The sequence below is a fragment of the Solanum dulcamara genome, chromosome 1, assembly GCF_947179165.1.
Source record: "Solanum dulcamara chromosome 1, daSolDulc1.2, whole genome shotgun sequence".
Taxonomy (NCBI): Eukaryota; Viridiplantae; Streptophyta; class Magnoliopsida; order Solanales; family Solanaceae; genus Solanum; species Solanum dulcamara.
Window position 1 is genome coordinate 84,632,663 of NC_077237.1, and position 108,114 is coordinate 84,740,776.

The 108,114-nt window shown below is 34.3% G+C and overlaps 8 protein-coding genes and 1 non-coding gene across 11 annotated transcripts; 4 read left to right on the forward strand and 5 right to left on the reverse strand.

Annotated features, from left to right (window-relative positions):
* The first annotated feature begins 973 nt into the window (after positions 1-973).
* Positions 974-30,375, forward strand: LOC129881228 (5'-3' exoribonuclease 3-like). 3 transcript variants are annotated; one of them, XM_055955583.1, is made up of 23 exons: positions 974-1,270; positions 11,557-11,659; positions 12,073-12,149; positions 12,226-12,417; positions 12,565-12,684; positions 12,797-12,859; positions 18,337-18,486; positions 18,602-18,766; positions 20,886-20,963; positions 21,090-21,176; positions 21,796-22,179; positions 22,513-22,608; positions 23,727-23,822; positions 25,125-25,195; positions 26,794-26,922; positions 27,037-27,113; positions 27,255-27,295; positions 27,372-27,446; positions 27,529-27,686; positions 28,428-28,544; positions 28,643-28,718; positions 29,157-29,236; positions 29,325-30,375. In XM_055955583.1, the coding sequence occupies exons 1-23, from the start codon at positions 1,067-1,069 to the stop codon at positions 30,043-30,045; spliced, it is 3,360 nt and encodes a 1,119-aa protein (XP_055811558.1). In that variant the 5' UTR covers positions 974-1,066; the 3' UTR covers positions 30,046-30,375. The 3 variants fall into 3 exon arrangements, with proteins under 3 accessions (XP_055811558.1, XP_055811559.1, XP_055811560.1); XM_055955584.1 differs by having other exon boundaries at positions 28,440-28,544; XM_055955585.1 differs by lacking the exon at positions 974-1,270 and having other exon boundaries at positions 11,557-11,625.
* A 1,143-nt stretch (positions 30,376-31,518) lies between these two features.
* On the forward strand, positions 31,519-31,600 carry TRNAS-UGA (transfer RNA serine (anticodon UGA)). The gene has a single exon. It is a non-coding gene; the product is annotated as a tRNA-Ser (tRNA).
* Positions 31,601-35,790: 4,190 nt separating this feature from the next.
* Positions 35,791-38,475, forward strand: LOC129881264 (putative HVA22-like protein g). The gene is made up of 7 exons (XM_055955586.1): positions 35,791-35,806; positions 36,401-36,441; positions 36,544-36,642; positions 36,729-36,785; positions 36,866-36,929; positions 37,035-37,238; positions 37,761-38,475. The coding sequence occupies exons 1-7, from the start codon at positions 35,795-35,797 to the stop codon at positions 38,214-38,216; spliced, it is 933 nt and encodes a 310-aa protein (XP_055811561.1). The 5' UTR covers positions 35,791-35,794; the 3' UTR covers positions 38,217-38,475.
* Positions 38,476-44,397: 5,922 nt separating this feature from the next.
* Positions 44,398-45,891, reverse strand: LOC129890127 (snakin-2-like). The gene is made up of 3 exons (XM_055965671.1): positions 45,767-45,891; positions 45,610-45,664; positions 44,398-44,841 (listed from the first exon to the last, which is right to left on the reverse strand). The coding sequence occupies exons 1-3, from the start codon at positions 45,860-45,862 to the stop codon at positions 44,660-44,662; spliced, it is 333 nt and encodes a 110-aa protein (XP_055821646.1). The 5' UTR covers positions 45,863-45,891; the 3' UTR covers positions 44,398-44,659.
* A 5,557-nt stretch (positions 45,892-51,448) lies between these two features.
* On the forward strand, positions 51,449-53,251 carry LOC129890136 (uncharacterized). Its single transcript, XM_055965682.1, has 4 exons — positions 51,449-51,775; positions 51,892-51,954; positions 52,452-52,526; positions 52,838-53,251. Exons 1-4 carry the CDS (start codon positions 51,503-51,505, stop codon positions 53,141-53,143), a joined length of 717 nt encoding a protein of 238 aa, XP_055821657.1. The 5' UTR covers positions 51,449-51,502; the 3' UTR covers positions 53,144-53,251.
* Positions 53,252-56,228: 2,977 nt separating this feature from the next.
* LOC129881280 (tubulin beta chain-like) lies at positions 56,229-60,064 on the reverse strand. Its single transcript, XM_055955587.1, has 3 exons — positions 59,567-60,064; positions 57,574-57,843; positions 56,229-57,103 (listed from the first exon to the last, which is right to left on the reverse strand). The coding sequence occupies exons 1-3, from the start codon at positions 59,970-59,972 to the stop codon at positions 56,427-56,429; spliced, it is 1,353 nt and encodes a 450-aa protein (XP_055811562.1). The 5' UTR covers positions 59,973-60,064; the 3' UTR covers positions 56,229-56,426.
* Positions 60,065-61,157: 1,093 nt separating this feature from the next.
* On the reverse strand, positions 61,158-68,964 carry LOC129881296 (uncharacterized). Its single transcript, XM_055955588.1, has 2 exons — positions 68,651-68,964; positions 61,158-64,472 (listed from the first exon to the last, which is right to left on the reverse strand). Exon 2 carries the CDS (start codon positions 64,355-64,357, stop codon positions 61,361-61,363), a length of 2,997 nt encoding a protein of 998 aa, XP_055811563.1. The 5' UTR covers positions 64,358-64,472; positions 68,651-68,964; the 3' UTR covers positions 61,158-61,360.
* A 5,461-nt stretch (positions 68,965-74,425) lies between these two features.
* LOC129890147 (synaptotagmin-1-like) lies at positions 74,426-79,410 on the reverse strand. Its single transcript, XM_055965694.1, has 12 exons — positions 79,300-79,410; positions 78,560-78,658; positions 78,417-78,467; positions 78,222-78,345; positions 77,626-77,744; positions 77,321-77,422; positions 76,959-77,033; positions 76,594-76,670; positions 76,271-76,517; positions 75,830-76,180; positions 75,278-75,409; positions 74,426-74,716 (listed from the first exon to the last, which is right to left on the reverse strand). Exons 1-12 carry the CDS (start codon positions 79,408-79,410, stop codon positions 74,585-74,587), a joined length of 1,620 nt encoding a protein of 539 aa, XP_055821669.1. The 3' UTR covers positions 74,426-74,584.
* A 1,837-nt stretch (positions 79,411-81,247) lies between these two features.
* On the reverse strand, positions 81,248-97,723 carry LOC129881312 (vacuolar protein sorting-associated protein 35B-like). The gene is made up of 22 exons (XM_055955589.1): positions 97,495-97,723; positions 97,290-97,386; positions 96,646-96,769; positions 92,869-93,054; positions 92,526-92,613; positions 92,275-92,331; positions 92,089-92,178; positions 91,859-91,981; positions 90,989-91,063; positions 90,843-90,902; positions 90,475-90,591; positions 89,489-89,728; positions 89,342-89,407; positions 89,067-89,156; positions 85,476-85,565; positions 84,755-84,844; positions 84,236-84,304; positions 82,591-82,671; positions 82,380-82,487; positions 82,192-82,295; positions 81,891-82,004; positions 81,248-81,796 (listed from the first exon to the last, which is right to left on the reverse strand). The coding sequence occupies exons 1-22, from the start codon at positions 97,588-97,590 to the stop codon at positions 81,586-81,588; spliced, it is 2,376 nt and encodes a 791-aa protein (XP_055811564.1). The 5' UTR covers positions 97,591-97,723; the 3' UTR covers positions 81,248-81,585.
* Between the last annotated feature and the right edge of the window lie 10,391 nt (positions 97,724-108,114).

Here is a 108,114-nt window from a genome sequence, read left to right on the forward strand (position 1 = left end):
ATGAATATGCTAATTAGGCCCAAACTATGATTGTTTAATAGGAGTGCCAAATTAGACATGATTTGGGTTATTAGCCACTTACGGAGGACAAAAATGGGTGCAATGGAATACATAGCAACTTTTGACATTTACTATCAAATATTAGCACTATTTTAAAGCTATTAGTGATTTTTTGACATGAAAGTTTTTTTGGGACAAAAATATCTTCAATTAAAACATGGATCAACTCTAACAAACCGTGCTAGAATTTGAAGGTTTGACAAATGAAATCTAACAATTCACAAGGTTTAAACATTTGATGGAGTTTAACAAAATGAGAAAATGATATATGGAATTTAAAATTTTATAAGTTCAAAATCAAAAAATGATTCATAGTATAAACATTTTTTGGAATTTCAATTTTAAAAATCGATTTATGAGATTCAAATATTTATGGAGTTCCAAAACTTTGTTAAACATTTATAAGTTCAAAACAAAGGAACGATTGATAGAATTCAAAAATTTACTGGAGTATCAAGATGACTCAAGAATTTCGTTGAGTTTCAAAACTAGTGAATAATTTTATGGGGTTCAAGAATTTGATGAAATTAAGGGTGGAATAATTATACTCTATTTCAATTTATTTATTTGATTTTGACGATGCTTAAAAATCTTGTGGTTTGAGACATACCATATAAAAGTTAGGATTAAAAGAAGTTATTAAAAAGATATTTTTTTTAAAACAAATTAAAAATTAAAAAAATTATTAAATCCTCGTAACTTGCAAACATGCATGGCCTGTATTTCGACTAACTGATTAATTAAAAAAGGAAAAACAAAAATTTAATGGAGTATCTTTCTTAGATTTTGGATTGTCGTTTTTTTTTCCACAGAGATATTTTCGTTTAGGTGACGTGTACATAAGAAAAGGGTATTATCGTCCTTTCACCTTCATTCCGTGCCCTAACCTCTTTACTCTGAAAATCGGAGCCCGCCATTGTTTGTTCTAAAGCATATTCCTTCCTTTTCTCTCTTAAACCGTTTGTCTTACAGTACCAATTTTTCGTTGATTGAGAGCTCAATTACAATGGGAGTTCCAGCATTTTATCGATGGTTAGCTGAGAAGTATTCAATGGTTATAGTTGATGTGATAGAAGAAGAAGCAGCTGTTATTGAAGGAATTAAAGTTCCAGTTGATACGAGTAAACCTAATCCTAACAATATTGAATATGATAACTTGTATTTGGATATGAATGGTATTGTTCATCCATGTTTTCACCCTGAAGATCGAGTACGCATTCAAATACTCTTTTCCTTTCAATTTTAGTTGATTATAGTGCTGTATGATTATTGCTTACTGAGTTATGTTTGTGTGTCTGTGTTGTATTTTTGAATTGGTGGTGGTTCGTATGTAAATTGAGTATGAATTTGTGTATACTGAAATGTACTAATCCAAACAATATTGAATATGACGGAGCGCGCATTCCAATCCTCTTCCTTTCAATTTTTATTTAATTATAGTCCTGTATGATTATTGCTTGCTGAGTTGTATTTGTATTTTAAGTAAATTTTCGTTCAAATTTGACTCTGTGTCTGCATTGTATTTTTGAATTGGCGGTGGTTCGTATGTGGATTGAGTATGAGTTTGTGTATGCTGAAATGTACTAATTCAAACAACATTGAATATGATAACTTGTATTTGTACAAGTATACAACAACAACAACAAACCCAGTATAGTCCCACCATGTGGGGTCTGGAGAGGGTAGAGTGTACGTAGACCTAACCCCCACCTTGAAAGGTAGGGCGGTTGTTTCCGAAAGACCCTTGGCTTAAGAGAGAAGAACAAGGGAGGAGAAACAAGAAAAACAAGAAAAATAAGACATAGGTCAGTAGAGCCAAGCATATAGAAAACAATATAAAAATATGAATAAAGAGCGCGGTAAAGTCAGGGTAGAAAGATCGGGGATAAAGGAGCATTAACTACTATAGATAAAATAGGATACCCAAAGTGAATTGGGTCAACAAATATAAGCAGTATTCACATACAAAAATCAAATGTTAATAAACAAATGAGCGCAACTACGACTATTATGGAGAAAAGATAGGCCACCTAGCCTACTATCTTAGTCTGAGTCCTCCACAGCCTCCTATCTAAGGTCATGTCCTCGGTGAGCTGCAACTGTGCCATATCATGTCTAATCACCTCTTCCCAATACTTCTTTGGCCTCCCTTTGCCCCTCCTAAAATCGTCCATAGCCAACCTCTCGCACCTCCGCACTGGAGCATCTGTGTCTCTCCTCTTCACATGCCCAAACCATCTCAGTCTCGCTTCCCGCATCTTGTCCTCCATCGATGCCACTCCCACCTTGTCTCGGATATCTTCATTCCTAATTCTATCCATTCTAGTGTGCCCACACATCCACCGCAGCATTCACATTTTCGCAACTTTCATCTTCTGAACATGAAGTTTCTTGATTGACCAACACTCCGCCCCGTACAAGTATATGAATGATATTATTCATCACTGCTTTCACCCTGAAGATGAGTATGCATTCAAATACTCTTTTCCTTTCAATTTTAGTTAATTATAGTCTTGTATGATTATTTCTTGCTGAGTTGTGTTTGTGTTTTAAGTAATTTTTCGTTCGAATTTGAATTGTGTTTGTGTTGTATTTTTGAATCGGTGGTGGTTCATATATAAATTAAATATGAATTTGTGTATGCTGAAATGTTCTGTTCAAGCGTTCCAATTATATAACACATATTCCATTTCGTTTCTATACAACTTTCACAAGTTACGACTTACAAGAATTCAAGTTAGTTAAACTATTGACTTTTATACTTTGATAGATGTTACTAGCTTTTCAACCAGTAATTTAGTGTTTTTCTTTCAAATGTCAATGATTTGGCGCACAATCAAATTAACATCTTAGATTATTTATTCAGTCTAGTGCTTTGGTATAAAAGTTTTTCTTGGGAAAATTGTTTACTAAAGGTTATTGGTCCATCTCTTTTATATCGTCCCCTGTTTTTCCAGATTATATTCAGATAAACAGCTATCGCGCTCTTTTTCTTGTCGTTTCTTTGATGTTAATATGTTGCAAGTCAAGAATTTCTCTTTGCATGATAGAAATTGTAACTAAACTCGTAAACTTAGGCTGACAGAAGTAAAAGATGCCATGAAAAATATGATGATGAAAAACTTGTGGTCAAGATAGTACCCCATATAGGCCTGGAAGCGTCTTGGAGAGGTTGGAATAGAATGGCTCATCAAGCTAGTCAATACTACACTAAGAAGTGGTAGGATTCCTGACGAATGGAGAAAGAGAAACTAATTCCAATTTATAGTAACAGAGGAGATATCCAAAGTTGTGCAAACTAGCACGTCATGGAACTCATGAGTCATAAAGTGAAACTCTGAGAAAGAGTGATAGAGTGTAGCTTTACGAATACAACAAGAGTGACAAAGAGCTAATTTGGATTTATGTTCGATAGATCTACAAAGGAGGAGCTATTCTTACTAAGAAGATTGATGGAAATTTTTCGCATAAGGAAGAAAGATCTATATATGGTAAGTAATTGAAAGCATATGTAAGAGTGCCACACAAGGTCCTTTGGTGAGTGATGGAGAATAAGGAATTTATATCAAATATATAAATGCCAAAAGGACATGTATGAAGGAGCTGTCACTAGCGGGGGAAAGGTAGTAAGAGATACACATGAGTTTCCCATAACAATGGATCTACACTAGGGATCAACATTGAGGTCTTACTTGTTTACCTTAGTTAAGGATGAGCTAACCAAACATAATACATGATAAGGTCCCATGGTGTATATTATTTGTTGACTGTATTGTGTATATGTGTTAATTGGCAAAACAAGTGTGACTAAATATGTGTATGCAAGTTTAGTAAGCATGTAAACAGTGAAGTTGAGGAGAGACAAGACGAAATTGTGGTGCCAAAATGCTAACAATTTAGAAATCTAGGCTCGTTATTTCAAAAGAATACTATGATAGATGAAAAAGTTATTTATAGAATTATATCAAATGATTGAAGACTTGAAGTGGAGAAGTGCTATTCGGTATCACATCCTAGAAGGATGCCTACTAAAATGAAATGTAAGTTCTACAAAACAGTTTTAAGTCCGACAATATTATATGGCAGTGAATGTTTGGCCGCTAAACTCCCAACATATCCACAACATGAGTATTGCAGAAATGTGGAAGTGAGAATGAATGTAGGGTCATATAGGATTTGATAAGATTAAATATGACCACATTCGCTGAAAGGAGCAAGTAGCGTGCATTATGGATAAAATGATAGAAAGTCACTTAAGATGGCTTGGGGATGTCCTGGTTTGACCTACAAATGCATTTCCTTTAGGTGTTAAAACTATTTTGAGTGAAGGTGTTAAAAAGGTTCAAGGTGGACCTAATATCATATTAAAGGAAGTGGTCTTGAAAGATCTACAATTTTTTTGGGATCAACACAAATTTACTCAAAAATAGAGCTCGATAGAAGAAAAAGATACATACGGGTGATATTTACTAGTCGGGAATTGGATTTAGTCTTGTCAGAGAACTTCTAATCTTGTTACTATTATTTATACATATTTAACTTACTTTTCACTTTTATATTATTTAGTATGATGATGACATGACTTGAGCTTAAATGGAGAAGTAAAGATTCATTTAACCAAGCCAAACATGTTTAGGACTAAGGCGTGTATGTTTTTGTTGCACGACATAAATCTCTGACAACATTGAGAGTATGTCATAGTGGTCAAAGAAGTGATAGAACCATGAGGTCTCAGGTTCAATCCCAACAGAGACAAAAAATACTAGGTAATTTCTTCCCATCTGTCCAAGCTTCGGTGGACATAGTACCTAGTGGAATTAGTCAAGGTTCATGCAAGCTGGTTCGGATTCCACAGTTATAAAAGAAGTCATGAATCTCTGGCTTCTCTGTTCTATATTATTGCTGAATCCTGCCTGGGCATTCAAAACTTCTGCGTCCTGGCAATTGATAGTTAAGTAGTTTTACTGCTGGTGCTTTTGTAATGTTTTAGGAAGAACTCACAGGTGATGCATGCCTTTTCATATGCTTGTGGCTACTTTGATGCGTGATTTCATTTAATCACTATTGACAACTCTCTAAAACATGAACAATTTTATGGTCAAGTTGTAAGAAAAAATCACACAGTGTAGAGATGTATTATTAAATGACATTAAAATATTGATTTTGAACTTAAATGACATTCAAATCTTGTTCTGCTGAATGTTGATTATATACTTTGTGATTATGAAATCTGTTAACTCTTTTGGTGATTCTCTTTGGGTTTGTTAAAAATTCTATGTAAGAGCCCCTTATTGTTGGGTCAAATACTTAGAGTTAAACACGATGTTAATCTTGGGTGATATAAAGTTTGATTATACATAAAAGAATCAATTTGGGTATGCAAGAAGCGTGCTTTATGTATTGATCAATATTTCCATAACGTGATCTTTAGGAAGAAAGTCCATAGAATTGAGATATTGAGTGCGTTCTTCCATTTCCATATCCTGTATTTTAAATGTCAATGCCGCTAAAAGTTAATATTTTTGGAGTACGACCCATAGGAAAAGAAAAAAAGTTGATCTAACTAGAAAATATCACAAACACAGCCTTGTGGACCTCTTGCCTTTAAAGGCTTTTAGAATTTTGGGTAAATAATGTTTGAAGAAGAAGATAAACGACATAGAAAATGAGTTATGAATCATTTTAGTTTTGTAATGCATTAATGTCGCATGTGATAGCTTTCTTTTGGTGGAAGTTTGTCCTTTTTTTACTTAGTTTTAGTTGTATAAAGTAATAAACTATCTGCTTATTTGGTTATTGTGAGAAATATAAGAGAAATATTATTGAATTATGTAAGAGCAATATTACAAAAAGACCCTATTTATAGACACTATAAACCAATCCTTTTCCAAGTAGGATACTATAAACTATTCCTATTTCTATTCCTATTCTAAGTAGGATTGTGTACACCTATTCCTATTCTAACACCCCCCCTCAAGCTGGTGCATACAAATCATATGTACCTAGCTTGTTACAATTATAATTAATACGAAAACCGGTGAGGGACTTGGTGAAGATATGTGCAAGTTGATCATTTGACTTCATAAACTTTGTAACGATATCTCCTGAGAGTATCTTTTCTCTGACAAAGTGACAATCAATCTCAATGTGCTTAGTCCTCTCATGAAACACTGGATTTGATACAATATGAAGGGCCGCTTGATTATCACACACAAGTTCCATATGAGCGGTTTCTCCAAATTTTAGTTCTGTCAGCAACTGTTTCATCCAAACTAGCTCACAAGTCGCCACAACCATATTCTGCTTCTACACTAGATCGAGCAACCACACTTTGTTTCTTACTCTTCCACGACACCAAATTACCTCCTACTAAAACACAATACCCGAATGTAGAATGTCTATCAAAGGGTGATCCTGCCCAATCAGCATCTATATATCCAGTGATATGCTCATGGCCGTGATCCTCAAAGAGTAGTCCTTTACCGGGAGTTGACTTTATATATCGCAGAATACGAATAACTGCATCCCAATGACTATCACAAGGAGAAGTCATAAACTGACTTACAACACTCACAGGAAAAGAGATGTCAGGTCTAGTCATTGTGAGATAATTCAACTTTCCAACCAGTCGTCTATACCTTTTAGGATTACTGAGTGGCTCCCCCTGTCCTGGAAGGAGTTTAACATTCGGATTCATAGGAGTCAATGGGTCTACATCTCGTCATTTTTGTCTCCTCAAGAATGTCTAAGGCATACTTGCGTTGAGAAATAACAATACCTCATCTAGACTGTGCAACCTCAACACCTAGAAAATACTTCAGTCTGCCGAGGTCTTTAGCCTGGAAATGCTGAAAGAGATGTTGCTTCAAATTAGTGATACCATTTTGATCATTGCCAGTGATAACGATATCATCAGTGTAAACAACTAAATAAATGCACCGATTTGGTGCAGAATGTCTATAAAAGATTGGAGTGTCAGCTCCACAATGAGTCATGCCAAACTGCTGAATTATTGTACTGAACTTTCCAAACCAGGCTCGAGGAGACTGTTTCAGACCATAGTGTGACCTACGCAATCGACATATAAGGGTACTAGACTCCCCCTAAGCAACAAAACCAGGTGGTTGCTCCATATAGACTTCTTCTTCAAGATCACCATGCAAAAAAACATTCTTAATGCCCAATTGATGAAGAGGCCAATGATGAACAACAACCATAGATAGAAAAAGATGGACAAATGCTATTTTAGCCATAAGAGCGAAAGTGTCATTATAATCTAGCCCAAAAATCTGAGTATACCCTTTGGCAACAAGGCGAGCCTTCAGTCGATCCACCTGACCGTCTGGGCCAATTTTGACTGCATAAACCCAACGGCAACCAATAGTTGATTTACCTGCCGGAAGGGAAACAAGTTCCTAAGTACCACTTGTATGTAAAACAGACATCTCATCAATCATAGCCTGCCTTCATCCAGAATGAGAAAGTGCTTCACCTTTAGTCTTAGAAATGGAAATAGAAGACAAAGATGATATAAAGGCATAATGTGGTGAGGATAGACGATGATAACTTAAGAAAGTATAATTTGGGTTAGCATTTCGAGTGGATTGTATACCTTTTTGAAGTACAATCGGTTGGCTAGGAGGAGGCAAGTCCGCAGTAGGAGCAGGGTCTGCACATGACATGAATCATCTAGGACTACAACTGGATGTGGATGATGATGATAAGTCAGGAGTGGTGGCACTACAACTGGAGATGTAGGAGAGACCGTAGATTCCTCAAAAGTGGGTACATGTAAGATCTGAGGTATGGGTAAGACCTCAGATACATCAGGGTGATCAGAAAATGTATAGTAAGGTTGAGACTCAAAAAATGTGACATCGGTGGACATAAGGTATCAATGAAGTTCAGGTGAATAACAGTGATACCCTTTTTGAACTCGGGAGTAACCAAGGAAGACATATTTGAGGGCACAAGGTGCTAAGTTATGAACAAAGCATATGCTTCCAAAGACACGAGGGGGGATAGAGTAAAGACGTAATTGAGGAAATACAATGGAATGTAGAACCTGATTCTGAATAGAGGATGAGGGCATTTTATTAATTAAATAACAAGACGCAAAGACTGCATCTCCCCAATAGCGCAATGGAACATGAGATTCAATGAGAAGAGTGCGAGCGGTCTCAATGAGATGCCTATTCTTTCTTTTTGCTACACCATTTTGTTGAGGGGTGTACGGACAAGATATTTGGTGAATAATTCCATGGTGAGTCATAAACTCCTGAAATTGGGAGTATAAGTATTCTAAGGCATTATCACTACAAAAAGTACGAATAGAAACTCCAAATTGATTTTGTATTTCAGCAAAGAAACTTTTGAATATAGAAAATAACTCAGAACGATCTTTCATTAAAAAAACCCAAGTGCATCTTGAATAATCATCAATGAAACTAACAAAATAACGAAATCCTAGGGGTGAACTAACTCTATTAGGACCTCCAATATCAGAATGAACTAATGAAAAAATAAACTCGGAATGACCCTCAGTAGTACGTGAAAATGTTGCACGTGTGTTTCCCAAGTTGACACGACTCATAGTCTAAACTAGACAAACTAGGCACCATCTTTTGCAGCTTGGATAGACTCGGATGTCCCAAACATTTTTGAATTAGGTCTGGAGGATCTGGAACGGAGCATGCTGTAAAGAAGTTTGAAGAGGTAAGACAGTAAAGGCCATGTGATTCATGCCCTGTGCCAATCGTCTGTCCCGTACTGCGGTCCTGTATGAGAAAAAAATCATCAAAAAAGAATATGCCACAATGTAAGACACGCGTCAAACGACTAACGGATGCCAGATTAAAAGGAGAGCCAGAGACATAAAGAACAGAGTTTAGAGGGGACAGAAGATAAGGGTTTGGCTTTGCCAACCCCTTTTGGTTTTGTTTGGATCCCATTAGCTAAAGTAATAGTTGGAAGAGATTGTGAATAAACAATATCAAACAAAAGTGATTTATTACCAGAGATGTGATCGGAAGCGCCTGAGTCCATGACCCATGAACCAAGAGTACTAGATTGTGAAACACACGCGAAAGAATTACCCGCAACAGAAACATTAGGTTTTGCAATCGAAGCTACTTGTGGTGACGTTTGCTTACTTGCTCAATACTGGATGAACTCATCATATTCTGTATGAGCAATATGAGCATTATTGGATGATTGATTAGGCTAAGCCACAGATGCTACTTGTGGAGATGTCTGCTTACTTGCACGATTTTGAAGGAATTCATTACATTCCTTTAGAGCAATAGGATCATACCTGGGTGATGGACCATGCAAAATATAACAACATATGTCACGAGTGTGCCCAATTTTATGACAATGACTACACTTGGATCGAGGTTTTCCAAAATGCCTCCTCCTCGCCAATTCTCCATAGATTGATATATTCGTTTTTCTATGGTTTGAGATGCAAGAATAGAGGAGTCAATGGTGGGTGATGAGGCTACTTTGTGATTGGGAGGCCCGACAAGACGAAGTAGATGAGAGAATAATTCATCAACTGTAGGAACTACAAGACTAGCTAGAATCTGATCATGCACTAAATCATGGTCGGTAGGAAGTCCAACAAGTGTAGGAACTAGAAATGTTTGTCTGTGCTCTTGTTGTTTTTCCATATTCGTAGTAATTGACATCAACATTTCAAATTCCTCCATGACTGCTTGTACCTGTCCCAAGTAGACATATCGAAATCTTGTTTCTTTAAGTTGGTCATTCCAGATATCACATCATAGAATCGAGATATGTCATTAGTGTATAAAGCACGAGCCTTTTTTCAAACTGAATAATATGTCTGGGATGGGCGAAACAAGGGCATCAACTTGGAATCGATAGATCGCCATAGGAGACTACATAATTGAGCATCAACCTTCACCCATTGTGCTTTGACTTTTGCATCTTCCTCAATAGCCTTGGCCTTTTCATCTACCACACAAACATTATTGGTTAAGTGATCTTGTACACCTTGATCCTTACACCACAGCTCAATCGAGGAAGCCCAAGCTAAATAGTTTAAGCTTCCATTAATGGTTCCGAAGTAATCATAGGGCTTGAACTTTCTATATTTTTTGGAGCGAAAAATATCAATCCCAAAAGACATAATGAAATATATATATATATATATAGGAATCTGGAAGTTCTTTTTTTGGAGAAAGTTCAGTTCTGGAAACCGGAAAGACAAATCTGTCTGGAAACCTGATTTCGCTGGAAACTTGTCGAAAACTGTCGGAACCCTAATTTCGGGGTTCAGATATGGACAAAACTGGCTGGGGTTTGGTCGGAATGACTGGACGACCCCAATCGAGAAAAAAAACTCAAAAATAACCAGATCTTGCCGGAAAATTTCACCTTCGAACGGCGCGTGACAGCGCGTGAGGTGTTGTTTTTCGTTGGTTATGGCTGGGGTTTGGTCGCCTGAGCTTTTCGAGCTTTGTAATGGTGTTGGTTTTCTCAGAACACCCGCATAACAAAAAACTGACAAAATTCAGCCCCCAAAAGTCGCTGGAAAAATAATGGACACACAGTGACTTGAAGTTTCTCTCCAATGCTCTGATACCATGTGAGAAATATAGGAGAAAAATATTATTGAATTGTGTAAGAGCAATATTACATAAAGACCCTATTTATAGACACTATAAACCAATCCTTTTCCAAGTAGGATACTATAAACTATTCCTATTTCTATTCCTATTCTAAGTAGGATTGTGTACACCTATTCCTATTCTAACAGTTATGATTACTGTATTCCACTTCATTTTGTCACCCATAGTTAGGTTCCTTTAGTGCCTGGCTATAATTTGCTTTTCGGTTTCCCCTGGATGCATTATTTGAGCTGTAGGAATCTTTCCTAGATCCCTCTCTCGTTTTTGCTTTAGTAAGAATGGGAATTTAAGATAAATAGTTAGAACATTATACTCTTTTGTTGATGACCTATGTTTCTATTGAATACATGTTTGGAGGATTCTACTTTCATGGTATATATTTATTAGATATCTTGGTTATTTATACCAGTGTAGCCAAGGGCGCGCTTTAAGCGTGCTTAAGCCCTGAAGCTAGGCTCAAAACGTGTTGAGCACTTCGCCTCGCTTTATGTGCGCTTCAGCGTTGTCATCAAGGTTCTAAGGCAAGCTTTTCCTTGCCAATGAACCTCTTCTTAAGAAGTGACACTAAACAATTGATATTTCACTTTATCATAATTTGTTTTCAATTTCTTTGGTCATATATTTGTCATTCTTGTTTATAATTATTAGTCTTGGACTAATCATATATATTTGTATTTTTTTCTCCCTTTGCGCCTTTTTTATTAAAGCCCACGCTTTATTTGTGCTTTGGTTTAAAGCCCCAACGGACCTTAAAGCTTTTTTGCGCATTTCGCCTTTGATAACACTGATTTATACTATCCTCTCTATTCTCTAACATAACTTTCGATGCTTTCTAATGCAGCCTTCTCCAACCACATTTGATGAGGTGTTCCATTGCATGTTTGACTACATAGACGGGCTTTTCTCAATGGTGCGTCCTCGAAAGCTGCTATATATGGCTATTGGTGGGTGACAAGGTCAAATTGTCTTTCAATTATTGTATAAATTCTATATTTCAAAGAAAAAGAGAGTATGGGTCAGTTGTATCTGGGAAAGGGGTAATTTGTTATTGCTTGGGAACTCAAAAGAAAACTTTGGATTCATGTCAAATGAATGGGAGAAGTTGGAGTCATATCGAGGGGACTAAAACTGCATTTTACTTCCCTCCCCAATATGTAATTACCAACTTCTAAAATCCTTAGAAATTCAAATTATATTTAATGTCTCCTTGACCCTCCTGTATTTTTTTTTAAATATGGTTCCCAGATTTTCTTTTCTGATCTCTTGATTCACCATTGAACAATCTGTACAAAACAAATTATATGTAGAATAAGTCGATAGGTTTCTGAGCTACTTACTGACTGGATGTATTTGGTAGATGGTGTTGCACCTAGGGCAAAAATGAACCAGCAAAGATCTAGACGTTTTAGAGCAGCCAAAGATGCAGCAGATGCGGTACATGCCCTTTATATTCTTTAATGGTGAGTAAGAATTTTTGCTCAAGTTCTATCTCATGGAATCCATTTTTTAGGCAGCGGAGGAGGAAAAGTTGCGCGAGGAATTTGAGAGGGAGGGTAGGAAGCTTCCTCCTAAACAGGCTTCCCAAGTTTTTGATTCAAATGTTATCACTCCTGGAACCCAATTCATGGCTACGTTGTCGATCGCTCTTCAATACTATATTCATCTTAGACTAAACCATGATCCTGGATGGAAAAAAATTAAGGTGCTGTTCCTGTTAAGTTCTTGCACTTTCAATTTAAGATTATTTGGTTTTGTTTGGTAGTTTGGTTCAGTCGCTTTCTTTTCTGCACCTCTTTACGATACTAAAGAATTTTGTGTGCTTATTTATTATTCAACTATTGTTTTGAAGGTTATACTTTCTGATGCAAATGTCCCTGGTGAAGGTGAGCATAAAATTATGTCCTATATCCGCCTACAAAGGAATCTTTCTGGGTATGATCCAAATATGCGTCACTGTCTTTATGGTTTGGTACGTCTTATCCTTTGTATTACTTGCAAATCTTTTGATGGGAATCTTCTTCCTGATTTTTATGAATGTTGTACTGGATAACTTACAATTATATTCTTTGGTGCCACCACAGGATGCAGATCTAATTATGTTGGGTTTGGCTACGCATGAAGTTCACTTCTCCATACTTAGAGAGGTTAATGCTCAACTTTATTATATGGAGGGACATTTCTCATTACTAAGCGAATATGTCGATTCAAAATTTGCAAAATAAAAAAAAAGTTGGACCTTGATGTTCACAAAAAACCTTATTTTTAAGCCAGATAAAAAAATACTCATTAGTTTCACCTTCTTTTTAAGGGAGATAACTTATGTCTCCTATTTTCCCTTTTAATAAAGTTTCAAGTCCTATTGAAAATTCTAGGGATAAATAACTCCTATTTGCTCCTAACAATTCCCCACAAAGTTGTAAATACTACTAGCATTATAAATTCTATTATTGTTTAACTATTGGCTATTATATACTATATTAGTTTATGATTTAAAATATGGAAAATGTTCAAAAATTCCCTTAACATATTAGAATTGGTTCTGAAATGCCCTTCTTCCACCTATTGGATCAAAAATGCCCTTAACGTATAGAAATGGTTCAAAATGCCATTTCTAATTCATATAAAAGAACATACAAAAGAAAGGAAGACAAATCAAATACTAGAGGAAGCGTTACATAACATTCAGGAAAAGGAACCATAACGACAACAAAATAATGCGATAATCAAAGCATAATAAACATTAGATAGTAACAGAAATTGCTAGACAAGAAACTACGTGAGTACTGCTGATACTACTGGTATTAAAGGAGAAACAGATGACGGACACCAAACTACCACCAAGCCTATATTGCAAGAAAGTGAGTCAATGCTCAACTACCTATTAGCCTTCTACTTTAATTCTTGACCTCCATATCCTCCTATTTAAGGTCATGTCCTCGATAAGTTGAAAATGCGCCATATTTTTTCTAATCACCTATCCCTAGTACTTATTTAGCCTACCTCTACCTCTCCTTACACTCATAATGCCAACCTCTCGCACCTCCTCTCTGGGCCCTCTGTGCCTCTCCTCTTCACATGTCCGAACTATTTTAGTCTTGCTTCTTTCATCTTATCCACCACAGAATCCATTCCTACCTTGTCCTAGACATCGTCATTCCTAATCTTATCGCTTCTCGTAAGCCCACATGTCACCTCAATGTACACTGATGTAGTTAAATCTTATGTTTGTTTGCTATTTTGAAGTAGTAATCATTTTTTTATTTTCTGATTTCACAGGTTAATTTGATGCAACTGTTTTATGTTTTTTAATCTATAGTCATCGTTGGACATTGTTTTTATTCTCCCAGGCACTAATCCTAATGTAACTTTTTTAAAAATCACCTTCTACCCTAAAACCCCCACCAGTGGTGCTTCAGCAGTTAAAGGCTCAAACGAACTTAAGAGCCTAGAATGTGGGAGAAATTTCAGAAGTAATGGTACTAGAAGTAGGGGGGTTTATACAATAGCTAGTAATAAATGACAGTAAAGATAGTTTCATGGAGTGTGAGGGGCCTGAATCAGACAAATAAGAGTTGTGTAATCAAGAATCTAATCCATGGGTGGAAGGCTGATGTTAATTGCTTCCAAGAGACCAAGAGTCAAGGGGATGTGAGCAACATTGTTTAAGATTTCTGGGCAAATAGAGGAGTGAAATTTTCTCAACTTGAAGCTAGTTGTACTAGAGGGGGTATCCTAATTCTTTGGGATGGGAAAGTTTGGACAGGGGATGATAGTATTGTGGGAGCATACTCTATATCCTGCAAGTTCATAGGTAAAAGTCGACTTTACCTGGGTACTTACTGGCATCTATGCCCCAAATAGTAGAGAAGAAAGAAAAAAAGTTTGGTGGGAAGATGGGTCAGCTAGAGGTTTGTTCAATGGTCCTTGGGTAGTTTGTGGGGATTTCATCACAGTTAGGTTCCCATCTGAGAAGAAAAATTGTTCAAGAATCACAAAATCTATGATTGACCTCTTTGATTTCATTGAAGATATGAGCTTGTTGGACCTCAATTAGCAGGAGGAAGTTACACATGGAGGAAATGAGACAAACATGACATTGCAGCTAGGCTAGATAGGTTTCTAGTGTCTGATGAGTGGAATGAGGGCTTCAGGAATATCAAGCAATCAATCCTGCAAAAGGTCACCTCTGATCACTCACCAATTCTATTGCATTGTGGGAACTGGGATCCTTTGAGGTCCTATTTTAAATTCAAAAATTGGTGGCTGCAGATGGAGGGTTTCTTGGATAGAGTCAAGGAATGGTGGACGTCCTTTGACTGTGAAGGAAGGCTAGATTTCATCCTAGGCTTTAAGTTTTGAAAGCACTTAAAGACAAGTTGAGGGAGTGGAAGCAAATCAGGCCAAGGAAACTTGGCATTGCAGAAACAGAACATAGTTAGTCAACTTGCTGAATTAGAGGAAGTCCAGGATCAAAGAGTTCTTGGTGAAGAGGAGATCCACTCAAAAGCTGAACTCCTGCTAGAGTTTGAAAATATAACTAAATATAAGGAGATAGCATGGAGACAGAGATCGAGGTTTAATTGGCTGAAACAGGGAGACAACAACACCAAGTTCTTCCACAGAACTGCCAACTTGCATAGAAGATACAATAATATTGATGAGCTAAATGTGGGTGGTGAAGTAGTGAGAAATGCAGAAGACGTAAAGAAGGAAATTGTAGTCTTCTATCAGAGCTTATATTCTGAAGCAAAAACTTGGAGACCCTCAGGTGGGTGTAGGATGGGTCACAAAATTAATGCTGAAGATAATTTCATGCTTCAGAAGGAGTTTGAGGACCAAGAGATATGGGACAGTGTCAAGCTTTGTGCTAGAGACAAAGCTCTTGGTCCTGATGGTTTTACTATGGCCTTCTGTACCCACTACTGGGAGGTTATTTGTAAAGATTGTGATTGCTACAGTCAAGAACTTTCATGAGAGATGTGTATTTGAGAAAAGCTTCAACTCTACCGATGTGGTTTTAATAAAAAAAAAATGGGTGCTAAGGGGCTCACTGACTTCACACCTATTACCCTAATTGGTAGTGTGTACAAGATCTTTTCCAAATTACTTACTGAGATAATCAAAATGGTTATGCATAAACTGGTGGACCCCCAACAGCTGGCTTTCATAAAAGGGAGACAAATAATGGATGCTACTCTTATGGCAATTGAGTGTGTTGACACTAGAACTAGAAGCAGTGTCCCAGGCATCCGATGTAACCTGGAATTTATAAAGCTTATGACCACCGCAATTGGAAGTTCCTGCTGGAGACTCTTTATAAAAGGGGTTTTGGAGGTAGATGGTTAAGATGGATGAAATTTTGCATCAGCACTGAAATTCTCAGTTCTAATAAATGGCTCCCCTACAGGTTTCTTCTCTTCACACAGAGGTTTAAGACAAGGAGACCCACTATCTCCTTTCCTTTCTATTATTGCTGTGAAGGGGCCAAATAATATGTTGAAAATTGCTCAAGAAAAGGTGTGGCTGAGAGGTGTTAGGGTGTCCAGTAGAGTGGGGGCTGATTTGGAAATTACTCGCTTAAAATATGTAGATGTCACTCTTGTCTTCTGTGATGCAAACAGGAACCAACTCAAGATTTTAAGGGTAATCTTTGTTCTTTTTGAAGCTATCTCAGGGCTTCACATCAATTGGAACAAGAGTTTCTAGTATCCAGTAAATGAAGTCCCTGATTTACCCTCTCTGGCTAGGATTTTGGGTGGAAGGATAGGAGACCTACCAACTACATACTTGGGGATGCCCTTGGGAGCCAAAAGGAAATCCATAGGCCTCTGGAATGGGGTGATTGAAATATGTGAAAAAAGATTGGTGAATTGGAAGAGCCAATACCTTTCTTTAGGAGGAAGATTAACACTCATCAACAGTGTTTTGCACTCTATGCCTACCTATATGATGTCTCTTTTCTCTACTCCTGATGGCGTCATTGATAGACCAGATTCTTTGAGAAGAAAATTCTTGTGGGAAGGAAATAGTGAAACCAAGAAATTCCACTTGGTTAGTGGGATACTCTGATTGAGAGTAAACAGGCAGGGGGGATGGGGGGGTAAGGAATTTAAAAATCCAGAACCAGTGCATCATGATGAAGTGGCTGTGGAGATTTGCCTCCAGTGAGCTAGCACTGTGGAAAGATGTAATACAGGCGAAATATGAAATGGAGGATCATTGGATAACTAAAATGGTCACTCGCACTTATGGATCAAGTCTTTGGAGAGCCATCAGAAATCATTGGCCAAAGCTCAGAGGAAACTGCAGTATTAAATTGGGTAATGGTAGGAAGATCTCATTTTGGAAAAGATAGATGGCTAGAACAAGGATCTTTAAAAGCTTTGTTCCTAGATATTTTCACACTAAGCCAGCAGCAAAGGGCCACTGTGGCAGAGATATGGTCAAACCAAGGGTGGAATCTGAGTTTTGGAAGATCTCTGAATGACTGGGAGATCCAGAGGTTGGTGGAGTTTTACAAGTTCTTGGGGCAGTTCAAAGGAACTACTGATGCACAAGACAGTTTGGGATGGCAGGATCACAATCAAGACAGTTTTAGTGTCAAAAGAGCCTACAAGAAGTTTAATCTATGTAACAGTCAGAGGAATGGGTAGCCATGGAAGCTGATATGGTAAACTAAAATCCCCTACAAAGTGTCTTGTTTTACTTGGCTTCTTGCTAAGCAGGCAATTTTGACCCAGGAAAACCTTATGAAGAGAAATATTCAACTGAGTCCTAGGTGCTTCCTATGTGGTGAGGAAGTAGAGACTGTCACCCATCTATTCCTTCACTGTAGGATAACCAACATTTTGTGAAATGTTTTCATCAATCTAAAGGGCATGAAGTGGGTTATGCCTAGGAGAGTTACCCAGACTTTGAGGATATGGAGCAGTTATGCAAGCATTACTGGGCATAAAGAGAGATGGAAAATCATTCCGGCTTGCATTTGGTGGTCTGTGTGGAAAGAAAGAAATATCAGATGCTTCCAAGACAAAGTAATTCCATTCAGAAGATTAAGATGAACTGCTTAGTTTTGTTTCATTTTTGGTGTAAACAGGAGTACATGGAAGATCTAGAATCAGTTATAGATGTTTTAGGTTCCTTGTAAATTTTTCCATAGGGTTGAAGATCTTCCTGCTGCTCTCCACAATTGTAATTAGGAACCTGTAATATGTTGTGGCGGGTTCTGATTTTTTTGGAATAGAATACAAGTTGTTACCTTCTCAAAAATAAATAAAATTGGATAACAACAATTGGATTTCATTATAAAATTAGATAAATCCTCATGTCAAAAAATCAGTAATTTGGATAATAATCTTTATTTGGATTCACCTAGAGCAAGGATAAAGATTAAAATAAAATTAAGTGAAAAGGGATTTCAGACTTGTAATGAACTAGTTAGGAAAAGTAGGACATACTAGTCCCAAAAGATTTCAGTAGGACTTAAAGGTGTGTCAGACAATAATAATGATTTGGTACTTTAGCCTTAAATATTTTGTAGTGATGGTGCTTAATTGCATTATTTTGAATATACTTCTTTAATTTGCCTCTTGATTTTTGTTGAATGCTGTCCTATCTTTAGGTCGTTTTTACTCCAGGCCAGCAGGACAAATGTTTCCTTTGTGGTCAAATGGGTCATTTAGCTGCAAATTGCGAAGGAAAGGCAAAGCGAAAAGCAGGGGTAGTTGATGAGAAAGGAGATGCTGAGGTTGTGACAAAGAAACCGTTCCAGGTAACATTTGAGATTTTATTTTTTACGGTCTACCAAAAAGATTTTGTCCTGATTGCTTGTGGTTTTCCCAATTTAAGTTTTCAAAAGTTTTCTTTGTCAATTTGGTGCATTGCAGTTCCTCAACATCTGGACTCTGCGGGAGTATCTGGAATATGATTTGAGAATTCCCAATCCTCCCTTTGAGATTGATTTGGAGCGTATTGTTGATGACTTCATATTTATATGCTTCTTCGTTGGCAATGATTTTCTACCACATATGCCCACACTTGAGATTCGTGAGGTGTGTTTTCAATAAGAATTCGTTTATGTATTTGCCATTACTGGTGTTTTCTCCTAACAGAACTTCTCTTCTAGTTATGTATTAAAATAAAACTGTTATATTACTTGGCATGGTTTGACGGTTTTCATGATATTTAAGGATTTATATTTCTTTGACCACGAGAAGTTTGCATCTTAACCTGTTGCCTGCTTTTTGTAGCCAATAATGAATTTGAAATGTAAAGAACTAAATTTGGGAGAAAGACAAGGACTGATCATATATCAGGGAAAAAGTGTGGGACATTTTGTGGGGGAAAATAAGAGATTCTGCAAAATGCATAGCTATCCCTGAAGAATTACTGCCCATAGTGCTCATATATCTATGCCCTTGAAAGGGAAAATATGAAAACAGAAGGAGTTTGCTTTCCAGTGAGATTAAAATTTATTTAATTATTAGAGGAAGTTGTTTTAATTTTTTCAGTTTCATGAAAAGCTAGCAGAGAGCACTGCTTGTGTTAAATGATGTTGCACTAGATTCCATCTAGGAGGTTAGAATAGCTTCAGTTTCCTAGAGGTTTTTTGCTGTAAATATGGGCTCAGTACAACCTTTGTACTGTTTGTATTTTGATCATGATATAGAAATATTCAAAGTTACCATTTCAACAATAAATAAATGGTGTTGCATGCATATATGAGTGGGAAAATAATTTCACTCCATCTAGTGAAGGTGTGTCTGATTGAGAGAGATTACAATGGAGTTGTAATATATGGAGCTTCCAGTGTTACTAATGGCAAAGCTACATTAGGCCGATGATAAGGTATTGCCGGTGCAATGTTTGGTTATGACAGGCGACCTATCACTTATACTTTCCTTCTTTCAAGTAGATAACATGAGTTTCATTGGATAATGGCTTTTGGAGATTTGCCTCTGAAGAAGAATTGCGCATGGTCATAGCAAGCAAAATACGCGGTTTGAGGAAGTAAATTGGTGTTTCCAAGGCAATCTCCATGTTGCTTGGTGTTTAGCTTACGATTTATTTTTTCAACACACTATCTTGAAGGTGGACAATGAAAGAAACAACAGATATTGGATGGATTGGTGGATGGCCACACTGGAGGGTTCATAGAGATGTTTGATAGTTGGTTTTCTAACCTGGGATAAGCAATTGAACATGATACTGTTTATACCAATTAGGATTATGTGTGGGATTTGAGACTTCAGAGAAATGCAATGGTTCGGTGATGGAAAAATTCAATTTCTGTTAAGTATGTTCAATGGGGACTGGCGATTTTACGAAACAAACCTGATGTTCTAATATGGAATTAAAGTGTCTAGGAACTTGCTTGGTCAAGTTGGTCAAGTCACTCTACAGAGCAATAATAAAATGGGTGCTCCTTGTGGAACAATTTGAAAAATCGAATCACCCACAAGCTTGATGTTTATCACAGACATAGGAAACTGTCCTCGTTCGAGACTATTTACAGATAGAAGGAATGAGAATATGTATATGATTATGTTTTTGTAAAGGCCAGAATGAGCTGGTCAATCATCTGATGTTACGCTGCATGGTGGTTACTGAAATATAGAGGTGTTCCTGCTGTTATATTGGATGAATTCAATGATCCTTTTACTTGGACTTTTTGATGCACAGAGAAGTTGTTTACTGGGAGGAACCATGGGAAACTTCTGGATTATTACACCTTGATGCAATATGTAGGTGTTTGGATGGAAATCAACATAATTTGTTTTAAGGTTTGCCGAGGTAGCTCACGATATAAAGCAACAATACATAAAACTTTTGTTTTTTCTTCTTCTTGGTGTTATGATAGATTCGTCAAGCCACATGGAGTTCTTGAGCTCCCTTTGTTTGTGATACACTGTGAAGGGATATGGAATGGACTTAGTGACCCAGTCTTTTGATGAAATACAACATGCTTCAAACAGTCATATCATAGAGTTGTTTAGTCTTTTTGAAGATTTATCTCTGGATAACGTGTTTTGGGTATATGATTGTTATGTTTATGAATTAATAAGCTTTTTTTGGCTGTAAGAAGCTCCAAAATTGTTATCCAAGTTTATTTGACAATTGTTTTGTAGGATAATCATTAATCATCAAGATTTTTGTCCTTTTTCTTATCAGGGCGCGATAAACTTGTTGATGGCTGTTTATAAGAAGGAGTTTAGGTCTTTGGGAGGGTATCTGACTGATGCAAGCCAGGTAGTTGCTTATTCCTTTTGACAGTGACTCTTTAATCTGTGTATTTGCCTGTCATAGCCTTTTTACCTACTTATTCTTGTATTTTGTAGTTAACCTTTTGATTTGCCTCTTTTACTTCTTTTTCAGCCAAACCTTGGCAGGGTAGAATCTTTTATTCAGGCGGTAGGATTATATGAAGATAAGATATTCCAAAAGAGATCTCACTTGCATCAGGTCTGCACTTGTCTGACCATTTACTGCCTTTTTACCTTCCTTTTTGGAAAAAATAAGAATAAAAAGGAAATTGTGGCTTTACTGATTGCTCTTTTTGGTTTCAAGTGACTTGTTTTTCTGATAATAAAGATGACTAGTATCTTAAATAAATATAGAAGGTTCCTATGAATGTCATGTCCATCACAAATGAAGAAGAAAACAGGGACAAAAAGAAGAAGAATGGTGCTGGTGAATTTTATTGTCTTCTTTTATGGGTAAAAATCCAAGTACCAGATTTAGTGGCAGCAGTAATTTACTTTTAGTTGTATATCACTAAAATTGAGATGATAAAATCTGTTTACTTTTACTTATATTACTTGATTTTATTGTTGTAAGTACACAGCATCAATGTTGTAACATTTATTCTGCAGTTAACCATTCTATTTTAACTCGCATTATTTTTAAACTGGCAAGTATTTCATTTATTCATTCTTCTATTTGGATAAAGATCATTATTCATTCTCACTGTGCCTTTCTTTCATTGGGGGAAAAGTGCCTTTAATATCTAGGCTCAACACCATCTAGTGCTTGATCTCCTGCATAATGAATTTTCACTCTACTATTTTTGTGGTGTATTCAGAAACAATCTGAAAGAATCAAGCGTGAAAAGGCACAGGCAAAAAGAGGAGATGACTTTGCACCTCAAGCTGAACCTGAATCTCTGGTTCCAGTTGCTCGATTCCATGGTTCTCGTCTCGCTTCAGGTCCTTCACCTTCCCCCTATCAACAGGGAGGAGCTTCAAAATCTTGTAGACCTGATCAGCTTGGGCAGACCACCTCTAGTCTTTCTATCCTTGACATTAAGACCGAACAGTCTGACACTTCTGATGATAAAAAGACTGCCCGTGCCCGAAAAAACAAAAAGAAAAGGGATGTTGTCCGTGCCAAAAAAATAGCACGTTTGAGTTCCGTGGCCACGATAGGAGCTGCAATTGTTGAAGCTGAGAATGACCTTGAAATTGAAGTATGTTATCTTGCGTTAGTAGAGGCTTTTTTATGTGTTCCGACTCCAGCCATCTTTTAGAGCTAAGTTGTATATCATGAAATTAAATTGTCTAGTTTTGCTTATAGTTGATAGTTTTCTTTCCACTTTGTTAGTGACACACAGCAATAATTGAAAAGCTATTGTTTAGCTTTGCATAACATTTAGGGCTACGTTGTATCTCATTAAATTAAATTGTCTAGGTTTGCTTATAGGAGTTGATAGTTTTCTTTTCACTTTGTTATCGACATACAGCATGTATTGCTTATTAATATTGTAAACAAACTATCTTTTACTTTTTTCTATGCCATTCAGGTTTCTGAAAACAAGGAAGAATTGAAGACAAAACTAAACAAGCTGCTTCGAGACAAGAATGATAGTTTCAATTCAGAGAATCCCGAAGAAGACAAGGTGCGAAAATATACATCTCCTGCCTCTCCTTGGAAGTTGTGGGTGTGATTGTCTCAGAAAATAATGCGGCGTTTAAAATTATCATAGATCAATCTGATTGGTGAATTTGGAAGTGTAAAACTAGTGATTCAACTTGGGGATTTGGTTCAGGTTGCTAGTATTGGTAGGGGATGAAAATAATCGAAGTGTTTGGTGGAAAGAAGTTGTCCTGATTTGCATAGTGACAGATTAGGCTTTTGGAAAAGGATAAATTTTGTCCAACTTAGCTGTTGGGAGAGTCAAAGGAATAGAAGACTTGAGCAAAAATTTTCAATCAATTTTTATTGTTAATTTAGAATTGATAACTAATGGAATATTCTGTTTTTGTGAATTTTATCATTTTCATTTTAATTTTAAAAAATAATTTATAATGTTTATTTTTAATCCCACTCCAACTTGTTTGAGACTGAGGCATAGTTGTTGTTGTAATGTTTACTTTTAATCCAATTTCATCACCGTCAGTGCTTGACTAAACTTTATTAAACCAGGGCAGAAGACTGCCAGTTGGCTGAAGTATAAAGTCTGATAAAAACAAAATATCGTATCATAGATCCTCCTAGCCAGTAGGGCCCCTTCCCCTCCCCAAATCCAAAAATAGGAAAAAGTGCCTCTGAAAATTGTTACGGAAGTTGATCTGCCTATGGAAAAAGGGTTAAAAACACTGTATTAGTAGTTTTAGATGGTGCATGCCAAATCTGCTTGAGCGATCTAGCTATTATTATTTCCTGAAAGCAAAATGAATGACACTTTTGGCTTATCGATTTTGGATGATCTACTGACCTTGAAATTCTCTGAGAAGGTGATGAATTCCTAGAGTGCATGGAACTATATGTGTCTACCTTGGTAATTCCTGAGATCGTGTTTGCAGATTGTCACCTTTTTTTTGGGGGGGGGGGGGTATTATGTAGTAGCCTCACTTCTAAACAGCCCGAGGGCGGATGTTGCTTTTTTCTTGAGATCTTTGGCAGTTTGTGCTATTTGACTTTTTAACAAAACGTCACAATCAATTTATGCATTCCTTTGGTAGTAGCTACTATTTACATCTTCATTCTGCAACACTGTTATTTCATTTTTTGTAGGTCAAACTGGGCGAGCCAGGATGGAGAGAGAGGTATTATGATGAAAAATTTTCTGCAAAAACACCAGAGGAAATGGAAGCAGTACGAAAAGAAGTTGTAAGTTATCTAATCTTCAGTAATTTCTTACTGTTTAATGTTTAATTTTGAGGTGGTTGAAGATATATTTTTTATCTATTCATGAACTATTCTTGGTGATTCTGCATCAAGAAATAGCTTCCCAAGTACATAACTTCTTTTCTTTTTGGCTATTTTTACTCTCTTCTACATTTGGGAATGTTGTTTCAAATGTTATTTAGTTGGGAATGTTTTCCGATTATGTTTTAGTAATGTTTTCTAGAAGTTCCTTTCTGGAGAACAACTTGTATTTGGATGACTGCTTTTTCAAATTTATGTTTAGAAAGTAGTTTTTTGATGTTTGCTAAAGCAAGAAACCTGAAAAACAACTTTTTTGCTAATAAAAGAGACTCCTCCTGATATAATTAAATCTGTCTCCATTGGACCATTACATAAGTGTGTTAATTAATATGCATTGGATTTGCACAACTTTTTATCCTAGCAGTATCAGGAACTTTTCTTAAAAAGAAATTAATATTAGATTTTACATTTTGAGAAAATGTGTAAGATGAGAGAAGTTACAGCAATTTTTTGAATGCAATAATAGGGAGAGAGAAATGGTGTAAAAAATAAATAAGGATAACGTAGAAGAAAGAGGAGGGTCCCTTTTCTTTAGATGAAGTAATTGATTCCATTCATGTCATACAGAAGATGCAAGGTAGTTACAAAAGAGTGAGCACAAGTGTGTTAGCTCTAGTACATAACCATAGAGCAAACAAATCTAAAAAGCTATCAGGGAATCCATTGGGGACAAAAAGACCCAACCATACAAATACAAAAGATGTCTAGCTTTGAGCATAGATTGGCTAGTTGAGAGACCATCGGAACATCTTCTATTCCTTTCATTCCAAATAGTCCAAGAGATGGCTGCTTGTATCATCTTCCAAATCTTCTTGATGGCGCTGTCAACTTTCCAGTGGTTCCAACTGTCAAAGAATTCCCTGATAGTGTGGTCAAAGTGATACATTTATAATTGTGGTCTATTGAGGAAGTAAGATTGGCTTTGTTATAGTCTGATTCAAAAAAAAAATTATGGAAAATTAGTCCAAGGACAAAATTTCAGAAGATTTTCAAAATCATTTTTATGTTACCATTTTAAAGATCTTCAAAATCATTTTATAGAAATTTCCTCCATAGAGTAGGAGATCTGAAATGACTACAAACTTCAGCCTTTTAGGCCACAAATGCAAAGATTGATCATTTGAGGGATTTTTGGGCCTTTTATGTTTTATGAATCTTATTGAAACTTCGAACCTTACAACAAATTTGGTCTTCTGTGTGTAGGTGCTAAAATATACAGAAGGGCTATGCTGGGTTATGCATTATTATTATGAAGGGGTTTGTTCCTGGCAATGGTAAATTTTTCCTTATGATACTGGAGGTTTTTGTGCTTATATTTCTTTCTCGCCCTCTTTAATATGTGGATACATTGCCCTTAGCATACACTATGTCTTGCACGTGTACAATGTACGTAGGACTAAGAAGCCTGCATGATTGATGCACCTCAATATCAGGGTTTTTTCTGCATTAACATGATCATGCACATCTATCGCTTTTATCTATGCTTGAAATTTTATCTTTCAATATATTTGCTATTTTTGTATTGCATTTTTCTATGGAACAATGAGATGAGATTCAGAGCACTTCCTAGTTGTGATGGGGTTGCACCAGGGATCAACACTTAGCCCATTCCTATTTGCCTTGGTGATGGATTGACGTGGTATATTCAAGATGAAGAGTTATGGTGCATGTTATTTGCAGATAACATAGTACTGATTGATGACACATGCAAAAGAGTTAATGCTAGGTTGGAGGTGTAAAGACTAATTTTGGAGTCTAAAAGGGTTCAAGTTGACCAGGACCAAAACGAAATATTTGGAGTGCAAATTCAGTGATGCAATGCATGAGACAAGCATGAAAGTGAGGCTTGACACACAAGCTAACCCCAAGAGAGATTATTTCAAATATCATGGGTCTTTAATCCAAGGAAGTGGGGATATCGACGATGATGTCACACATTGTATTGATGCAGGGTCGATGAAGTGGAGGCTTGCCTCTAGAGTCTTGTATGACAAAAATGTTCCACCTAAACTTGAAGGTAAGTTTAACACTGTGGTGGTTAGACCGACGTCATTTTAGGGGGCTGAGTGTTAGCTAGTCAAGAATTCTCATGTTCAAAAGATGCACGTTGTGGAAATGAAAATGCTGAGGGGAGCGATAAGATTAGGAATGAGGATATCCGAGCCAAAGTAGAAGTGACCTCCGTTTTGGACAAGATGAGGGAAGCGAGATTGAGATATTTTGTACATGTAAAGAGGAGATGTGCAGATGCCCCAGTTAGGAGGTACGAGAGGTTGGATATAGTGGGTACGAGGAAAGGTAGAGGTAGGGTGAAAAAATAAGAGGTGATTAGGTAGAACATGATGCAACTTCAACTTACTGAGGACATCATCTTAGATAGGAGAGTGTGGAGGTCGTGGATGAAGGTAGAAGGTTGGTAGGTAGTGGAGTGTTGTCTCGCTTTTCGACTGGTTAGACTTGGTGGTGTTGGTCTTAGTACTAGCCTTATTCTCGTAGTGTCTTGCTTTTGATTTCTATCATCATTTGTTGTTTATGGTGTTTTGGTTATTGCACTATTTTTTTGGTGTTATTGTTTCCTCTTTTGATTAAGTTTGTTGTTATTGTTTCCTTATTAGTTGCTATATTTTCTTCATTGTATTTTCCCTTTCATACCTACTTTGATGTGCTGTATTTAAGCCGAGGGACCTCCGGAAACAACCTCTCTACCTCCGCGAGGTAGGGGTAAGGTCTGCGCACTCTCTACCCTCCCTAGACCCCACTTGTGGGATTTTTCTGGGTACAATTTTCTAACAGTGTTCTTATTCTGCTTCTAATATTAGACACGTGTTATCTTTGCACTTTGGCTTTCATTGCATAAGTTGTTCCTCTGCAGGTATTATCCCTATCATTATGCACCATTTGCTTCTGATCTTAAGGATCTTGGGAAGATGAACATCACATTTGAACTAGGTTCTCCTTTCAAGCCATTCAATCAGCTGTTGGGGGTTTTCCCTGCTGCCAGGTTTAATTCTCTTCTTTTACTGTTTATAAACAACTTGTCTCTCCTATTGTAAATTTTTTTTAAAAAAGAAACTACTTGTCACGCTTGGGAATGTTCACTAATTTTTCTTTGCAGTGCTCATGCTCTACCTGAGCAGTATAGGAAATTGATGATAGATCCAGAGTCACTCATTCTTGATTTTTATCCTACTGGTATGATCTCTTTTTGCTTTGATAATTGATGTGTTGTCAGTAAGTTATACTCCATGGTACAAGATAACGTATTTCTTCTCTGTTGGTACGATTGTCCTCCTTCTAGTGCTTCTCAATTCAAGTTATATCATGCTTGTGCAGATTTTGAGGTGGACATGAATGGCAAGCGCTTTTCTTGGCAGGTACTTATTAAGCATTTTTAGTTTTCTTTAAGAACTGGATTCTCATATTTTGTGTTGACTTCCTTCTTTTTTGAAGGGTATTGCCAAATTGCCTTTCATTGAAGAAGAAAGGCTCCTAACAGAGGTTGCAAAAATTGAACATTCTTTGACGGTATGATGGCTTTTGTTTCTGATTCAGTAAGTTGTCTCTCTTAACAGGATTTTGATTTGCTAATTTAGCTATTTTCATACAGGAAGAAGAATCACGAAGAAACAGTGTGATGTTTGATATGCTTTTTGTTTCATTATCCAATCCTTTGTCTCCATTCATTTTTTCTCTTGATGATCGCTGTAAGCAGCTCACAGACAAAGAACGCCTTGAAATCAAGGAGCACTTGGACCCAATAGTTAGGTTTGTTTGCACCTAGATCAATCTCTGCTAATGAATAGCTTATTATTTTGGATTTCCGTTTTTTTTGTGTATTTGCTCTTTTTTGTTTTGGAACTTGTTTATATGGATGTTGAAGGACGTTTAACCAAAATGAGAAAACTGATGAAGTTGGGGAGCATGTCACATGATTAGCTTGGCTGTTAATTGGTGTTTTGGTTGTTTGTGTGGATAAAACTGTCTTTTCAGTTTTTTGTTCTGCTCCAATGACACTGATCTTGGTTCATCCTGTATCCTGGCTCCCCATTGTTGGGATACTGAAGTTCAAGTGTTCCTTGCTAGTGTGTTTTTAAAGTCGTTGAACAAGAACGTTGGGTTCTGTTGCTTAGTGTCTGAGATCTTATGTGGTTGCCGGAGGAAAATACATAAATTGCAACAGTTGTATCTTCAGTCTTCTCAGAGCTCCATTTAGCAAAACTTGTGTTGTTGAGTACTTTTTAAAAATTATTCCCAACTGTCTTTGTGATCCAATTCTTTATTCGTGAGTCATTACTCAGCCTAGGCCCCTTACTAATTCCTTTTTAGTCCTTGTGTGCTCTTTCTCTGAGTTGAGTCATGTTTCTTCAGCATGTATGAAATCAGTTGATTGGTCTAAATCTTCTTCCCCATCACATTGTTCTGTATTTTCTTCATTGTTTATGTGATTAAAACCTGCTCTAACTGCAATATTTGAAGTCCTAGCTGGATTCTTCTGATTCTCTCTAGGTTTACATGCAGTGGTGGGATGAACGGCTACCTATCCCTTTGCAGCGGAGATCCTTGTCCTCCGATTTTTAGATCACCCATTGAAGGGATGGAAAATATTACTCAAAATCAAGTCATGTAAGAACCAAACATTCAGCATCTTTATCGATTGCCCTCACTGACCAGTGTAGATTTTTATGTTTTGCTGATCAGCTTTTCATGTTCTTGCATTTCAGATGTGCAATATACAGACTTCCAGATACTCATAAACATATCGCTCGGCCAGTGGAAGGGGTTATTTTCCCGACAAAGGTAATTAATCCAACAGATCATATACCCTGAATCTATTTCTTTCTGGTGTCTTGGTTTTTTATGAAAGCAACAGATCCACCTTTCCACATCCGGGGGCTTTTGTGGGGGAGGGATGCCTCATTTTTTTGTTAGAATGCTATTCTTAACTTCCTCTGTGAGTATGTGAAAATAAGATTTCCTTGGAAGCAGTGACTTGCTCATTGATGAGGGTTGTATTGTCAAACTTTAGTCTATTTGGTTGTAGCCTTTACATGACCTGTATAGAATGAAAAACTAGCTGTGGTTAATGTGTCCATGCTTGGACAGCTTGGGCAAGAGACAAACTTAACCTATTCATGTTCTATTCATGTGTCATTACCTTTTACAAGTTTGTGCCTTTTTAAACTTTTCAGTATCTTCATTTTGTATGTATTTATCTCTCACCATGATTCAATGCAGATGGTCACATTAGGTGATATGAAACCTGATCCTGTACTATGGCATGAGGAATCTAGGAAGAAACCTTGGGAAAATGGACGGTATACACCATGCTAATTAATTAATACGACATAGTTAATATCAGTCTTAGTTATTTAGGTTATACATAACTTGTATGCACCATTGCAGGAACCACCACCGTGGTGCAATGTCTGATAGGAACCACCACCATGATGCAATGTCTGGTAGGAACCAGCACCGTGGTGCAATGTCTGGTCGTCAGCTTGGAGAAGCTGCACATAGATTGGTGGTTAATAGTTTGCAGAAGAAAAAAGATAAGGGTGGACATGGTGATTACAGGCGTACACATAATGGCCAAGGACGTGGTAATTATATGCATGCCCAACCAGCTTCCTATCGTGCTGCATATGGTCCTCCCGTTCCTTCCTTTCAAACGCAGAGAAACAATGTTCATGATAATGTACGGCCTAGTTTTGGCCATTCTGCTCGAGATGCTGGACGCCACCCCAGATCTTCAGGTTCCGATGACCATAGTTGTAAGTCTTACCCATATCATGAGACCCATAGTAGAGATTATCGCGGTCATGGACATCATCCAGATGGAATGCAGCAAAATGGTGGACACAGTCATTCCTCGTATGCCAGTCATCCTCAGCAGGTGGGTCAAATACCAGTTCCACCAACTTCTAATTTCCACCAGCAGAGTGGATATAACACTTCTACGAGCTATGTACCTTACGGGGCTGAAAGCTATAACCAATGGGGTGGTGGAAGGGCTTCTCAAAACCAAAATGTCAGAGGAAATCATCATCCACGTCCTTCAGGAAATCAGTTCTCAGCTTTTGGTAGGGGAGGAAATAGAAGGCCACCTTCAGGGCATCGTCGGTAGAGAGTTGTTTTAGCCTGGACAATTTAAGCCTAAGCTTAGTTGCTCACTAGGATACGCTGAATACTGCGAACAACTTCCGTACTTTTTGGAAACAGGTAGAAGAACAAATAGTTGTTCCTGTCAATGATAATTATTCTGCAGGCCGTTTTCTGGTGCTTGTCATAACGGTTATTGTAGCTCTTTAGCTCTGTATCTTTTCCATGTTCTTTATTCTTAACACACAATGTCAGTGAGTTTCATTTGTTTGAGCAAGCACAATAAATTATTTGAAAGGTCAAACCTGGATGTATAAAGATGAATTTTTACATCTAGTAGGCTGGTTAATCTGTATTCTGAGTGCTTTATTTGCTAAACATTTTGGTGTATTGCATTAATCGAAGAAAGGAAAAAAATCTCGTCTTTTCCCTACGTCCCTCTTACTTACACACTCTCACAGTCACCACCACAAGTGCTGCAGGTGTTTTGCCTTACTAGTGAAAGTACTACATAGGTGTAATGTACATAACTATATTCAGTAATAAAGACTAATAAGTGACATGAAATTGACTTCTTAACAATTGCCTAAACTTTTCAAGTCCTACAACTAGACTAACACACAAGTCAAGTTATACATCTTAAAACTCTTTTTATCCTATCAAATGGTTATTTGAAATGAAATAGAAGAATTATTGCTAAACATTGGAAAAACCATTTGTTCGATCTGTTTTGATATACTTTTCCTTGAGTTGAGGGTTTATCGGACACAATCTCTCTACCTCCCCAAGATAGGGATAATGGAATTACACTCATTGTTTGTATTGGAAAAGCTATTAGAAGATGATGTGATGTCTTTCTCATCCTTCAATATACAACACGAATCATAGTTGCTTTGTCTTGGAATGTCTGTCCCTTTCTTTGGGGGTAGATTTATATTTCTGCTTACTAGTTGGACATAATTCAAATTTTGGTTCAAACTCTAGATTTGTATTTTAAAAATTCACTTGATATGTTTATTCAAAACCCAATAAATTGTATATTCTAAGATTCAGTACTAATAAATTCAACCTTCTTCTTGAACCTACTTTCTTACTTTTTCAGAGAAAGGGTGGGTGGAGGTATGAATAAGATTTCTCATGTGATCTCCTAATACTTATGTTGCCTCATAAATTAGGAGAAGCCTTTCTGTATTATTCTCTTTGTTTTAATTTGTTTATCTTATTATTTTTTGGGAGCAATTTGTTACTTTTAACTTTTTATATGACAGGTTTAAAACTACAAAATTAAAGAATATTTCAGTACATTCCATATATCTTTAGTTAAAGACCACAATATTTAATTATTTTTTTTTGTAAAACTCAATATCAAATCAAACTAGACAAATAAATTAAAACGGATTGTACACTACTAAGCTGAAATGTGGTTAAAAACTATTACCAACTTTCAACAAAACATCTTTGTACTATAGATATTACTAGACACCGATGCAACAACAAAGTCGATATGTCCGAGTGGTTAAGGAGACAGACTTGAAATCTGTTGGGCTTCGCCCGCGCAGGTTCGAACCCTGCTGTCGACGTATTTGTTTTCCTTTTTGTTTTTTGATATACCAATTTAGAGTGAGGAGGTGTAAAAACATTTGTGACAAAAGAAAATGTAATAGCCAATGAGTTCCTCTTTTTTTTATTTATTTTTTTATTTTAATTAAAGAGAAGCAATGAGTTGACCGAAGTATTGGGGAGGGGTAATTGGAAATGATATGACATATCTATAACTTATCGTGGACATGATTCTAAATAGAAAGATATGGAGGGCAAAAATCAAGGTAGAAGATTAGTAGGCATTCGAGTGTTTTTTTAGTTTTCTCTACTATTATCTTATTTTTGATTTTATTACCCGGTGTTTTCTTTGCTTTAGTTACATCTTATTTGTTGTTTTGCTCCTATACTTCTCCTTAATTTTTAGCATGATTTTTTATTTATTATTATAGGTATTCAAGATAATAAATTTTAAGTAATTAACTTATTTACATAATGACCATTTAAGAATACACGCAAAAAAATCAAAATTTGAAATCGAAAATGTCGAATGTTCATGTGGCCAATTGGAACACAAACCAAGTGTCTTAATGAAATCCGCTAACAAGTTTCCGGGATTATTGATGTATTAAGACTTTTTCTCGTATATAATTTTCATCATATAATATTTTAATTAATTGTTTTCGTAAGTGTTTTTAACTGGGGGAGGAAGCACCACAACTAAAGTTTGATATGATGATAAATAATGAAAATAAATTAGACACGAGAATTTTACGTGGAAACCCTCAAACAAATAGAGGGGAAAAACCACGGGGTAGAAGGATTTTACTATTTTGATATGGAGTACACCGCTAATGCTCCTAGGACTACATTGTGAGTTCTACCAAGTTATGTTAGAATGAATGAGCTTATATTTATAGAGTCATAAACCTTTTCCTATAAGAAAAGGACTAGCCAAATATATGGAAACTTTGTGTTTTCCTTTTAGGAAAAGAAAAACCCAATTATACTAGAAAATTCTTTTTCTTTTCTGCTTACTTTTTCTGTCTACTTTTTCCTTCTTTGAATTGGACTTTACTTAACAGCCTTTATTGACTTTTCTTTCACGTATATTATGACATATTACAAGAGTTCACATAGTAATTTACATTTTCTCGCTTTTGCTTCAGAGTTTTTTTTTTTTTTTTTTTTCGAAGGGCTCTTACTTCAGATTTAAGCTTAATTAAAGGTTAGTTAATCAAATTAAAATAAAATTATAAATTAGTGGTTTGTTTCAATTTAATGAACAAATAAATCAGATCAGTGACAACGACACAAAACCAGATCATGTAACTTCAAATTCCAATGAAGTATATGGATGTGATTTTTTCGCCTTTAATCTAGGAGAAATATGAAATTCTTGATATGGAGTGAATTTTTTTTTTACTGAATTTTACGTAGTACAAATATAAACTAATCGGGATAATAAATTACAATAAGTGAATAGTTATAAAATAAAATGAAATTCTTGATGTGGAGTGCTTTTTTTTTTACTAAATTTTACGTAGCACAAATTTTAAAATAATCGGGACAATAAATTTCAACAAGTGAATAGTTATAAAATAAAAATGTGGCTGAAATAGACATTAATGAAAAGGAGTGGAGAAAAGCAAAAAATTCTAGTAAATTAGGGACATTAGGCATATGCACACAACCTTTTGGTGCTTTCGTCATCGTTAACCAAGTACAAGTAATTATTAGGGGAGCAATCTAAAGAAAGAATTTTCTCTCCCTTTTTAGCTCCTTTTACTTCTTCATTTTACTTTTGGGAGGGTTAAATAATACTTCCTTGATTCATTTTAGTGTTCATTCATTATGAACTAAAAAGTGGTTGGCAGATTAGTGCGGTCTTAAAAATATAGTTCATGATCTATTATTTTATTTTTTCTTTCAGTAAAAAAGTGACGCTAATCTATGTTTTCTATCTTTCAATCAGATACCAATTGTTTGAATGCGTTTGGAAGCTTGTGAGTGTTGTAGCTAACGTGTTCACAAGAATAAAACTCAAACGAATTGATGCAAGCAATGCCTCTTTACTGCAAGCGAATACGCAAAGTCATTGCTAGAAATTTCAGGTTTCTTAGTCCCTACTTATGGTCGGTAACAGATCATCGCCATTGCGATTTGTTGTGTAGTGGAGAATAGTTTTATTGCTTAGTTTCTGAGTCATTATTAAAGTTAGCCTTGATCGGAGTGTTCAAAGTTTACTTCAACTAGAGTTAGTTGGGTAGTGGGCAATAGGGATATTGCTTAGGCTCAAAGTCTTGTAATAGAGGTATTGCAAGCCGAGGGATGGATAGAGTTAGTGTCTAGTTACAATAAGTTGTAATAGACTACTTTGCTCTTGCATCATAGTGAGATTGGTTGAAAAATCCTGGGGAACAGGTCGTGATTGTTTCTCCCTTGAGTAAGGAGTTTTTCCGCGTAAAAGTCTTGTGTTGTTTACTACTGTATTTTACTTATTATCCTGTCTTAGCTAACCCCTGGTCCCATAGTATAGTGGACACATACATTCCAACAATAAATATGAAGAGATATTAATGTGGTGCAAAAGAGAAGTAATAAATACCAATAATTTAATCAGATTATCCTTTAATTAGTATTTTTTTTAAAAAATGTATGATAAGTAAAATGAACCTGAGGGAGTATACTACTTTGCTCTTCATATACTAGGATTTAGAGCCCAAGTTACAAATTTCAGTGAACATTGACATTTTATACACTTACTCCATAAATAATTTTATTGTCAAAAGCAACCCTAACCAATTTCAGATAAGTTGATTAGCCTAATGAGCAAAGTTGGAAATATTATAATACATGTTTGGTAAAAGATTTGATAGTATCCAAGAGTGATACTAACATTTCTCCAAATATGTTGTTCTTAGTGGATAAGGTACCAAAAGTCCTCCTTGTCTTCCATTCAAAGCTACAAACACATTGCAATTCTAGAGGTGTGTTTGGTATAAAGAAACAAAAAATATTTCTTAATAAATGAATAATTTTCTTAATTTATTTTCTAATATTTGATACATAATCAAGGAATATTATCTCAAAAATATTTATAGATAAACATTGAGGGGGGATATAGCTGGAGGGGGATGGGAAAAGAATCAACATAAAATGTCATTTATGAAACTCATTTTTTTCTACTTTCATTATATATGTCTTTTTTTTTTGTTTTTTAAGGAATTTAATTTGTTTTTTAAGAAAAAATACTCTTAAAAATATTTGATCAATTAAATATTATATTTTTTTGAATGACCAACCAAACATGAAGTATACTTCCCTACCAAACATGCTCTAAATTTTCATAGGAATTATTTGGTAGTTGATTAGAATTATACAAATATTAGTAATGCGAGTATTAATTATTCTATCTTTTATCTTTCATAAGATAATACATCAATTTCTTTATTAATTTATACAATATATTAGTTATGCGGGGTATCTAAATTGCAAACTAAATGACATATTAATTTTCAATACTAATAACTTACTTCCTAACTAACGATCAAACGTTATATAACTTGTACAGAAATCAATACATTAATAAGCTACAACTTTACTACCTGTCAAACGATCCCTTAGGAGTCGTTTGGAATGAGGCATAAGGTATAATAATTCTAGGAATAAAATACAGAATTATTTTATCCCGTGTTTGGAGTTCTGAGATTATTTATCCCATCATTTACACCTTAATGATGAGATAAATTATTCCATATAAATGGTAAAATAACTTATTCCAGAATAATTAATCCCGGGATAACTTGTTCCCGACTAAACGACCCCTTAAGTTTTGATGTTTTGGCCCACACTATTACCATGGACCTTCACACAACTAATCTCCGCTCGATCTCAAATAAAAATGCAAACCCCACTAAAGCTAATTAAAAATGATATCAAAGAATTAAATCAGATAAAATTTTAAAAAAACACAATCCAATTTGACCCCCCTCTTTCTCTTCGCCGCCGACTTCGCCACCGTTCGCCGGCGCCGGTAAATTTCTCAAACATCTCACAATCTCTCTGTTAAGCTACATTCTCTGCTTCAGTATTTATTAACTATCAATTTTGTAGTACAGATTTTTGTTTGAAGTGAATTGATTTTCATTTTTTAACTTTTAGCTCAATTTCTTAGTTCGCCAGAATTCACGAATTTCAATCTGTGCAGAAAATTTGAGTCTATGAAATGAGTGATGCAATGCAAGGTGATTTGCGGTATCTGAATAAGTAAATGTTTGTTTGACTTTGCTTGAGTGTGGTTCAGGACTAAGTTGTTGCATACTTATGTCTATGTAGTGATTTTTTAGCTCAATCAAAAGGGAAATGATTGGATGTTTGCTTTCCTGTGTTTGATGTGTAGTTTTCTTCTTTAATTTTAGGGCTCAATGTTAGTATCTTTTCTTTTGGGATGATAAGCTAATGAAGGGATATGTATGATCGTTGAATGGATTAAAATGCAAATTTATCCTTGTTAATTATGAAGTAGAAACAAAATACAATTTTATTGAATATTAGGATTGGAACAGATTGGGCCAAAATTAGAGTGGAATAGGATGCATATAGCCAACGCGAAAAGTTTTTGATTGAGGCGTTGTTATTGTTGTTGTTAGTTGTTACTTCATTGGTTCTGGCACAGAAAGTCCCAAAAGTAATGAAGTTCTTGGCACTTTCGGTATTCCTTTGTAATGTTAAGCTTAAACTGATTCTTCCTCATAAAATTCATTCCCCTATGTGTTGACCTCTATATGCTATCAATATGAGAGTTTGCTTAACAAGCACTGGCTTTTTTCCTGTTACAGGGATTCAAGATGATTGGATCTTTTCTCACCAGAGGGCTTGTGTGAGTTTGAAAATGTTCCATTATAAATGTTTAAGCACTAGTAGTCCTAGTTTTTCTATTGCTCAACACCCCTATTTGTGAGTTTTCCTTTTCCTCGTGCAGGATGATTTTTGGTTATGCTTTTCCTGCTTATGAGTGTTTTAAGACTGTAGAAATGAACAAACCTGATATTCAGGAACTTCGCTTCTGGTGTCAATATTGGTATATTGCAGCATTTGCTCTGTCGATCTCTTAAGTATCTTCTCGTTAATCTTGGCTGTAATTTCCCCATTCCTCCTATTTTTCAGGATCTTAGTTGCTCTATTGACAGTTTGTGAAAGGGTTGGCGATGCTTTTGTTTCATGGTAATCGTACGAAATTTTGGCTGTGTATATAAACTAGTGTTAAATCCATCTAGTGCTAACACTTTTGTTATGCTTTGAAGGGTTCCAATGTACAGTGAAGCTAAGTTGGCATTCATCATATATTTGTGGTGCCCCAAAACTAAGGTATTCCGCATAATATCCTCTCCTGTTTGAAAGAAAATTTAATCTTCGATTAGTTCCGGTGGCATCTTTTTCTAATTGTTTAATTTTCTCATAAAATTATTGCAGGGAACAACATATGTCTATGATTCCTTCTTTAAACCGGTAGTGTTAAAGCATGAAACCGAGATTGATCGTAATTTGTTGGAGTTGAGGACAAGAGCTGGAGATTTGGCGTTTCTGTACTGGCAGAACTCTTCTAGCTATGTGCAGACGAGGTTTTTTGATATATTGCAATTTATTGCTTCTCAGTCAACTCCTCGCCCAACTCAGGTTTTCATCAGTTTTTCAGAATTAATCTTGCTATCTCAATCATGCTCTCTCTTTGAGTCATGCTATTTCCCAAAATGGTGTTAGTTGCTTGACATCTGAACTCTTATTTTCATTAGGAGCACAAATTTGCTTGTCCAGTTATATAACAAATGGTTTTACTATTTATTAACTCATATGGCTTTACCTGAGATCTTTTTTTTTTTTCTTTCTAAATAGCACTTATGTGCTAGATATACTTACAAGTTGTTCCATTGTTTGGGGATTTGCAGAGTATATTGGGTTGTGTTCTAGTTCTTACAAGATTGCGGCTAATTAGTGCCTTTAGGGACTAATTCGTACTTAGAGATTGGAATTGAAGAATTATAATTTCAGGAGAAATTTTCTTGCCTATGCTTATTGCATGCATTTTGTCGCCTATTATCACGACTTCCCAGCTACAATCTTCTCTCCACAATTGTGTTACTGGAATTTAACTCCCATGTTATAGAGGGTCAATTTTGAGCTTTTTTCTTGAAATTGCAGCCACAAAAGCAAGGAAGTAGAGGCCGCCAACGCACTGTAACACCACCAAAACGCAGATCAGCTGCTCCAACAACAAAGGTACAGACTGAAAAACAAGCACCTCCTGCTTCTACCGTTTCTGCAAGTGAAAATGAAGCAGACACAAAGGAAAAAGTGAAGCCCTCACAACCATCTCCTGTGGCTACCCCTGCTTCTGCTGCTTCCTCCTTAAATGCACAAAAATCTACTCCAACTGAAGCCCTCGCTCAAATCACCAAAGCTTCGAGTCTAAGCAAAACTCAATTGTTGCAGATTGATCTAGTGCCTTCCTCAGACAATCAAAGTGCAAAACCTCTTGTCGATACAGTCATGGAGGACAATCAAAGTGTAAATCCTGTTGTTGATACAGTAATGGAGGAAGCAGTTCGAGTAACACGTGCCAGATCAAGGAGGACACGACTTGCACCCAATCCTTGACTTAGATGGTGGGTAAAAGGATGCATTCTAGGATGTTGAGTTCAATGTACATGTCAGATCTTCTTTCATTAATTATCTGAAGTTTTCCATGAATTTTGTTTGCATGGATTGAGAAATGAAGGGGTTGATCATGAGCCAATGAAACTTTGAGCTTCTTAGAGAGTTTCTGTAAAAGCAGATAGCCAGAACATATCGCGCTGTCCTTGGGATGGACTTAAAAAGATTTTAATGATAAACTGAAGTAAAACTCAGTTCTGAATGCCCTACTATTTTGTCACTCTTGCTTCTTTTCTCAAGTTTTTTGCTGTATGTATAACTTGGTTTTTCCTTGCTTCATTTGGGTTGAAGGCTTGTGCTGGACTAAGATATTTTACATAAAAAATATGTTGCTTTATAAGAAGTCTTCACTATGCAGCCATCCATATTCATGAACCACACCACAAATATTGAAGCACTCGTATGTAATGGAGCACATAGAAAGCTGGGATGGAGATTTGTACCTCAAATTATAGGGGTGGCATGGTAAGGTATGTTGCCATATTGAAAACTTTGGTTTGTTAATTTCGATTTTGATTTAAAAAAATACTATATTATTACCATACTAAATTAGTTAAGTATGATTCTGTCACGACCCAAAATGGGCCGTGAGTGGCACCCACACTTAACCTCCTAGGTGGGAGAACCAACAATACAAACCCCAACTAATAAATATAACAATAACGCGGAAGCTCAAATAAATACGTTTTCCCAAAACCTAAAAGTCATCACATGAAGGACATCTAAATTATAAAACTAAGTCTGGAAATATCAAACACCAGAATAAACAAATAACAAGATGTGTCCGAAAACTAAGACACCATGCCATAACCGAGAGAATTCATCATGAGCTAGAAGGATAGCTCACCCTGAAATCCGATGATCTTGACACTGACTAGAGCTGAGGTCGAGTCGAAGTCTGTGGAACACTCGCTGCACTCCACAAAATAAAACAAGAAAAGATACAAGTAGGGGTCAGTACAAGACAACATGTACTGAGTAGGTATCATTGACTGACTCAAAATAGAAATTAATATTCATAAAATAATAGTGAAAAATCAACAACACTTAACAGGTGGCAACCAATGAACAATTACATAACCAGTCAATAATATCAAGATCACACATAAGGACTCAAACCTCCACATCACACTCTTTTGAAATATGAGTTTTTGGAGATTGGGTAGTATTAAGTAATTTTAATTTATTTCTCTTTAATATTACCGTGCCGGAACGTGACACCCGATCCAAATATACCGTGTCGGAACGTGACACCCGATCCAAATATATCGTGTCGGAACGTGACACCCGATCCAAATATAATTAATTTATCATTGCTTATGATTACATTCCACTTCATTAACTATATTTCATCAAGCCTTCTTTATTCAAGACACCATTTTTGATAGGGCAAGTTCAAGATTATGGATTTCATGGCCTCGGGATTTTAGACCAATCACAACAACATATCAACCATCCAAACCACAACAATTAAATGTGTAGTAAACTTCACACATATTACTCAATGAATATCAATCACTATTAAGAGTCTATCTATGATATAGAATAAAAACCATAACCTACCTCAACCGAAGAACCGAAGTAAAGCAAGTTAATCCACCAATGTCCCTCCTTTCTTCAATGCCTCAGACCGTTTTTAATCTATCAAGTATATAATATTTATAAGTAAACTAGTCCGTAGACAGCAATATTATTTATATGTTTAACCTAGACCCCACAACTCATCCAAATCTATAATCAAATTCCTAAGTTTAGATACAACTAATATCTCAAGTCTCATATTCCTAAATCTTAAGAAAGGGTTAAGCCTTAATTTCTTCCAATATCATAAATTTGATGATATTCATATAACATCTTACACCTAATATTTAATTACCCATCTCAATATATCAAAACATAAATTAAAATATGATAATTGTAAGAATAATTTACTACAAAAATAAGAAGTGCGAAGGTGGACAAACTGCAGAACTGAGCCACAACCTATGTACACTATTTTCATTATAGCTAACTTTTTTTTTTTCATATTACCCCAATGTAGGAACGACAGGTAACATGATTTGGAAGTTCAGCTTTTCCATATTCATTACTCTTTTTCCCAATACTAAATGGACATTAAGTAATATACTATATATATATATATATATATATATATATATATATCCTATCCTAGCAGGTAATTCACAAAACAATTCATCACCTGAAACAAATTTTCTTAAGGAGGCCTTCGATTGCCTCTTCGTCCGCCTCCGCAGGTACACCCTTCTCTTCTCCTTTCTTTTCTAATTAAAATAATTATGTATTACAATTCATAAACCCTATTCTTTTATTTTAATAATTTGTATAGCGTATTAAATAAATTATTAACTTAATCCACTAAATAAATTAGTTATTTAAATTTACCCCTCAACTAAATAACCTCAGTTATCAATTAGTCCAAAGTACCTATTAAAAATTTATGGGGTGAGTCTTTTATGAAATAAAAAGCCCTAGTATTCAAAACGACCATTAAGGGTCGTTACAGATTCAATATTAATATTTTGTGGTATGATAAATCGATAGCTTTAATTTGTTTGACTTTGACTAATTACATATACTCATATATAGCAGAGAATTATAACTTCGGCTTTTCAAAAAAGGCCTAAATTATACATATAGAGATATTCAAATGAAAGTACAAATAATTTTCTTCGTTAATCAATTACACACATCTTTTTAATTCAAGATAAATCATCAAAGTTCCACGCCTAAATAATTAATTTGTAGTAATAATAATTTATATATTTGTTAGTATGATAATAACATATATGAATTGTATTGGTAACTATATACATTAGAGAAACAGAAATTTAGTAAAATCTCAAATTTTCATGTATATTAGTTAATAAATATTTTAAATTATGACAAATCGACTTTGTTTGGCCTCAAATTTTGTGGGTCCATCGCGACAACATATTGAACGATAATGGTGGCCTATACATGATTCATACCACCTTTTTTTTGGAGTTTATGAATTACAAAACAGGAATTTAGAAAAATTTTAATTTTTCGTGTATATTAGTCAATAGATTTTTTGGAATATAGCCGACTGACTCCATTTGGCCTCAAATTTATGGGTCCATCCGCGACAACCTAGTGAACGATAATGGTAGCCTATACAAGATCCATTCCACCTTTTTTTTTGGAGTTTATGGGTCACAAATAGGAATTTAGCAAATAGTCGTCCTACCTTGATATGAGTAAGGTCTGCGTACACTTTGCCCTCCCCAGATCCCACGTTGTGGGATTTCACTGGTTGTTGTTGTTGTAAATAGGAATTTAGCAAAATTTTGGTTTTCATTTGCATTAGTCCATGCATATTTTAGAATATGGTTGATTGACTCTGTTTGAGCTCAAATTTTGTAGATTCATCCACCACGACCTGGTGAATGATTGGAGTAGCCTATAGAGGATAAACACCACATTTTTAAAAGTTTATGGGTCACAAAATAGGGATTTAGCAAAATACTGATTTTTCACATATATTAATCAATGGATTTTTTGGAATACAAACGACCGACTCTTTTTGACTTCAAATTTATGGGTCCATCCACGACCACCCAATGAACTATAATTTCAAAAAATGAAAAAAATCGCTTAATTTCGCTTGTGCATCCCCTAAATGTGATGAATACATCGTGCATCATGCCGAGACTACACATACTGCTTCCCCTGTACTTACTAAGGGTCCTATAAAAGTTTCAAAAAAAAATTGACTGAAAGTCATATCACCAGAATATTCATATGCTAAAACACACAAAAATAAGAAAATTATCTAATTCCGCTTCTGTGACCCTAAATGCTATGAATACGTTGTAGATCGTGCGGAGGCTATATACACTTCTCCCTCGGGTACTTACGGAGGGTCCCATAAAGCTTTCAAAAAAAATTAATTAAAATTCATATCATCAAAATATTCATGGGCTAATACAGACGAAAAAAGACTTGTGCGGCGGCCCCTATATGCTATGAATACACCGTGGATCGTGTCGAAGCTACACGTACTGATCCTCCGAGTACTTACAAAGGGTTCCATAAAGGTTTCGAAAAAAATATTTATCAACAGTCATATCACCAAAATATTAATGGGCTAACACACATAAAAAATGATGAAATCGACTAATTCCGCTTGTGCAACCCTAATATGCTATGAATATGTCGTGAATCGTGTTGATTCTATACGTACTTCTCTCCCGAGTACTTATGGAGGGTCCCATAAAGGTTTCAGAAAAACATTGATCGAAAGTTATATTATTAAAATATTCATGGGCTAACATTCACTGGGTTGTTGTTGTTGTTATTCATGGGCTAATAGAAACGAAAAATGAAAAAATTGTCTAATTCCGCATGTGCGGCCCCTAAATGCTATGAATACACCTTAGATCATGTCGAGACTACACTTACTGATCCCCTGGATACTCTCGGGGAGCCTCATAAAGGTTTTGAAAAAAAAATTGTGGGTCCATCCACGATGACCTAGTAAACGATATTGGTAGCCTAAACACAATTCACACCACTTTTTCGGAGTTTATGGGTCACAAAATAGAAATTTAGAAAAATCTCAATTTTTCATGTGAATTAATTCAGACATCTTTTAGAATATGGCTGATTGACTGCGTTTGACCTCAAATTTTGTGGGTTCATTCGGGACGACCTAATGAACGATAATGGTATGCTAGCTAAACGGATCCACACCGCTCTTTTTGGAGTCTATGGGTCACAAATCACGAATTTAGCAAAGTCTTAATTTTTCGATGTATTAGTGTATGAATTTCTTGGAATATGGCCGATTGACTCCGTTTGACCTCAAATGTTGTGGGTCCATCTGCGACGATGACCTGGTAAACGATAATAATTCATTGGTATAATATTTGGTATTTATATATATATATATATATATATATATATATATATATATATTGAATACATACTGAATACAAAAAATACATACTAAATACTATATCAAATACTAAAATGTATCAAATATTTCGATTTCGATTTGGTAATTCGTTATCTACCATAGACGCACACCCCTACCTAAAAACTGAGGCTTTAGAGCTTTTTATTGGCATCGATCCATCTTATAATATTTAGTGATCTCTTCCTCTTCCTATGTTTGAGAAAAATCCTACTTTGCCTTTCAATAATCAGCTTGAGAAATCCTATTGAAGCTTATTCATATTTTCTTGAGACTTGAAGGACAAAAAAATGCTCAATTTTGTATATAGAGAGTTGATATATTAGGCATCACAAAACACCTCTAATATTTTTCGAGGAAAAAAAAATCATTCAATAATCATGCTAGTAAACTTCATGAATGTTTCAGTACGAGCATTATGTTTGCAATTTTTCACAAACTGCATGCTACATCAAATTCACTATTCAATCATCATAAATGTGACAACAACGACAACATTATACCTAATATATCCCACAAGTGAAGTGAAGTTTGAAAAAAATATGATGTATACAAATTTTATCTCTATTTTTGTGGAGTAGAGATGTGTTTTCAATAAATACCCTCGCTCGACAGAAAGAAAAAGAAAGAGAAGAAAAATTTGAAACAATATGACAACAACAACGAACCCAGTGTGATCCCACCATGTGGGGTCTGGGGAGGGTAGAGTGTACGCAGACCTAACCCCCACCTTAAAAGGTAGGGCGGCTGTTTCCGAAAGACCCTCGGCTTAAGAGAGAAGAAACAAGGGAAGAGAAACAAGGAAAAATTTGAAACAATATGATAGCCAAAAAAAATATGACAACAAAATAACAAGATGCAAAATAAATGAAACAATAGATAGTAAATACACATAAAAGAAAAAGATTATTTTACAATGCGATTACTAAATAATACTACTAATTATAAGAAGCATAGAGGAGACCACTCGTTGCATCTCTTACACAAAGCGCGACAACATTCGGCTAACTATTAACCTTCTTAACCTAATCCGCATTCCTTCTTATATAAGATCATGAACTCAGTAATTAAACTGAAGTTATGCCAAATCATGAGAAATGTGATAAAGGCAACGAATTCCCTTTTACAGGTAATTTATTCATATCACAAAAAGTAAGTAATAAGACGGTAGCAACTTGCCAAAGAAACATAATATGATACGTGCACAAAATAGGGACAAGATTACACGAATGACATTGATCATCATCTAGCGCATGCAATCATATATAGGTGAACATGGGGAAAAAAATCATAATTTTTTAAGTCGATAAAAATTAAGTATAATACATAAAGACCACCTTAAATTTAACGCGTTTTATTTAGATCCCCCCCCTAAACTACGTATACTTCTTAAAGTTTTTTTTTTATATACATATATTACTATATATATTTAGGGGCACTTGCGCTTGCCATGATGGGTGAGCATGTCATGGTAACAAGGGCAAAGCTCTTGGTTTCCAGAGGTGCCAGGAGGCACACAGTTACAACGAGCGCAGCAAGTCCCACAAGCTCTCAAGCACATTTTCTGCCTTGATGCTAGACGACATCTTCCCTCACATGCTGCTCCACAATCTGCAAAAATTTAAAGAGGACGAATTCAAAATTTTAAGCGTTCGTCTGCTCTTAGATTTTGACGTTAAATTTAAGTTTTTGAAGTTGCGATTTTTAAATTTAAAATTGTGTTTAAATAGGAGTTTGTGAGTAGAAGTGAAATTTTTCTCCAAAACTGGTCTAAAAATTTGAAAATATTTGAAGATTAGATTTTCAAATTAATTCTGATCAAATTTAAGGTCAAACAAATTAAAAAAAACAATCTGGTGCACGATGCACTAAAGGTCCCACTATGCGCAGGATCTGAAAAAGGACCCGACCACAAGAGTTATGGTGAAACGCTAAATAGCTAAGTTTGTGGAAATAGAATATTTGTGACCATGAGTTGGAAATTCGTAGAAAATACTATTATTATTTATTTATTTTTGAAAAATTCAAGGTTTATGCATTGAAAAAAACAATTCGATATGACATGATTTGTACATCTCAAAGATATTACGTAGACAGTCTATTGTAATAGAAACATTAGTAATTAATTTCACAGTTCGAGTTTGTAATCTATAAATCATACGAAAATAATTTTACAGTTACTTCAATAACTCCGTGACTAAAATTAGTCCTGGCCAAGAAGGGGATGCATGTTAAAATTAGCAGTTAATTTCACGCTCATTTGATACAACATGAAAATTGAATAATAGAGCTATAAGCTATATCAAACTTTTATTTAAATCATAAATAAAAGTTGATGGTTAAAAATATATACACTTCAGGAGGGAATAATTAAATTACCTAATGTAGGGATGTAAGTAGGGGTGTAAGCACCCTCTGGTGCAGCCGTATTCACCTGAATTAATCATCAAATCTCATTAGCTATACGTTTTATATTAAACGATGAATTTCGTAGCTAATTTTTTTCCAATAGCAAATACTAAAAATTTAAAAATACCACTTGGTTGTTATCATCATCATCAGCTTCCACAAGACGAACAACAAATAGAGAAATTAAAACCATAGTAATAAGAAGAAATTTGGAGATTGACATGGCTATCGTACACCTCTTAAAAATAAACCTTTGCACTATAGTTTTTTAAAAGTTTTAAACTAAAGTACACTTCATATAAATAGACTTGAAAAAAGAAAAAATTAAAGTGAGTAACAGCTGTAAACAGCTAGAACTAATTGAAATTATATTTCTTATTCCATTCTTTGACGTGTAAGTAAGTAAGTAATCTAAATAACTTTTATTCTTCACTATTTGGACCCAAATTCCAAAATATTTTCACAAGTTATTTTTAGCTCAAGTTTTGGAGAAGTTTCATCATGCGTTTGATCATAATTTTTTAAAAAAATATTTGATTATTTCAAAAAATATTATTTTATACTCATAAGTTCTAAAAATTATTTAAAATATCCATAAGTTTGTGTTATCATTTTATAATAAACATGTTCCGTTAAAAAAAATCTTATAACATAATTGATAATAACAATAACAAAATAACAATGTAGGCAAGAGCAATACATTAATCAAATTAAAAACAATATGATCATTCTTTATAGATATAGTAGAAAAGAATAGTCCGACTATTTATTAATAGATAGAGATATTATTTAATGGTGTTGGTTGACCACATTAATAGAATAAGTTGGTAGATAAATATTAGTTGGAATTAATAAATTATGAATTGTTTTATAAAATATAAAAGTTTGAGCTAATTTTTAAATTTTTAAAACTTTCTAAGTTTCCGAGTTTTAGTTTTTTCCTAAAACTTGAGAACTTGAGATATTTATTAAGTAATGACAAATTATATAGTCAAATACTTATTTCCAAATTTTTAATTTTTTTTTAAAAAAAAAAACAATTTGGAGCCAACCGACACCTAAAATATGAGTGTTTTAATACGACTTTATCCTTTTAAGAAATTAATAATCTATTTAAGTAAATTCATAGAATTTAAATTTTAAAGAATTCGGCAACATCAACAGCAAATAGGGGCAAAAAGACAAAAGTCGCAGTAATATATATCTACAATATGAAGTTTATCCAATGTGTGTATTTTAAGGATATGCCAAAACAAATTAGAATTTTTATTTTTTCATAATCTAGTAATATTAAGTTGCTGCTTGGTCATAAATTTTGAAGTTAAAATATAAAAAATTGAGTTTGTGAAATTGTATTTGGATATACTTTTTATTTGAAAATATTTTAAAGTTTTGTGAGCGGAAATTCTAAAATTCAAAAATTGATTTTTTGGGGAACTTTAAAATATATTTGAAGATTAGATTTTTAAAAAATTTATTCAAATTTTATGATCAAACAAATATTTAAAGATAATTTTTTTAAATTTCATTCAAAATTTATGATCAAACACTAATTTAATTAGCTTTTCTAGTCGTCTCCTCTTTATCTATTGTCGTACTCCCTTCGTTCTATATTTGTTATCACCGTTACTAAAAATATTTATATCAATTTACTTGTTATTTTATAAAATTAAGATAAAATTAATTATTTTTAATTTTACTTAGTACTAACTATTTTTAAATCATAATTATTTCCGATTTAGCTTAATTTAGTTTTTAAAAATAAATTATAATTTATTGAAGAGATACAACTTACAAGAATAAAGTAATAAAATTATATTAATGTATAACTTTTTATGGGACGTGCAAAAATAAATATAACGACTAATATAAGACGGAAAGAGTAGAATTAGAAATAAATACAAATTTTCCGTGAAACTCGTGTCTTGATTTTATTATTTTATTTTTCTGCAAAGTCGTGTCTGATTTGAACTTAATTAAAATTTAAAACTTCTTTCGTTCCAACTCCTAACTCCCAACAAATAGAAAGATGAATCACGATATGGGAACTTGAACTTTGTTAGATGTAAAAATATTATTATCTCATTTGTCTTGTACTCCTTTCGTTTATTAAAAATAGTTATTCAAATTTACTTCTTTAGCTTAAAAGTTAAAAAAATATTTATTGTTTTTTATTATTAATTACTATTTATTCTTCAATATTTAGATAATTTACAATAAATAAAAGTGATATAGTAAAATTATTTTTTTATCTTATTAGTTTTAAATGTGTACATCAAATTAAACATAAACAAATAAAGATAGATAGAAAAGTAATTTCGATCAACTTCCATTTTTTATTGGACTAAATCAATTCAAAAATATTGTTATTATAACATAATATGTTCTTTTTTTAAAATCAAATTCACACAAATTTATTAATAGTTATTGAGGTAGCCCTGAGGCGAATTTATGTGTTAATTTTGGGTCACGAAAATTCGTGGTCTTCAAACTAAATTCGATATATTACTTGTATAATTCTAAAAGAATATATTAAATATTAAATATTAACGAAAGAAACTCATTCTTAAAGTGACTAGATGGTTCATTGGTCTGAGGGCTTGTTTTCAACATCATGGTCTTTGATTTAAACCTAGTCAATAGCATAGTTTGCCCATTAATTTTTATTTTTTTAAAGAAAAATCGGTGGGCTCCGGTATAACATTCTTTTTTGCTCGCCAAGTTGTTGTCGCTATAAATTTTTTGGGAAAAGGCCCAAATATACATACCTCTTAACTTTTCATTTAGTGTTGATGTACCACTTGTAACAAAGTGGCTCACATATACCTCTGTCATTATAAAAATAGCTCATATATATTATACATCTACCGTTACAAAAGTCGCTCATATATACTTCTATCATCACAAAAATAGCTCACATAAACATTATAAATTATGTAGGGGTATATAATATATTTGATTTTTTTCACACGTAAATTATCATTTGACTTATTTAATTATCATTATTTGAGTTTCTTCTTCTTATTTCATTATTTAGTGTAAAAATAAGAGAAATAAAAAGAAAGAAGAGTGAATCAAAAAAGAGAAAAACGTAACAAAAAATGATAAAACAATTTTTTGCGGCTATATGGTAATTTAAACAATTTTTGGGGCTATATTGAAATTTAGTTTTTGTATCTATAAAAAAAGTTGGAGCATTTATAATAAATTTTACAATAAAATTAGTGAGAAAAATAAATTTGAAAATCAAAACAATAAATCCAAACTACTCGTTGAATAAAAAAATTCTAAGAAAAAACATGTGAGAAAGATCAAATATATCCCTGTATGAATTATTTTTTTAATATTAATTTTTGCAATTTTATTAAAGAAAAAAGGTATATGTGAGTCATTTGTGTAATAATATAGATATATATGAGCCACTTTCATAACGAGGGGTATATCAGCTCTAAGTGACAAAAATTGAGAGGTATATCATATCCTTTTTCTTGAAATTTTAGATCTTATCGTTAAAATAATAATGCACCCATATTTTTGAAATCCTAAATTTGCCTCTGAGACAGCCCACACTCTCCTTCTCTTCACAATTTGTCTCCACCTTAGAAATGTGTTTTTTTTGGTTAATCACGATTATATATATAAATTTGGAGGATTAAAAAAATGGGTAAGGTACTTTTTAAAGTAGCGTGATACTTTTAAAATTAAAAGTTGCGTTTTAGAATATTTTTTATTTCAGTTTATTAACGAAAACAGTAAACATGCATCATTTGTTAAACCAAAAGGATATATATATATATATACACCACATATTTAACTAGGGATATATTTGCCCATTTTTCCTATCCTTATATATGTATTTGTGTGTTTACAAATCCTAGCTTTCACTATCCACCGTCCAACTTCACTCGTTCATTGTCATTGGAGTTTATCAACATTTTAGTTGCCCACTGGAAAATCAATGTTGCTTCATCGGAGATCATCATACATATAACATACACTTTATATATCCTTTACATACCATTGGCCAATATTATATTGTGCACGTAAAATTTAAAACACATACATTAGATCTAGTTGAACACATATGCTTCCCGTTTCTATTTTGACAATACGAATAATATATACATATACACATAAAGTTAGCTATACACACATTCAATTTTTGCCTTAAAAACACATGCATACTATAATTGGTCAAACATACATACAGTTATAATCACATAATACATCCACCTGATTTCAATTAGAATTAAATTTTGTATGCGTGCCAATACAGTACACCTATCTACATTATTATTTTTTTAAAAAAAGGCACTATGTTTTGCAAAAGCCAGACTAATGGCCAGGGGCGGAAGGGCTATCCAACGACACCCCTTCGTCAGAAAATTACGTTGTATATATATATATCAAAATTTAGTTTAATGAATATATATATATATATATATATATATAAGTGTTGACACCTTTTGACACAAGTTGAAACTTTAGTATAGTGGTTGAAATGGAGGCTAGCCTCTAGAGTCCTGGGTGATAAGAAGGTACCGCCTAAACTTAAAGGTAAGTTCTACAAAATGGTTGTTAGACCAGCGTTGTTATATGGAGTGGAGTGTTGGCGAGTAAAGAACTCTCATGTTCAGAAGATGCATGTTGCGGAGATGAGAATGCTAAGATAGATGTGTGGACACACTAGGAGTGATAAGATCAGGAATGAGGTTATTTGGGAGAAGGTGAGAGTGGCATCCGTGGTCGACAACACGAGAGAAGCGAGACTGAGATGGTTTGGACATGTGCAGTGGAAGGGTGTCGACGCCCTAGTTAGGAGGTGCGAGTGGTTGGATTTGGGGGTAATGCGGAGGGGTAAAGGTAGACCGAAAAAGTATTGGAGAGAGGTGATTAGAGAAGATATGGTGGTACTCCATATCACCGAGGACATGACCTTAGATAGAAACGAGTGGAGGTCGCGGATTAGGGTAGAAGGCTAGTAGGGATAGAATGGTGTCTTACCGTGTGTCGGTTTAGGGTGGTCGTATGTCTAGGCGTGCCTTTATAGTTGTGTTGCTATTGCCTTTGATTATTGCAGTATTTTGCTATAGTTATTATTCATGTCTTGTAAATTTTGCATTGCATTTTATTTTTATTTCTATTTTTACTATTTATTTATTTATTATTATTTTTTCTTTTTTCTTTTTTCTTTATGCTATATATCTTATTTTTTTCTTTCGTACTTGAAATTGTGTCTTTCGAGCCGAGGGTCTTTTGAAAACAGTCTCTCTATGTCTATAAGGTAGTGATAAGGTCTGCGTACATCCTACCATCCTCAGACCCCACTTGTGAAATTCCACTGGGTTGCTATTGTTGTTGTTAATGAGTTGCAAAAATTACTTGAGGTTGTGTGTTCTATCCTTGATAACAACATATATATTTTTACTTTATATTTTGACACCCCTTAATAAAAATTCTGATTTCTCCACTGATAATGACACTTATGAAATTTTCCCTAATCCTAATTCGTATATAGGACTAATAATAATAATAATAATAATAGTAGTAGTTGTACTAGTAGTAGTAGTAATACTAATACTAATAGTAATAGTAGTAGTAGTAATAGTAAGTAGTAGTAGTAATAGTAATAGTAATAGTAGTATTAGTAGTAATAATAATTGTAATAATAATAATAATAATAAACAACCTCTAACTCTTACAGGAGAAGGAGAAATAAGAAATAAATCGGAAAAAAAAAGTTACCTAAAAATCTTTATATTAAGCAGCTTGATTTCGTTCTTTTTTTTTAAGTAAAAAAATTGTTTCATATATTTTCAATCAAAATCATAAAGCAAAATTTCAAAAAAAAAAAAAGGGAAGAATGATACAGAATTCTGCTTCATTCGATGAAGATGAAATCGAAGTGTCCAATATTCTGCTGAATCTAAAAGACCTAATTGAAGAATCGGAGTCTCGTTCTAAAAGGAGAAGATGTGATAGAAATTTAGGTTTTAATTCACCGTCGCCTAATTTCGTCCAGAGGAATTCTCAAGTTGAAGAAGATGAAAGTGGTGATGTTGAAATTGAGCCTAAATTTGCTAAATTAAAATTAGAGAAAACAAACCCAAATCAAATAAGTAGAAGTAAAGCAAAGGTACTGAAAAATAGTAAATTTTACACTTTTTCAATTCTTTCTTCTTGCAAAATTTCGTTTATATGTAGTAAGAAAATTCTTCCGATTTTGACAAGTATTAATCTTGCCTATTGCAGACAAGAGAGGAGTTGACGTGTAATATAGAGAAGTTGACTCAATGCAGAGAATTGCTAAGAGGGGTGAGTGACTTTATGAATTATTTAACAAATATTCCGTTTTTATTTTCCAAAAATCATCTTCTCTTTTGGGAGCTTTAAAGTGTGTTATTTATAGATTACGAGTTTGAGTGGTTAGTCAACAATATTTACATTAAAAGTAGATTATGTCTATATCATACTCTTTGGGGTGTAGTCTTTCTCCGAACCTTGCTAATACGAAATGCTTAGTTCATCGGATTACTCTTTTTTATCCTGTTTTTTTACTGAAGAGGAGGTCTGGGACAATAATAAAATTATCTCTGTGTGACGTACAGATCACATGCTTAAGCAATAAAAACAATCATTAATACTTACATTAGAGTAGGTTGTGTCTCATCACACCCCTTAAACTGTGTCCCTTCCCCAAACCCTAGTAATATGTATTGCTTAGTTCATAGATTTACTCTTTTTTTTGTCCTGTGTTTACTCCCTCTTTTTTCCTTTTGTCTAAAACTTTTTTTTTTGCTGGAATTTTGTAGGAGTTGAAGAAGGTACAAAGTTATTACAACAACCAAAAAGCTTATAATCTTGAGTTAAAAGCAATTAGAGAAAAGGTAACTAATGAAATCCCCCATATCACTATCAATTGTTTTAATTTTGTATAGTACTTCCTCTTTTTATGGTGGGACAAAAAAAATGTTCACTTAAAAGGACTCGTCTTGTCATGAAAATTATTCATTTTTCTTTAGCATAATTTTTTATTTTTTATTTTGAAAATCAATATTTGATCATGTAAATTCTAAATTCCGTTTGAAGTTGTATTTCAAATTCGGTAAATAGCTTATAGCATGTTTTTCATCTCACTTTTTACTTTTAAAATTATTTTTAAGTACATTTAAATACGAACATTATTTCAAAATTACAGGTAATGACGCACTTGAACGGACAAGAAGCAGAGACCAGCCATATGTTACAGTACCCAATGGGCTCCTCATCTGCTTATGGATTAGGCTCTGTGAACCATACAGGCTCAATAGGAATTCAGTACCCAATGGGCCAACTTCCACAAGCAAAGCCCATGTTCTCATCTGCTAATGGACTGGGCTTTGTGAACTATACAGGCCCAGTAGTAGGTATTCCTAATCACACAGTGTCTCCGTTTGAGCATAACAGAGACATTGCTGAAAGAAAGCCCCAATATACAGAAGCTAGGAGGAAGAGGAGGATATGATTAGAAAAGAAATTAAAATATCATCTGGTTTTATAAGACCACCAAAGAGATAGATAATTAGATTTTGTGTAATTCATTTTAATTCTTTTATTATTATTATTATTATTATTATTACTATTTCTTTGAAAATTTTCAGTTATCTCATGACAAGACTTGAGATTGACATTACATCTCACTAGTGAAACGACAAGATTTGGTAGAATTATTTGATGAGGAATTAGAATATATTGGCCCAAGTGGTTGGGAAAATTGTAAATGAGGTTATTTTTTTGTAATGAAGTTTGGTTCACACATCACTACAAGAAATCCGCCTTTTTGTGGCGACGAAAGTCATCACAATGTCCCCAAAGTCGCCACTAAGCTTTATAGCAGTGACAACTGCAGCGTAGCTAGTACTTCCATAACTAAAGGTTATTTGTGACGATAACAGGGAGTCGTCACAATAAATACGCATTTGTGGTGACATTTATCCCCACCAAAGGTAAATAAATATACCAAAAAAAAAAAATTTACAACCCACATAGCCAAGTCGCCACTGAAATAAACTTCTACTGCCACAAAAGCTCGATCTAAACAGTGACAACATTTATCTTGCCGCTATAAGTATATATTAGTGGCAATTCTTGTCACTACAATACTGATAACTATTAGTGGCAACACTATCTTGTTGCCGAAAAATAATTTTAGTTGGCAAAAATAGTCGCCACAAACCTCCTATACCATTTGTGGTAACTTTCATCTAGCTACTGAAGAACAACTTTGACAATACTCTACGGAGAAATTAAAGTCACAGAAAAATTGTCAAAGAATAATTGCCAAGAAATAAGAAAGGAGAAGAACTATTTAGAAGGAGCAAGAGAAAGCACCTGTTGCATTTTAGTCCTGATAGCGGTCATTTGTTCTTGGAACATCCTTGTCTACTTCTCCCTTCATGTGTTCAGGCTCCTCTTCCAAAAAAAAATTCAAATCCTGTTCCACAGTTTTTTTAAAATTGGCAGCCATTTGTTTGCGTTCTTCTTGCAACGTCTGGTCCATATCGTCTTGCATCTCTTGATGCATATTTTCCATTGTCAAACACACTGACCTCTATGTCTACCTGTTGTATTTGAATCTTTCTAGGAGTTTCTTTCCATATCCTTTTCCCAAGCATTGCCCCATCTGTCGCCAAGAACCGAGGAAAAAATCTCATCTCTAGTCGTGGGATGCTCGATCCCCTTCAGATTGTTGTTCAACAACAAGTTGCTGTGAGAGCCACTTGTTGATAAGAAAATAATAATGGTGATAACAGAATAATAATTATGCTACAGGAGCTACCAAAGAAAAATCCAACAAACTTCAATTCTTAGACACTTGAGAGTATAGATTCTTGACCAAGTTGGATCTGTTTTACTACTGTAAATGCTAACAAAAAATGATGCTAGTCTTTTGCTACTTATTCAAAATCTTTCCATGTTGATCAAAAAAGAAAAATGATGATAACATATTAATAGCTATGATATGGGAGCTACCAAAGAAAAATCCAACAGAAATCCTCTAACAAATTCAAAATGTTTCAGCAAACAAAGGGTGCAAAAGCTTTCTAGTATACTTCAAAAACCCAAAATGCACCAGTTTGGGGAGTGAACTAACCTGCACCAGTTTCAGCCTCTAGGGAGGGGAGTATACTTTCTTCTAGATTTCTTGATGATTGTGTCTCTAGGGATGTTCTTTGGCAAGGGTTGCTTGATATTTGTTTTGTTTGTAGAGGTCCATGACTTTGGATAGATGATTGTCCTGTCTCTAAATAAACCTCGGTAACTTCTATTAGTTGTATTTGTGGCCATGACGTTGTTTCAGAACTTCCATGACCTCGAAAATTAAACTAATGAGGGGTTGCAGATTAAACTATGCTATGCAGTAGAATAAATGAAACCAAGAGTAAACCGATTAACATATAGAACAGTTAATTATGACTTCCACATTTGATTATTGTTTAAATAGTTCTTTCCTCGAGATGTGACAATCAATCAAAGACAAAGTAAAAAGTGGCTCGATCAATCTGAGTAGCGTCTTAATAAAAACCTAAATATAACCTCACAGACAAACAACAACAACATACCCAGTGAAATCTCACAAGTGGAGTACAGGGATGGTAGAGAGTCTGTTTCCGAAAGACCCTCTGCTCAAGTGAAGAAGTAGGAGACAGTGAAAAAAGATAGTAATTAACAAGGAAACGGTGCGAAGTCTACCAGAAGGGAGCAAAGACAACAACAGAATAGTGGCAACATTAGCAGAATAGGTTCAAGAATGCCTCAGGTGAAATGAGTTGTTTCCCAGATGACAACTATTGAATCACTGACCCTTTCACTAATTTGAACCTAAAATTAAGTTCTTTTCTATGCATAAATCATTGAATTCAAGATATCCTATTCCTACAGATTTTCAAGTGGAATAAAGAAATTACATGTGAAATCTGAAAAATACATATATCAAGAAAGGGATTTGACCACACACATAATGGAGCACATACTTTAGAGTACATTACTAGTGAGAAATTGAAGATTTTTCAGCAAACAGGAACCCCATCCTATACATTTTCAAGTGGGTTAAAGAAATTGCATGTGAAATCTGAAATATATATATATATATATATATATATATATATATATATATATATATACCCCGGAATGGAATTTGAACAATACCTGATGGAGAACATAAGGCGATTCTGTACCCAAGAAAATTTGAATTCGTACTTATCACTCCAACAAAAACCTTGTTGGTAATGCTCCTTTAGCTTTGAGCATAGAGAAATGTATACAACAAAGAGCAAAGGGGAACATGTGCAGCAAAGAGAAAAGACTAAAGACCAAGTACAACTTTTGTTTTCTCTATTTTTAATTTAACTAGAACATTCTAATTATTTTATTTTCTTTTTTAAATTTGAAATTAAAATAACTAGATTAATATTACGGGCGACAAAAAGATTTCTATACATAAATTACTCTTATGTGGTCAATTAAATAATGTATTATCTTATGCATAATTTTATGTTTGGAAGTTCACATAGCCACATGATTGGACAGAATACAAGTTTAGTTTTTCATAATTTTCAGGTGTTGCTATGATGCAATCATATTCAAATCATTATATAACTTTCAATTTTCATTCACAAAAGAACAAATAAACAAAGAGTTCATCTAATATACAATAATAAAGCTAAAAAAAAAAACATAAGCAATAACAAATCCACAAGCAGAAAATAAACAAAGCAGTAGTAATACTAAAATTTCACAAGTCATTATTAGACTTCATAATGCTCCTCAACATGCTCATCAAAATCTTCCTCATCCTCAGCAGTAGCATCCTGGTACTGCTGGTATTCTGCAACCAAATCATTCATATTGCTCTCAGCTTCAGTAAACTCCATTTCATCCATTCCCTCTCCAGTGTACCAATGAAGAAACGCCTTTCGCCTAAACATGGCCGTGAACTGCTCGCTCACTCTCCTAAACATTTCTTGAATGGAAGTCGAATTGCCAATAAATGTTGATGCCATCTTTAGCCCAGTTGGTGGAATATCACACACACTAGACTTCACATTGTTAGGGATCCACTCGACAAAGTAGGATGAGTTCTTGTTCTGGACATTGATCATTTGCTCATCTACTTCTTTAGTGCTCATTTTCCCCCTGAACATAGCAGATGCTGTTAAGTAACGCCCATGACGAGGGTCAGCTGCACACATCATATTCTTGGCATCCCACATTTGTTGTGTAAGTTCTGGAACTGTGAGGGAACTGTATTGCTGTGATCCACGAGATGTCAGTGGTGCAAATCCCACCATGAAGAAATGAAGACGTGGGAAAGGGATTAAATTCACTGCCAATTTTCTTAAGTCTGAGTTCAGCTGGCCGGGAAATCTCAGACAGCATGTAACACCACTCATTGTTGCAGATATCAAATGGTTCAGGTCACCAACTGCAAACAAAAAGGATATGATTTAACATATGCATACTTCGCATGAAAATCGCACTACTCTATCCATATCAAACTATCACTTTATATAAGGTTGTTTAACTGAACTCGAAGTTTTAACATCAATGAATTCAGGATTTAGAATTAGTAGGTTCCATCTTTCCTTGCCCTTTATATAATATAGTTCAAGCTAAATGCAGTGGACTCTATTAAACTTAAGCATGTCGTGTAGATCCGGTACTTTATTTTAAATGTTAGTTAATTTGTGCACTGTATTAGTGGTAATGCAAGAAAAGTTTAGAATAACAGCAATAAACTTAGTTTGATAGAAAGGATATCATATAAAAACTTAAAGACTTTGCTTTGAAGGTTAAATATAATAATATTATTCTAGGAATGATGAGACACATTTAGAACGTTCTAAAATGAAAAGAGTATGATCATATAAGTTAATATCAAAGAGAGAAACTTACAGCTTGGATTAGTGAGCTTCAGAGTCCTGAGACAGATATCATAGAGGGCTTCATTGTCAAGGACCATACATTCATCAGCATTCTCAACTAATTGGTGCACTGAGAGTGTAGCATTGTATGGTTCAACAACAGTGTCAGAAACCTTTGGAGATGGAAAAACAGAGAAGGTGAGCATCATTCTGTCTGGATACTCTTCCCTTATCTTTGAAATTAAGAGGGTTCCCATGCCGGATCCAGTACCTCCTCCGAGTGAGTGACAAACCTGAAATCCTGGATCATAAAACAAAATACAAAGATTGTAAATAAATAAATAAACAGAGGCCTAATTCAGAATATGGATAAAAACAAACCTTCTAAAATTCATTTATGTCCAAAGACTCAGAAAAGATTTAAGTATTTGTGGGAATCCCCCCCAAAATGGATAAAAGTGTAAAGTGTGGTCCATGTGAGAGTTTGTGGGAAGTGACCCTATTCTTTTGGCCCATTATAGAATTGGTTTAGTTAGGTAGTGGTACATATTACCCCAGAAAGCTAAATATTATTGGTCTGATTGTGTTATTGCGCGGGTTTTTTTCAAAAATAACCAATCTATCCATTATAAGCATGTTTGTTTCACCACAAAACATCATGTTAAAAAAATAGGTGTTACGTGAGATCTAGAAACATTGTTTCAGAATTTTTGAAGCATTGGAGAATTCTCGTTCTACAAATCATAGTCGTCCATATCTTAAGAAAATCATGGATCAGTGTATGGTTTTTCTGATATAACATTCTAATCCTTTACTATAAATTTTGAGAAAAAGCACTAGACAGTAAGATCTTTTGATAAATATCGAAAGTAGAAAAGACAAGGTGATAGAATTCGACTTCCCAGCATTAATCCAGATTGTTTACTGAAAGAAAAAAAGCAGGAGAGTGGGTAACTTATGCATCATGTGACTGTACGAGTCCAATTAATTATAGATGCAAGATAGAAACAATGAAAGCTTTCATATTCTTTACAATGTACAGAGGTCCTTTAAATACAAGCAAAGACCAACAATAACTTCTATATTATTGGAGGAGTATTCCTAGTGGACTCTTAATAGTAGACGTGCAATACTAATCCTATGAGCAGTAGATAACTAACTAACAATACCGAATCTGCACAAGTAAAGGAAGTGCAGTAACACTACAACTGAATATGCACAATTACAGGAAGTTATGCGCCAATATTAATAAGCACAAATTCCTGAAGGTGATTTATCTGCTATTACAATAGAATAAGAGGCCAGTAATGTTCATGATTTGATAATAAGTACTCCAAATGATTGCATAACCATTACATATCTGAACAGGCACATTTGATCCTATGTGATACTAAAATATATGTTTTTTTAAACATGGAGCTGCATCCCCCTTAGAAAAGTGATTTTTTCTTCTCTTTTTCTTTTAACAAAAAGAAATTATATTTTGGGAGGTGGATCGGTGTGAGTTACAAAAGCTAACAATAGTTTTCTTTCTACGAATATTAATTCAGTTCATAAGAGGGTAAATGCATCCTCCCTTCCCCTCCTCCCCCATCCCAAAACCTCTTTTCATATATCATAATTCCAGCTCTTTTTTTGGATGTATCTCATCATAGATCATAATTATGAAATTGTGTCCCCACAACTTGTTGATATGTATTGTATAAAATGTTTTGTATATTTTTTAAACTACATATCTAATTATATATCGTATATCTACAAACGTAGATTAACGGAGATAGTACTACTTTATACGATTGCATGCGTTCATTCATGCGTCACACGACAAAAGATCAATAGATCAATTCAAGGAACTGTAGCCATTACAACATGAAAGCATATTTATATGCATTACATCTATCATTTTCGGCAGGTGATTTTTCTCCATGACATAACGTCATTATTCGAATAATTGCAACTTATAGCATTTTTCGAATATCTAAACTGAACAGAGGAAGTAAATTTTTTCAAAAAAAATTGCAAACCTTGCATGCAGTCACAATTCTCAGCCTCTTTACGAACAACATCGAGAACAGAATCAATCAACTCAGCACCTTCAGTATAATGTCCTTTGGCCCAATTATTTCCGGCACCAGATTGTCCAAAAACAAAGTTATCAGGGCGAAATATTTGTCCATAAGGACCAGATCTAATACTATCCATAGTACCGGGTTCGAGATCCATAAGAACAGCCCTAGGTACATAACGACCAGCAGTAGCCTCATTGAAATACACATTAATCCGTTCGAGTTGTAGATCAGATGCATCTGCGTTACCAGCATTGTAACGTCCCGTTGGATCAATGCCGTGTTCATCACATATAACTTCCCAGAATTTTGAACCGATTTGGTTCCCGCATTGGCCTCCTTGAATGTGTAAGATTTCTCTCATTTTTTATTTGGAGAATGAAAATGGAAACAAAATTGAAACAGAAATAAGGAGAATATTATGACAGGAGAAAGGGAGAAATGGGGCAACGTGAAGAGGAGTTGCGGGGCAAGAATACGGACAAATTAAAATCGCTGGCCCGATAGATGGGGACAAAGTTCCACGTGGCCACCGTCAAATAAGGACTTTTTTATTATTATTTATATTTTTCTTATTGAATATACAATTTCTGATTATATTTTTAAAAAAAAAAAGAGTTTTTCCAGAAATAGTATCTATCCAGGTGCGGATCTACGTAGATCATTTGAGGGGTCTCGATTGAAAATCTATATATACATGTATATTTATATATATATATATTTATAAGAAAAATATAAATATTAAATGTGACATCCATGAGCCTTGTGGTACCAATGGTTAAAACTTAGATTTACCACCATTCGGATGCAAGTTTGAGCCCTGCTGTACATCGTGAATAAGTAGATTAGAACTCTAGACTTCTTGTAATTAAAAGCTTAACTAAATCAATAGAACAAGTCTAAATTTTATATGAAAATTTGCTAATAAATATTTATCCGCCTCTGTATCTTCCCTATTACATTTTTCAAGACATTGTATTTAATATATCAAAGGGTGATATGGTAAAATTAGTCTTCTATTTATAGTTTCTTAGGAATTGTGCGAAGTCGATAGTGGACAAATATTGTTGGAGGAGAGAGTATCAAATGAAATTGCAACTACATATGAACTTGAGTTAATTCATTTCCTTCTATTTATTGCCCTCTTAAAGATGTAAAAAATAAATAAAATGGATTCAACATTCGAGTCAAATTGAAGAATTTCAACGCTCATGCTGTTTGAAAGAGATTTTATTTGTAATTTTATTCCTTTCACTTCTTAACAGACATCTAACGTATTACTTAAAGGAACATCAAATACACCTTAATTTCTACTAATATACATAAGTAATAACCAATAAAGAAACCACCGTGGTGCAGCAAATGGGGTTGTTTCTCTTGACCTCAGGGATCAGTATCTTTGAAAATGAATACAGATAATAAAGAGACATTCTTCTAAATTTCTTTGGTGTAAATGAGAATTACAGTTACATGTAAGCTTGCTGTGTAGCAAATACCTAAGAAATGTCACCAGAAGGTCCAGAATAAACAAGTTAAAAACATGTTGAAGTTGTAAACTTTTGCACCTATTCTTCTTTGGCCAAATAATCTCAAGAATCATATTACATTCAGAAATCAAGTCTTTATTCAACTATATTATGCCCCCCCTCCAAGTTTAAATCAATATAGACCCTTCCTCCTACCTTTAATTTACCTACTGCTACAAGACACTGGCCCGTAAATGATTTAACGAGAGGGAAAACAAATTGAAGCCTACTTCCATTGTGGTGGATGATGTTTAAACGGGGAAGGCTCCCAACCGCCATCTGGTTCTTTGCGTTTCCCACCAATACTCAAACTGGTTGAGGGTTGCATGCTGATCCTGAAGTGTTCATCCATTGGTCTAGCCTGTCCTTGATCAAAAAGCTGCCTCAGACCTCCGACGTCTTTATTCCCACGATCAAGTGCTAAGCCAGTGTCGAGATCCAGACCACTTCGTGATGGCCAAACTCCGTTGGGGACAGGTGCACTTCCCATGTTTAAAATGAATGATTGTTGGGAGAAAGATGGTGGTATTGCTGAAGCAGATCCACCAATTTGAGGTACAACAGGAGAACCCCTGGAATCCACCATGTAAGGAATATGACCACTGGGTCCATACATCGATGAGGAGAAAGCCATGGGAGGAACTTGAGCAATGCCACTGTAACCAAAAGCAGGAAGAGGGGTATATTGAAATGGAGATCCCATTCCTAAAACTCCTCCACCTCTTGCAACATTATGCTCAACTGTGTTTTCTGCTACCCTACCATTTGGGAAAGGAAAAGACTGAGCAGCATAATCTTTACGGTTGACCTCTACCTTCACGCCCATGATGGACACTACAGAATCACCTGATTTTATTCCACCAGATGCATTAGAATTCTGAGGTGGTTTCTTGAAGTTGTTCAGATTTGAGAAATCATTGAGAAAGGACGGCTGGTCATTTAGATCAAAGTTCCTTAATGAAGGTTGCTTTGATGATGATGATGATGAAGGTGACTGGCTCAGATGACCATTCCTCAGAGACAAGAGTGCTCCCTCCATCCGCCAATCAGATGGTGCCTCACACTCCTCACTTGCACAGTTGAGATCCCACTCTAACATTTCCGATTTTCTCGGACTGGCTTCACGAGAAGATTTCCCTAGAGGTAAAGCAGATGATAGTGAAACTTTCTTTTCAGGAAAAAGGTCTGCAACCCTATCATCTCCACCTTCAGATACATTCAGATCAATATCATGGAAACATTGCATTTGCTTTGAGCTGCTGGCACTCCCGCCAGAGGAAACAGCCTTCTCACTTCCAGTAATCCGGCGAGGTGATGCAGGCCGAAAGGCACTTGTTGCAGCGGTTCCTTTCCATCCAAGAGTTCCTTCAAACTGTAAAGGAGTAGCAGGTACTCCAGGGGCTGCTGCAGCCCTTGAAGCAGAAACAACAGAGACAGAAGTGGAGACTGGATTTCCTGGGCTATCTATATCGTCTGAACAAACCTCTAGATTCAGATCAAAATTGCACAGACCTTTCTCGACATTGGTTTCAAGATCCAAAGTGGCATCAACAACCTGAGAAGGTTCCACCTTCACTGTTCCATTGATTGGTCTAGCTTCTGAGTTTGCAAGTGAAGCTTCAGTTGGTACTTCCTTGTTAGAGCACTCGAACTTTTTTTGGCATTGTTTTGCACTAATAGAATTTGGGCTACCAGGCTCATGAACTTTACTCTCCTCTATTTTCTCAGAAGAACTGCAACTCTGAACTTCCCTCTCCACTTCTATTGCAACTTGTCTAGCTAATTCTAAAGGATCCATCATGCCATAGTCAAAATCAATATCACTTTTCTTGCCAAACACACCAGAATCTGTACCTCCACTTCCTGCTTCTTGAAATACACTTTCATTTTCCATATCATTCTCGCTGTTGTCACTAGTGTGTTTGTCCTCACTGTTGTCACTAGAATGTTTGTCATCCCCACCAACAACAGAATCTATGGGATGTTCCAGATTATGCCTATCAGAGTCCTGCAATATGTCATTGTTGCAATTTCTGTTTTCGTTAGCTTCAAGCACTATCTTGCTGCTGCCATGATTTTCAGGTCTGCAATCATCCACCGGTGCCTTTCCCTTGGGAACAGCAACTGAGGCATCACCCAAAGAAGATTTTCCGCTACAATTCTTTTCGTTGTAGACATCAGTTTGTTTTTGTAAATCTGATCCAGTAATAGCATCCAAAGCTTCTCTGATATCAGTAACTAAAGAAATAGTTCTGTCTTCCAATGATTTAGACACTGCTGAGTTGAATTTCTCAGAACTTCTGACTTCTGTAATGTGGTTTAAATGATTAATCGAATCTGAAACAGGAACATCAGTCTGTTCATCAACAGTACCAGGTCTCATTACTATAGAAGTGCAAGTATTTGACGTATCAATAGCATTGTTGGCACACTCTGCATGATGTGTCGGGTGTTCAACCTTGTGACCTTCAGTAACTGCATTTGACAAAGAAGAGCCTGGAAACTCATCCTTCATGTGTATATGCTCTGAATTTTGGTCAGATGTTGTGGGTTCGCCAACCCTAGGCTGATGGATATCAGACCTTGAAGACAGTATCTTATTATTGCCAACATGCTCCTTGGACTTCTCTTCTCCAGAACCTCCTTCCACAGAAGATGGTTCAGACGGTCCATTTTCCCCAACAAGATTCGCAGTATCTCTTGTTCTATCATCAATAGATGCTTGCACTTTTTCAATACCCACTGAAACCATACAATCATCTTTCCCTTTATCCCAACTATCAAATAGTGCTTTCGCCCTCTCTTGCACCTTAGAGCTATTGTGGCCAAGGAGGCTCTTCACAGTCAGCCAGATTCCAGAAGATACAGACTTCTTCTCGTCAACATGCAGCCTTTCAACCGCTCGCAGTAAAAGATCAATCAAATGACTCATTGACTCGTCTACAAAGTATTCATCTGTCTCACTTCCAAATCTTAGAGCATCCCTTAGCCAACTCTGAATAAAGCTGAGTCCATCTAGCTGGATAAAGAGTTCAAGACACTCTTTACTCTCAGTTGCAGCTATTGTGCTTGCAACGGCAGACCACTGCTTTGTTGTTTCACCAGCATTCTTGACATCACACTCTCTTTCCTTCTGCATGATGGAGACTAGCTCCTGGACTCGAGAAGGAGTAGTGAGCCCATTACTCATCTCAGTCAAGGTAAAGAAGTCCTCGAGTTTCATAATGTAATAGTAACTCACAAATCAGGACTTCCAAGATGTAAAGTGATTCTTGTAACATCTACCTTTTCCATAATATCGGAAAAGATAAAGAAGCAGAATATCCAGCAACCTCCCCCTGCAAAAAAGTAATAAATGAAAATTGATACAACATATTAGTTCGATAGATATAATAGACACGAATATTTGTTAATTTGACCTTATACTCGAGAGCTGACTAGTTGTTTAAACATCATTGGGAGATACAAAAGAATGTTAATTCTTAACGTTGCATCAATTTTGGCCTTTATTAAACAAAAAGACATCCAAATAAAGCAAATAGAAAGCCTGAATGGTCGAATGTTGTCAAAGGCACGTTTAAGCCCTAAAGCGAGACGCAAAACATGTTTAACACTTCGCCTTGCTTTTGGATGCTTCAGTGTTGTCATTAAGGCTCTAAGACATACTTTTCCTTGCCAATGAGAATAATCCTGAAGATGTGATACTAAACAATAGATAGTTCACTTTATCATAATTCTTTTTCAATTTCTTTGTTCATATAAATGTTACTAAAACTTATGATTATTAATCTTGGACTACACATACATAATTTGTATTTTTTTTCTCCATTTGCACCTAATTTCATTAGGGTTTTGCGCTCAAAACCCCAAAGGAGCTTAGAATGCTTTTTGCGTTTTTCGCTTTTGATAACACTGAAATAGTCCTACAAAGTGGCAACACTAATTTATGCCTCAAGAGCACCTACATCACCAAACAGATTAGACACTGTTGTAAATAGAAAATCCGACTATTTCATTTTATTCCCAATAATTAACATTGTATGAATTACATGAACTTTGGGCTTAACTCAACACAAAAAAAAAAAAAACTCATAAAGTGATAGTTACCCAAGACCATATAAAGTGGCAACAACTCATTCCCTCCATTCTCAAGCCTCGCTATACAACAAAACAGGGAGAGGTGAGGATCCTCTTTATATGGTTTAAAGTAACCCTCACTTCATGAGCTACTTTTTGAAATTAAGTTAGGCCCAACGTATATTTTTTTCACATGTTATTAGAGCAGGTAAGATGTTCTGGGTTCAAACTTCAAATTTCACCACCACGCAGAAAAGCAAAAAATTATTTCCACGTATTAGACCCATGAAAAAAGAATTAAGTCACATGTAAATAAGCATGTTGACACATAGCATAATTTAATAATCAAGTGTGATCTCTCTGATGATTTACACTTCCTGATCACACACTCCGACACATTGGAAAAGATATTTCTTCAAAAACTATAGACCAATGATATGTGATCATCAACTAAAACAACATTATTCACCTTGGTCCCTACTAAACTTTTTTTTTGGACAGTGTTAATAAGAATTGACTTTCCTATATATAAATACAACAACAACAGACCCAATGAAATCCTAAATAGGACCCCCAGGAGGGTGAGGTGTACGTCAGACCTTATCTCTACCTCGTGGAGGCAGAGAGGTTGTTTCTGAAAGAACCTCGGCTTAAGTATTGCATCCACCCACTTCATACGCTATTATTATAAGCAACCAACATGACAATATTTCCTTTTGTGATTCGTCACTATTCCCCACATACGTAAAAAGTTAATTTTGGCATATACTATACAAGTCTATAAGAATGTTAACTAACACAATAAAATTAAGAGGAAAATGACACATTCATGAATATATGCCAAAAGAAAATTTTAATTTTAGTGTGTGACATATACTGTGCTACTCCAACTCCCAATACAATATTCTTTCCCTTTTCACTTGTTACAATTTATTCTCCTTGTAAAGTTAAAACGAAAATTGAATCCAGTCAGTTTAAATGATTTAACATTAATGTTATTCTATTAGAGGCAGATTCAAAATTTATATTTATGGGTATCTGTGATAACCTCAAGATAATATTCAATAATAATTGGATTCACAATGCGATATTTATAGATACTTACAGAAGGTTCTGAACAAAAGTTATTGTGTTCACCTGAACCAGTATATGACACTCTAGATCCGTCCCTCGTTATTACCTTTCTATATAATATATATATATATATATATATATATATATATATATATATATATATATATATATATATAATTGCTCTGTATATGGAGATAGTTTTACTTTTCATATAATTTGATTTTTCTCATAAAAATTGGTTTATGCATACTTTCCAACAATAGAATATCAGAAAGTATTTATAAAAAAGGTAGAATATTTAACAGCAATGAAGAGATTATGAGAATAGTTAAATTTTTGTATTGGCTCGTGCTTTTTAAAAAAAAATTGTATTGACTCATTCTCTTATAACTCCGGTCCCAGATAAATGAAGAAACCAAATTTTTGTATGTTAAATGCTCAAATAACTCCCGTCCTGACTAAGCTTATCAATGCATAGTTTAGAGCATGCTTATCAATGCATAGTTTAGAGCATGAGCATGACAAGTTGGATCACTTTTTTCTTTTTCCTTTGTTTTGGTTGAACCTAGCATGGAAACAAAACTACGGATATTTTATGACTAAAATACCTTAAAATATCCAACCAAGCTTATGTATTCCAACTTCTGAATTGGGAATTACTTGCTGGGTCGAGTGCCTTTGAACTTACCGCCACTAACCCAAACATACCCTGCCTAACATCATAATGAGTAATGACTCCTAATATAATACTAAAAGCAATACATGTACCTAGATCGACTCATCAAGTACCCATTAAAATAGGAAGTGTGCTATCTATAGATACGACTGAATCGGATCGACTCAACTGATATGGTAGATGGGATAGTAGTTCGTGTAATATCTATTTAGGCCTTGTCTCCATCTCCTTGTATAGGTTGGAAGACAAGAACAGAAGCCAATGAAATGAAGAAAATATAAAAGTTTTTTTTTTTGGAAGATAAATAATTTTATTGACATTTGGGGGAACCCTGTGTACAAACCGTATACCAAAAAGAAAAGGACTTGCACCAAAATGTGGTTGTCAACAAAAGAGATCAAATCCATAATAAAGTTTATTATCATATGCTTAAGCGGGATGGAACGCCCTTAAACACCTTTGGCACTTATTAACAACAGTTGGCATTTTTCTTCTTTGTGATTGCAACAATCAATTCAAGCAACGGAAGAATCACAACAGAGCTCCCTGAGTGCAAAAGTATCCCCATGCTGATCAACATTTGAATAAATTTTCTCCACTGCCAATAGGTTCAAAATTTTGGTCTTTGCTAGAGAAGTGTGTAGGAGTTAACTTTAGCATCTAAATTCAGGACTAACATGTAGGTTTATCTGTCAGGGCAGCCAGATCTTTAGCTTCTTGACAAGCTTAAGATCGCTACAAATGCATAGAAGCACATTCGAACCTCCTGCTGCTAGGTTCAAAATGCTACTATTCTCCAGTTCTGCAAAGAACAACAGGCAAATATAGGATAGGTGAATGGTATTCCTTCTTCCTTTTCTCTCTCATATCCTTACCGCAGTTGAGCCTTGTCAAGAAGTTCAGAAGTTCATTAACTAGCCATGTTCACAGAACTTCACTTAACTATTTTTTTGTTTGATAGCCGAGAAATTTTCGCAGGCCAGCGGCACACACTTCAAAACACGAAAGGTAATGGGCCCACCCCTCTACCTTTTTCCACTTAAACACTAGGCTTTTGTTTATGGCAAGAATCGAACCCGTGATGTGAGTCTAACCCACAAATCACGTGCCGTGTTCTTACCACTAGATAGTCATGCAAATTAAAGAAAGACCAATTTACAATTTTTAATAGCTTGGCAATTGTAAAAGAATCTTGAGCATCCAACCCAAAACCTTAAGCAAAGGAGTGGAAATTGGAATAGCTCAAGACCTTTATAACCCCATTGAAAGTCTTACACAATCCACGGCAGACGGACAACTATATAACTTTGACAGAAATCGCAAAATTAGTATTATTTTCACTTCAATCAAAATTAGTCAGGTAATTAATATGAATCGTCACTATTCATTTCCCACTATTTGAACCACTTCAATTCTACAAACAAAGTTAAACCCTAAAAAAGTTTCAAGCTGAGCCAAACAAGATACCAAAAAAAAATCCCCCAAACCTCAAAATAAACCAACCAACAAACAAAAAACAAATAAGAATTCATTTACCATAAGCCTAAAATGCCTACAGAACATATCTTTACACAAAAAAATAAATAAATCAAAATTACACAATAGATGCAATCAAGATTATCCCAATAAACCCAATACTCCAAAATAATTGCAGTAATTAAAAAAACTTCAAAAAGCAATGAACTTTACCTCTTCAAGAAAACAGATAAAAAAAAACCTAACTTTGTCTCCAATTTGAAACTTCAAAAGCTCAATTTTTTTTGCTTTGTTTTCGCTGTAGATTTCGAATTCCACTAATTGAGTATCAGTATTTTTTGTTTTTGGTTCACTATTTCTCTTCTACAGCTCTGTCTTTTTTTCAAAAATCCCTGGTTTGTCCCCCGTAAGATCACAGAAAACAAGAAAGGACTAACCTTTCTCCTTCAGCTGTCCTTTTCTTTTTTTTTGTTTCTATTTTCAAGTGTACCCTCTTTTTCTCTCTCTTTTATCTTTCTTTCTTCTTATTTTTTTGTTTACAAAATACTTTAGTAATTTATTACTAACATATAGTTATAGTAAGTTAGAAAAGTCACCACATCATGTGCTACGGATGTGGTGGCGGTAGATGAGATTGTTTTTTTATTAATTAAAGATTTTAAATTTGAGTTTTAGATATGAAAAAAAAAATCGTAAAAAGTGTTATTTCTCGACGAAAATTCTATTCGATGCGACTCTAAAATAATCAAACTCCAATGTCAATATTAGACATCGAATGGAAAATTAAAAAAAATTAAAAAAGTCACACTAACGCATGGTTCACGAACTAGATATGCAAAATTATAATGGCTTAATATATCGATAACCTTTTAGATATGTTAGTAAATTTTATTTAGACATTAGAATTGTAATTTGTCTCCAATTGAACATTTGAATATATAATGAAGTTTTTCTATGAGATGAACTAGTTATGCAAGATTATAATAGCTTAATATATCGATAACCTTTCAGATATGTTAGTATATTTTATTTAGATATTAGAATTGTGATTTGTCTCCAATTGAACATCTGAATATATAATGAAGTTTTTCTATGAGAAATGAACTAGTTATGTAAGATTATTATGGCTTAATATATTGATAACCTTTTGGATATGTTAGTAGATTTTATTTAGATATTAGAATTGTGATTTGTCTCCAATTGTACATCTGAATATACAATGAAGTTTTTCTGTGAGAAATGCACTATTTATGCAAGATTATAATATTATGTTATTAGCTTAATATATCAATAGCCTTTTAAACATGTCAGTAAATTTTATTTAAACATTTAAATTATGGTTTGTCCCCAGTTGAGCACATAAACATATAATAAAGTGTTTCTATTGGAAATTGTTGATTCAATTTGAATTTTCTTTTGTGTACATGTTCAAATGACGATTGTGTAGATAAGTTAACTGTTTAAAATATGTTACATTTTTTAATTATACGAATTAGTTTCAATAAGCCATCAAATCTAAGACATGTTCCTAAGAGGATGATGTGTATGCTTAAAAGAGATTATATATTTTAAGTGGTTAATCTATTTATGTAATGGACAATTGAGATGAACAAAAGCTTTTTTCAAACTTTGAGTCACAAAAGTCCAATAGAAACATTTATCATGTGTTTATTTTCTCAATTGAAATAAATTATCATTTAAGTGTTTAAATAAATTTTGTTGGCGTTTAAGGATCTGTCAATGTAATAAGCCTATATTATTGGATCTTATTGTATTGTAGGTATATATTCTAGAATATTTTTGCATAATTTTTTGGTGAAACTTGAAGCTGTGTATAGTGTATGTATATATTCTAGAATATTCTTGCATAATTTTAAAAGTTTCTTAAATTTTACTTCGCTACAGGATTTTATATTCTTAGGTTTTGATTTATAACTAAATATTATGGAACTTATATTTATTTTTGATGGGAGGTAGCAGGTAATCGAAGAATTAATCAAATTACGTGAAAGCTGATTCAGATACGACGATCATTTTGAGCATTTAGATGTAAGAAAAAATTGTTACGAATGATACTTTCACGTGATTTACCTAAAATTAATGAAAAAAAAGAAGTCAATTTAGTATACTTTGTGGACAATTAGTCAAATTGATGGTACTTGTTAGAAAAAAAGGTGCCAAGTAATTAAAACAATAGAATATATTTAAAATAATAGACTCTTATGGTTGAGCTTTTCCCCGAATTCTGTGCATAGCGAAAATTTTAGTGCACCAGACTGTACTTAATCTCTAACAACAATTATATATTCAGATAGTTTTACAAGCAAAGCTCAAAAAGAAATATGTGGGTGCAATCTTATCTCTATTTATAAAAATAAAAAAATTATTTTCAATACATTCGAAACTGACTTAAATAAATTATATCAAAATCAATAAATAAAAAAAACGTATAGTCAAAATTCAAAAAAATGGTGATACTTTTTGTCTACATTTCTAGCTAGTGGACAAAAGAAAGTCATACTTTGCCATCTTTTATGGACTAGTGTTTGACATATTAATCTCAAAAGCATGTTTAAAAAAATTACATTATATTATAATTTTAATATGTATTAACATGCTACTTACTTCTTTTTTATCAACTTACCATGCATTTAATATTTATTCCTATAACAATTTATATGTAATTACCTTATAAACAATTTGAGTATGTTACTATTTTAATATATATATATATATATATATATATAAATATATATGTTACTATTTTAATATATATCATTAATATATAAAACTTAACTTTTTCTTATAATATGTATTTTGATACGCCCACAATTATAGTGCTTCTGTTAATGACACAAAAAATATCAGTTGTGTGCACGTATAATTAATGGATCAATTAATACTCTAAAAAAAGTACCATAGAATTATTATTTTTTAAAGGTAATAGTACTTATGTCTAGGCCGATCAAAATCGAATCGAAACCGATAAATCGAATTAAAAAAGTTATTGATTGGTTTAGTGATTTTGATAATGATTTTAATTAAATAAATAGCTAACCTTTAACCAACTAATGTTATATCCATAAAAAATCTACATTATTTTTAATTTAAGATTACAAGATTTAAAACTTTTTTTTATTTTTTTAAAACTCTATATCAAATCAAACAAAACACACAAATTAAAACGAAGGGACAACTAGAGTTATTTTTAATTTCTCCCTAAGAGTTCTCACCCTTTTTGCTTCGTTGGTGACTCAAATCGACAATCATAGGAATGATAGAGTGTGCAACCAGCAATAATCAAACCCGTAAATTGGAGATAGTATTCGCTGCCCAAGTTTGGGAGTCTAGTACCACTAGACTATCTCTTCTTTTTTATTTAAATTGTTCAAAATTAATATATATATATATATATAAATATAAAAAATTTATCGTATAATTTTTTATCAAAGGAATTCGGATGAACTCTCTAACACCGATGTAGGTCGCCCTGGTGAAAGATCTTCCCGGATTTTAATATCACGTCTCCACTGAAACTTGATGCGATCAAAACGTAAAGAATTAAAAGATTTTGAATTATAATAAAGGTTTAATTAGTCATATGTGGTCCAAGTTTAAATATTGAAATGCCCATTTGTCTATCAAAGACTTGCACAAAATATTATTGCCACCTTTATTGGAAAGGACACATACTGTGAGCTAGATTTTATTAAAAACACTTTCTTCCTTGATCAAACGAAGAAGGATTTTCTTTTTTAAAAAAATTATGTCCAGTTGGTTAAGGAACATGAAAAAAAAAAGGGATAATATACAAGTATTCTCAAAATTATTAGGACACACTTTAATTATATATAGGTTCTATTATCCTCCTGAATTATTTTAAAGTTAATAAACACACTCATCAATGCTGAGGTGACATAGAGAGTGTGTTCACTCTTTTGGAGGCATGTGAGAGACAAAAAAGAAGTATTAAAATCTGATTAATTGGGATACATGTCCATTTTCAATTAGACATTTTCATTATTAATTAATATACATAAGTAGTTAATATTAAAACTTAAGTTGATATCTTTTTAATTAAAATTTCTTTTTTTTCATTATGAAATAGCCCAAATTTATCATTTTTAGAAATATAAATATTTTTTTCACAACATACTTAAATTGTCGGTGATCTTTTTCCAGATATTTCATCAATTTGTATAATATCGGAAGAATTTTTCTTTTTATTTTTATTTTTATTTTTTACTCAAGCACTTAACATGAAATTCAAAAAAAAATTGCATATTAGATATTTAGTCTAGGCAATATATGGTGAGTGCAATTTAAATTAAATTCTTTTTAAAAAAAAAAAATATTTTTTAATTATCCTCCCATTCATCAATTATCTATGTCATATCCCAACCTACCCAGCACCACCCCTAGCCCCACCCTCGGCCCAGCCCTCACCCCCGCTTCAATTCTTCATCTTACCCAAATAATATTTGAATGAGGACAATTGTGTTTCATAACCCAAATTCGATCAACAAAAGGACTCCAACGTTAATTTTTTCTTGAATTGGAATTTCAATTTTGGGGTAACTTCTTCGATGGAGATTTTAGATCAAGTTTTATGGGATTTATTTTTTTTTACTTTTTTTTGTTAGGTCATAAATTTTAGTTGGATACAAGAGATTCAAATTTTAAATTCAAATTGAATAACTTGAGTTTTTGACCATTGGAGTGATATTTGTGGTAGATTTGGAGGTAGGTGATAAAATATATGATTTCGGTGGTGGTGAAGGAATGAATTTGGAGGTGGGTTACAATTTTCATGGCGGTTGCTATAACTTTTAATGGTGGAAATAGTGGGTTTAATGGCTATGGTAGGTGTAGTGATAGTAATAAAGGAGGAGGAACTAAATGACATGGATTTTTTTTTTTAGATTTGACAATTTAATGACGTGGCGCTAACGTAATGGTGATGTGAAAGCGAGTATAAAACACCTCCATTCATGTGAGTGATTATATATATTTTAGGGTGTGTTTATTGCACTTTAAAATAATTTAGGGGGATAATGGAACCCATGTATAGTTAAGGTGTGTCCTAGTGATTTCGGTTATAGTTGAGGGGGTACTTGTGTATTATCCCAAAAAATAATAAAAACTTTAAAGATGAGAAAAATAATTTTCTTAATAAAAATAAAATAAAATAAATTATAAGTGAAATTTCAAGTTTATTGTCTCCTCCCGACTAACCCAACACCCTCTCACCCCTTGATCGTCCTTCCACCCTCCACCCATTCCATTCTTATAGTGTTTGGTTAGATTATATATAAATATGACTTAATACATAATCAGTCTCTTAAACTTGTCAAAATATTCTATTTAGACATTCAAACTAAGTCTTGTTCCAATTGAACACCTCAAACTCCTAATAAAGTGTTTCAATTAGACATTTTTGTATCGAATTTTTGAAAGGAAAAAAATGTTTTGTTTTCATCTGTTTATTAGATAGTTAAGTTAATTAACCACATAACTACATCATCGATCTCCTTTAATTAGCATCAGCCTCAAGTAGAAAATGTTTGTAATTTTACGGTTTGTTGAGGTGAATGTGTATAATTAAAGAAAATGACATATTTTATATGGTTAACTTAACTACCTAATATACGAAAGAGAATAGACACAAAAGAAATTTAAAATCTAAACCGAAAGAGACTTGGAATATTTTATTAGAAGTTGAGGTGTTCAATTGAAACAAGGATTAGTTAGAATGTCTAAATGGAATATTCTAACAAATTTAAGGGATTGATTATGTATTAAACCTATAAATATTTTTGAGATAATATTTTATTTATTTATTTATCGAACATTAGAAAATAAAAAAGAAACCAACTTGTTTTCAAGAGGTAAGGCACTATGTTTCTTCACCAATCACCAATACATGTAGAGCTGTACCCCAAACTCCATGCCACAAGAACTTTAACCAAAGTAAACATCATGAATGAATAATGCAAGTACTATTTTGCTTTCCTAAAGAATTAAAGCTAGAACAACACTTAAAAATCTATGACTGTGTACAAAAAAAAAGTCTATAAATAAAACAAAAATTTTATTAATCAATTTTCTTCTTAAAATCCTAAAAAAAGATGTGGATATTTGGCACCCTCAAGAAGCTGTTCTCCATTGTAGCTCAATTTGAAGCCTACCATTCTTTGAGTCAATGAGATGGTATCTCTCATTAATTCTCTTGTTGTTAATAACATCATCAAGGTATATATCCACATAACCCAAAGCTTCCTATAAAATTAAAAGAAAGATCAACATATGTTACATATAAATAATAAAAAAAAAGGAGTTTAACCTCTTTGCACTGACAGTATAAAAGTTAGTCGACAAGGACTTGTTGCACCAATTCAGAGGCAAAGACAGAATTTTAAGTTTATAGGTTCTACACCACAATTATTTTTTGCTTATTGGGTTTTATATTGATTATTAGTACATATTAAATGGTTTTTCTTTAACACAAATGTAGGGTTTGAGTCAAAATTACTGACTTTTGCGCTCTGCGTGGAACTATAATATTAGCACGATGAAGCTAATAACTTTTGCTTAGACCCTATATTTGTATTTGGAATTCCATTAGATATATATAACAAGCTATGGATTCAATAACAACTTCAAAATTCATAAGTTTGCTAAAGAATTTGATGCATATGTTGCTCGGACTCGCCAAACATTCGTTGCACTCATGTCGGATTCTTCAAAAAAATGTACTATTTTTTGAGGATCCAACACACACCCACCAATATTTTTGAAGAGTTGGAGCAACATAGATTTATAGTGAGAGCTCAAATGTACCTTGGGATGTCTTAGACCCATTCTTTTAGAAGTACTAACAACTTCTACATGAATCCTATCATTTACTGGTGGCTCCTCAAGCACAAACTGAAATTCCTCTTCCCACCTTGGATCTCTATTTTTCTTTACTACCTGTGGAAGTTTCAGGGGAAAATGAAATGGATTTAGGATTAATGAAAGAAAATCACTTTAAAACCCACTAAAAGACTATTCACTTTTCAACATGAAAAGTTAATTGAGAGAAACAAAGTTGGTTAATTAATTAACAAATGCAAAGTGCTTATAAAACATTAAAGTGGCATTTTACATCATTTGAAAAGTGCATAAAGTTGCTTTGCCATATGTTTCCTATTGTGCAACAACAACATACCCCAGTATAGTCTACAAGTGGAGTCTGGAAGGATAGAGTGTACGTAGACCTTACCCCTACCTTGATAAGTAGAGAGACTGTTTTTGATATAGACCTTACCCCCTACCTTGATAGGTAGAGAGACTGTTTCTGATATACGCTCGACTCAAGGAATGTTTCCTATTGTGCTTGGTAAAAAATACCTTAGTTCTTCTCTCTTCTCCTCTAAAGAGCATACGAACGGATGGATTGGTGTGGTGCTTCCCTTCAAGATCTTGACCTTCATGGACAATAACCACGAGCATACCTCCGCCATCAGGTGTTCCATCAGGAGCCTTCTCTACTGTATTTGATTCATCAGAACCATTTGCAAGCTCCTCGTCGTTGAAAGCTTTGTACATCACTTCAAGAACAAGCTCTCCTCTTGCTTTTTCGTTTTGAACATCGTTTGGTTTTAAGTTTTTCAGAAGATCTAGTGTCAATACTTTTGGTTCATCCGGAATAAGATCTTTCAATGGCACAATATTCACTCCCATTTTTTCATGTGAGCCCACCTAACACAAAAACACACACAAAAATTCTCCATATTAACGACATGATCGACGATAAAGGGATAACATTGATTAAGAACAACGTGTACCTACCTGGTCCCAGTCGTAAACAGAAAACATTAAAACTTGAGTTTCTGGATCCTTAACCACGAAACTAAACTCCTCATTCCATTCGGGGTTCAAGTTTTTGTGTTTGACTGTTGTTTTCTTTGATGAAAATTTGTCATTGATAATTTTTAGTTTAACATAGGGGTCTGAGAGCCCCAAAAGATCTGTCTTCTTAAGCTTCATTGCCTTCACAACCGTCACGTTAAGAATTCCAACAGGCCTCTTCATTGCTCTATACTCGAAAGAACGAAATATAATTTAGTTATCAAGAATTCATTGAAATGCCAAACAAGTTTATTTGGACTTACTTTGAAGGATCTAATATTTGGACTTCAAGTGTTTTTGGCCATAGATACATACTTGCAACCTGATCTTTGATAGTTTCCTGAAAATTTTATAAAAGTTAAGTGACTGAGACCGGGATATATATATATATATATATATATATATATAGTATGATGACAAGGAAACCTGCAACCACTACCCTTAGGGTAAACCCCGCTCATGTGCAATAGCTCACGAATCACACAGGAGACGTAAATTGCACTAGGCAAGCTCCGTGTGAGGAGCTTGACCTAGAAGGCCAATCCTATGCTGTCGCAAGCTTAGGGTTTCAAACTTGAGACTTCCATTATATATGCAAGAAAGATATAGAAGAGATAAGGGACCATACTTGAACAAATCTGTATAGGCCAGGAATGGACATCACATCTGCTCCGAGAAGTTTTAGTCCAAAATCAACATGAGGCTGCAAGCAGATTAGACCAAAGTCGGATTCAAGATTTGAACGTGATGGATTCAACTAATGGTTCTGAGCCCTGACTCATTGTACTTCTAATAATGAGTTCAAACTTTGATATTTGTTGAAATTTTAGTAGTTTGCACATATATAACATATATATATCTATATTCTGTGTCAAATTACTGGATGTGCACAATCTCAAGGGAGATGAAAATATGTACAACATTTTCGAGGAACAAGAGTTGATTAGCCCTTTTAGTCGTTTTGAGTAAGTTTGGAGAATGAACACTCACCTTCTCCATAAGAGAAACATATATCTTCGCGAAACATGGAAAGGTCGGAACCAGTGGCTTCAAAGTAATTCGAGGAGAAGCAAATATTTGCAAGTCAATCACCTGAAACAATCTCAAGTATCAGCAGTTAAATGACAGAAAGTGTGTTTCTTCGAACAGAGTTTTTCAGAACTAGAACAACACACGAATTATTTTATTTCGTGAACAAGTTTGTAACATCAAGAATGTTTACATCTACAAAATCGGAGACCTTAACATCACCTTTCTTTGTTGCTTCGAGTATTATTTATGTTGGGAATAATTACCTGAGCAGTGGCTTTCAACCCAAATGCCTTCACTGCAACAGTGATATTCGGATTAGCTGCCCACTTAATGACTGGTTCCATTATCAGCTCTTTTTCCTCGGTAATATAGACCTTCATTCCTGGCATAGTTCAACAGATTACTCATATGAAACAAGTTATATTTATGCACGGAAGAATATGAAGTGCATAAAGTAAAGAAAAGGATCTAGAGGCCGGACAAGCAGAGTAACTTCAAATAAATTAAGACTCAAGATGATTGACACTAAATATTAGTCTTAGATAGTCACAATCTTGATTTAATTCTAAGCTATGTTGCTTGGATCCTTCAAAAAAAGGTATGCACCAGAGTTGTATCCTCCAAAAATGTATTATTTTTGGAGGATACAAGAAGGGGGCTGCGATATTTTTGAAGGATCCAAGCAACATAGAATCTACGTCCTTTTGGTGGTATGTCCAAATTAAGTGAACCATGTAGCAGCTTAAGCTACTCAAACAGATAGGAGAGGTGATAACTATCGACAAGTTCTTTTGATCTTGTTCGGGCTTGGAAAAAATAGGAGATTTCTAACCATCTTATTATCGAGCAAGCAGCTAACCTGGAAATGTAGGTGGCAAGGTGCCCAAGGTAAATGACTGAAATTCAACAGACTCAATTTTGTACTGCGGAATCTGCTCAGCTATGATGGGATCTACTATACCTTTTGCTGTTTTACAAATAGCCTGAGAATCATGAATATCAATACAACAAAGTGAAAAATCATAACGTGTTATACAAGTAAATTAAAAATTACCTTGTCCAAATAAGGCCACATGAGTTCAATCATTTTATTAAGCCAATCAAGCTGCACAAATGCAGTTAGAACAAAAGGTTGTTATGCAAAGAAAGATCTCCCTCTAAAGCTTTCGTGCAAGTAGATATGAAATGACAACATACACGTTCATAATCTGGATTTTTAACCCAAAGTGGTATCTCGGGGAGAAACCGTTGCAGACTTTCAGTATCTTGCTCTGCCAATGGCCGAATATCAGGATGCTGAAAAGAGTAAAAGCCGCAATAAGATGATTTGTCGTCTAAAACGTCTACTTAACCAAAGTTTCTTATCTAAATAGACAACATTTTTCTTCCAACTTCAAAATATCTAGTACTCCATTCGTTTTAATTTATATGACACCGTTTCATTGATAACACAGACTATATCGACTTCCAAAATTTTCAAGAAATTTTGTTGGTGAATACAATACAAAAGTCAAATCAACACTTTTTTCCCTATAAAAGTTACTCAACGTATAGATAGTCTTCTTGGAAAACCGACTAAATCTCACTAAAAAACCACATAAACACGTCAAAAGACCATGTTCACTCAAATAACCTCTCAAACTCATTTCTATTTATCATAATTTTACGCTTACTTCTTCAATACCATGCGTGATATACACATACATAGTAGCGAAGCCAGGAATTTAAGTAAAAAAATTCGAGAAAATGTAAAAATTTCTCACCTAAGATATAAACCTATGTCACGGAGATTCAACATTTCATATATACACAAAAATAATAATAATTGTTTTTTTTCGCCCTTTTTGCACAATGCAATTTTCCGGCACTATACATACAAACATACATATATAGAGAGAGAAGAGCGCGAAAATCTGAAGGAGAAAGAAGAAAGTGACCTTGACATCAGTTGGTAGAACGTAGATGAAGAGGAAATACCCGATCACAAGCCCAATGACGATCCCAAATCCAAATCCGAAAAATCCCAATATACTGCTTATGAATCCCATCACAATAATATATTTGCCTCTTCTAAATCTTCTGCAAGGAAAACATAAACAACAATATCAAATTTTGACAATTCGATACATGAAATAAAGCAAAGGTTACGAGTTCGATCTATGCAAACAGTTTGGTAAGTCTGTCACTTCCTAGAGTACCTCTACAAAGAATGAAATCAAAGATAAGAAATTACCAGAAGGAAATTAATTAAACATGAAAAATATTAATTAATACTATTATGAAAAATATTAATGGGTAAAAAAAATGAACCCCTTGTAAAGTCAGATGTAACGGTTTTTAGGAGGGAAGGAAATTTATTGGCATCCCAAACATGTCGGTAACGTTTTTCCACTTTGGACTGAAAAAAAACATAAATTCCCTTTGAATAGATTCATGTTTGTCAAAAAATGATACTATTTATTCTATTTGTCTTAAAACAATGAACAATTGTGGGACTATGATGTAAATACATATACTTTGTTTTTTAATAATTGCGGTGTCCAATTTGCAAACTGAACTAATATTATAAGATAGATGCTATCTCTTGACTCTTATTAGTATTCTCTCACATAAAACTTAGGATAAATAGGAATAAATCAATTGTGTTTTATATAATGATTCTGAATTCACTTTATCAATTGTAGTAGGTCACACACCTTTAGATGCTAAATGCATTATGCATATGTTGTTTTTAGATGTAAATTTAAATATCAATTGATTAATTTTTAAATGAAAAGAACAAATAACATAAACTCTTATATAAATTATATATATAATATCATTTTTTTTAAAAATGAATTAATAAGTGAAGATAACAACTACTTTTTCCGTCCAAAAATATCCTTTTTCTCTCCGAATGAATTTTGGTACGTGTAAACTTACCACTCGTAGTATTTTTATATAATTTTTGAATAGCTGATTTTTTTTCTTTTAGATAAATATGAATCAGCCTAGTTAGTTTGCCTGGAACATAATAAGTCAAATCAATCTATACATTTTGGCTTTTTTTCTTAACAAGGCATAATTAAACTGTTGATAATCATGAATTGCAAATAAACTGAGTAGAAATGATTATGTGAAAATTCTCCCTGATACCACTAGACTATAAATCTTGATGGCAAAATGAGTGTTTCGTTTTGTTGCCATAATCTGCTTTCATTCGGCATTTTATATTCTAAATAATTAAATCATTAGCAATTTCAATGAACATTGAAATAGTAGTCAGGTAATATCATAATAATTTTTTGAATATTCTTATTGGATAGACAGGCTAAGACTAGGTGGCTCCAAAATGACACATCGTGTAAGTTTATTTGACAATGTAAAAGATTCTTGGGAAAAAATCAAAAGGAAAGACTCAATACATGACTAACTCCTTAAATTTATCGAGATAATCTATTTAAACATTTGAAAGAATCCATATTTATATTGAACATAAAATATTTTATGACTTATTGATGCAAATGCATATAATTAAAAAAAATTAACATATTTATCTGATTAACTTAACTATCTAATAGATATTGAAAACACGCATCATTTTTTCTTTAAAATTTGAATCGAACGAAACATTTTATTAGGAATTGAGGTGTTCAATTGGACCATGTCTTAATTTGATTTCTAAATGGAATTATCCTGATAAATTTAACGGCCTGAAAACAACATATAATGTGTGGGAAAAATTTATGGTTAGCTACTTAGTCCCATGGCCATATAGAACATCAGTTTCAGCTCAAAATATCTTCTAATTATCAAACAAAGTAGGGACTGGGGGAAGAGAAGCTTGGCCTTTACCCAAACAAGTTAATACCCTAGTCGAAATATATCATCCATTTTGAAAACCAGTAAATAAACATTTCTTTTTATATACACTCCAACCAACTGGCAATTCAGCAATAAGAATTCAAGTGAAACAGGACCATTTCTCCTTCCAGAAATCGCGTATTCTCACTACTTTAGGGTAAAGAATAGCTTAATGTAAAAGGAGAATTTTACATTGAATCACCTAGTAGTAAGACTCTAGGAAAATGTTGCATTTATTGCTGATAGAATAATTGATGGGAAGCAGCACTGCAGAAGACTCATTTGTCAGTTTCAGATCTACTAAATCCTCTGGTTTCAGGACTTGAGACACAATGTGTTTAGCACATCAAATTTGAAATACCACAAGAAACATGATAGTATCACACCTTAATTGGACCAAATTTCTCACCCATTAGCCCTCCTTTTTGTTTCTGAAATTGAACGTAACGCAATGTGCTGGAGAAGAAAGCGTTTGAAGCTTTATCTGGGGTTGTGGAGTCACTCTGCATCTCAGTTTTAATCAACTCTATAAGGCTCTGAATTGCAGAAGGTGTTATTTGAGGGTTCCCCTTCTCAAAAAAGTAAAGGTACCTGAGACCAGAAGTGGATTTTATAATATATAAACCCAGGTCTGCAATCTAGAACCTGAATTTCTCTTAAAAACATTAATGTTCTGATTACTAACTTGTTAAGTATTTCAACAAAAAGAGTGACAGGTCCACTGCTACCCCTTGTAACATTTGCCTGTTGCTGTGCTGCATTAGCGATCCGCAACGAACGCTTTAGGCAAAGCAAGACCCTATCATAACCCAAAGACAGCAAATCATATAATCCAGGGTAACACAAGTAAAAAAATTGCAAGACTTCAACTCCTGAATGATAAAAGCTATGGGGAAGACAAGTTCAAGCCTTCTTATAAGATGCATCAATTTAATAGGCAAATAACTCGATTGAAAATGAGAAATTTGAGGAACACTCTTGCCAACCTTTCTCCATCTTTACTACCATCTTGATCGTCAACCCAAAATAGATGTGAACAAGCATAAACTGCTCTACATTGATCAGGTTTCTTTAGGAGTTTTGCTGAATACTATACATTAAAAAAAGGTATTCCCATTGTTAGAAAACAAATAAATAGATAGACAGATCAAAAGAGATGAAAGGTAGAAATTACCCCTGTGGCCTTATGTGTTAAGGTATCCCTGTTCTCAACACCAAACACAGTCATCTTTTGAAGAGTTCCGATTATCAAGTGTATTGCAGTCACTTGCGCTTTAGAATCCTAATACCAAGTACAAGAGGTTTAAGTAGAACTTTGAACAGATGAAAAGGTAAATGGAAGAAGAATATAACATCAAACACATCGTTTACAGGTGAGTAATTACCGCAACTTCTTCTTCATATAGTACAAAAGCTTGTGTAAAAAATTCATAAGCAATCACTTCAAGTTCACAATCATTGGCGGCCTGAGGAACAAAAGCAAGTTTCAGAAATAAATATAATAATAAATGGATCAAGTAAAATTCTGTTGCTCACCTAGTGATAGTGAAGAGACTTTCACACCACACAAATAAAATGGATGCACTCGCACATATGCATAGATCAGAGGCACTCCTGGAAGGCATATCTAATTGATAGGAAGACAATTTCCTAGGGCATCCAAAAGATTCCACTAGGTAATTCTCCTGCTATGTTTCGAAACTTGAGCTGATCCCGAGGGCATAAGTGAAGTTTTAAAAAGAACATAAGAGAGATATTAAATAGGTCTATCCATCAACACCTATCCACCTTTTGCTCATGTACTCCTGAGCTTTTCACCATGACATTCTTGTTCTTTCAATCATCTCCCATTCTACCAGTGAAGGGGTGAGGTTATTGAGCCTAAAAGCTCATAATCATCTTAGGGCATAATTTAGGATTTTACTGAGATATGTTTTGATAAGAAAAAAAGAAGAAAATCTCCTTAAAATCCTAAATTATGCCCTAAGGAGATATTTTTTTTTTGAAACAGGCAACTTTGTGTATGCCTACAACAGTACATAGGCAGTACTGAGCCACATTTACAATAAGATCATCAAACCCAGCTATCTGATCCTAAATTGAGTCTAGGCCCTAAGGTGATATTCCATAATATAATTAGCTATTTGTGTGTTGGATATCTGAAAATTCTTTTAAATGTTGGGAAAGCTTCTAAACCTGGAACAGGATTTCATTTTAGTCTAAACTTAGTCATTTAAGGCAAATTGAAAGGTTTGTCTTTTAGATTTTTTGACAAACCCTTCATTTCTGTTGGGTAAATTATTAGTCTACTTTGGTATATGTTTGATGGCTTGGTTTGTGACATATATTTTCTACTTACAATAGCGAAATTTGGAGCACAAACCAGGCCATATTTTCAGAATATATAGGGCCCGTTTGGATGGGCTTATAAGTTGGTCAAACCAACTTATAAGCCCTTTTTAGCTTATTGTGGTGTTTGCCTAATGCTAACTTTAAGCCATAAAGTTCTTAAAGTCAGTCAAAAATGAAAAGTTAGGATTCCTAACTTTTTTTTTCTAAGTGTTTAAAGCCATTTTCTTTGACCATGGAAATTACTTTTATATCCCTTATATTTTAACTAAATTCCCAAACTACCCTTTTTATTCTTTTAACCCTAAAATTCACATCATTTTCCTCATTTCTTCAGCATAAACACTTTTATCCAAACACTCAACTGCTTATTTATAAAAATAACTTTCAGCACTTCAAAGTTCTAAAAGCACTTCATACATAAAAGTTACTTTTTTTAAGCCCATCCAAACGGGCTCATAGAGGTGGAGAGTTTGTAAAAGTTATGTTTTAAATTGTTTTCTGCTTAAAGTAGTTCTACTGGACATTTAACAGTTAATAGATGGAAAAAAATAATCTATACTTTTAGGAAGTAGTTTACTTATTGGCTTCTTAAAGGGGTTTCTAAATAGTATAATGCACAACATTTCAAAAAATAATATCATGCACAACATCTCCAGAGGAAAAAAATCAACCGTTCACCTCTGCACACTGCAAGTATAACCTCAATGCCAATTCTGCCGATGGAACTGTAGAAAGAGCCTCGATAGTCTGCAACATGATTAGCTCAATCAGTAAACTGCTGCACACAAGGGTTATCTGATAGTTAGAAGACAAATGACAGGAATCAAATGGAGGTAATCATATCCTAGTACCATGAATGAAACTGAACACACCACAAACCAGTTTGTTCAAAAGATTAACAAAGTTTAAACCTGAAGATCACCAATATGGAGGAGCGGGGTGAAGAAAATACTACAAGTCTGCAGTCATGACTTATAATATCTTCTCTCAGAAGACAAAAATAAAAGAAAAAATCACTCCAATGTACTGCATCTCACCAGTACGGAGATCATCATGGAGAGGACATTTTGTGTCACATCGCATAACCATGGTGAGAAATAAAATCAATAACAAATCAAAATCAAAGGAAACAAAAAGAATCTCACACACTGATTCTAATGACAATTACAAGACACCATATCCAAGAGCTACTATTACCTCATTCAATAACTGAAAAATTTTCTTTGGTGTAGCTGGAACCTCTTCTCCCGCCATATCTCCATCCTGACCTTGCAATCTCCTAACCAACTTCCATTTGATTGAGAAAGTATTTCAGAATTATGATCCTGAAATTTCAGGAGAGGTGGAAAGAGGAAAATAGCATGGTACAAATTTTACGTAAGCATTTGAAACATTCAACTATATGTGAAGTCTCCAAATTTTTTGACAAGTATAAGGTTTGTCGAAAAAGCCATTATTAAATAGACTAAAAGAACTTCAGAAACTCGCGGACTGGAGGGGAATGGTAAATGATCAGTATCCTGCCTCGATCATACATCACTTGCACGGTCTATAACAGTTCTTACAGATTGAATGTCTCTATCTAATTCCAACATGTAGAGAAAGTTTTTGCAAGTATGCTGTATGACAGAATGAGAGAGAGAGAAGAAGATACTGGCCTATGGATGCCACATATCATCTATTTTGATAGAAAATCATCTATTTATTTACTTTATTAGCATAACTATGCACAAACATCTTGTTGATGGGATGACATGCAATGAAAAATGGTATTAAAATTATTCATTACCTTTTTCCTTATAGAGTTAATGTCAGAAGGTCATGGAATTCTACTAAATGCATATTAAGTAAAGACATCAGCATAATCACAAACAACCAAAAGGTGAGAGAGAGAGCATAAGTGCTGAAAACAACAAACCTTTAGTGCTGAAAAGGCAAGAGGAGCAACTGTAAAAGTTAGGCGCTTTGGACCTCCAGCCATTATATGCTTCCTAACAGTGCATATTATCTGATTTGCAACAACGAAGAGTTAAGAATATTATGGGCATGACTTTGGGGTATTTCAACTGATTTAGTCAGTACTTTTTTATTGAATCAATTGGTTAATCATTATTGGTGTTCGGTTATCATATGAGAAAATCACTTTAAGAATTGATAACCACATAGTATTAGTATGATGAACTGACTGTTATCTAAGGAGCTGAGTAGAAGCACAATCAATAGTGCTAAGTAGTATGAAACAACGAACTCTACTTGTGAACCTCAAGCAAATCCATGTTCTCCTAACTGTTTTTCCTTGATCCTACTATGTAGAGTATTCTATCTAATCATATGCTGGAACAAATGTAAGTATCCCACAGCGCCAATAATTTCCATTGGAATATCCCTTCCGAACTTAAACTGTATACCATGATAGCATCCCCCTATCAAATACCACTAGTCAGTATCATAATAATGCCAGTCTGGTTTAGAATATTAAAAGAAGAAAAGAAATGTGAAAACTGGGTATTGCTATATATTACGGAAGATGGGCTTGTTTAAGAAAATGAAAAGGGTAAGTAGATAGTGTTTTTCTTCGGAAGAAAGATTTTTTTCTGATTCCACCCCAAAATATTTACTTGGAATAACAAAACAACAAAGGCAACTTATTGAACCTATAATCATACAGCACCTAATATGTTATATGGTTCTCTCATAACCGGCAGAGCGACGCATGCCAACTTAATGACATGGGCTTCTTTTCCAGTTTGCCTCGATCTAGAAATCACTTTTCTCTATAAACTTCAACATTATCGGGAGTTCCACAGAAATTAGGAAACTAGTTTCAACGTACGTGCATTGCATGTATCAGTAAATTATAAATTCTATTCAAAAAGAAAAATTATAAAATTTTGTAAAATAGTAATGAACCTAATGACAACATAATTTTATTACACTGACCCAAATATTGTGTTCAAGGCATCTGACCTTATATCGCTTTATAGAATTAACTTAAATTGTGTTCAAAGTAAAAAGATGACAATTTAAAAATTAAAACGCAAATTAAATTAAGGTTAAACACATTCCTAACTTTTTTGTTTGGTAAACAACAAAACCAAAACAGTTCCCGTGATAAAAGTAGTTAGAAATCCCTTTTTTATAAGGTATTCTCCTCTTTTATTTATGATAGGAGATTTTGAAACCGAAAACAATTTGATTCCTTCTTGAAAAGATAGTTTTCTATTTTTTGTTGTTGATAGTTTTCTCTTTTATTTAACTTAAATGTAGGAATACAAACATGGACTTTACAAAATAATGTGATATTCCTGTATTACCATTTATAGAGGAAAAATGAGTGATGCACCTAAAATAAATGGGAAGTGATCAAAATTTGACCCTTATACAAAATAATGTGTCTTGTATTACAAAAAACAATAAGAATCCTTCCAGTTTCAAAAAAAACAATAAGAGTCCTTTACAAGTATGTTATGTTACATAATTCAAATAAGAAAGGATTTAATACATAAAATTTAGTTGATTTGAAGTCCTAATATTAGGGAAATAACTAATGTGTATTCCTAAATATCAGGAAAATAAATTAAATTACTATTTTGTCTAGTGTGAAGTCAATGACATTTCGCAGTTCGTAAAGTTTTCAATTTTTATGAAAAGCATTGCCTTGTATATTACTTTGGAATAAGAATACATATCTAATTGTATTGTATATACAGACCTAGATGACCAGGACTAAATATATATGCATTTTCTCTTTTAACTTTTCAATAACTAATCATCAAACGAGGTAATAATAGGTTAGCTTGCATATTTCTGATAAAAAGAAGAGAGGATTCTTCCTGAAACATCTAAAAATTATAGGAGAATACTATTGGAAAATCTAGTGTAGACACGATTTATGGTTGTTTAGAGCGATTTAGCTATAATTTAATTTCTTTGACAAGCTAGTTCCTTTTTTCAAGTGAATTTTCCTTTTCTCTCTGGTTTTCTTTAGAAATTGCACAATTAGGTTTGGCCTTGGGTTATAGAAGAATCCCAAACCTAAAAGAATCACCACTTAATGTGACAATCTTGTTATTAAATTTGCCAATGGCAATGAGACTATGTTTTCTTTTTGTTTTACACCCTCCATTCACTTTTACTTGTTCAATTTTGACTTTGCACGTCCTTAACAAATAATGATTGACATGAGTATTTTACCACAATACCCATATTAATTGATGTTTAGTCTTAGGTCTTGAAAAATGATTTGGAAAAAAAGTAATTAATGTTTATATGCTAAAAGGGACAAGTAAAAGTGAAAATGTATTTTTGATATAGTGGGCAAGGCAAGTAAAAAAAGAAAAGGTACTTTTAGTATAATGGAAAAGTAAAAGTGAATGGAGACAGTACTTTTTAAGGAAATGACTTATATATAAAATCGTAATCGATTTTTAAAGTCTATAATTGGTTACCTAGCTCAAATATGGAAAGATTTAATGACCAAAATTTAAGTTGATTTCAAAATCCTAAATATTAGAAATATAATTAAATGAATACTTATCTAGGGTGAAATCTATTTTTAAAGCATAAAAAGGCGAACGACATTTCTCTAAGAGACTTCGAGCTTTTAATATAATATAGGTAATACAAGGAAAGAGAGGATAAATCATGTTCTCATCCTAGAAACAAAAAGTTCCATTTAGGGCTACAGAGGTATAGAATATCAACAATATACTAAGTTCAGCTACACTTAAAGTGCTTTAGTTTCAGCATTGTTACATGTTTCATAAAATTATACAAAGAAAATGCATCAGAAAAATAGTTAAGTTGTTTGTCTACAAAAGAGGAAGTTAAGCGAAAGACATAAAAAAAATGCAAATTATTACAACGGAACTAGTACCCAAGAGTGTGGCCTACGGGTCAATGAAGTGAGTTGAGAATCATGAGATCTCAGGTTCAAACCCTAGCACAGACACAAAACACTAGGTGATTTCTTCTCATCTGTCCTAGCCTTAGTGGATAGAATTATATGGTATATGTTCCTGATGGGAGGTGGCACGCATCCTGTGGAATTAGTCGAGGTGCACAAGCTGGGCCGGACACCATGGGTGTAAAAACAAAATTAGAGTGACACTCTGTTAGTGACACCGATTTTTTTACCATTTGTTGAAAGGTTAGCCCTTTTAACAATTTCTCTCAACTCAAGTTTCCATCAACCTTCAGTACTTGTCCATCCATCTAGAGTAAAATAAATATTTTGTAGACAAATGAATAACATCAAGTGGCATATCGCAGAACACACTCTTCTTTCAATACTGATTTTTCAGTTTCTTTATCGAAATCAAACAACATACAAATAACTCGGTTTATTGGATCATTTCTAAAATTAAATAGAACTAAATGAAGCAATAATCTTAGTGTTTACTCCAAACATAAACAAATAAAGCACCAATCATAAAGAGGTCTAGCGCAAATACCTAAAAAGTGATCAATAATAATTTTCTCTACAAAACTTCTCCAATAAATCAATTACCTTTAACATTTCCTCAGGCTCATCGTTGTACAGAACGTGTATAAGGCGAGCAACAGAATTCTGTTCCTCCTTGAAATCCTCCTCATCAAGCTTTTGGCCAAAACCACAACAAAAAGGAAAAGAAGTCATTCCACTGGTAGAAACTATCCGGAAAATCTCACATATATGAGTACTGAATAAAAGTTAAAGAAAAAGGAAGCCATCAACAGAGCCAGAACAAAATATAACAAATTCAGGAATTTGAAGTAATCAAAATTGATCATTTATCTGTAAACCTCATCCGTAGCAGTTCCATCCAAGTCTTTGATAAGCCCTTTTATCAATTCAAACAAAACCTCGACCTGGAAAAAGATGTAAATCAATTAAAGAAAGAATCAAATTATTCAAACTAGTGATCAATCACTACAGATCGCGGCTTATACCTTGTCAGCAGTTGATACACAGGTGTCATTCTTCATGATGCTCTCAATGATTATCTGTGCCATGATCTTATTTGTTCCAGCATCAAGGTGATCCATGACACGTGGATAATTTGAAAGAGTTAGAACTGTCACAATGTCAGTGTATTTCTCCAAGGGTGCACTCAAGAGAGCAACAACTTGTTTTGTTGCTTTACTATCCTCAAGCTTGGCTTTACCAGAAAGTTTCTTGACGCATGCTCCCTAACAACAATCAGCAAAGAAAATCAGTGTAGTCAAAGGCGCGCTTTAAGCACGCTTAAGCCCTAAACGAGGATCAAAACGTGTTGAGCGCTTCGCCTCGCTTTATGTGTGCTTCAGTGTAGTCAACAAGGTTCTAAGGCAAACCTTTCCTTGTCAATGAGCCTCTTCTAAACAAGTGACACTAAACAATTGATATTTCACTTTATCATAGTTTTTTTTCAATTTCCTTGGTCATATATTTGTCATTCATGTTTATAATCATTAGTCTTGGACTGAACATATATATTTGTATTTTTTTTGTCCCTTTGCGCTTTTTTTTCATTAAAGCCCACGCTTTATTTGCGTTTTTTTTTCATTAAAGCCCACGCTTTATTTGCGCTTTGCGCTTAAAGCCCCAACAGACCTTAGAGCTTTTTTGCGCTTTTCGCCTTTGATAACACTGGAGAAAATGTCATCCGATACATCTCCCCTCTTTAGCCAACAACTCTGCTGGGATTTCCTAACCTAGCCTGGTTAACACTCCTAACAACCACTAAGAATCCATGTTCATACATAAATTGATCAAAGAAACAACTATCCTAGAATCCATCCCCACACAGAAATTGATGAAAGATACAACTATCCTCCTCTCACCAAAAATGGTGACCACATTTTATGTATCAACTGGCTACATAGAGCTAAGAGAATAAAGACAGAAGTTTCTGTGCTACTACCTTACTATGGATACCAAATTGACAAGAGCGTACCAGTATTTGATCCACGTAGTCTAGTCGATCAGGATGAACATGGAGAGTGAAGGTCAGAAGTGATACATACAAAGAAATGGCTCCAACAACTGGCATATCAACTTGTGCTTCAATGACCTGCATATAAAGGAACCCATTGAATACTTGGAAGGCTAATGTGAGGTGCTCTTAATCATAAATCCTGCTAAAAAAAAGTGAAGTTTGTTCAAAATAAAATTCCAACTACAAGTTACAAAACGAGATAATCCAAATATATGTCTGAAACAATGTAATCACCCATAACATGCAGGCTGACCTTGCACTTAACTACTAAGTAGGCAGCCTAGTAAATTTTGTTCTGGAATCAGACATAAAACATCAGGAATTACCTTCCCAATGGCACTGCTTAGCTTGGCAAATGCTTCAACTTGAAGGAAGTCAGGTAACACCTAAATAATCAAAACAATTACACCTAAATATGAGCAGAAATCAAGAAAATCTCCAGGCAGAAGCGGGTAAACAGTTATTTACTTACTTCAGGACTTGAATCAGCATAGTTCGACAATCTCTCCATCAACCGTGACAGCACAGTCTTAACGTCAACAGCAGGCTAAATAAGAAAATGAAATAAAAAAGTATATTTTCAATTTCCTCATGGAACTTAACATAGCAACATAATGCAGCTATTGTGGATTGTATATGTTCTTTTCTTGTCTGGGAGATGGGATAACATATTCAGCAAGGGGCTGATAACATATCATGCTTCTACAACATCAACCACCATAAGATTCGAACAAATTGTTAAGACTACAAGTTTAAGCTCCATACTTAAAGAACACTCCAACTTTGTAGATCCAGAAACACTAATTGTACATCCAGACACTCATCCAAGAAGAAAAAGTTAAGCTGAAAACTAAGCAATATGCCAACGTAAGACAGTTATTCCAGTTAATCTAGTGAATGAGGAACTTATCTAGTCCATTTAACATAGAGCAGAAAAGAAAAAGAGGAAAGAAAACCCTACTCTCTCCCTCCCCCATCCCCCGATCTCTCAAGACAAATAAGAAAAACTGGAATAACAAGTTTGAGCCACTAGCATTCACCAGGTATATAATCTTATTCTTCTTTCACAATAGGAAAAGATCTGAAAGGCAGTCAAATAGGCTGTCTATTTCTGTTTTTCTTTTTTCATTTCCTTTTTTTATGGAAAAGGTAATACTTGTAGCTATAAAAAGCACAAAGTTAGTTCTCGAATTTCTTTAAGTTAGATATGTTTTAGATATACATTATACATTTGAGAAAAGAAGGATATGAAGATGCAATCAAGAGGAGCAGACAAAGGACAGGACAAGACAAACTTATCCTGCCAAAGAAGTTGGGTACTTGTTTATTTTTGGTTACTTACTTGGAGTTGTGGACAAGCACCCAATAAAGTTTCAAGTGTCTGCAAGTGGTACTCATCTGGAAAGACCTGAATTATGCAGTCCATCAGATAATATTGCGCAATCTCATCCTTAGAATTGACAACCTGTGGGAACATTTAGCTGCATCTTTAGAGATGGGATAAATGTTACAAGCAAACGAGACAGTCTTATATTCCATGTACAGAAAAGGTGTTATCATGCTAATAGTTACCTGCTCCAATACTCTGGGCAGAACCACGTCTTTATAGATTTCAAGATCAACACCCTCTATCTGACTAAGAACGTGCAAATTCTTCCCGACCTAAAATATGAGAGGTACAGCTGAATAATGTAATTCTGAACCGAACCATAAGGATCTTGAAAAGAGAACATAAATGATTGAGCGCATTGATATTACGAGATCACGAAGTTCGCTCCTTTCTTTTTCCAGCTTCTCTTTCAACCTGACAGGTCCCTGCAGACCATAAAGCGCGAAGAATGCCTCAACTCAAGATCACCAAAGCAAATGAATGTATCACAAGCACTATAACACCTGCATGGCCAAAACATGCCCTCATGACTCAGTTTACCTTCCTGGCATGCAAATGCACAGATGCCATGCAAGTCCAAAGTAAAAGCAAAGTAAGAGTTCAGAAGATCCTAACGTACATTATGCTGCATTCTAACCCAAAGCTTATTCATCTCTGTGAAGTTCTGCAGCACAAAATCTACAGCATCCATGACAGTATCACCTTCTCTGCATGAAGAACAGTGTGAAGCATCTCAGAAGATCATCCCCCTATTGTCAAACTAGAAAATGATAAGAAAATACCACATTGGGTCTCCCTGCATACTTAAATAGGTATATAAAAATATATATAACTAATGTGTGTGCATGCAGCTCTCTGTGTGTGTGTTTCAAGCAAGTGAATAAAAATGTACTTCTGTAGAGCTGACGTGATATATGTGCAACCTAATATCACATAATCCAAGTAGTAATCAATAGCTTTACCCTTCATACTCAGAACCTAGGTCTGGCAATTTATCTCTGCTAATTTGAGCAAGATAACTCCTCAGGAAGAGCCCACGTGTAGGATGTTGAATACCACGACACATTTCAACAAGATCCTTGAGAATATCCTTAGCAGGAGCCTCTTTGGATTTTATGTAAACAGATCCTACTGTACATAGGAGATACCTGAAATATTACATGATAAACTTCCATCAGACATCTGATTCTTTAGGAACCGCAAGGGCTTACGAGATAGGGAGAAGACAATAATACACAGGAAATAAAGATCAAGGTAAGGAAGCAAAATCGAGCAGCTATCACTCGACTCCAAAAACAGAAATTTACTCCTGGCATGAGCAATTCACAAACAAATGGGAGAAAGAAAAAACACATTTACTGATAGTTGTTGCCTACCAAGAAGCCAGTGTGAACTCATTCAAAACAGGTGATGTTGATATTGCCATCAGTTGGTGTTTCAGATTTAAAAATTGGTGTTTGTGATAATTCTTGGTAGCTTGTAATATATCAACCCACTGCCATGTAACAATGAGTCAAGGTGAGAAAATAAAACCTATGGTTTTTTTTGGGATAAGCACGTGGAGGGACAAAAGAAGTAAGGTGAGCTTTGAAGCAAGGTGACCTCTAGGGGTGCTCACGGGTCGATTTGGTTCGGTTATTGGTCAAAATCAAAACCACACCAATTTAATCAGTTTTAAAATTATTAAAACCAAAACCAAACCAATTAAAATATACATCCATCGGTTTGGTTGTTATCGGTTTCGGTTTGGTTTGATTCAGTTATTAACCATACACAAAAATAAAATAAAAGATTCATTCAAAAGAGAAGAAAAGATAATAATAATTCATTCATAAAAAATAAATTGCCTTCGTGCTATTTTGGATCTTATAATTCTTATACTTAAAATTTAATTATGTTTAACTTCCTGCTTATATTGTTAGCCAATCCAATGTACTAAATAACATAAACCTACTGAACAATGCATAAGCTAATGATATGGTTGTACAAATAAAAGACGTATTAAACCTTACTATTTTAAATTAGTGTGCTGTATTTTTTGCATAAAAAATATTCATAAAAATTAATATATTATGTATATATAATTATAAAAAAATATGTATATAATTTGTCGGTTCGGTTCGGTTATTTCTTCTGTTTTTTTGAATAAAACCAAAACCAAACCAAATATTATTGGTTTTTAAAAATGTAAAACCAAACTAAATAAAAAATCGGTTTATTTGATCGGTTTGGTTTGGTTTGGTTTTTCGGTTTGGATCAATTTTTACCCAAACTGTGAACACCCCTAGTGACCTCATTAGAAACTGGGTGATGTTGGCATTGCCTTCAAATGGAATTTCAAGTTTAAAACAATGGTATTTATGTAAGTTCTTGATAGCTACGTAACATACTTCCCCACTCCTTTTATCAATTGGGCATGGTGAAGACTGTAAATGGTTCATGTAGTGTTTTCAATTCTTCAGATTGGTAGCTACATAACATATTCACGCAGCCCTGTATCAACAGGACATGTCGAGGACTGTAAATGGTTTCATATAGAGTTTTCAATCCTGTCCTTCTTCTGATAAGATTCCAAGAAAATCCTACCCTAGCAAAACACTTATCCCTCTCAGATCAAATAAGATCTCCAGCTCCCCTCTCAGATAAGATCAATCTAAGGCTCTTCCTTTTTGCTGGTCACCATTCTCCTCTCATATTTCATAGTTTTGTGCTTTCCCTTGTTAGAATCACTGACACTTGCACCAACACTTCTTCAGCAACATCTGAGGTTAGGATATAAAGTTTTTCTATCAAATATATTTAATAGGTGACTAGGGTTCAATTGCTTTATTCTGTGTTTTTGTTCTTTGCGTCTATATGCTAAGGCCAGCGATTTTTCTTTTTAAATTAGCCTTTTTCTTGTGAATTCTTGCATTCTTGTATTGTTAGTATTATTTGCAAGTTTTGCTAAAAAACAATTGTTCCATTTTTAAGCGTTGATAATTGCTATTAGTTCAAAAATGTGTCTATTTCCTCTCTTTTGTTATAACCTGGTGTTCAGGCCAGCTTGCACACACTACACTAGTTCCATGGTGTACCTACTATCTCCCACCAATAGAGGTACCAGGTAACTCTATCCACAAAGGTTTGGACAGAGTTTTTGCTTTTGCTAGGATTGGAGCCAGAGACCTCATGGTTCTTAATCAATTCAAATGACTACTAGGTCACACCCTTCGTTACGGTGTCAATTTACTCTTTTATAGTCCTTAATCAACTTCTTACATGTAGACCAATGGGTGTGTACACTCTCTAGTAACTAGAAGAAAGAAAAGAAGATAAAATTTGTTGATAGGGAAAAAATTGAAAAGGAAAATAATTTTATTAATGTGGGGGGATTGGGGGTGGGGGCGGAATTCCCGCATACAAGAAGTATAACAAAAAAACTAGAAAATCAAAACATGATCTCTACATAAGACATGAAGTCATCTACAGATTGGGTAAACTAAGTTCATGTACAAAGCAAATTGCAAAGAGAAAAGTACTGATTGGTTAATCAAAAGACTAGAACCAAAAAAGGAAAAAGTCTTCAGTAGGAAATGGGGAAGAGCAAAAATTGTTAAAGAGGAAGTCTAAGTTATCTGTATGGTTTTAATCTTCAAACCCCAGTTACTCGTATTTGGACATGTATGTGGTTAAGCTGAATACTCGATCCACATTATAGTTTTGGAAGTTGATCAATATGGTAAATTCATCAGCACCTTTTAAAATTACTCTGAAATGCCTGATATCTATATGTTTGGTGGCATCAACATATGTTAGTTTTGCTAGAAGTTTTTTATGCCCTAGACTGACCATGCAGAGTGCTTTCGAGAAGATTAAGACCTATCTTTTTGATTTTCCGGTCTTGGTACTTTTTTTAATTAAGGTTTCTCTCAAGTCCATGCTTCTGTATCATCTATGAATGCAATAGACTCAGTTATCACTACTTGCATGAAGGACACTCTTTCAAGGGAACCAAAGGTGTTTAAGCATGTTGCCTCATAACCTCTCTTGGGAAAATTCTCTGGCTTATCTGGTAAGTATTTCTCCTTTCTCTATGTTTTTGATAGGTGATTGTAAAATATTTTTAACTTAAATTAAAAAATCTATCTGAGCCCAGCTCATTTTTGTTAAAGTTGACCATAGTAAGTATTTGCACGTGGGGAGGTGGACGTGTACCTGGTAGCTTTTGCCCAGACCCTACGTAATTAAGTATTAAGAAATCCACTGAATATCTATGAATATTTGATTGTAAACTCAATTATTAATGTTTATTAACTTGAGGTCACTGCACGAACCCATAAACTTCAATTTGGATCCACCTCTGTGCACACAATATTCCTACTAAACTCGGTGAGCAAAGGCAATCCTTATGTTATAATAGGTATCCATTGGTTTCACATACTATCCAGTATCCGGCACTACCCTCATGTCTAGTCGGAGGCCATCAACTCTATAAGAAACAGAACATTCTCAAAAACACTAAATACACCAACTAAGAGAAAAACACATGAAAGAAAAACAAATTCGAAGCTATCCCATCAAATTTCAAGTGGAGCATAAAAATCATATTGGATAACCAAGTTTATACCTTAACTACGTTTGCTAATTTGCTAGATTCTAAGATACTAGTAATTACTCAACAATATAAGTAGCCAAGTAGCACACAGCAAAGTCTAGAAACTGAGAATTTTAACACATGAACGTCATCTGAGACTTACAATCGAGGCAATATATTTCCAGCATGTTGAACAAGTTCATATAAGTCAATAACTGAACAACCATGTCTATCTTCTTCTCTGAAGAACATCTCCAGCTTCCTCAATTCATCAAATGCTCGCATATCTACCACAAATAGCACAAAAACCTGAGAACAAACATGACATAACGAACAAAGACACTTCCTCTGTTCCAAGATGTTTGGCACGTCTTGCATTCCTTCCGACATTTAAACTACGTAAACTAACTAACATTTTAATTTTTCTCACCATTTTCATATGAGGATAATCACAAGTTGATCAACTTTTCTAATAGTACTTAAAATATCTAAGTTTTTATTTATTTTCAACAGAAATGGATTAATCTAGTCAAATTAACTTTCATAAGTGAAAAGTTCAACTTCTCGTACTTCTCGAGTAGTTAGTCCTATTTAGCTAGAAAGTTAGTAAATTTGACTCTCCATAAGCAAAACTGCCAAATAAATTAGAATGAAAGAGTACAAAACAACAAAATCAGTAAAAATGAATTAATATGATCTGATTTAACTCGAAAGGTGGTCATATGGACTTTTCATAAGAAAAAACAGCCAAATAAACTGGAATTGGAAAAATTTGAGCAAAGAACATATGTTGACTAGAAAATTTACAGAGCTCGTAGTATTTGTGCGGCGAAAGTTTTGAAGTCCGAAGCTCAGACAGCAACAAAGCAGAATACTTCAATGCTTCTCTGAGATTATCCGAATCCTGAAAAAAACAATCAAAAGTGTTAATTGTCAATTTTTTGAGAAGTTAGGGGTTTTGGGATTCAAAATCAATGAAATTTGACTTTGAGCCAAAAAAAAAAATTGTTACCAATGCACGAGACATGTAGAATGCGTTGTGTTGAATAGAGGCGATGCCTTCTGCTAGCCATTTCTCTTCGTCTTCCATTCCTTCCGTTGCTATCATTTTTTGCTTTTTCTGTTCTTCGTCTTCGTCGTCTTCTTCTTTGTTGTTGTTCGTGTTCAGTTTGGGTGACAATGTGATTTTGATTACCCGACAACTCAGCGACCCGGGTGGGTTTTACCCAAAACCCGTATCACTCCGAGAAAAAGAAAAATTATTTTTTAAAACCTAAAGATAATGGTTAAAAATATATTTGTGTTTTGAAAGTTGGCACTAGTGGATGTCCCACTAGGCAACTTGCCTATTAAATTGTCATTTTTTTGTGGCTATAAATATAGCCAAACTCTGAAGAGTGAGATACTACAACATACAGACGTTTTCTATCCTCTGTTCTCCTTTTTTTTCTTTTACTCTCTTCTTTTTATTTTGTTAAGTTAGTGTATTTTATAATATGTTATCAGCACAGAGTTCTAATTTTCTCCAGATAAATTAACTCATATATAAGATATATCTACTGAAAAAATTTAATTTTAGTTGTCTTTGTTCTTTCTAAATTAATTTCTATCTCAGTTGTCATCATGTCAAATTTATCAAAACTTGAGTTTGTGGCACTTGACATTTTCGGAAAAAATTATTTATTATGGATCCTTGATGCTGAAATTCACCTTGACGCTAAAGATCTTGGTAATACTATTAAACAAGAAAATAAAGCATCAAGCCAAGATAAAGAAAATGTCATAATTTTTCTCCGTCATCATATTCACGAAGGATTAAAAATTAAATATTTAACTGTGAAAGACCCCCTTGAATTATGGACTAATTTGAAGGATCGATATCACCACCTAAAACTTACGGTATTACCAAAAGCCCGATATGACTGGATACATCTTCGATTTCAAAATTTTAAAATTGTGACAGAGTATAATTTTGTTATCCACAACGTAAGTTCCATGTTAAAATTATGTGGAGATATTATCACTAATGATGACTTACTTAAGAAAACTCTTTCCACTTTTCACGCTTCAAATGTGTTGCTACAACAACAATATCGTGAAAAAGGATTTTAGAAGTATTCTGAATTAATTACATTCCTACTTGTGGCTGAGCAAAATAATACTTTGCTAATGAAAAATCATGAAGTCTGTCCCACTGGGTCTGCTCCATTCCCTGAAGCGAATGTTGTAATAACACATAATCAGTCTGAATCAAGACAAAATAATTATCGCGACCGCGGTCGTGGATGTGGGCGAGGACGTGGTAGAGGAAGAAACAATTATCGTCATCATGATGGAAATAAACATGAGAACAAACATGAGAACAATAAAGTTCCTCAAAATAATCTTTCTAGAGGTAAATCCAATATTTTTCACCGGTGTGGTATGGAGGGTCATTGGGAACGTGAATGTTGTACGTCCGATCATTTTATGAAACTTTATCAAACCTCTCTCAAAAGAAAAGATAATAATGTAGATGCGCACTTGAACTTTCGAAATAATAATAATGAAGTAACTCTCTCAAATAAATATGAAGATATTAAGGCGAATCTTGCTTATAAAAATGATGATTTTGAAGATCTACCAAATATTACTCATTTGAAAGCTGAAAACTTTATGAATATTGATTGAAGGATTGATCTTCCAACTGGGATAAATATTATAAAAAATAGTTACTGTTTTTCTTATTATGTTTGATATTATGTTGTCCTTCGTAAAATGTTTCTTAAGGCAGTACAGTTTCTTAAAGTTTCTTATGTTGTTAGTTTTTGACGTTCTTATAATGTATTTTTTTTAATGAAAAATATGAAAATTCCCAGTCCTCAGTTGGATCCAAATAATTATGATAATATGTGTCTTATTGATAGTGCCACAACACACACTATTTTAAGAGATGAAAAATATTTCTCTTATTTGATTATGAAAGAAACTAATGTTAATACAATATCTGGTAGTACAAGATTAATTGAAGGATCCGAAAAAGCTAAAGTTGTACTTATCGAAGGAACAAATTTAACAATTAATGAAGCATTATATTGTAGTAAGTCTCAAAAAAACTTATTAAGTTTCAAAGACATTCGTCAAAATGGTTATCATATTGAGACTACAAATGATGAAAAAAATGAATATCTTTACATTACTACAATGATGTCGAGCAAAAAGTTTATACTTGAAAAGTTACCCACTCTTTCATCCGGCTTATACTTCACAAGTATTAGCATGGTTGAAACACATGCCATAGTAAATCAAAGGTTTACTAATTCAAATAATCTTATTATTTGGCATGACAGATTGGGCCATCCCGGTTCTAATATAATGCGCAAAATAATTGAGAGTTCACATGGACACTTTTTGAAGAACCAAAAGATTCTTCAATTTAAAGAATTCTCTTGTACTGCATGTTCTCAAGGCAAATTAATTACTAGACCATCAGTAATCAAAGTGGACATTGAATGCCCAACATTTCTGGAACGTATATAGGGTGATATGTGTGGGCCCATTCACCCATCATGTGGACCATTTAAATATTATATGATTTTAATAGATGCATTTACAAGATGGTCACATGTATGCTTATTACCAACTCGTAATATGATATTTATGAGATTACTTGCTCAAATAATTAAGTTAAGAGCACACTTTTCAGATTATGCAATAAAGACAATTCATCTTGATAATGCTGGTGAGTTCACATCTCAAGCATTTAATGATTATTGTTTGTCCACTCGGATAATAGTGGAGCATCTGGTTGCTCATGTTCATACTCAAAATGGTCTAGCGAAATCATTAATTAAACGTCTCCAATTAATTGCTAGATCAATGCTTATGAGAACAAAACTTCTTATTTCATTATGGGGTCATGCTATTTTGCATGCAGCAAGTCTTGTGCAAATCAGACCCACAAGTTATCATAAAGTCTCTCCATTACAATTGACTTTTGGTCATGAGTCGAACATTTCCCATATTAAAATATTTGGATGTGCAGTATATGTTTCAATTACTCCACCACAACGCACAAAGATAGGATCCCAAAGAAGATTGAGGATATATGTTGGGTATGAATCTTCTTCTATCATAAAATATTTGAAACCTATGACTGGAGACCTACCTAAGGCTATTTTCCTTCAGCTTGCCACCTGCTTCTTTGTCAAATGTAAGTTAATCATTCCTTTAACTTGTAATTTGATTCTCTAGACCTTAAAATCTACGGAAATTCTCTTAGGAGAAGGTTATGGCCTGAAATTAATGGTGGAAAAAGTCCTAGTTGGGGGAGATGATAATGAAAGTGGCCAAGAATTAGAATTTTGATATAATCCAGATATCGTAGGCCATTGTTCATTAAATTTTTGTATTTCTTGTTGTTTCTAGACGAAGAACAAGCCAAGAGACTTCAAAAAAGGAAAGCTCCAGTTCTTTAGAGTTTTCAAGACTTGATTTTCAAGTAGGTGATTGTTTAATTTTCGTCTGTGTTAAATGTGCCTAATAACTGCAATTGATAGTAGTGCATGTATGTATGTAACTAAGGAAAGATGTAATGAACATAATGAAATGACTATACTTATCAATTGCATGCAATGAACTGGATATTTGATTTTGCAAGTTGTGAATTATTCATTGTTAATTGTGATTGTTGGATCGGGTACCATGCCAATACATATTAGATCGGATGTCACGCCAACACATAATTGGATCGAGTGCCATGCCAGTACGTATTGGACAGGGTGCTACGCCGACACATATTGGATCGAGTACCACGTCGATACAAACTAACAGTTTGGGCATGGGTTCTATGAGAGGACCACTGTTGAATGTGATATTTGAGATTGACATTGTCAAACTGTATATTGCTTATGAAGTGATAATTGGTAATGTATTTCTGTATATGCATTCACTAGACTGATCGTGTGATCATACCAGTACACCGTTGATTATGTTTACTAATACTGTATTTGCTCTTTCTTTGTTGAGTATAAGACATCTTCAGGCGGTTGCCGATAGACCTCAACTGGGAGACCACTGACCGTTCGAATTCAAGGGTAAGTCAGTTCTTTCAGGCTGCCGTGGATACCTTTAGAATCTCAGTCTAATCTTTTTGGACTTAGACCTTTCAGACTTTAGTTATATTATTATTTTCGTGATTGCATCCCCTTGCTCTTAGACTCGTTATTTAGTAGTTTTGGTACAATGACTTTCACCTTTTGGGGGTTGACTTCAGCATGTTTGACTATATTATGATTGTCTGTTTAATTCCTGATTTTATGAGAAATCAGTCTAAAAATTATATAAAAGCTATGTTTTCACATTTTTAAACACCTATTCTGTGTTAGGATGTTAGTTTGCAGTATAGTTTTGATTTTCCCACCGGAGGGTTAGTGTAGGTGCCACTCACAATCTGATTTAGATCGTGACATTCAAGTAATGGATTCTAGCCAACTAAAAGAATGTTATGATCAATTCAAAGATCATTTGGATTCTATTAGTAGTGAGGATTCAAAATATATACATTGATTAATCATAGAGAGGTCCAATAACAAAAGGAAAAATTGATTCTTTGAGATCCTTTTGTTTCAATTTCTACTTTGAGAATATGTACTTCGGGCCCCATGTTTATTTCCTACACAATTTTAAAACAAATAAAGGAAAAAAAAGAAGTTATCAATCACATTGTTGTATTTAGAAACTACATTGCACCTGCATTGTTGATATTGAAATTTATATACAATCTTTTCCAACAAATCATCAAGAAAAGAAAAATAAGTAAATTATTACCCCTGCTTTTGGGACACACGAAAAGACTTCTTTAAGAATTAATTTGTTTATAGGTAAAAAAAAAAAATCAGTGTCAATACTTTTTCGAAATTGATAACTTATTTTTACTGTCATATTTTAAAGACTTGAACAATGAATTAATTTGTTTATAGTGAAAATGACAAATGCTTTTTTTTTTCTTCTATTAAAAGTTAAAGCAGGTATATCATATTGAGAACTATGTTTCGATAACTTACCAAAAAATTCAAGGACCACAAATTTAAGTAGGCGTTTGGATATCCGATTTTATTTCGTGATTTGAAAAAATGAGATGAAATTAATTTTTAGACATGTGATTTCATCTCATGATTTCAAATTCATGAGATGAAACCCTAAATTTGCCAAAAAGCTTGATTTGAGAATTTCATATTTTTCAAATATAAAATTGCCCCACAAATATTTTGTAAAAAAAAAAACTATTTTATATCTACACAATTTTTATGAGAATTCAAAGGAGTGATGAAATATGAACATGATGATATAATTACTAATGATATTGACTAACAAACAATTTATATTAAAGAGTAGCACACTACAACTCATGTTCAATTTTTCTTTTTTTATTGAACTAAAGTTCAACCTATAAATGTTGTATTCTTTTTAAATAACTTTTTGATTGTGTATTATACTTTTGTTATGAACTTTTATTTATTTGGTAAGATTTTATAAATAATTAGGCAATTTTGATAGTTTTCACAACTTATGAGATTTTTATATTTATGAGCAAAAGATACAACTTAAAAATCTAAATTGAATGTCCAAACAAAACTTCAACTTCATTTCATATAATTTCATATCATGATTTTAAATCATAATTTCATCTCGCATGACCAAACGGAATCTCAACTTTTGTCCTTTTAAGCCTCATGCTCTTTATGTAGACAATAGGGTTTGCTCCTACACATAGGGTTGTTCATGGTTATGGTTAAAAAATCAATCGGAACTGTAATCTGAACCAAATCGATATTTGGATTTGGTTTCGTTAGGTTTGATTTTTAAATTTTGAAAACTGATACTATTTGATTTGATTTGATTTTGATTTTACTAAAAAAACCGCACCATGTCACGACCCGATCTAGGGCCTAGTCGTAACATGCGATCGAAACCCCGAAGGGCTCCAACCAAGCCTCTTGTACATATCATAAGCTTACATAAGGTAAAATATAAAAGGGGAAACATCATAAGAGAGTCTAAAACATGAATAGAAAACTGAAAATGTCTTATGACAACATAGACTCGAACATATGTCCAACTAGATACCTCTAAACATGAGTATGGGCGGGGGCTAAGACATTTCCCTAGCTCACCCTCAATATACAACGTAAACAAAAGTCTTTTGAAAAGAAAACAGTAAGCAACTTGAAACTAGTCCCCGGTCAATGAGGACTCACCACAACACAGTCGAATAGAGAATGCCTACTAGTTACGTGGATGATTAGGATCTTTAACCTCAACCGCTACATTATGAGACAATGTAGGCAAAAAGTATGCATTAGTATTTGTAACACCCCTCAAAATTTTCCCTAAGATTCGGGCCTTCTTTGTATACGTGTGGGGCCCATCGTATTTATTTCGAAGTATGTGCTTGAGTTAAGATGAGTCCCTGAGAAATTAGGAGCGTTGGAGGTGATGTGGGGTCATTGAGGACCCCTAGGACCGAGCTAAGTCCAAGAGATCCGTTGTGGCTAAGTTTAGGACGAGTTCATGTAAGGGTCGACTTTTAACGACCCTATCTTTTGAAAGGCGTCAATCTGGGTGGCCCACAACCTATCAAATTAAAGGTCGTCGAGTCTTCTTTCCAACGCCACCAAGAACGTAAATTTTGGAGTTCGGAGTCAAAAGATATGACGATCCTAAGATGAACTAGCACGACAGGAATTTCATTTTTTTTGGCCTGAGTTGCAACTGCTGGGGAAATGGCCTTGGCGCTGTAAGGGCGTGACGCGCCACTATCGCGCCAGAAACATGCCTCAGTAGTTTGGTCCCTGGCGCGATGCGCCACTAAAAGTTGTGCAGGGTTTTTCAGGCCAAATTCCCAGAATTCAGAACAATGGGCTTGGCGTTGTAAGGGCGCGACGCGCCACTATCGCGCCAGAAACATGCCTCAGTAGTTTGGTCCCTGACGCGACGCGCCACTAAAAGTTGTGCAGGTTTTAGGCGTGATTGGCCTTGGCGCTGTAAGGGCGCGATGCGCCACTATCGCGCCAAGGGCGTTTTAGCCTATTTTCAGAACTTTTGAGGAGGGGCAATTTGGGAACTTACCCAAATTATATATATGTAACCCTTGGTCTTTTGGGAACCCATTTTGGCATCCCCCACTCTCTCTCTAAAAAGCCCTAGGAGCTTCTCTCTCTCTCTCTTCTTCATCTTCTCCATTTCCAACAAAAAGAGTCCAAGAGCTTCAAGATTTGAGTCCCCCATTGAAGACCCAACATCAAGGTTTCTTCAAAGTCTTCAAACAAGGTATGTAAGGCAATCTAAAACATGGGTTGAGTCCACCCATGTGCCCTATTCTTGCTTTGAGGTTAGATGTCCATAGAAATGGAGTTTCTTGGTATGGTTTATGCTTGTATGAACTTTGTCCCCTATGTGTTTGATTCTATATGTGTTGATGTTGTTGAGCCAAGAAGTTCCTAAATTGAGCCTTTATGTGAGTATGAGTCGATGAAGATGAGTTGTTAAATATGTTTTATTGATCTTCTTAATTATGTGGATTATGATGAAGGATGCTATTTTCTTTAAAATGTTGCTTATCTTAAATTGTTGACTCAAAGCCTTGGAGTTGTGATGAGTTTCAAAGATTGAGTAAATGGATAGAGGAAATGATTGGTTGTGCTTATATGTTGCTATAAATGTGCATTCAAATTTCTTTTGAAAGATATGACTGAGCTTGATCGGATAGTATGATTGGAAAAGATTTGATCATGATAGAGTTGATGAGTTGACAAGGTTATAATGAGACTTGTCGATATGATTTGATTGAGTTGATTGGATAGAGTTTTATGAGCATTGAGTCTTGGGAGGAGTATCGAGCACTGAATTGGGCAAGAGTAAAGTCCATACTCAAACCCAATAACTACGTCGCCAAACGTAGGGGGGATTGAACCGTCAAAGTCGGATGCTTCTCCGAGATGTTTGTCCTGACATTATAGGACTTGGTTGGATTGGATCCATGATTGGTTGATTCGTTCATACCCTGGCAAGGTATGAACGGATGCGGCAACAACGTCGGTTTGTTGTACTTTCACTGGCTCATAAGTGATGGTTGTCGGGTAAGAGAAACTCCCAAATAGGTCTTGATAGTACTCTGAGTCAGATTGAGTTGAATTGTATGTGATTGGTCCCGTCTAAATCATATTCTTGTTTAGACTTAGGACATTTGATTGAGTTATTATTCCTCTTGAGTTGAGTTTCCGAGTTGATTAATTCTTTCATGATGTTCGTTGTATTCGGCCATTTTACATACTCGTACATTCCATGTACTGATGCCATTTGGCCTGCATCGTTTCATGATGCAGAGACAGGTACTAGAGATCATCAACCGGCGCTCCATTGAAGATCTACCTACACCCTCAGCTAGTTAGTGAGTCCTCCTAGTTTCCGGTGGATGTTGAGCCTTCATGCACAGTTTTGTTGACATTTCCTTTACTTTGATTGTTGGTAGCCATGGACTTGTCATCGGCACCTCTTAGACTTTGATAGAGGCTTCATAGACTGGAGTGTGGGGAGGTCGAACTGTTATTTTGAGAAGTCTTATTTTATTGCCTTGTTGGATTTGTAAATGTTTGGCCTTCGGCCCCCATATATAAATAGTATTTCTTTAATTGAGTTTCCGCTAGGAGAATGTGATTGAATGAATGTGTGACTGGACCAGGTGGTTCGCTCGGAGGTCATAAATGGTCTTCGGGTGCCGGTTACGTCTAGGGTACCCTCCCGGGGCGTGACAGACATGCAACATAAATCATGGAATGTAAAGGTCAAGTAAAACACATGATAAGATGGAATCAGTAAAGTCATGAGAAAATCATATTGACCAAAGCATTTAAAAGCATAAATTCAAAATCATAACATACTTAAGAGATCATACATATGTGGGATAGGAACCATAACCGACAATAAGACCATGCGAGCTATAACATGAAATTCGATGATACCCACATCGAGAAGGAGGAAGCTACTTTGCCAAGGTAGACTCCTGATCATGAACATGTGTTATTTGTGGATCCACTAGCTAGGCCGTAAAGGCAACCTACGATGACACGTAGTTTATGGGACATGAGGTTGCTACTAAGGCTTTTGGTAGGGCCCCCACCTCAAGTCCACTCGGTGCTAAGTCAAATCCCACGGAATACATGCATAACATAAGATCATAATTTCATATATCATAGTCATGATCATAGGTTTGAAATCATAGAGTAACTCATTTTCATAACATACTTATAATGTGAGAATTGTCCTTTCATCATTACAATCATATTTGCATAATTCATATCGTTAGGCCTTAGGTCACCACATAGGGCCCTAAGTCACCTTACTTCATAACTTGCATGAAATTCATACCTTGAACTTAGAGTAAAACTCAATTGCATAATCAATCGACTTTGAAAATCATGTAATTCACTTGAAAACATGCATGATCATAAACTTTATATCAGCCCATTCATAATTCATATAGATAATATCCTTTGAAAGTATAATTCAAAATATTCATAATTTACATCATGAACCCTAGAGATCAAAATAGGAGAATTCATGGAAAACTCTTCAATTCAATGTAATAACCATCAATTTATATCAAAATAGACTCATGATCATACTTTAAATCATAATTCATGCAATAGGAATAGAGATCATGAAACTCATAAAATATCATATTTTAATTTGATAGAAAATCTTGAGAAATTGATTGGGCTTCATGGATGAAAGAATCCATGAATCAATACCCACATACCTTAAGTGAGAACACCAATTAATTTGGAAGAACTTGAGAGTTTGATGGAGAAATTGAGTAGATTACTTGAATTCTTCAATGAAAACCCTTGGGAGCCTTTTTGTAGAGAGAGAAATATTTGATAGATGAATTGTAGAAGAATGAATGGAATTTATGGTTTAGGTTAATTTATAGAGTTAGATTAGGCCATAAAAACATCTAGGTTCATTGACTAATAATTTGGGAAAGGTCTAAAACGCCCTTTAAAAAAACTCAACTCGGCCAGAAAACTCTCCAGATCCGCGACCTGTCGCGGACCCTACTGTTTCGTGAATTTCTTCGAAAATCTATCTTCCGATATACGGGTCCTAAAAATCCACCGAGACCATTTTCCTGCAAGTTTTGACCCCCTGATCGATATTTCAAACTCGGATTTTTCCAAAAAGATTAATGATAACGCATTACATGAGCGGCCTATTCCCAAGGCATTTCTTAAAGCACTTGTGAGCATTTTGAGTGGTGTTACACAACAGTAACCAAATCGAACCGAGAAATTATATATCTAAGTTTTATAATTATTTATATGTTATTCATAAATAAAATATAAATATTTAACTTAGATAAAATATTTAAATAAAATATAAATATTCATATAAATAATTATAAAACTTAGATCTATAAATTTTACCTAACTTAAGTTTTTAACTTTACCATTCTTTCCAACTCAACACTTAAATTTTAGCCCAACTATTAAATAACATTCAATGTTTGATGGATTAATGGACATATTCATTTTCTTGACATTCTATTCCATATACTTGGAGTGGAGTTAAATGATACCATCTATTGTGTACG

Bases quoted from the DNA above. Each gene is read 5' to 3' on its own strand.
- LOC129890136 (XM_055965682.1), top strand. From the start codon at position 51,503: ATGATACAGAATTCTGCTTCATTCGATGAAGATGAAATCGAAGTGTCC. The intron at 51,776-51,891 runs GTACTGAAAAAT...TGCCTATTGCAG, and splicing joins TAAGTAGAAGTAAAGCAAAG to ACAAGAGAGGAGTTGACGTG. The intron at 51,955-52,451 runs GTGAGTGACTTT...GGAATTTTGTAG, and splicing joins GCAGAGAATTGCTAAGAGGG to GAGTTGAAGAAGGTACAAAG.
- LOC129890147 (XM_055965694.1), bottom strand. From the start codon at position 79,410: ATGGGATTCATAAGCAGTATATTGGGATTTTTCGGATTTGGATTTGGG. The intron at 78,659-79,299 runs GTCACTTTCTTC...TACTCTTTTCAG, and splicing joins TTCTACCAACTGATGTCAAG to CATCCTGATATTCGGCCATT. The intron at 78,346-78,416 runs GTAATTTTTAAT...CATGATTCTCAG, and splicing joins TGTGGCCTTATTTGGACAAG to GCTATTTGTAAAACAGCAAA.
- LOC129881264 (XM_055955586.1), top strand. The intron at 36,442-36,543 runs GTGAGTTTGAAA...TTCCTCGTGCAG, and splicing joins TTTCTCACCAGAGGGCTTGT to GATGATTTTTGGTTATGCTT. The intron at 36,786-36,865 runs GTAATCGTACGA...TATGCTTTGAAG, and splicing joins GGCGATGCTTTTGTTTCATG to GGTTCCAATGTACAGTGAAG.
- LOC129881280 (XM_055955587.1), bottom strand. From the start codon at position 59,972: ATGAGAGAAATCTTACACATTCAAGGAGGCCAATGCGGGAACCAAATC. The intron at 57,844-59,566 runs GTTTGCAATTTT...TTTATGATCCAG, and splicing joins GAATTGTGACTGCATGCAAG to GATTTCAGGTTTGTCACTCA. The intron at 57,104-57,573 runs GTAAGTTTCTCT...TTTTGTTTGCAG, and splicing joins GAAGCTCACTAATCCAAGCT to TTGGTGACCTGAACCATTTG.
- LOC129881228 (XM_055955583.1), top strand. From the start codon at position 1,067: ATGGGAGTTCCAGCATTTTATCGATGGTTAGCTGAGAAGTATTCAATG. The intron at 18,767-20,885 runs GTGTGTTTTCAA...TTTTCTTATCAG, and splicing joins CCACACTTGAGATTCGTGAG to GGCGCGATAAACTTGTTGAT. The intron at 29,237-29,324 runs GTATACACCATG...GCACCATTGCAG, and splicing joins AAACCTTGGGAAAATGGACG to GAACCACCACCGTGGTGCAA.
- LOC129881312 (XM_055955589.1), bottom strand. From the start codon at position 97,590: ATGATAGCAACGGAAGGAATGGAAGACGAAGAGAAATGGCTAGCAGAA. The intron at 93,055-96,645 runs GTAAGTCTCAGA...GTAATATTTCAG, and splicing joins GGAAATATATTGCCTCGATT to GTATCTCCTATGTACAGTAG. The intron at 81,797-81,890 runs GTTAGTAATCAG...TTCTGGTCTCAG, and splicing joins TTTGTTGAAATACTTAACAA to GTACCTTTACTTTTTTGAGA.
- LOC129881296 (XM_055955588.1), bottom strand. From the start codon at position 64,357: ATGAAACTCGAGGACTTCTTTACCTTGACTGAGATGAGTAATGGGCTC.
- LOC129890127 (XM_055965671.1), bottom strand. From the start codon at position 45,862: ATGTCAATCTCCAAATTTCTTCTTATTACTATGGTTTTAATTTCTCTA. The intron at 45,665-45,766 runs GTATTTTTAAAT...TGATTAATTCAG, and splicing joins ATGATGATAACAACCAAGTG to GTGAATACGGCTGCACCAGA. The intron at 44,842-45,609 runs GTAATTTAATTA...AAATTTTTGCAG, and splicing joins TACTTACATCCCTACATTAG to ATTGTGGAGCAGCATGTGAG.